Source organism: Paramormyrops kingsleyae, chromosome 5 (genome assembly GCF_048594095.1).
Source record: "Paramormyrops kingsleyae isolate MSU_618 chromosome 5, PKINGS_0.4, whole genome shotgun sequence".
In the NCBI taxonomy this organism is placed as follows: Eukaryota; Metazoa; Chordata; class Actinopteri; order Osteoglossiformes; family Mormyridae; genus Paramormyrops; species Paramormyrops kingsleyae.
In genome coordinates, this window is record NC_132801.1 from 21,737,673 (window position 1) to 21,881,851 (window position 144,179).

Consider the following 144,179-nt stretch of genomic DNA (forward strand, 5'->3'; position numbering starts at 1 on the left):
TTAAAGTGACCAATATTAAAGCTAAAAAGATGTGGAATTGGAACATATTGGAACTGCACAGGATACAAGACAGAGGTATAACCTGGAAGGGATGTCAGTTCATCTCAGGGCACACACACATACACACACACACACCTGGAAAAATATTAGGCAAAGGTAAAGATATTGGAAGTTAAAATAAAAACCATATCTGAAAGAGGACTAGAATTCAATAGTGGTCATTCAGCATCAGATCTAGACATGCCTGGTCCACAAAATGGCCATAAAATGTTTTTTTTTCCATTTGCTATGATTTATGACACAGTCAATGACTTCTCATTTTTCCCCCAGTGATAGAATGAAAACAGGTCAATAAATATTAGTCTCTGGGTCTCTTTCTTCCAGACTGTTTGTCTTCTATTAGATCATAAATATAAATTGGTTATTCTTCAATGTTTTGCCATTTTCATACCTCTTAACCACATAGTGAATTTATTCAAGATGATCCTTACATCAGTGACCCTGGCATATGAAGTTAACCTGTGTGTCTACTGTGATCACATTTTAAAACAAAATTTGGCAAAAAAGTGCTATTGTCTACTTCAGGCGTTTAGCTAGAAATTTTGGGTCCCCTGAGAAAATGTCACCTTGGACCCCTGGCTTAGTTTGGCACTTTCAGTCTGTAGAAACTTAGGTCCTATGTTTTTGGACTGTAGGAGAAAAGTGGAGTACCTAGAGGAAACATGCATAAATATGTCAGGAGGCTCAATCTGGGGGGCCATCGTGATTCACGTCACCTATTGCTTGTTTCCATCATTTTTTCTGGGTGATTTTTGTGCATCGACAGAAAGATCTGCAACAGGGAACAACTCTTGTGGCCCCATTGTACAGACCCCAGAGTTGTCTGGCCATGTGTTGTTTTTGCAGTCTTTTGTTTTTCTACCCAGCTGAAAGGGCAGTTGGGGTTTGCTGGTGTTGTTTTTCAGTGAAAAGAGGACAAGCTTGTTTGTCCTGTGCATCCCCCTCCCTGTGTGCTCCCAAGACAGGAATCAAAATTACATTTTGGTCTGTTGCAAAAAAGCCGGTGTCACATGGTACCATTTCCCAAGTTAGACAGCTTCTACACGCTATACATACTCTTTTGATTGGACTACAGTCGAAGATATATTCTTGCATGCTGCAGTATTTGGTGCCTCTACAGTCACTGTTAAGGATTTGTCATTCCGTTTGGGCATAGATGTCACGTACTGGAAAAGGTGTTTGGACTGATTCTGTTTCATTCACTTAATGGACTGACAATTTGAAGGTTTCCCAGAAGTAATAGATTGTCATTTTCCAGCTGACTGTATCATAATAGACATATACTGTAGCTCTGTTCCGTCAGTTTATACCTTGTTGAAACGACATGATGAAATGGGCCATTTAGGAGTTGATCGTACACTCGATCTTGTAAGATTCAGGTTCTACTGGCCTAGGATGGCAGCTGATGTTGAGCAGAAAATCAACACCTGTGGTTGTTGTTTCCATGGCAAAGCATTACTAGACAAGGCTGCTCCTTTGGTTAACATCCAAGCCACTAGACCTTATGATCTGGTTTGTATGGATTTCTTGACCCTGGAGCCCGATCATAGTAATACGAAGGATATCTTGGTTATAATTGATTTTTTCACTAAATATGTTGTGGCCATTCCTACACCTAATCAAAGGGCTAGAATGGTTAATCCATCCACCCATCCATCCATTCAAGCATCCATCAATCGGTCAGCTTATCCTAAGAAGCACAAAATAAGGGTAACCCTAAACAGCATGAAAGTGTATTCATTCTCATTTTTCTCCTATCCATCCATGATTGGATATTATAGTTTGGACAGTCTTAAGTTTGGACAGTCTTCAGGTTCCATAACATGGGCACAACTTCTTCAACTACAACACTGAACGTATAGCATTTAAATTAAAACACTAAAATGCTTTTTTTTGTTGTTGTTCAACCTTAATTGTGGGGACTTCAGCACCACAGACTGCTGCCACTAATCCCTTTAGCAGGAATGTGTGAAATCAGCCCCAGGTGGCAGACAATGGCCCACATAATTATGAATGTACTGCTGACCCAGCAGTGCCAGTAAGAATTTTTTCTTTTTCCTTCATCCGAATCCATCTCACAAAGTTTAACTCTTGCTATCCTTGGAGATCTTCTCAATCATACTAGATCCATCCAACTGCAGATGTGAATGATACAATTATAATTCAAGATTCTTTATTTGTCACATGCATAGTTATACAGGCACATGCAGTGAAATCCTAAGTCGCTCTGATCCGACTGTGCAACCATTTAATTAATTTAAAAAAGAGATAAGATATAGAAAAAAAATAGATTTTTTTAAATTTAAACTTTAAAGTATGATATTAAAACTAGTGGCAGCAGTGAGTACTATCTAGATGACTTACATGGTGGAATGTGGTAATAATGCTGAAAATCTTTGGTTGGACAACTCGCCTCTTCACCCAGAATATCATGTTTTTCTGCACTTAACCTCAGTTTATGTCTGGATTCAGATGCTCTCCAGTGTGTACATTTTTTATTTAGCTGGGACTGGAGAATTAATGAAACACAGTGGTCCACAGGCATGTCATACAGTATATTAAACATCGATGTGATAATTACCCAGTCTTGTGCTTTCTGTTAACTGATTCTATATCTGACAATGCTCACCGTCTTAGGAATACTATCTGGTCCCTGGCAGTAAAAGCTGATAATCCATGTAGCAGGTCTCTGTTCTGAGATGTACCCACATGTGTTTATTGTGAAGGTGTTGCTAAGCTGACTGGGATCTTCTTATTTTCTATGCTCCAAAGTGCGCCTGACATAATTCCTTCTGCTCCTCTCAGAAATTAAGCAGTGCCTGAGCCACAATGATGAAAAAGGAAAACCCACTGTGTGCTGCTCTTTAAAATTTGCCAGAGTATATACAGTAGGCTGGCACTGGTTCTGTTGCTTTTTGGGACTACATACAAATCGAGTTGAATCATCAAGGGAGGGTGCATAGCTGCACAGCTCCCACCAAAGGTTTATGACCCTCGAAGTGAGCTAGAGAGTAAACGGGAGACAAAAGACCTCTACAAATCGAATAATAACAGCAATGTCATACATGTAGCATTCATACAAACACTGCTAGTGTAAACACCAGTTTCCCCTGAGGATGTCGGTTTGACTATGAGCAATCACTGCCCAGAAAATCATATATATATATATTTTTAACAATCATATATCTGGAAGCTTTGCTATTGTCATCCCTCTGAGAGGTTCAAATCCCGGCCAGGTTCCTAACCTGATGCTCCCATTCATAATTCAGTCATGGCTCCATGTTTGTCATTGTTGGCCTGTTGGTTTCCAAGCAGTTCATACTGTCCTTATGCTTTTAGATCACTTCCACCATCTGCCCTGTATTAACATAGTCATAATAAAGCACGGCCTTCCAGAACTCAGGGAGCCATGGCAACCTATGCAATAATCACGCTATGCTAATAGCATGGTGCACAACACATAGTCAAAAAAGAATGCTTTGGGTTATAAAGCAATTGCACTGAAGCATCCACCCCTGTGTCAAGCACCTATTATGTGAAGACTGTTCTTGTTTAAAGAGAAAGGAGTCTACCTGTGAATGTCTACTAAGCAAGGACTTCGAGGATGCTTTTGCCCCAATAAGTGTTTCCTTGCTCTTTCATCTGGTTTCCACCTATCCCCCTTCTGTGGTCTCTTCTATCATTCCCTCTCCTGATCATTTCTGTTCACTTTTCAAGATTCAATTTGTTGCATGAACATATATTACAGATGATACACTGATAACAGTGTATCTCTGCTGTGAAATGGGAATCTGGTGCCGATGAATGTGCAAAAAGAGAGTGTAGATAAATGAAATAAGCTAAAAAAAATGTAAGGGGGCAGGACAAAAACAAAAGCTAAATAATAGATGAATAAAATAAAGCGTGCAAAATAGCATCATAGACAGTAGGTAGTGTACAAAGGTGAGGTTAATAAATAATTAACTACAATTGTAAAAAGTTATTGGGCGTGTCCAGGTTGAGAAGCCTGATGGGCTGAGGACAGACGCTCCTCTAGAGCCAGACCCGGAGACGTTTGCCTGACTTTAGTAGGATAAAAAGACAGTTGTTGGGAAGGGAGGGTCCTTGAAGGTAGCTTTAGCTGCAGTGACAGAGCTGACCTTGAGGAACGCTTGGCCAAGCACAACACTCTCTGCAGGGACATATGGTCACGTACTGTACAGAGCAGTTGCCATACCAGTATATAAAGTGACAGGATACTTTCTATAGCACCACTATCAAACGTTCGGAGGTTCACTAGGGAAACCTTCGCTCAGCTCCCTCAAATGCGACAGCCGCTGTCTGACCTTCGAGGCTTGGGCTTCAATGTGCTTGATGCAAACTAAGTCTCCACCACACACTGCTCTGCCCTAACTGCTGAATTGAACAAGTCATTATTAACCCAATCCCCATTAAAAAATAGCTTGAATAAATTAAATTGAAACTGAAATTAAATTAAACTGAAGAGATAACTCAAATACATACAATAACATTTAATAGCCCATACCTTGGGCAGTTACGCCGAATCCAAACAGTAGCTCTCTGGCTTATACGCTACCCCAATAATTTATTTCAATATAAAATGAGTCATTGCTGCAAATGGACAATATTAAAAATTTAAAGTAGCCTTCAAACTATGATAATTCACATTGCAACATATGAAATCCTTGTGATTCATGTTACAATTTTTATAAAACAAAAAAAATAAATCTATAACAAGTTCTATTTTGCCATTACCTACCAATAGAGTCTATCCTTATGGGAAAGCAGGCCCTGACTATTCAGGATTACAACACAAACCATATGTTTTAGTGCAATATATGCAGACAGTACGGTACCACCCCGTGCCTCTCAGTTCGTGGTGTGTTCTGCTTGTCATGATCTCGCGCTATGAGACATACGTGTAATAGTATTAGTATATACGTGTAATAATAATTAGTATTCCTAAGACGTGTATCTGTAACAAAACCTCCCAGGAAATCGAGGATCCAAATGCAGCGAAAACCTTCCTTATCCATAAATTGTTTTGTCGTTTTAGTTTTATTTGTCTACTTTATTCTATGTAAGCATCTTTGAGATCTTGTAAAAGTGCTCTATCAATAAAATGTATTATTATTATTATTATTATTATTATTAATAATAAAAACAAAGTACAGAGACACAAGGCAGAAGTTGTAGTCAGTAATAAAGGCAGGGGTCCGAAAGCCAGAAGGTCTGTCCTGGGCGTGCAGGGAGAGGCAGCCACACAGGCAGATATGAGAAGAGCAACACACCCTTGAAGTAGGAGAGGGATCGGAGCACTCATTCACAGGGCTGGGGAGCAGTAGAATCACATACACCAAACCCACACCAGAGAAACAGGCACTGAGGGAGAAGGAGGGATCAAGAATGCTCAGATAGCAGACATAAGTCAACAATTTCTCACAACGGCAGCACCAGATAAGTAAGCTTAGCAATTAAGCCGAAAGAACATCAGCAGTGAATGTTCAGGCGATGGAGAGCAGGCATGAGGGCATGACTGCGGTGTGGAGATGGAGTCCATTCTCACACCGTTGGTGAAATGAAATCAAAGAGGGGTAAAGTGGAGCCAAGAGGGAGTGAAAGAGGAAAAGAAAAGCTGAAAAATGCTCTTTTTGAGATCTTCCAATCAGAATGCTAGCAGTTGGTCATGTGACCGACTTGGCGCTTCAGAAAAATTCAACAATAACGACGGCCTGTCAGCAGCGATGGAGCAAAGACAAGAAGCATCTTTTTACACCATTAACCTGTCATGTGTAAAATAGGGATTTTGCCCCTCATTTCATGCTTAAAATGCCAATAGACATCCAAATTTTATGCGTTCAGGCTGTAATTTATACATCAATTTTTAACCCAGTGGAGTCGGTAATGCAGCATGCATAAAAAAACAGAAACCATTTAAACAATTTTTTTGTTCTAGAAACTTAACACTCACAGAAACTAAAGCATATATAATTTTAGGACTTTGTAAGGATAATAAAAAGTCTCCGAGTCAGGAAGCAGTGCTGATTGCCCAGCCATTTGCAAATAGTGCTATTCATATGATAACAGGACAATAATCCAGCAGTCATTACTGTGAAAACACCCAATTTGACTCCTATAAACAAGAACACGTCTGGATTGTGCTTACACCGACCACGGTGCTACAACCTCTTTTTTTTGTGATATGGGATGGCTGTCAATAAGGAATTATGATAAAAATACACCTCTTCTATTCATATTAGAGTAACTGTGAACTCAGATGAGCAGTAACTGTAAATTACAAAATTTCACTCATTCTCTAATTTTGATCACTACTGTGCCTCGTTAATTCACTTTTAATAAATTAATGGCAGCTCACTGATTGTTTTTTTTCTAAGTTGTTACATAACAGTCTAGGATTTTTGAATCTACGATGTTACGATAGTTAGCACTGTTCCCTCATGCCCCTGGGACCCGGGTTCGAGTCTCTGCCATGGCCCTGTGTGTGGAGTTTGTGTGTTCTCCCTGTGTTGTCATGGGGTTTCCTCTGGTTTTCCCCCCATAGTTGAAAAGTGTGTTGAGGTTAATTGTTGTTACCAAACTGTCTGTAACAATAAACTGTATTCATCCCATGGGCAAAATTCTTGTGCATACAGAAGCAAAGTACGTAATGGGCAGACAAAGAAACATATTATACACAAAATAACATTCTAAAAAATAATATTAAATAATTTCTTCCCTGCAGTGTCTTTAACTCACGTGGAATGCAGCTCCTAAACAGGACAAGTGTGAATACATCAGTAGCTTCTCAAACTGGGATTCTGTGTTTAGGATTCATGCCATATTAAAGCTGCAGCTAATGCTCAACTGAGAAATAATCCTTATTGCAGTGCAGTCCATGAGCAGTGCAGTCATCTCACCACTTCACTCATTCACTGTTATCAGCCATGTCATGTCATGATTGGTTTCTAGCTATCTTAGGGCTCTGGCCTCATGCATAGTACAGTATATTTGCTGCATGTAATCATTGTATAACAATGTTATACCTTCCCCCACTTAGATTATTCCAGTCAGCTGCCTCTGTATCTAGGTCATAACCCTATGTCTCACTGTATATGGGAGTTATTTATAAGTGTGCTATTTAACTACCCCTCCTCCCCACTTTTATGTCACCTACTTAAGGTCATGTGACCCGGAGATGATTGAGGACCGAAATATTCATGCATATTCTAGCGAAGAAATTATCCACATTTCAATTTAGGATAATGATCTGACGATCTGCATCAACTTGCCTCTCATTGTCCTCCTGCCAGCAATCAGATTACCTGTCATAATCAAGAGACTATCTGTATGATATGATTTGTGCAGTTATAGACCCTTCTTTCCAGGAATATTACCTATGTCATGCCTTACTTGCTTCTAAAAGAAAATATCCATTGTTTATTGAATCTTATTGATTGGAGTGTGAGTTCTGTGTTTATGAATAAAAGTATGACTAAAAATGAATGGAAAATAAAAGTAAATTAGATCCCTGTACTTGCAAGAATATCGATAAGCTTTGTCACACCTGTTTTTAATGTATTTTTAATACAAACTTATTTATTAACTACATGACATTTTTGGTAAAAACAAAATAAAAAAGATATACTGTAGTGCTCAACATGTGGTTAACCAAAGCAAAACCCTATTGTGTATTTTAACATGCACAATTTTAAATGTCATGTTTTTTTCAGAGACGTGGTAACCACAAGATTTTCCTTGGTCTTGTAATTCACCAACAGTCATCCTTGGGGATTTTTTTGCCTCTCTTACGATCCTCCTCACTGTATGTGGCGGCAAAGTGAACTTGGGTCCTCTTCCAGGCAGGTTTCTAACAGGTCCAGTTGATGTCCACTTTTTAATTATTGCCCTAACAGTAAAATGGGCATTTTAAGGCGAGTAGCTATTTTTTAATACCCATTCCCTGACTTATGAAGGTCAGCACACTTCTCCCTCATTTGATCTGTATGTTCTCTTATCTTTCCCATGTTGATGGATGACTAAGGGAATTTGGCCTCTGTGTCTCCTCATGTTTGTACCGCAGTTAATCAGGAAGTCATGGATTACAGCTTGAAGGTTCCTATTCATTCCAATCAACTCACAGATATAATTTACATAGGAAACATGCTTCAGTTACATTGTGTTCACTATAATTTTCAGGGGTGCCAATAATCATGGCACATGTGTTTTTGTTAAAAATAATTATTTCTTGATGAAGGATTTGTTTTTCTGCGAATAAATTAATTTCAATTAAACGTTGGATTTTTCTCATTTTTTCAGGGTGAGATGAGGCTGCTTCGCCAAAAGGTGGATTTTGTTCTAACCCGTTTTTTACTAATTTTTACAAGGGGTGCCAATAATTGTGGAGGGCACTGTACATTTTTTTTTAACACACTGGCTATCTCTCTAAGTGACAGCCATTCTTAAAATTTGTTACTGCTATTAATAATGTTAATAATGTTATTAATGTTATTAATATAATAGCAGCATTTTTTTTATTTACTGATTTCTGACACCAAACTGAATATGCTGTAAAAATAAGTATTGCTGGCTGTCAAGTCACAGTTTAGGAGATATGACAGAGAGGAAAATAAATGGCAAGGACAAAAACACGAAAGAGCTTTGTAATTGTGAAACACTTATAAAGATTCCCATGCATAATGGACACTTTAGTCCCACTGTTGGGGCTGCTAGTTCAAGCCAGCTGCTGTCAGCAGACCCAGCAGACGTGGCCAATACCAATCTGTGTCCACCTGTGACTCAAAGTGAACTTGCTGAACCTTCCATAATGGCGGAACAGAAAACGCCAAAAAAAAAAAAAAAAAACTGGCAAGCTCTTCTTCAGAAGAACCCCAAAACATTTGCACAAATGAGGATTCCTACAACTCAGATCCTGCATGTTGTGGGAAAATTCATGAAAATATGCTGAATTACTAGGTTAAAAATAGACCGGATCTGTGCAAGAATAAAAATGTTTCCACATCAGGGCATCATACAACGACCAGAAAAGACACTTCTCAAAAAGCCACATTAGGTGAAAAATGGGCAAAGGTGAGTATGTCCATAGAAACAGACTTTTATATCCTCCATCTTGCTCTTTGGGAGGAATTCAGGCAGTGAATCCTAATTTCCCAGCAGGGAAACATTTTGCTTAACTTGAGGGTTCTGACTGCCAAAGGAAATCCATGCTTTGCTTAAAAACAGACTAAGTTGTACAATGGAGCAAAAAGCAGTCTAACACAATGTGCTTTGAAGGTGATAATTTGCCCAGCAGAAAAACATCTAAAGGAAAATATTATGTTATTTTCTGGAGAGATTTATGCAGTCAAAATATGATTAAAAAAGTAGCATAGTGTTCGGAGTCATCAATTAAATGCACTTATATCTTAATATAAAAAAAACATATTAAAAGTGTTATTTAGAAAAAATATAGTAATAATTGTAGAATACAATATTTCTTACATTAAGGTCTAGCTCCCTATATGAAGGGAGAAATATAGTTTAGTTATAAGGGTGTGGATAATGTTATGTGATATTGAAAAGACAGCAGAAAGACAGCAAACTGATGCAGCACAAAGACAGGACAAAGACAGCAGAAAGACAGCAAACTGATGCAGCACAAAGACAGGACAAAGACAGCAGAAAGGTAGCAAACTGATGCAGCACAACTGATTGCTCTCTCTCTCTCTCTCTCTCTATTTATATATATATATATGTCACGATCAGCTCCGAACGATCCTCGTGTGTGCCACGCCCCCTTATTACCTCATGTCGACTCCTGATTGTTCCCACCTGTTTCTAGTTAATTCCAGTCTGTCCTGTGTACTTAATCCGCGTCCGAGTCCAGTCCCGTCAGATCTGTCATTGACGTTAGTAGTGTATTATTGTGTAGTTACCTGTCCGCCCTGAATAAACCCCTGTGCTAGCCGTCTGACTGGCTCCCCTCGCCTTTCCGCCCGTCCGCCGATCATGCTACGTAACAATATATATATCTTTAGATATATATATATAAAATCTTTCAAGTTCATTATCAAAATTAAGCATGTACTGTAATTGAAAGGACATTTGGATTGCTAAAAATGTATTTCAGGTGTTTAGATAAGTAACATTACAATATATGGGAGCTCAGAATGGGGACTAAATTATGCTTGTGTTCTTTTTGTTCGTCTTCTGACATCTTTATACGGCTTTCGGCACTGTGCGGATGATCTGGTGACACCAGTAAACGTGGACACATGCCTGCTACACCTCAAAAGGTTTAGGTGGAACAATGCTTCTGTAGATGATGTGCTTGCACCATATCTTCAGGTGAAAACCAATCTGATTTGCTGGGCAGTCACGCCATTGTAATAGCAATCTGCCATAGCTCAGGCACTGCTGCTGTTTAAAGGTGAAGTGACGGACCATTCTGATGGGCTTATTGCATGTTACGCCCAAAACACATCTCTGAATAATAAAGAGAGTTAGGTCAACCTTGTTGTGCCTTGCTCTGGCAGAAATCTGGTGTTTCTGCCGTCAAAATAGCAAACTGGATTTGAACACACCCATAAATGTCAGTCTCGCCTTGCACTTTACGTTAGATCGTCAAAATGGAGCCCAATAACTTTCGTAACACTTGCCCATTTTCTCCTGCTTCCAACACATCGGCTTTAAGAACTGACTGTTCACCTACCTAATATATAATGGCACCCTTGACAGGTGCCATGGTAACAAGATATTCAGTATTATTCACTTCACCTCTCAGTGGTTTTAATGTTATTGCTGATCAGTGTGTATGTTAATTTTCCCTTTGTTACCAGGATAAGTATAGCCTATTGATGCTGTGCTTCAATGTAGGTCCATAGATGATTCTTGTACGCTTTGGCTAAATGAAGAATAGACAAAAGCTTACTGGAGAATATGCTCTGATGACATATTCACCTACACTCTCCTCACGTAATCTTGTTTTCCTATAGTCCCCTGTCTTCCTGACCTGTCTACCCACCATAATGTTTGTGTATGTGATGTTTGTACAGTATATGTATGGTCAGGTTGATGGCCAGTTTTTTCGCTGGTACTTGTGACTAGTGATATGGTGTATTGCAACAGCAATAAAGGGTTTCATCAATCAATTTCAGAGCCCATCCATGCTTCACTGGGAGTATATGAGAGTTTCATACATAGTTTTTGCTTAGGCAATGTGGAATAAATAAAGTTATCATTGAGTATTCAATTTCATCGTTCGTTTACTTTTCAAGTTCAGTGATTTTTGGTAGACTAGTTTTGCAGTTAGCTTGCTAAGCTGTATGTATGTTCAAGCTGAGCCAGAGGCTTTAAAACACAGCATGGCAGACACTGCAGCTCATTCTGACTTCATTCTAAAGAAGGCCTTTGATGAAGGAGAGCAGAGTTTACATATAAGTAGCTGACCTACTCAAACTGTTCACAGTACGCCTCCCTAATTAAAGATCGCCTTCCGGCCCATTTCACAGTACTGATTCTTAATAGATTAAGGTGGGACAAAGGCACAGGGCAGCATTGTTAAACCAATGAAGACAAACAAACAAATGACACAAATCCATGGCATGTGTGTGGTTGTGAGCGGATCTCCAACCAGGACAACGAACAGAACTGCAAGGCACAGAAAACGTTAGACCAGGAAAAAAAACAGGCTAAAACAAATAGCTGTAGCACAAGAAAACAGCAGCATCTTGTTAGCATTGGTAAGAAAAAAATGGGTAAAAGAAACAATTAAACCAAATATCATATTATATTTATATATGATATAAAATGATGTATGAATTAAGGAGCAGATGGTCTAAATTAGCACCGGCGACTTTTCAATTTAAAGTGAAATTTTATTATAAAATAAAACGTTTTCGACTTTATGATAGTACTTCTGATTCCTTTAACCCTGAATTTCTTCACTGTCATCATAGCGCAAAAGGAATTTGAGTGTATCCAGGGTCAGCTTTAGGGCTTTATTGGTTCCCATTGAAGTGACCATGTAAATGTGTGGTGTTCATACAGTATGTTATTTTTGTGTGAAATCATGTCTGCTGCAGTGCATAAAAGCCTGTATATCTTCAGCAATATTGTAGGTAAAGCTCAAAATTCAAAATTTTGTTTTCCTTTGAAGCTCAAGTTATCATCTTCCTTTAGATGGTTGTTTAGAATAAGAGGATCTTTCTAAAATGACAAGGGACTTTGTCATTTCATTTTGCATTCTGAATTCGAAATTTGTGCAGTCTTTAATCTCTGAGATCTGTTCACTTGCGTATAATTTTCTAGATCTGCCTCTTCAGATCTTTCTTTTTCCTGTAGGCCTGTGCTCTGGCACCTGTTCATTCCCACTACAAGCACCAGGTGATGTGACAGTCATACAAAACTCCTGCAGTTTGACCTGCTTTTTCACAAATGCCCCATGGTTTCCCTGATTCTCCCTTCATCTCGCATGTGTATGACTGTTTTATGCATCTCAGAGTTTCCTTTTTCTTCCGCATAGCACTTCTCTTCCTTTTGATTTTTTTTCTCAAATCTTGGTATTGAAAAAGAGACAATATTGTAGTTAACAAAAACACAATATTTAATAAAACTTGAAATTGTCTTACCATGAATGATACAAACTGGAACTTAGCCATCCTGGCCGAATGACCTTGCCCACAAAACATAAAAATCGAGAGACTGTGCAAAGGCCTTAGATGGAACAGGAATCAAACCAAATGTGGGTGAAGATATGAGGCCACATTGCGTCCCAACAGGCCGCCGTGACACTTAAAGTAAAAAGTATTTTTTGATGAATAATTTAGTTAAGAAGAAGCAGAGCTGACCAAGTGCAATTACAAGAAGCAGTGCATAAAAAATCCAGTCATCCTTAATCTTTGCTCTTGTGGAACTTGTCAACAACTGCTTTCATTTAAGAAGAATAATTGTTAACGATATTTTTGAAAGACACATTTTCCAACTGAAACAATGTTTCATTGTATTCTTGAATGCTCATCTAGGCTGCCACATGGGCTAGAGCCACAGTTGCAGGAAATGTATGAAATAATCATCATAGAAGGCTATGAACAGAGAATCCACACTGTATTTTTTAGAATATTCAAATAATTAGTCCATGTAACATATGAGATTAAACTTAATTTACAGTGTTCATGTGAAGCCTGTATATATGCTATAATTTAGATATAATGTGTTTGGTATTGTACACCCCTAAAACATTAGAAATGGGTTGAAGATGTAAGTGCTTGATATTTTATAAAACACACACATACTTGTTTAATTTTTTCACTTAAATAAAAGCCCCACCCCCACCCCAAAGAAAAGGATAAATCTCTGCTCCAACTGTGCAACTCTCATTAATTTGAGTTCCACATGCAGCAGTTTTGCCACCACTAACTTCAATCTGTCCCTGAAGGGTCACCGGAGATTAGTGTCGCAAGCAAAGCCAGCAGTGATTTCTTCTAGAGCTGATTATTGAACATACAGTAGTGACTTTTTTTAAACAATAAAGCTCAACTGAAACATTCTCTGAATGAAAAACATGCTTAGCTCTGGGACGCATACTGCTGTGATATAGAATGCCTACACGGGTGGATTGGTCTCTGGTGTCTGGTCTCTGGATTATGCCTTTTATCTGTACTGCACGAAAGTAAGGTAAAGCTAAAGAGTTTGTAAGTGGCAGTTTTAAGCACACATGGGACGGAGTCACATTTACACAAATAAGTAAGTAAGACCTTACCACCAAGAATCAAGTCAGGTCTCAAGTCATGCGTCTTACAGTACAATTAAGCAATGAAAAAACATACCTCGACTTGCAGAAAAAGAGTGTTTGACAGAACTGTCTCTTAGCTGTAGAAGAATATTAAATCATAAGTATTCCTGACATCTGTACACTAAGTAAATCATGCATTTATAAACCCCACGCAACAGTTCTGTTACCATGAATAAGTTAAGCACCTGCAAGCATCATAATTACTGTAGAACACTTCATAGCCAGACAGAAATTGGATACATAATCATAATCATATGCTTAACATGATTTTATAAGACAAAATAAGTGTATGTCTTCCACAACGTTATTAATACATCAATGAACATTTATAGGAAAACTATACATGAACACATCAATAAAAGTCAGAAACATTAACTAAGTAACGGTCACATGGCTTTAAACCAGCACTGCAGAGTTTAGCCTTCTGACACTCACCCCAACCTCCTGTCAGAATGTTAGAAAATCTTTAGAAAATGCAGTGACATCCCTAATTCAATGTCAGCAGGGAACATTTAATGTTAAAGGAAACTGTTAATTTGTGCGTTCAATAAGTTATTACTAGTTTGTCTTTTTGGGTCTTGAATGAAAGTTGTGTGTCAGATATTTTTTTATCATGTTTTGCATACTGTTGTCCTTTTTTCCCTTTTTACTTCATCTGCATGAAAATTGGAGTAACCAAATTTTATAATTTTTGATATCAATGCTGCCATAATTACTTCATGCTAGCATGCTGAACTGCATTCACCAACAAATCACTCGTGTTGCCTGTCTTGTGCACACAGCACAGCATTTTTAATGTTCTGATTAGTGCAGTCAGAAACACAATTGTGGAAGCAGTGATGACAGGAGAAGAACCAAGGTGGAAACTAATATTGCAGGTGTCACGCCCACACGGGCGGAGCAGATCACCACATGACTGGCCGGCTACTTAACCGCACTCCACGTGGCAGGCGGTGCAAAGTATTGTTGCCGTTCTAGTAATGCGCCATACCAAGCAATCTCTCTGTGTCTTGTCTTCCCGGTTCGTCTTGCCTGCTGTGTCCTGCCTGATCGCCTGTCTGCCTTCCCTGCTCGTCTCACCGATCGTTCCTGCCTCGTCTCCCTGTCGGACTCATGTCTATACCCTGCCATCCTTCCCTGCATCATGCCTGCCTCGTCTCCCTGTCGGACTCAAGTCTATACCCTGCCATCCTTCCTTGCATCATGCCTGCCTCGTCTCCGTCGGGCTCATGTCTATACCCTGCCATCTTTCGCTGCATCATGCCTGCCTCATCTCCCTGTCGGACTCATGTCTATACCCTGCCATCCATCTCTGCCTTTCCCTGTTCCCACATCAGCTCTCCTCCTCCCTCCCCGGATCCTCGTCTCGTCCACCTGTGCCGGACTGATCATCACGGTTCCCGACTCTCGCCAGCCTCTCGACCACGATTCAGCATGTCCTCCTTGGTTTCTGTGATACCTGGTTGCAGAAATATAGGAATTTACCTCCACATTTCGGGGTCTGCGTCCTGACAGCAGGGATGGACCGTGCGACTTTACAAGTCATTTATAATAAGTCTAAGTCAAGTCTCAAGTCAACAATATCAAAGTCTACATCAAGTCAAGTCTTTTTCATTAACTGGAAAGCAAGTCAAAAAAACTGAGATTCGAGTTTGACTCAAGTCAAGTTACATAACTTGAGTCACCCACCTCTGGTTTCATGTAGACATCAGGTCAATAGTTCATTTGTAGTCATCAAACATCATACACACACACACACACACACACAGTCCATGTATTCATAACTTTATGGATACTCTCCCTTAACTTCTATGGACATAACCCTAATCTCACTTAAGACAACCATAGCTCCTACCCACCCCTAACCTTAACCATACAGGTAAGTAACCAAACAAAATGCAAGACTTTATGATTGCAGTCACAGACTTTTATAAAAGTGAGGTTACTCTTGTAGAGACCAAAAAAAAAATTCCCCACAAGGTAAAAAAGTCACAGATTTTTATCACATTGTGAGGAATCTGGTCCCCACAATGCTATAATTGCAAACACAAAATATCCTAAACAAAACTATTAATGATTTTTCTGCAAACCAGTGTGACAGCTGGTTTGGAAAATCAATTATATTAACACAACATTAAACAGAGCCCCAAGGTAACTACAGAATGAAATGTCTTGTTTATTTGAGTCACTGTTATGTGGTTTTTATATTGCTGCAGAATTTGCTGGCCAGATTCAGAATGAGGTCCATGTAAAATCCCCTTGGAAAGATCAGGCACTGTACAGAAATTCGGATTAAAGACTCAGGCTCAGGTTTGGTCAGGCTCATAAACTGAAAGAAACAACAGTAATATCTGCTAGGAAAAGATCCTGAGGTTTATAATGCTGCGTATAATATGGTACAGATGGTTCTGGTATATTGTTGGAGACTACAGAAACACTCACACAGAGACTCGGTGAACATAGCTGTGGCCCAAAATAATATGACAATGTCCTAAACCCTCTTCCAGTGTGACTTCATCATTGCAGATTCTTCCAGTGCAGAAACTTAGCGTTTCGGTTTTATTAGACATATCGCAGGGTTTCATAAAAAAAAAAAAAAAACACCAATCAGAGATTGCGATGCTTTTCGTATGCGTCTTCGCTTTTCGAATCCTTTCTTCATTTTGTGTTAGATGTATGTTTTAGTGGCGCTCCTGCACATGTGTATGCTCGATATTGTGTGTTATTGCCTCATACCACTATCAGGTAAAGACAGCTCCATTCCCATTACCCAGCACCGAGGCACATGTATTTATATGAGGCAGATTGCATTAACGATGTGTATTAATGCAATGAGAGTTGTCAGTTATGCACACATTAATTATAATTATACCACACTGCAGGAACTACTATAACCGGGATGTTCATATATATGCAAATACTCATGAAACACCCTTATCATAACTATAAAAAAAATGTGAGAACTCCACAATGACCTGCTATGCTGCATTCTAAATTTGTTTGTCTGCAAAAAAGGCAAACAAGATTATTTTGAAACATTATGTTGTCACGGTGGGCTCTGCCCCAACAACCTCCTTCCCCAAACAATGATCCAGAAATATAAGGGACTGAAATGAGAACTTAAACTAATTAGGAAATGCTTGAATTCCATGTCTAATCCCCTGTAATTTATTTTGGAAGAAGAAATGGCCGGGGGGTGTGGAGTGAGGCAGAAGAGCCGAATGTGTCCTCTGACATGTTCTGGACTCCAGCCTTGAGTCAGCAAAGTTAAGAGAGAACATGGACCCCAGGGACTTCTGCAGCTCACCGTTCCCAAGTTTGCCCTAAATGATTGACTAGGACACTCTTGGCTTGCATTCTGTATGCTTACATTTCATATTTGTGTTTTCATTGAATTGAGGTTGTTGTCGCAGATGCTGAAAACGGCTTTGTCTGCACAGCTGTACCTGCCTGGCTGTGTCCTCCTGCCTCTGCAGTCCAAGATATATGCCCAAAATCACAGAGATCCGTGCCCTGCTATGTCAGCAGATATATGCCCAAAATCACAGAGATCCGTGCCCTGCTATGTTAGCAGATATATGCCCAAAATGACAGAGATCCGTGCTCTGCTATGTTAGCAGATATATGCCCAAAATCACAGAGATCCGTGCTCTGCTATGTTAGCAGATATATGCCCAAAATCACAGAGATCCGTGCCCTGCTATGTCAGCAGATATATGCCCAAAATCACAGAGATCCGTGCCCTGCTATGTCAGCAGATATATGCCCAAAATCACAGAGATACAGTTTTATTACCAAGTGATTTTCTGATTTTACATTGATTTTCATTTAATGTATTTAAAATCAATGATGGTTCTAGCTTGTACAGTGCCCAGGGCAAACCCTCCCTTCAACCCTCCAAACAAAAATTGTGTGTACATCTTCCAGCCCCATAACCGGCAACAAAAAACAAAGCACCATTTGGCACTAACTGATTTTTATTAAGACATTTGCATATAGTCATACAAATAACTAATGATAACATTCAAAACTATATCCAACCATCCATCTTCTGTAACTGCTTATCCTATTTAGGGTCAGGGGGCCTGGAGCCTATCCCGGAGGCTATGGGAACAAGGCAGGGAACAACCCAAGATGGGGGGGGGTCAACCCATTGCAGGGCACACTCACATGCCAGTCACTCATGCATGCACACCTATGGGCAATTTGGAAACTCCAACATACCTCAGCACATTTTTGGAAACTGGAGTTCCTGGAGGCAATCCCACAACTATATGGGGAGAACATGCAAACTCTGAAGCTGTGGTAGATATGCAAACCCTGGTCCCAGAGGTGTGAGGCAACACTGCTAACCTCTGTGCCACCCTCCTCAAAACTAAAATATACAAAATAAGATTTATGAACATAAATGTATTATTATACTATTATCCTATTGGATTACTATCACCCAAGATACATTACTATCAACCAAGATTCATTACTATCAACCAAGATTCATTACTATCAACCAAGAGTCAAGACTAAACCAATTTACCCTGGTGGTGTGCTGATTAGCTTTATATTATTATTATTATTAACAATTTCACATAAACCAGAGAAAATATAACAATGTGTATGTGAAACTATATATTGACAGAATAACCAATGAATTGTGGCTTATTTGGTTGCATTTCTGAGTATGGGTCTAATAATTATCCAAATCCATGGTTCGGACCTCAGTTTTTAAGTCACAGTTCAGTTCATACCTGATTTTTTTTTCTTTTTTTCCTTTTTGGGGGGTGAAAAAGAAGAAAATGGAGAGGGGGATTTTCTGGGTTTTATTAATCACCAACAATTTGGAAAACTAAAAAGAAGGACACTAAAGAAGAACATGTTAGATTAACTTAAAGTCACATAAAACACTTGACAAATTCTGTATGTTTTGTCTACGACATAATAGCTGTCCTATACTCCAGTGATTAACCAAAGCCCATTTAAATGGGCTCATTGCTCATTTTATCGAAGGGGGGGAAGTTCCCACAAACCCGACGACCTACTGGGGAAATGCATGGTACACCGGATTGCCAGTCCAGCACTCTTTTCTTAGCACAAGAGTTTAAGAATGCTAAGGCTGATGCTTTCTATTGTCATTTTTGTAGTGTAGAGGAAAATCTGCAAAGGAAAGTGTGGCTGTCTTGAATACTGAAAACAGCATCATAAGAACGTAATCAAACATGAGTTCAGTATGTAACTAAGATTTAGTTTGTGGTTAATTAATACAAGTAATAGCATAATACTATATTATTTGTGCTCCCTCAAGCAAAATGTTACCCAATTAGGATTAATATAAATGATAATGTATCACAATAAATATCACAAAGGTTTTAATATATCATCACAGATTAAGGCGGATGGGTCAAGCCTGGCACTAAATTAAATGGTTACCAGAAGAACTTCCTAGGTTTCTTAGACTAGTACAGTGATACAAGTTCAGCAAAATGTATTTATGCTTTAAGACTCGTTTCCAGTTTGTTTAATAAATATAGCTTAAAAGTCATTTTGATGTGTGCCATCAAAAAGCACTGTTTAATTCTTCATCCATTTTATCTAATTTATATGATCCAATTGAACTCTTCTGTTGTTTGCAGACCTCTTTATTGTTTTAATTATTTTAAAAAGACATTACCCAAAGCATCCGGCAGACATTAAATGTGTTTTCTGCCAAGACTTTCATAATTACCAAATTCATCTACATTAATTCAATAAAATGTAATTAACAATGCGGTGCAAAGAGCCCCGGGGCCCCTTCAAAGGAGTGTACCACTTAAGATTATTTGCTGTGAAATCGCAACTTAGATTATTCACATTTGCCCACATGCTGGCTGCATGCAGATGAAACAACTGTGAACTATATTCTCTATTAAATCTGTTCCTGAACAGGTTTTGCAAGAAGGATTTCAATGCCTGCACCCAGGGCTAGTTTTGCGAAATGTGTAATGAACAGTTCCTCTTTATCCATCCATTCATCTTCCGTACCACTTTACCCAGAACAGGGTGGCAGTAAACTAATCCCAAGAAACCTATAGCACAAGGCAGGGGACACTCTGAATGGGACGTCAGTCCATCACAAAGAACACACCTAAATACATACACATACTATGGGCAATTTAGAGAACAACCCTAAGTGAGACCAGTTCACCTAACCATGTCTTTGGACAGAAGAAGGAAATTGGAGTACCTGAGGTAAGTTGCAGGCAATGCTGCAGCCTCCCAATTGTATTCTCCACCGTGTTCAATTGTTCTGGTTACATGGTAAGATGTGACACAATTGCTGCTGTAAACCATAATTAAAGACCGTTTTTCTGTACTTCAACAGCAAACAAGATTTTTAACATACTTTCTTTATTATTATTAGAATGCCTCTGCGTAAATGAACAGTATGTAAAGTCTGGAATTTTACAAGGAGCCATGAAGAGCAATATAAATACCCGGGTAGAATATAACAGACAGGTGGTGGGAAGAGAGACTGTCCATGGTCTGTTCTTGTCTTTCCATTTAATCTACAGAGGGCTTTATATTTCACTAAAGAGTTGTATGTGCTGTGGTTAATCTTCTCTCATGGAAGCTAAATGCCACCTGTCTTTGTCACGTCTGATGGTGAAGTACTCCGCAATCGTATTCCCCACTTAGTTTATGCAGTTAGTGTAACTCTGACTTTTTCCTTTCTCCCATAAATCCTTAATTTTCTAATCCTCTGAATTACAAGATCATACAGGGTACAACAATAAAAACTGGGCCCCACGGAGTGCTGTCACACTTGAAAGGATTTCTAAAATGGTCTGCTGTTTTAGATTTTGTCTCTCATGTGACATATATATTCATAAAGGTACAAAGGTAAATAATAACAAATGTATTTTATCACCAAGCAAGTGAAGCAAAATAATTCCTCTTCATTCGGGCTTGGCATTTACTAAATTCACATACTGGAGCTAGTGATAAACGTAAGCTTGTGCTCTGCTTCATGAACAATTTGCTGTATTATTGATGTTTTGAACCCACTAGATGGTGCTCTTGGGTTGCTTTGGGGCATGCTTTGAGCACTTTTATAAACAGAGAGCACCATCTAGTGGGTTCTGAGAGTACAGCAAATGGTTCATGAAGCTTCTTTAGGCCATCAACATCTACAGCTATGTTATGTGGTTCTGTTTGCTGTCCCAGTCATACAGTGAAACTCACCCATGGAGAACACTTGTTGATACCTTTTTATAAACCATGAGTGATAATCCATCCATCTTTCCATACAGCTTTTTGAGTCTGAAGCCTATCTTGGGAGACACAGGGAAGGGCAAGCCATGTCTGGTATACTGGTCCATTATAGGACACATCCTGTCCACTGTGGTGGCACCGGTGGCCAACCCGGATGGAACAGGTGGCCCACCGATTCAGTATTCAGAGTGCGTGATACAGTATGATGAAATGATTGTGTCCGACAGGTATGTGCATTCATGGTTAGATCAATTGGAGGGAATGTGCTATTGAGAGGCAAACAGATTTTTCTTTCTCTTTATTCTCTTGGTCTTAGTAAGCCATAGGTCATTTAAAAACTGATAAAAAAAAATATGTAGCTGAGTCTGTATTGTGATTTTGTCATCAAATTAACTGTTTTGTGATTGGCCCATCTGATTTTCTGTCGGCCTACCCACTGAAATTATTTCTGGCCCTGCTTTTGCATCTTGTTGACAACTTAGAAATACTAGTTTATCTAATCACACATAATTTGAACTGTGGAAAAAACCAAGATAGTCATTCAAACCCACAGAGAACATGCCATTTCCACAAAGCCAGATAATGGCAGGTTTTGAATCCTTAACCCCACAGTTGTGAGGCTATAGTGCTACCCACTGAGCCACCCTACCCAATAGCAATCAGTTTTGTTTAAATATGACTCTAATATACTTGGTTTAATATGTATTATATATTGTATCAGGCACAAAGTCAGAAGCACACAGGCAACAAGGTTGCATTACTGAGAATTCTGATGAGGCAAGGTTTATTGGTCTCACAAATCAAAACCACCAGTGAGGAGTAGGGGATGGGTTTCAGCTGTCTTAAACCAGTAATGGATTCTGTCGAAAAGGGGAGTGCATGGACATGGCTGAGGTTACACCTGTACTTGTTTGTGATTTTATGTGGGAGAGAGAGAGATAACAGGAATGCAGGATGTCTGCAGAAATCCTGATGTGAAATTTAAGATTTTTAAGACCTTTTTCATGCCATTTCAAGCCAAATATAACCTTGAACTGTAAGCAGAAATATGCTTTACCAGAATCAATACCGATATATTTACACTACGGCGACTACACTGTTCATTCAAGACATTTACAATGTGATGACCAAGGCATGGGTGTCTCAATTATCAGAAATCCTGCTACTAATAAATTTCACTCAAAACAGAGGAAGAACTGGCTTAGATTTTGACATGTAATGTCTCATTCTCCAACATTATGAGGAATTTAAAATGGCAGATTTAACAGATTCTTGAATATTTAAAATTACATTTTCCCATGGATTGCTGCTTCAAAGATAATGCCTTAGACAGGTTGCCTAGCTAATGTGTGGCCTGATAGCAGACAACTCATGCAACTTCAGCAGAAATTGATGAACTTCTGCGTTAACGGTATCAAAACAAAGGGGTAAACTACAAACTAAGTTTGACATACACCCTTCAAAATCCATCACTCACTCACACACACACACACACACACACACACACACACATACACAACACACACACACACACACACAGAACACCACAGGTTTGTAATTATATCTTTGTGGGGACTCTCCATTCATTTCTATGGGGAAAACCCCTACCCAGCCCTAACCTTAACCATAAGTAACCAATCAGAATAGGACTTTTGGCATTTTTCATTCACAGATATTTATAAAACTGAGGCTATCCAAATGGGTACCTGAAAAAATGTCCCCAAAAATGAAGAAGTTTCAGGTTTTACCATACTTTGGTAGTGTTGTAGTTCTCGAGACCGGTCTTGGTCTCGAGACCGGTCTCGAGACCAATTTTTTGTGGTCTCGGTCTTGTCTTGGTCTCAACTCTATTTGGTCTCGGTCTTGTCTTGGTCTCGACTCTATTTGGTCTCGGTCTTGTCTTGGTCTCGGACATAGCAGTCTCGATGGGATGGGGAAAAAAAGAGAAAACTGCACATCCTCACAGAACAGTATCATTATTTATTACGCGCCTCAATTCAAATGCAACCAGTCAGATGCATCCATTTCAAAAATGTTACATTTTATACATTTTCTTCACGGACACTGCCAGTGCTTCACAGTCCACACACATCATACACATCGTATCATACATCGGCAAAGAAATGTCCGAAAATGTCCGCGAAGTCTATAGCATAGTTATAATCCAAATAAATTAGGTATTTTACATTGATTACAAAGCACGGTCTTGGAGGTGCAAGTCAATCTGGAGGCTCATTCTCTCCATTCTCTTCAATTCAAAGCAAAGGATAATTACATAGCTGTATTCATAGCTTACCCGAGGCCTCTGTCCCTGGTATAAGAGACTTAATATGAACATCTTTCTGGTACATCCCATCTCTTTCCCTTGACGAGGTCTGATAAAATGGTTATAGGAGAGGATTGCTGAGAATATTATTTTCCATCAGGTCTCGTAACTATGACAAATCTGGGAGATTTTAAATGAGAGACATATGGACATATGGACAATATAATTGAAAAGATAACATGAATTTGATTTAACGAGTAATGACACTTTACAACAATACCTTTTTTCTCTTCAGTTGATCTGGGTAATGTGATGTCGATTCTAGCCCTAGTCTGTTTTCGGTCTTGGTCTTGGTCTCGACCAGTCTTGGTCTTGGTCTCGCCTTAGTGTGTCTTGGTCTTGGTCTTGGACTTGGTCTTGGTCTTGGTACCCTCAAGTCTCGGCAGTGTCTTGGTCTTGATACCCTCCGGTCTCGGCAATGTCTTGGTCTCGGTTTAGGCGGTCTTGACTACAACACTATACTTTGGCATCCCCAAATGTGATATATGCAAACCCACAAACGGGTGTATACACACACACACACAGAGGAAGATAACAAAAGTATTGACATTCATGCTTTTTTTTATTACACAATTAAAAGTGCAAAGTGTAGAATAAATGAAATAACCATAAAACTAAATGAGACAGACATGTCAAGCAAAGGGTGGTTTAAGCCATGGATGATGGGGGATGATGCACACCACTTGATTTTTTAATTATGTATTTCTATACATCTTTCTTAATAATTGTTCTGTGTCCATTCACCAATAGTGCCTTTAAGCAAGCGACAGCTACTGAATCTGAAATGCACATGCTAACATTCTAACATTAATTAAAATATGCCCATAAAGTAATCACACAATATGAAACTTGTGAATTATTCCTGGAATTTTCTATTTAATATTTTCAGACCATGGGTAACTAAAGCTGCAGAACGTGAAACCACAGATAAGGAGGGACCACTGTGAATGATTGTGACCTAGTGAACTTAAATTTAAGACTTCATAAGGCTTTTCCAGGCCTTAATTGGTTTAACTGCAGACACTCTGGGAAGGCCTGTGAGGAGAGAGTGAGGAGCTGGTTAATTTAGGACCACTAACTGCCAGGTGACCCACAATACAGTCGGGTTTGTCATATGTCTTTGTGCTCATTGAGTATTGGTTTTGATAAATTAATTTTGTGAAATTTATCTTAATTCCACATTGGTAATAAAATAAAAACCTCACTTTAACACAAATACCAAAAGAATCAATCATGTTAGGATGAGCAAGCAGGAAGTGGGGAATTAGGAATCGAGCCGACTGAGATCCAGAATACGGGGTTTTTAATAGGGAAAGTAGGAAATACACAGACCACACGGTACAAACGTCAATGACAGACCTGGCAAAACAGACTTGAACGCGGACTAAATACAGGACGTGACCTCAGAATAAACGCAAGACAGCTGATACAATGGGAATTGACACGGGGTTAACGAGGAGGGCGTGGCACACACGAGGACTGGACGCGCAGGTCATGACAAATCACTTTAATCACTATTACAGTTGGGTATGGGCAGTCGTATTGTTTCCAAAAGATATAAAAAGTGATATAGGTAAAGTTTTCTCATTAATTTTATGTCTGTTCAAGCAACAATGCAAACGGAATGAGAAGCCGCTTCAGCTGAAAATTGGGCATTATATAGTTAATTTCAAATTAAATTTCTAATCTTTTTAATTCTTTCACCTTGGTTGATTTGTATAAGATATAAAATTACTTTATAAAGTTGTTAAAAAGTGGAAATTAAAGCACCAATAAACTACATCTATTTATCCAACATTTTATAAAATACCGGCTACATTTGAAAACTTTCCAGCTTTGTCATTTCTCAACAGAGCAGCCACTCTTAGGAACATTATAGCTTTTTTGGTTGAGGGTGTTGGATTTGCTGCTGATGTTAACACTAATAGCACATTAACGCAAAGAAAAGGTTTGCATATGCCAAAGTATGTCTTGCTTGGTGGTTAAGGGAGTTGGCCGTGGGAAACGGCAGTTCAAGTGTTTAGAAGGGAGAAACTAGGGAGAACAAGGAGATAAAACTTTGATAGTACCCCAACTTGACTATGGTCTGACAAAGTTGATCCGGTCCCCACAGGTCTTCCAAAGCCTTCCAGAATCTTCTGCTTTGCTCTGGATAACTTTCTAAATGAATAAGCACATCATCTACTGCAGAGGCTGCATCATAAGCTCCATGAGGTCTCAGAGTCTCAGCCGTAAGAGGCCCCATGCACCCAAAGGGGAAGATCGCTTATTGTCAGTGTGATTAGCGGTATGAAATGGAGTCTCCTCCTGGCCACAGGGAACAGTGGAACCTGCCAGTAGCCCTTAGTGAGATTGTTCAATGCTTCCTAGGTAGCTGGTAGACGAGAGAGAAAGGGAGAGACAAAGGACCCAGCAAGCACAGAAAAGCATAAAAACACTAACCTGAACCTGACCTGATTCCGAAACTGAACATAAAAAACTGACCCATACTCAGTCAAACACCCAGTCGGGCTCAGGTCTGGTTGCAGACCTCTAGTTGTTTTAAGTTGACTGACCTCAAAAACCAGTAAAAATCATTATAGACCCATTGCCACAGGTGTATAAAATCAAGCACCTAGTCATGCATTTAGGTTTATAGACATTTGTAAAAGATTGGGTCATTCTGAAGAGCTCAGTGAATTCAAGCGTGATGCCTCTTTTGCAGTAAATCACTTTGTGAAATTTATTCCCTGCTAGATATTCTACGGTTAAATGTAAGTGGTATTATTGCGAAGTGGAATCATTTAAGAGCAACAGAAATGCAGCCATGAAGTGTCAGACCACGTAAAGTAACAGAGTGCGGTCACTTAGTGCTGAGGCATATAGTGTGTAAAAGTCTTCAGCGCTTTCTTTACTCAATAACTGCAGAATTCCAAACTTCCTCTTGCATTAACTCCAGCACAAAATCTGTGCACCAGGAGCTTCATGGAATGAGCTTCCATGGCTGAGGAGCTGCATGCAAGCCTCACTCACATCACCCAACACAATGCCAAGTGTCGGATGGAGTGGTGTAAAGCACACCGCCACTGGACACTGCAGCAGTGGAAATGTGTTCTGTAGAGTGACAAATCATGCTTCTCTGTCTGACAATCTGATGGTCGAGTCTGGGTTTGGCAGATGCCAGGAGAATGTTACCTGCCTGACTGCATTGTGCCAACTGTAGAGTTTGGTGGAGGAGGGATAATGGTGTGGGGTTGTTTTTCAGGGGTTGGGTTCGGCCCCTTCTTTCCTGTGAAGGGAACTCTTAATGCTTCAGCATACCAAGACATTTTAGACAATTCTATGTTTCCAACATTGTGGGAACAGTTTGGGGAAGGCCCTTTTCTGTTCCAGCATGACTGTGCCCCAGTGCACAAAGCAAGGACCAGAAAAACATGAATTGGATGAATTTAGTTTGGAAGAACTTGACTGACCCGTACAAAGAGCCCTGAATTCAACCCCATCAAACACCGTTGGGATAAATTAGAATGGAGATTGCGAGCCAGGTCTTCTCGTCCAACATCAGTGCCTGAACTCACAAAGGCACTTTTGGACGAATGGGAGAAAAAGTCCCACAGACACACTCCAAAATCTTGTGGAAAGCCTTCTCAGAAGAGTGGCAGCTGTTATAGCTGCAAAGGGGGGACCAACTCCATATTGATGCCTATGGATTTAGAATAGAATGCCATAAAAGTTCCTGTAGGTGTAATGGCCAGAGGTCCCAATCCTTTTGTCCATATAGTGTATATACATCATATGATGTTGAGCAAGATTATAGATGAATATGAATTTTACCCAGTTTTTCACAGTTAAGCAAATGGGCAATACTTTCTTACATATGTATGGCCCAAAGATAATTTGGCATGTTTAGCAGTCACACACACATGTATTTGTTACCTATAGATTGCTTTGCTTAAAAGGAAAAATAAATACTGCTTTTAAGCATTTTCTGAAGAAAAATGTGTTACCGAAAGAGATGGCTGGCATTTGCTGCCACAGTGGAAGATTTTGCTTGTTATAAATGTGCTCTTTATGTAGTTGGGTGTTTCAATATTGTCTCCTCAAAGCTGAAAGTGTTAGAGCTAGCATCTTAATGAGATACGTTTTGTGAAATATCATTTGTAAATACTTGTTTTATAATTTTTATTTTACTGTGATTGAATATCCTGAAGACTGCTAAAAAGCTTTCTAAACCAGAAAAGTCATATTAACAGTGGATGGCAGAAAAATAGTTTAATAGAGCAGCCTTAACACAGCAAAATGCATTGAATTTCACAAAAAATAATAGAATAGAATAGAATAGAATAAGCTTTATTGCCAGGTATGTTGACACATACGAGGAATTTGTTGTAGTGACAGAACTCTACAGTGCAACAGAAAGACAGTGACAAGACAAGACACAGGTAATAAAAAGAGTTATATACAGATATACAAAGATATACAAAGAATAACAGAGCAGTTGTATAAAAGGTAAGTGTGACTAAGAAGGCAGCACAGTCATTTTCAACAGAACATTAAAACGATGGTGCTGTATTCATGTCACTGTTTTGTTTCATCTGGAAATGACAGGGTGGTTCTTACAGTCTTAATTTAAACCAGAAATTCCAGGCTCGATATAGATGGAACAGTGCGCATTGCTCAAGGCTCTGTCTTGTCACTTGTCTTGTCGTTTTTCCTGTCAGCCAAAATCCCATCCCCGTATCCATGTTTAATCTATACTGACGTCTTGTCTTTGGTTTTGTTGTTGTTGTGATTCTGTACTGTAGTTGATCTCCCTTTCATTCTAGTTTCTTTGCCCTGGTTCCATCATTCTACTCCAATGGAGTCCTCCTCCATGAGCACCAGTCAGCTTGGGTCTCTTCAGTTGCTTTTTGCCCCGTACTGTTTTCCCCAAAGGACTCAGGGACTTGGAATGGAAACCTGGCAATGTACCACAAAATATCTTCCTGTGCTTAAACGTTCATACCTTGTGGCTATGAGGAGCTTCTCAAGTGTGGGCTAATGTGCTGAAGGACAAAATAATCATGGAGATCCTCTTCTGTTCTAAAAATGTGACTGATTGAGACACAATTAGACCTTTTCCATTCATTGTTTTCTGTCTACTCAGTCCAAATGAAGAAACTATTCATCATTAAATGAGATGTCCCACACATGCATGTAGCTAACAGAGGGAAGGATGTTTCTCTTTTTAGCCGACACACAAAAGACCATGATCAGCAGACACAGTAAATAATGACCTTTACAGCCCAGTGAACATGAGGTTTACAACATTCAGCTGTCATTCCAAAAAGGAGGATCTGAAGGAGAATGTCATATATCAGAGGTGCGAACAGACAGCCACCATAAAACAAAACAACTACTGCAGAAAAGTAGTTCCTTCCATACACTGAAGTTTATCAGTGTTTTTATGGTGGTAGAAGTTGGCCACATTGCACACTTATCTTTATGCCAAAATAGCTCCTTTAGTATTGTACTATGTCAGTCCTTTTCAAACACTGAATTCTGATACATCGACTTATAGTATTATACAGATTGTCTCTCTGATTTTAATCAATATCCTGACAAATTTAGATTACCTGGCTGCCACAGAAATGATAATCCTTATTCCAGTATATTTCCCAGTTTTGACTTTACAAAGCTGTTCAAAGGTGTTTTGTTTTTTATTATTTAAAGAGGGAAAGAAATATAAGAGGTTGGTCATAAATCAGCAGCATACTACCTGCTCTTCAGACTAGAAAATCCATCTGAAACTAGGCAGGTTTGAGCCTGGCCAGTACTTTAATGGGAGACCAATTAGGAAAGTTGGATTGCTGATGGAAGAGATGTTGGTGTAGCCAGCAGGTTAGCCCATCATGTGGCCTGTGTGGATCCCAATGTCCCAGTGCAATGATAGGGACCCTATGCTGTAACAATGGTGCCGTCTTTCAGATAAGATGTAAAACCGAGGTCCTGACTCTCTGAGGTCATAAACGTTCATCTTTCAAAAGAGTATCTGGCCTCCTAATCATCCCCTATATTTAACTGGTGAATTCTCTCCTGCCCCTTCATCGCCTTAGCTATTGTGTGGTGAGTGTACTGGCACAGAATGGCTGGTGTTGCACCATCCCGGTGGGTGCCACAAAGTGGCTGAGTTAGGTGCTGCTCTGGTTTTTCATTTTGTTTCACAAGTACAGTCATATTAATAAATCCAGAAATTTGTATATAAATTAATGCAGTATCACATCACAACTTTGAGTGTATAGTTATTCAATTAAAGGGGGGGGGCCCTCCATTTGTACTGGATTCCTTTGTTGGTTTTGCTGTCATTAAATGCTTTTATAATTTATTCAATAACCATATTATTGCATTTAACCCATCCATCATTCCATCTTCTGTACCCACTTGTCCTATTCAGGGTTGCGGGAGGCCAAACCATCATAGATGCAATTAAGTATTTGCATTATATAGTGAAAAGAAATCAATTGTATTACAGTTATTTAGTTAATTTTCAACACAGAGAGTGACTGAGAAAAATAATTTAAACCCTTACTTGTAAGGTCATTTTTGAAGGAAAAAAAAGACTAAGGAAAATATACCATGTCCCCTCTAACAAAAACCTCCCCCATTGTCACAGCTTCTCCATTCATTCTCTTTTGTGGAAAAAATGTCATTAAATGTAAAGAACTATACAGCAACAAGTGTGCCTGGGCGGAGGTGGAATAATGACACAGGAAATAAGCTCTTTTGTTGTCATGGCAACTGATCACTGGTTCTATGCTTACAGAAGCCTTTGGTAATGAAACCCATCTGACTTTAATAAGAATGGTCACTTTTTAAAAATGATCTATATTGGACCAGCTGGGTGGTTTTCCGAGAGAGAGGGGGGATGTTGCATGTTTCTTAGGAAGTTGGTGTTGTTGTCACATGCTTTAGTTTTCAAATCATCTGATATAACCTCATTTTCCTGGATTGTTTTTTTTATATGTGAATCATTGTAATTCATCAAATGGTTTGCCAATACTAGTATCACTCCTGAGAATATGCCAGAGTGATTAATGGAGGCTTTCATAGAATGTGAAAAAGGAAAAGTATGCACAGATGTAACAGAAGGAGCAATAAGCTCTTAGGGCTTCAGTGTTTTATCTAGCAAAATCTTCTCTAAACAATTAAAATGTTTACACACCTGTCCCTTCCTATGAACACATTGCATTCATAAAAGATGACTGGACTTTATTTTTTTTAATACATGACCATTATTGGTTCTCTCTCTCTAATGGGATTTTCCAAAGTTGGAATCTGTTTAATGAAACACTTCTACTTCTTATGTGGGTGTTTGTGTGTGTTCACCAGAAGCTCAGCTCTATTGTGCATCTCTAAGTCTGTCCTTGGACCTTTCTGTTGGGCCCAGCAGTGGCATCATGTTCAAGGAGACGATATTAAAATCATCCTCCCCTCAGAAAAATAGGCAGCAGAAAGTAAATATTACATTTAGTGGCCTCTTTACTGCACACACCTGCTTGCGTAAGTACAGCCTGCTCCTACAATCAAAGAATCATGTGGCAGTGATTCAGTATATAAAACACACAAGACAGGGTCAAGAGGTTCAGCTTCTGTTTGAGGAACCTTTAGAATGGGCAATAAACAAGGGTCTAAGAGATTTTGAATGTTTATGATTAATGGTGCCAAACATGTTACTTTCGGCATCTCAGCAACAGCTACCATTGTGTCTGAACTTTACAGAGTATGGTGCATCAAAGATCGAGTGGCAGTTCTGAGGGAGAAAACACCTTTAATGAGCAGTTAGAAGGTAATGGCCAGATTCGTTAAAGACAACAGGAAGGCTGCAAGTGCAAAAATGCCATGGACCAATAAGGAAAGTTTCCAACACCTTGTTGAATCCATGCCTCAAAGAATTCTGGCTGTTCTGCAGGCATTTGGCATCCTATCCAGTGATAACAGGTGTACCTAATATAGTGGCCACTCAGTGTACCTATTTTTGACAAATCCTGTTTTTTGTCCTTAATTCAATATGCTTCAGAAGGCGATATGATAAACATGATAAATTTGGTACAAATATGTATAATATACATGCAAACCAGCTGACAGGAATAGTAGGGGTTTCAGATTAAGTCAATAAAATTAAAAAACGTATTTTTCAAACGAATTGTTTTTGTCAGCTACAGGTTGAGGTTATGGTTTTCTGCTCAAGTAGCAAGGATGTCATTTAAATTACAGATTAAACTTAAATATGAAATATTTTTTCTGTAATCGCCACATTGCAGTTCATTTGTCGGAAATTCTAGGTGGTGAGAGAAACTTTATGAGAGACAGCCATTAGATAAGTCTGCTGTCAAATACGACGTACACCCAGTTATAAATATAATTGGCTAATAAGTTAAATACGTTGTTATTCACTATTAAATATTTATTCTGTTAACTAATTTGTACATGTACTACCAGCCATCAAGTGAAAAGTGGTGCACCATTTGAAAACTTCTGCAGCTAGCATTTTTTTCATCAATGCATTAGGAGCCACTACATCCATGTTTGCAAAATAAAGTCATAAAATGATGTACAAGATATGGAAAAATCCAATGTGATTGTTGATCCCCTTCATGACATACAGTATGGCCCACATTATACATACAGTATAGCCCACATTATACATACAGTATAGCCCACATTATACATACAGTATGGCCCACATTATACATACAGTATAGCCCACATTATACTGTACATACAGTATAGCCCACATTATACATATAGTATGGCCCACATTATACATACTGTATGGCCCACATTATAATAGTTTAACTCGGCTCATGTATGTCTTGACTCATAGGTCATCCAAATAGGCCAATATTGTTTAAATCACTTCGACAATAAAAAGAAAAAGCCTTATTTCACTGAGGTGAAGAACATGGTGTTTTCATGCTGACTGGGAGATAAGTTGCAAAATATACCCTTCAAGATGACACAGAACGTTAAAATCAACCATATTTTAATTTATTATATTCATAGAAACAAAGCACATAATTTATCTATTGACTTTACATGACATTATAAATTGATTTTGAGAGTTGCCTTCTAAGCAACAGGAACATTTTTCTGCTATTATGGAAGCAACAACAACATTTTTAGGGAGATATTTAAATTTTCTTTACTTTGTAATATCTTTGTTACTTTATTGGAAGGCCCGCAACAAACTCAAAATGCATCCCCTGGCAATATATCAATCCAAAGATGACCAATTTTTGGGAGAGGCACGTTTTGAGGAAAAGAACTGAGAAGTAGCTTCTTTTAGATAACCCTTTTCTATATGGTTATGCAGTGCAAATAAGTAAATCTGCTTCTACTGTCATGAGAACTGTCATTGTATACTCCCTAATGCCTGTGTTATAGTCAGCGGTGGCAGTCTAATTTTTGTAGGTCAGGGGCAGCTGTTTAACAAACGTCCTTTCTGCTGGACTAACGGCAACTGTCTTTGATCTCATAAGTGTGTTTAAAATCTCAGTATTCAGCACTAAGCAGTAATACATCACTTGTGTCAAGGCTAAATGATGGTGGATTTTTCTGAAAAATGTTTTTCAGGTGTATGATTATGCCATCTGTTGTGCTTAGACACAGGTCTGATCCATTTATTGACAATCCACAAAGATATTATAAATTAACACCCCCAAAAGGCATGTAAAGTCAGAGTAGTTTGTTCTGCAACCTTGGTTTTAAAGTGAACATGACATAGTTGTAATGCCAGTTTATATTGTGCAACCAAAGCACTGGAAACGTTACAAAAATGCAGAAAATAAACCACCAGAATTTCTTTATATGTTACCAGAATTTATCACAGAGAGGTACCTCATGTACTGTATGTGACAGAGAAAAACATGGCCAGTTAAGGTGGCCTTACTGGTACATGAAACCACAAGCTCTGCATCAGATTCCATCACTCAAATAATGAAATGAATGAACTGTCCCTGAGATGGAAGTGAAAGAGGGAAACACATAGCTGCCAGAATAATGTACTGCACTGACGGCGCACCATGGACTCAATAGCATGCTATTGATTGAAAATCAGAATAAAATTTAGAATAGCTAGAGTGGTAACATCTTTTTGGCACAGTTATAATCCATGTTTATGATATTGTTATATACAGTATATTAAGCAGGCAAATGCAGGTATGTTATTTTGATAGTTATACATGCATTGTTACTGTTACGCCTCACGGCGCACGGAGCATTGACAGATGCTCAGGAAACCAGAAGTCGGGGCGAACTCGAGGTTTTAATAGGAACAACAACGAGAGGGACAGGCACAACACTGGGTAACATTACAATGACCGGACTGGGGAAACAAACTGAAACGCGGACTAAATACATTGCACTAATGACAGTAACCAGAAACAGCTGATAAACACGGGGAATCCACATGAGGTTAACGAGGGGGCGTGGCACATGAGAGGAGCGGACGATCGGGGCATGACAGTTACTGAGAATATATTCTTTAAATCCAAACTGCTCCTGGCATTAAAAATTAAGCAAAGTGAAAAATTATGTGTTTCTCTGGTGAATATGTATATGCAAATGAAAACATTTTTATTTTTGCTAAGTAGCATGTGATGTACCACTTCAGGGTCAGCGTAGGTGGAATGCTATCCTTTAACTGACATTGTGTAATTTCGTAACCCATGATGTGACAGAAAATCAGTACATTTTCTGCTTTTCACAGCCTATTAGTTTGGGGAGACATATGGAAACACAATCAAACTAACTACCATGTCCCTTTAAATGAGGTTCAAAGAGTAAGTGGCTGAACTTTGCATCAACCCTTCATATTATCCCACAAGTAATGGGGGATTTCACAAGAACATGACTAATGTAAGGTGGTTGCGAAGGCTGAGCGCATACAGAAAAAAACATGAAATGCCTCCCATGACTGTCATTACATATGTGAAAGAGCAGGCCTGGGCTCCTGGGGTTGAACAGTAGCGCCACCTGGAATGTCACCAATTCAGCCATCTGTTTTGTGCATGCATAATGGACTGGGGCCAGCTGTTCCGTGCCAAGAAAAGAAGAATACAGGTTAATATATATCCTGACACCTGTTCACTCTGAAGTATATGCAGAAACGATATAGTAACATTGTATTAATGTGTTAATGTGTTCCCACAGGAAATTGAGCACAAGCACAAGGGATTCATGATGCTGTAGCTTTACAGACAGTTAATTTCTACCAAACATCGTGCTCAGATACATCATGATGGAACTGATGTGATGTGTCATAAAATATACAAAATGTAAGGGTGAAAAAAGTGAACTATTGAGTTAGTAACAAATATAAATAACTGTAGGTATCATTATGTAACATAGTTTTTAATGCTCACTTTACAAACATCAAAGTGGACGGCATACACAAATACACTTGAGATGTGATTTCGAAGGGAGTCATTTTTAATGAAATATGATGATTTTATTATGAAGATTAAGTGCGTAGGAGGACAGCTGTAAGCGTGAACAGTGAGGTGAAGTGTTTATGTACTGTACCTGGCAGTATATCAGACGCTGGCACATGACCTCTAACCCAATTTGCTTAGTGACAACTGAATGTGATTCTTATAATAATTATATAATAATTGGCATTAATTTCTGTTATGATTGTGCTGCTAATATGGTAGTGATTATTTTAATACTGGAGGCTGATGAAAGTTACAAAACTGACATCAATTAACTGCATCACATGAACTTATAACAAAATCCTTTCATCGAAGTCCAACAGGATCCATTAATCCAAACGTTTAAAACGTTTTAAATGGTAAAGCCATCAAGGACTGTGACATTGAATTATACTATATTCAAATAAGTTAAGGTCATGAAAAAGAATATTTACTAGTAATTTCCTGCCTTCCATTAATAATAAAAAAGGCAGTGTGTGATTCTGTGGGATAGGATTGGTAGGTCGCTGCTTTAACCCCAATTGCTGCAGGGACTGGCTGACCACTTGTACGTCGCATTGAAAGATTCTGCTAAATAAATGTAAAAAATAATAAAAAAAAATAAATAAAATACCCATCAACTGCTAAAAGCATAGAAATAACAAGGTGAGACCCAAGACTGTGCTACAAAGGCCAACATGCCACCATAGACATATGGGCAGATGTGGGACAGCTGGGAGGTTGGGGGCAGTGCTGGATTTTTTGCAGTGCACAGCTACCAATACAAATTTACATGATTACTATGGCTTGTCAGGATTGGTCCCTGTCTTATGTCTGTTCCCTGCTTGGCCAGCAGGTGTCGCTGGCCATGCCGTGTCCTTAGCTCCTAATGTGTTCTTCTGTTCCCAGGGCTGCCGCATAGCTTAATGGGCTGACCGGGTGACTATATCATCCAGACATCCCTTTTGTTATGGGTTATTTTCTGGCCAGAGGTACAGTATGTTTATTTATGGTACAGTTCCTTGTTTTTGCTTCCTGTTATTCCCTGTTTGTAGTATTCTTTAGTTACCCCTGTCATCTAGTCTCCCCTGGTGCTCGATCCTTTATCTGTCGATTGGTCTCACCTGTGTCTCCGTGATCCCAATGCTTGTTACTGCCCACATACTGTATGTCTGTTGTTGATCCTCATCATGTATGTATTCAAATGCCTGCCCATTCTCTGGTCTTCAGTCATGGTGCGTGTCAGCACTGTTTGCTCTAAGTGCTGTGTGGTTGTACCCATGTTGCTCCCTGCTTGGTTCCTGTTTGTCTTTCTTGACTGTTTTTCCAAAATTTATTTAGTGTTAGTTTCTCCTTGTTCCAGTTAGAGTCTCGTTAGTTCTTGTTTCCTGCCTTGATATACCCCTCGCGGTCTCTTTTATTTACTTTTAAGTTCTGCTTAAAATAAAGTTTGTTGCGTTTCGTGAGCTGCGCTGTGTACGATCCCTTCCGCCATACCCCACCATAGCACTGACTGGTATCGAGCACTGCACGTTTAATTATTTTAACTTATTTATTATTTAATGCAGTAAACTTATTGTTGCTTGAGAGATGTTAAATGTCTCACTATTGACTTATCTATACTACGTAGTTTGCTATATGTCAGAACAATCACTATGCCATGACAAATTCCTTATCAATGTGAACTTTTGTGGCCAGTAAAACCCATTCATTCATTCATTCTTTCATGATTATTCGGCATGATTTAGCCCTGTTACTAATTTGGCTAAGACAGATCTCTTATACAATCCATATTTAAATATTTTTTCTTTCTCATTAAACTAGATTAATATCTCTGCAGCTTAAGAGGCCGTGAGTCAGAAGTGATTTTTAAAGACAATAAAGGAGAAAACACAACCCACAAGCAATCTGGAATTACTGTTAATAATATTTTTTCTGCCGTATAAAATATAGCTATGAGTATGACAGCATTACATCTTTGTGTTTGTTGAATATCAAGCTGTGGGAGGAAGGATAGACATTTCTGCAGCAGCTGCCAAATGATCTGGTAATGGAGAAATTTCATTGGATGGAGAACCTAAGAAATCTGGGGTAGTAGGGGATATCTCTGAGGCTACAAACCAAGGTAAACACCTGTATAGGGGACCATCACAAAGAAAGAAGACCCTTTCTCCACAACCATAGAGACACACAGTCAGGCTCCTACATCCAGGTGACAGAATCTGTATGAGTACTAGTTCAGCACATAAGTTTTATAGTAATCTAAGAAACCAAAGTGGCACGTTCGAATTTGAGAAGACAAGTCACTTTGTCATTATGTGACATCTCAGTCTTTAGATAATGATGATACAAATGTCAAACAGCCACTGTACCAGTAAGTTTCCCATGTAGCCAATTCCTCAAGCAAGAAATTTGAAGGCCTTTAGGGAATGACAATTCTCCATTTTATGTGGTATGTTAATTCAAGATATTTTTCATAACTGTAAAAAAATATATCATTTTAAACAATGAATGTCACAATTTAAATTTAACTAAACATAAAGGCTTTTTGGAATCTTGTAACACTGGGAAGCTTAGAGCTGTGCATTTTACTAAATAAGACTATTCAACTATACACAACATATTCTGCATATCAACATTATTGAAGAACCCAAAGTGTCATATTATCACCAGAACCAGCTACCAGATACACTGTAGTGGATGCCTTGTCTGTCGATAGGTGTTGATAAACTATCTGGGTATCTGGGATCATTCTCTACCCAGCTGGGAGTCGTCTCTGGATCGGTCCACTGTGGAAAGTGTTTTGGTCAGGTCTCGGGTGGATCCAGCCATAGGCAAGACAAGCAGCTGCTTAAGGCATAATCGGCACAAGGGTTTTGTGCATTCTGTTTGTATTTTGCCGTTTCAGGTTTTGGGTCCTGAACAACTTCAGAACTGAGCTGCCTAATAAGTTGTGCCAGATGCAGTTTTAGTCACACGGACCAAAGTCTTATGCAATACAGCAGAAAAAAGCAATCCAGAAAAAAGATCTATCACAGTGTTCTTTAAAAATAGCAGCAATGTAAGTAGACTTAAGATCTATACAATCTATACCAAGCCTTTGCTGAATGCTATTGTCAACATAATTTTGCCCATATCTCTGGCTAATTTATGTTACTACAAAAAACGATTTCATCTAAGTTTGGCCTAACACGAATTCTGTTGTTTAGGCTATTGTCTAATAGGCTGTTTGTGGGTGATTAGTAATTGTCTAATAGGCTGTTTGTGGGTGATTGGTAATTCCATCCCAGAAAACAAAGTGACAGTGTACGGCTTTGGAAAAAAATTAAGAGACTGCTCCATATTTTTTAAGAACTTGCATTGTTAAATCCTGGTTTAATCCTACTGTTGGCAGAAGGCTACACTGAGCAGTAGTTTGCATCCAGGTTCAAAAAGACCACAGTACACAAGAACAATGTGAAACAGAAGACGCTGGGAACAACAAAAACCAGCCAGGTAGAGAGTAAAAGCAACTTTCTAATGCCGGAGATGACCTCCGTAAGCTGGAGATTTAATTAATTGGTGTGAAGTACCCTGCTAAGACAATTTGTAACAGGCTTCAAGAAGCAGGACTGAAGACCCATAAAGCAAGGAAGCAAGGAAGGAAGAAGAGCCAGGTTGCAGTTCACAAAAAATGTATATGTTACACATGCCATAAATTGAGAAATGAGTGAAACTAAAAATTTACTGTGGACTCTTTTTCCAGAGCTGTATGTATGTCAGCTAGTGTCAATCAAAAAGTTTAGCATATTAGACCATTAGCCCAAATCACTCCAGCTTCCTAATGAAGCTTCAGTCATTTTGCTCACTGCCCCCCCACCTTCCCTAAAATAATCTCTCTTACGCTTCTGTATTGAGATTTAAACACACACATTACCTAACTCCCAACCCTGGTGGTGTAAAGAAACATAGCTGCCTGCTAACACCTGGATAGTCACTACAGGATCAGAGCTTTTAATAATGTCATAAACATTCAGGCCTGATTTGGATCAGGCACCATAGGAAAGCAAAATTAAATTAGTTCACTGATTCTAGATCATGCCAGCCCTATATAAGCTCTGGGTCTGTAGGAATCCACAGTTAGAGCCATAATTCCAAAATGAAAATGTTTGAAAAAGCAGCAAGCCTTTCCAGGAGTGGTCACTCTGGCAGGATATCTCCAAGAGCAAAGCATAAATCATTCTATAAGAAATACTCTAGAACAACATACTGTATAGACATCTGCAAGGTTCTCGTGTATTGGTCCATGACCCAATTACCAAAGATGATAGATGATACCAAGCATATATGATAGATCAGCAAGGTGGAATAACAGCTAATGGAAAAGAAGTTGAATGCTTGTCTATTTCAACAAAATCTGATTTTTTTTTACCTACATGGGCCACATTATGCTTGGTGGAAACAAGGCATTCAGTAGAAGGAGCCTCATTACAAGTCATGGCAGTAGTTATGGTTTAGAGATGTTTACTGCATCAGGAATTGGTTTTGCTTTGCACAAGACAATTATGCAGGAGAATGTTAGGCCATCCACCAATAGCTGGAGATAAAGATTACCTTTCTGACATAAAAAAGAGTCTATAATAGAACAATTAAACATGTTTTTGGAATGGTGTATTCACAGTTCAGCCTGAACTCCATCATAACATTGTAATAACACATTAAAACAAGCTTCACTGCATTGAACCAAGTTCTGCATGGAAGGGGAAGTCAAAATTCCTTTTTCCTTGTGTGAGTGATCAGCAACTATAGCATTTATGTAGTTGCAGTCGTGGCTGGTGGTCTGAAAGAATGTAACACATTCTTTTGGTTGGATGTCAAACAGAATCACATGACGTGGGAATGAAGTAATAGGAGCTTTTTTCTGGACACTTGTCTAGAGCGATTTAATAAAAACAAGAAAGGAATAAAAACAAAGACTATAAAGGGGGAGAAGCACACAAAAATTATTTTTTGAGGTGTTGAGTCATGGAAAGGGGTATGACTCGGTTACACATCTGTTCAGTCTTGTATAAGGATTGGAATAAGGCTCAGGTGACTGTAATGAACATATGTTTGTTATAGGAATTCACCTTACTCTCAGATTATTTCTTCACATGGGGACATAGAGTGTGCCATGACTTTCATTACTAAACAAATCTCTCAAATATCAAAATTATGCTTGTTTCCTATGGTTATCATCTAATCCGTGTCAGGGGGACACTTTGAGCTAGGACAGGATTTGTGATCTACCATTTCATATAAAAGGACCTGGATTTCACTTAAGCACTGAGTTCTTGCTGTGTGCTGATTGGTTGGTCTCCTATAACCATGCATATGTCACTAAGGTTAATGTGAAACAGCTGGATGAGTCTTTCATTCAAGGAATCAAACCAGTCAAAGCACAATTCAGATTCAGATTCAGATTCCGATTACTTTATTTATCCTCAAGGGGAAATTTTTGTGTTGCAGTAGCCATTTACATAAATGAGAGGAACACACAGACACGAAATAGATATTAGCATGGAGATAACACCAAATTACAAAATGCAAAAATATATACATACAAATATGCAAAATAAATATAAATATGCATTATGTATTGCCTCAGAGGAAGAGACTCGTCCTACATGGAGAGGAGTCGTTATAGATGCTTATTGCCATGAGCACGATTTACTTCCTTTTAAGATCTTTATTGCAGTGGAACTGAAGGAGTCACTGACTGAAAACACTCTGTTGTCTGGCCAGTAGGTTATGTAGGGGATGTGTAGTATTGTCCATAATATTGAGCAGCTTGTGCAACATCCATCTCTCTACAACCAACTCTAGGGGCTCCAGAGCGGTCCCCAGCACAGAGCCGGCCTTCTTAGACAGTCTCCCAGACCGGTCCCCAGCACAGAGCCGGCCTTCTTAGTCAGTCTCCCAGACCGGTCCCCAGGACAGAGCCGGCCTTCTTAGTCAGTCTCCCAGAGCGGTCCCCAGCACAGAGCCGGCCTTCTTAGTCAGTCTCCCAGACCGGTCCCCAGCACAGAGCCGGCCTTCTTAGTCAGTCTCCCAGACCGGTCCCCAGCACAGAGCCGGCCTTCTTAGTATGTCTCCCAGACCGGTCCCCAGCACAGAGCCGGCCTTCTTTGTCAGTCTCCCAGAGCGGTCCCCAGCACAGAGCCGGCCTTCTTAGTCAGTCTCCCAGACCGGTCCCCAGGACAGAGCCGGCCTTCTTAGTCAGTCTCCCAGAGCGGTCCCCAGCACAGAGCCGGCCTTCTTAGTCAGTCTCCCAGAGCGGTCCCCAGCACAGAGCCGGCCTTCTTAGTATGTCTCCCAGACCGGTCCCCAGCACAGAGCCGGCCTTCTTAGTATGTCTCCCAGACCGGTCCCCAGCACAGAGCCGGTCTTCTTTGTCAGTCTCCCAGAGCGGTCCCCAGCACAGAGCCGGCCTTCTTTGTCAGTCTCCCAGACCGGTCCCCAGCACAGAGCCAGCCTTCTTAGTCAGTCTCCCAGAGCGGTCCCCAGCACTGAGCCGGCCTTCTTTGTCAGTCTCCCAGAGCGGTCCCCAGCACAGAGCCGGCCTTCTTAGTCAGTCTCCCAGAGCGGTCCCCAGCACAGAGCCGGCCTTCTTAGTCAGTCTCCCAGAGCGGTCCCCAGCACAGAGCCGGCCTTCATTGTCAGTCTCCCAGAGCGGTCCCCAGCACAGAGCCGGCCTTCTTAGTCAGTCTCCCAGAGCGGTCCCCAGCACAGAGCCGGCCTTCTTAGTCAGTCTCCCAGAGCGGTCCCCAGCACAGAGCCGACCTTCTTTGTCAGTCTCCCAGAGCGGTCCCCAGCACAGAGCCGGCCTTCTTTGTCAGTCTCCCAGAGCGGTCCCCAGCACAGAGCCGGCCTTCTTAGTCAGTCTCCCAGAGCGGTCCCCAGCACAGAGCCGGCCTTCTTAGTCAGTCTCCCAGAGCGGTCCCCAGCACAGAGCCGGCCTTCTTTGTCAGTCTCCCAGAGCGGTCCCCAGCACAGAGCCGGCCTTCTTAATCAGTTTGTTTAGCTTCTTAGAGTCACCGGCTGCATAGGAAATAACACTTGCCATGATAGACTGGTAGAAGATATGCAACATCTTGCTGCACACATTGAAGGACTTAAGCTTCCTCAAGAAGCAGAGTCTACTCTAACACTTAGCCAAGCACAGGAACCTTTCAGATTTAAACTAGTTCATAAAACCTGAAGTAGCTCAAAGTGTCTTCCCTGACATGAATTAGGTGATAACCCTATTGTTCCCTTTTATATTATACTGAATTTTGGCTGAACAGTCAATAGCAAAAAAACAAGCATAAAAGCTTGGGGGGATGTTGTGTATCGTACTGTAAAGTGATATTAATAATTTTTTCACAATCATCAGCTTGTATTAAGGAATGCTGCTCGGAAGCCTATATGCAAAGCCGCCTAAGGATATTGGGGTCAATAGCCCTGTTGGTCTGATTTTCTGCTACTTTTTGAAGATCAAATATATTCCTCCTCCTGCTGTCTTGTAGACAGTGTTTTGGAAAATCTTCTTTGATTCAACGCTTCTGATGCTGAGTGACTGACAGTTCCACTTGCCACTCCTGCTGGTCCTATAATGAATACACACGTTCTAGTTTTTATAAGCCTTTGAAGTGTGACTGAATTTGTATCATGTGGAGTTTTTAGACACTGTCCTTTTAGATGACAAACAAAAAATGCTTGTAGAAAGCAGCCCAGCTGGTCCTCATGTAGGCAGCGATATCCCTGACATGTTTTATTTTTTTTTGTATAGTTAGGGTCCTAAATCAAAGGAGGTCCTGTTCGGCTTCAGCAGCAGTATTAATGGACGCCTCCTAATTTGCTCCCTCTTGTGCAGATAAGGGAGAAAATAGAGACTTCCAGCAAAGGTTAAGCATTTACTGCATATATCCATCCATCTTAGATAACCACTGAAATGTATCCTAGGAAGGCAGGATGGGAACTTCCAAACCTGGAGGTGTCAGAATGCTAACCACAGAGCCACTCTGCAGCCCACATTCTTATGTATTATATTTCAGACGCTTTTTATTACTTTTTATGTCAAAACGTGTATTTCTTTTGAGAGTGTTCTGTTTTAGCATTAGGATTCTTAATAAATGCTATATATTAGTTTGGTGTCAGGCTTACCTATTGTGTTACCCTAGTGTGTCTCTTAATTACTAGTTATCCTATCCTGATTGCCCTCATGATCTCCACCCACGTTTTACCCTGTTTAAGTGAAGGTGTAGGTTGTGTGTGCTAACGGTCAGTGTTGCTGTTGCTAGTGTAGGTGATATGATGTCAGTGATCATGTCCTATGTGTTCCCTCAATTGTAATAAGCTACCTTGTATGTGTCACTCAGTAAACCCCATGGGCTTGCCTTTGCATTTGGTGGGGGGGGGGGGTGTTCCACGGAGCAGGATTTCTTAGTGAGCTGGGTTAACTTAAGCTAGAAGTCATGATTGTCCAATAAGACTTTAAGTAAGGTGCATTCCTATTGGACAATTATGAATTCTAGCTTATGCTAACCCAACTAACTGAAAAATCCTGCTTCATGGAACACCCCCCCCCACCCTTCCCCGGGCTCTTTCAACCTGTGCCTGACCGCGATGTGACATTTGGCAACAAAGTGTTTACAAAACAGGACATCATACTTACAGTATTCAGTGGTAGATACAATGATATAGACAGTGTTTAATTTTGTGCTAATCCCTGAAGTTTTTTATTTAGTTGGCTCATAATTGACATTTATTAATTCAAATTTTAGGTAACCAAAAATATCATTCGAATTTTGAGCTTCAGTTAAGAGCAATGTTTTCATATGGAGAATTGCTTCCATATAAACAGTAAGGTAATAAAGAGACAGTAAACAAGAAAATCTTTCTTAGTTCACGTATTCTGTTTCACCAGGTTGAACAAAGTAGATGTAAGCAGAAGTTGTAATGAAATGTAAATCCCCCAATAGATGACAGTGAAATGACTGAATACACACATACATAAAAAGGTTGCACACTACCCACTAAGGATCTCAGGCAGGGTTTCCCAGTTCTGGTCCTGGAGGATCAGAATCCAACACAGTTTGCAGATTTCTGTGCTCAAAACACACCTTAGTCAGCTAATCACCAGGTTTAGTAGGTGTGTCTGAGTAACTGCAAGCTGTGCTGCAAACTAGCCCCCCAGGATCGGAGTTGGGGAATCCTGATCTAAGGTGAGTTGCAGCTTTGTTTTGATACAGATAACCATTAGCACCAAACTCTGGATATTAATAAGTACTGGAAAAGTGGGCAAAATAAAATACAAATTTTCCAACAAAAAAAAAACATGCAAGAACAAATGGATGAACTAAACAATGAATACATCTATATACTTTTGACAAGAGCACATATCAATTAATTGTGCATTTACTTGGAATGTGTCATTGCTACGATCATTGTAATGATCAGACGACATGGAGGCTTTATTTCTAGAATCACAAAAGTCATTGTCAAATAACAGCCTTAATTACTAGTCATCCTATCCTGATTGCCCTCATGATCTCCACCCACGTTTTACCCTGTTTAAGTGAAGGTGTAGGTTGATCATTAGTTGTGTGTGCTAATGGTTGTAGGGCAGGTGTACGTAAACAAAGAAAACCAAATACATTTCTGCATCCAAACCTGTAGTGCAAATACAGGCAAAAGATCGAGTTAATGAGAGCTATATGGGAAACAAACAAAAATAATACTCCAATCCAGAGGAGTTGGAGCAGGAACTGAGTGGCTGTGGCTGAATGTGTGCTCTGGTTGATGCAGGTACCATGTTCTAGACTTATAGAGTGAATGCATGTAGTTATCTAGCCTGCTGCTCAGCCAAATGTTCTGTTTGCAGTATTTTTGAATCCACTATCTCTTCTCCAGGCTTTAGAGACAGTCTGTTAATTCCATTACTACTCAGTGCTTTATTACTGAACCCTTTAAATCCATGATTTAATTGAGATTTGAGCTGCCCTAAATACTGTTCATCACTTAGTGTATGAGTTTCACAATACCACTACCCATTTCTAAAAAGAGATGGAATATATTGCAGATACTTTAGTATGTTCAGAGAATTTATATAGGTACATATTGTATGGAGTGCCACAGGATGCCTGATTTCTGCCCCCTGGTGTATCTGTGGATTTTGTATATTTTCCTCCTGCTCATGTGGTTTTCCTCTTGAGACTCTACTCACTTCCCACAGTACAAAATTATATAGTTAGAGGAATTAGTGCCTCGAAGTTTTCCTTAGTGTATAAATAAATATGTGTCCATTGATGGACTGGCATGGTGGTCAAGGGAGTCTTTTTCCTTGTGCCGTGTGCTTACTGGGATAGACTCCAGGGTCACTGCGACCCTGCACTGGATAAGCAGCTATGGAGAATGGATGGATGCAGTGTTTGCCTTTATATTGAAGGATTAAGATTGTGTTCTCCTTGTAAACAAACAGAGTTCATTTGCAGATCATTCTACAATGTCCTGAGCCATACTTTTTAGAGAACCAACAGATGAAGTGTCCCACACGTCTTGTGTGATGATTTTTGTGTGTATATAGCCTCATTCTGACTGCTACAATGGGCTTTCCTATTCTTGAAAGCATTTTAACTCTCTGAAAGAAAACAGAAACTGCCGGCACTTTGGAACAATTTCTGGTCGGCAGTATAAAGCTGAACATCAAAGTCAGAGCAGGAGTTCCATTGTTTAAGCAATTCATTCTGCGCAAAGCAAAGGGGGATCGATGAAGTGAAGCAGCGAGCCAAACACACATCAAATGCCCTGCAGAGTGAGCCTTGGGGCGAAAGCAATGTATTTTTGGAGGGGAGGAGGTGCTGAAGCTGTAGTGCAGTTGGGCACTGTGCACCAAGGAAGGGGGGAACCTTTTTGGCATTGTGTCATGTGGTGACTAATAGTGTCAAAGCAGAGCAGTGCTGTTTATAGCTACATACAATAAAAAAACACAGATTTATACCTTCTAGTTAATGCCTAACTGAAAGACAGATTCATGTTGAAACAACCAAATTCCTCACATTTAAAACTACTGCTGCACAGTTATTACTTCTTTATTTATATGTTTATGTTTTTATTTTTTCTTTATTATTAGCAGTTCACATTTAACTAACAACACACCTTCCCAAAAATTAATTTTCAATTAGTTTGATAATATTGTTAAAATGTCTTAAGTTAATAATTGCTCCCTTACGGCATGCCTGCACCCAGCGGTAATACATTAGACCACTTCTGTATCATCATTTCATTTCTGCTTGCCGGGACCTTGCTGACCGCGTCCTCTACTTGCCCCTAAACAAAACATGCGCTCTCTCCTCGGTGTGTGAGCACTAATCAGCCTGTTTGACTTTTTTTTTTTAACCACAAGTCACCAAGCAACAGGGTAAAGGAGGTGGCCTTTATGTTCATCACGTGACAAGATGGGGCTGCTTTCTTTGTGGTGAGTCCCGTGTCCGAGCTTGTGGTAACAAAATCCCTTCCCTACTGGGATTACCCGGTTGAAAAGCTCTTGTCCCTGTTTTCAGTCCTGATTTTTGTGCAGCTCCTGGGCGGCACCACTGCCCATTAGATATGCTTGTAGGGGAGGACAGACGGAAAAGAGCAGCAATCAAAAGCTGGGGTAACTGAGTCCATCATCAACTGGACCCAGATTTTTGGCCTCCAGCAGCATCTGGAGAAGGGATCCACATTTAGGCATTATCCAGGGTACTGACATTAGCCATCTCTTGGACCCCTGCTTGCAACATCTGGAGCACTCAATGCCTTTCACAAGGCATTTTATGTACAATTTCATTTCTTATTTTATACTGTCTGTCCCTGCGTGCAGTGTGTGATTGTATCTGTGAGAATGCACACTGTGATGAACTGGAATCCCACCAAGAATGTGCCCTGCTTTCTGTACAACAATCTCACCATGATGCTACACTGGATAATCAGTTGTGGAAGACAGATTTCTGTTATTTTCCTGAAATACTACTCATTTCTGTTCCTTGTAAAGTTCGGGAAGTTATGTTAACTTTTCCTAGTACATCTGTCTTTGCTTTGTTTCTATCCTGTATTTGTACACATCGATTGATTGGTTGATAAGATAGCAATTAAACGCTCTGCTCAGCTCCTTCATAATGGATCTTAACATCCTTGTTCGTTACATACGTATTATTATTTTCACCTTTTTCGGCTGCACTTGTTCCCATCTACTGGACTAAGGGTATTCTCACCAGGTTAATTATGAAATCTTTTCTCTTTTTCTATGTGATGTGCTATTGCTTTTGGTTTTGCTTATATTGTAGTTTAATGAGACACTCAAGTGTCATCAGTGGTGTCTGTCCTGTTCAGTCCCTGCATTAGTGTCAGTCATCTGGGAAGGATTATTAAAATCATCCTTTAATTTGGTAGGACATTTTACTGGAAATCTAATCTTCTGAGATCTTCTGCTGGAGTAGTTACAGTAGTTCTATTCTAAGCCAGGAAACATGAAAGTAATCTCTGAAGTTCACCTTGAGACTTGTCAGGGCTGTTGCAGAAGAGTTGCCCTGTGGGTGCAAGAGAAGGTGAGTCCGGGGATTTTTAAAGTGGTTATTATTTCTGTTAGTTTGTCAATAATTCCAATGCGCAACTGACTGATCTTTTCTCAAAATAACTGACATGAAACAGTACATTAAGCTAAATGTTTTTTGACCTTGGGCGGCACAGTGGCTTGGTGAGTGACGCAGCAGCCATACATCTCCCCTGGATCTGTGGACGTGGAGTGAAATGAACAGACCGCCTGCAGCATATGGCCACCAGCATCGCGGCCGACCCCTGCCATCCCTCCCAAGGACTCTTCACCCCCCTTTAATCTGCAAGAAGATTCTGCAACATCAGGAGCAGGTCTGCTAGACTGTGCAATAGCTTCTTGCCCCAAGCAGTCCAGCTCCTAAACGCCATGCTGCCCTCTTCCACACTGGACTGTCTCCTTAACATCCTGCTCTGCCCTACTTAACCTCCTTCTACTGAACAATGTTTTATTCTCATTGCATACTTGCACAACTGCTCATATTTGCACAATGTAATAGTACAAGGAAATTGCACAGCAGTACACGTCTGCACTAACTATACTACACTGCCAGCATATTTGCACTGTTTCTCATAGTCCATAGTCTTTTGTTGTATGATGTATATTGTATTGTCACAGCCTCCCTGATGTACCCCCCCTCCTAAAAGTCTTTTTAGATAGTTCTATTTTTAGGTATATGTATATTTAGAGGTATCATTTATTCCCACCCCCAAATTATCCTCACTGTCAATGTGTGCTGTTGTCCTGTTGTGTTGTACTTTTCACCTTTGGTCCTGGAGGACGTTATTTCATCTCACTGTGCGCTTTAATGTATATGGTTGAGATTACAATAAAGCTCTACTACTACTAACACCTGTTATGTGACACTTAATATGCAAAATAGCAGCTAAAAAAAATCACAAAATATTATAGTATTTTTATTTCAATCATCTTCAATCTCCCATGAATTTGTCAGCAAAAGCAGCTCAAAGAAATGCCTATATCTTTTATTCAAGACATCTGTACATGCACTGAGGTGGTTCGATCATCTGTCTAGGATGTCTCCTGGACGATTCCCAGGGAAGATGCTTTGGGAATGTCCAACCAGGAGGAGACCCTGGGACAGACCCAGCACATACTGGTGAGATGATATCTCTCGGCTGGAGGAACCGGAGGAGGTGGAAGGAGAGAGGGAGGCTTGGGCATCCCTGCTCAGGCTGCTGCCCCCATGACCTCGATCCGGATGAGCAGCAGAAACTGGATGGACGGACGGACATTTGTTAAGAATCAGATAAGATGCAAATGAGCTGATTTGAGGGTGTACAACGTCTTTACAATGTTCATTTATTATAGGGAAAAAAGGGCTCAAATTAAGCCAACTAATATTTAAAAGAATTGAAGAGTATGTGTGTGACATAATAGGGATTATGGTCAATATGATTTGCAATGGATGCCTATGCAAAGATAACTTCAAGGAGAAGCCTAAGACGTATCATCAAACACACTGATATTCTAAATTTGTTCTTGTTGCTTAATTACAATATAATTGTAGCATAGTCTACAACAGTGTTTCCTTAGCAACAGTCTTGGAAATCACTGCAGTAAGATGTCCTGTTATAATTGAAGTTGCATATGCAGAAGAAGGCAGTCATTCCATTGGAAACTGCTTTATTTTATCAGGAACTTCGATCAAGCCATGATTTTTTCCCTGGCTTCAGACCACGTCTTTCTCGTGATGATAGTATGTTGAATCTCAAATTGTTCTTTGAGTTCTGGCTGCCATCACAGCTCTGCTTCGGTCATTTTTTGTCAATCGTAGGCTTATAGCACACTTAAAAAAACAAGTCAAATTTGCACACCTGACACGTCTCAGTTCAGGTGCAGAGCTTAATTTACCATTGAATTGTAGAATGTTGTTTTATTGCATGTCTGTTAATGTAAATATACACAACATATCTTGACGGTTTTTTAAATTATCCATCTGTCTTCCATAACTGCCAACCCAGTAGTGTGATGATTGTTTTAATTCATAATAATTTATCTTTATTATATGCAATATAATATGCACATACGGCTTGGTTCATTTAAAAAGAAAGTTGAGTAATAATTTTATAGGTTATAAATTAAGTTTCTGTCATCAGCTATCCTGAGAATTATAGCCATCCCACTAATGCCCTTATTGGTTAAGTCCTGCTCCAAAATGTGATGTAATGACCTCATACTGCACTCACGGTCATGTGACTGTTCTGCTTCAAACTTTTCATCTCAGCTGTATTAACCAGGCATTCTGATCTTATAAGGGCCTCATTCAGCATGCTATCAGTATGTAAATTTCACTTCTTAGTTTTTTTCTCTTCCTCTGATGTATCTTTAGTGAGGTACTGATGAGTGTCTGCTGAAGCAACAATCCCGAATTTTTTCTTCAGACCAGAAAACATGGTTTGCTGGAGACAACATTTCATACTGATCTTACAGCAATTACCAGTTAAGAAAAGAACAGTGCTCACAACCTTACTTGAGAATCAACAGTGGAGACCTCGTCAATCATCCATTACTCAGCACTGCCAACCAATATGTCTGATGCTTTGAAGAACATTCTTGAATTAGCCCTTAAATCATGGACATTACTGATAATAAATGGTATAAGGAATTACAGTATAGTTATTATTTCAGCTTCCAACAGAAGCACAGGACACTCTTAAGAAAATGTAAAAACCAGTGAGAATTCAATACAAACGGGAAAGATACAAACGTCACACACAAAATGCCAGGGAAAGATTTAAACCCACAACCCTGAAGGTGCAAGGTAACAGTACTACCTACTGCGCCTCATTATTATTATTATTATTATTATTATTATTATTATTATTATTATTAATGTTATTGTTGTTGTTGTTCTTGTAGCTAACAGTATGGTCAGGTAAAAACTACATAGACCGCGGATGTTTTCCATAGAAGGGACAAAAAAAATATTGTAAATTCCTTCTTTTGCATTTCACCCAATTTGTTCAAGGCAGAGAGCAGCGATAAATAGTACTCTTCGGAAATAAAAGCCGTCCGATAGTCGGGAGAATTCTAACAGAAGTAGCGTTGGGTTCGGAAAAAAAACGACAGTAAACGTAGACTGACGAACCGTAGCTAGATCCTGCGCATTTCTGAGAATTGTACTGAACAGGGCAATATCAATATCTACCCTAAAACTGACCAGCAATCTCAAAAGGAGTACTAAAATAAAGTATAAAACAAATAGGTAAAATGTTAGTTATCAAAACAGTTACAAATGACCTGCTTACAACACAGAAACAATTCTGTTAGCACAGTTTCTTTCCTCGCATATTGGTGGTTGATGTGCACGATCCGGTTAACAGCCGCAAGCGCCGGTGACACCAAGCGAGGCCACCGCACATAACCAGCAAATAACTGGGAGAGCGGTGCGGTTGTGCACCTAACCGGAAAGCTGGCGTGTCGTGGGCAAGTCCCGTATGGAGGATACTATCTCCGGACTGGCGATCTCCTGACAATAGGAGCTGTCGCTACTGATGTACTGCGAGACAACTTACGGAGTTCGAGAGTAGAAGTGTTTTCGCAGATAAATAAAGGCACCCGCGCAGTCATTTCTGCGGCACTGCAGGACAGGCCGGTCCAAGTTTTCAGTAAGATCGCGGAGTTGAAAGGCACACCTCGCAACTTTAAATTCCCGTATTCGCTCTGTATTTGTGAATACTGGTCGTGCCGCTGAAATTCGGCATTTGAGCATTTGACGCCAAAGAAAAACGAAGTAGCGTTAATTCGACAGACACTACACAGCGTTTATAAAATATAGTGTAAACAAACATTTAGTTTCTATGTGGACATAAGCTGAATGCTTGCGGTGTTAGGCGGTACGTTGAAAGAAGCCGGGAGCTCATTGCTGACTGCACAGTTTCTTAAAGGGGGATAACTGGGAAAGAGGACCAAACAGTGGGCATGGTTTTTTCGTCTTCTTTAGTGGTCCATCTCAACTGTTTTTCTTTATAAAACGGCACTGTGAAGGTCTAAGGAGTGAAAGACCTGCGCCGGAATTTTTATCTCTTGGAAAACAATAACAACGTAATAGCTAGCCTAATAATAATAATCTCTGCAAAAAATAAATAAAACTATAAATGACAACAGCGCAGGGATCACCAGCTCGAAAACAATGGAACCGGCCGGAATATAAATCAATCAACCTGGACTACCGTTTCTGATTCCACATCTTTTGATATATACAAGCATAGAATAAAATAAAACATAATTTGTAAATGTTCTAACGCCTGAAGGGATAAAAAGGCAGCATAACTAATATATTTGTACTTCATGTGCTCAAATGAGAGCTCCGTATTTGTTTTATACAGAATTTTTGAAGTTGTTTTTTTTAATTCATACATGCCTTTGTGAAGTAAACACCAAGAAAGTTTCCGACTTAAGGAAGAGAAAAGGGGAAGCGCCACAAAAATGTACTTCATCAGTCTACTACAGGTAAGGAAAAGGAAACGCTAATTTAGAACTTTGTGTCATAGTTTAGTTGCTGCTTTTGTGCTGATTCGTCCATGACTTTGCTATGCTTTATAATTGTATAGTAATATACATAGCCTACAATTAATTAATTGTCCTGACGGACTACCATAGGTGGAAGTGCCATACTCTTTATATAGCCTATATTTACTATTTATTTTCCAGCGTTCAAGAGAAAACGAAATGGAAACTTTAATACGTTTTCATTGAAACGTGGTAGAATTTCGGTGCAATGGTATATAAAACATATTAGCAAAGCGTTTTAAAGTTGGTATTGCGCCATCTAATATTAGGCTACCGTCTAGGTACACGTCATGTAGGCTATTCCGCCTATTCATAATCTCCGGTTGAAGCCGGTATGTACAGTAACACGGTATGTAGCGAATTTTTATTATCCTTCGGGTGTCCATAAATAGGTAGGCTAATAGTAGTAGTATATCACACTACTGAGTTGGCAGTAGTATAGTATTATTATTGTTAATAATAATAACAACTATAATAATTATAATTATTATAATTGTTATTATTATTATTATAATAATATATCTACAACTAATTCTATGTGCAGGTATTATTTATACCAGACTGCCTAATTGAATTACTAACAGTACTGAACGACTGCAAATAGACGCTTAATGATGCGTTACTGTGACGCCAGTGCGACATCACGCACGCACCATCCCCGTGCCCCAAATATTGCGGGGAGAAAATTGTGATCGCTGATCGTGACGTGTTTCTCGTGTGCAGCCGAGCATCTTGCAAGTGCGTGTTACTTCTCAGTTCTTCTTTTGACTTTTAATTTAAACAAGTTAGTGCGTATACAATGACACAATAATAAAAGGACATAGCCTAACTCCAGTTATACTGAGGATTGCACGAAGCCAAATAGGCCGGGATCCTGCTAAGTTTTTTAAACAGCAACCTCTCCCTATGCGCAACTGACGGGCATGAAAATAACATTCTAATAGAACCATTGTTTTATTTTTGGCACGTGCATATTTAAGCACTCATATGCCCTACCAAGGGAATTGATTTATAAGGACCCACGAGATGATTGCAGGCCTAATTAATGCTTGAATTTGAGAAGCAGGCTACATATGTACGTTTTCTTCGCTGGATTCTCTCAAGAGTCTCTGGGGAGATCGCGGCGAGAGAAATAATTAGATTAATATTGAATTAAAGGTGGAAACTGAACCATGCTTTTGCATGAAATTTAAGGTTTATTTAAAACCTTTTGTCTTCACAAGTGTCACTGCTCAAGGCTAAATGTTCATTGACCGACATTCATTATTTCTGGAGTGTAATCATACAGTACGAGGAAATTGTAATATTACCACTAACAGTGTGGATTAATTACCCTTTGCTAAGCAATTATAAACACCAAATATCATTTAAATAGACTTTCTATTCACTCTCAGAAGCACATTATTTTCGATGGTAGCAAATGGGTACTCCTGTGCCTTTTACAGTAACCATTAAATGTTTTAATATATTGGCAAAATGCTAAATTCCTACATTTAAAAGTATTAAATGAGTCTGCAAAATCATCCATAAATCATATTCCTCTGAGTGGTATTGTCAATTTTATAATTTACCCTGGTTCAAAGTACTTTCACAATACAAAACTGGCAATTACTTATAGCATTTTCTGATCTTCATTTTTTATATTACGTAATTAAAATATTTCCAGTAAAATATTTTTCTTAAGACTGATGCTTTAGAAGGTAAAGGTTTTAGCGGATTGTCTACATCCGGTTAGTCTCAGCGTTGCCAACCTTGGTCAGCTGGCTGGCATGAGTATGTACACGCATTTACTTGCATGTAACTGTTTTATTGCCCTGTAAATAGTCTGTAGTATCACGCCCTGCTTCCTCCCGTTGCTGTAACTGCTGTAATGTTACTTTAAAAGCAATATCATCCACAATCCTGTAGGAAGTGACAATGCTTATGGTGAGAAAACAAAGGCATAACCCCAATCTCCTGATTTTTGTGATGTTTCATTGTTTTAATTGCCAGTATATCACTCTCCTCCCTGTTTCCACCCTTGTTGCCGGTTCGAATCCCACCCTCGGCAGAATAGTAACACGTCTGTTGGACCATTGAGCGAATGCTCCTGGGGCACTGGAGGATTAGCTGGCCTGGCACTTGGACCCCGAGCTTCACTCTAAACTATATACATGTGTGCATTTCGGAGGAGATCAAGATGGGTTATGTGAAAAGAAGCATTCCGATGAAAACCATCATTTACATTAGCTCAATCTTGAATCATCATGAAGAATGGTTATCTTAAGCTTTCAGTTACAATCCTGTAATATGTCTAATAGGATGGATTGTTTTCTTTAAACAACAATAAAAAACCAGACAACTCGAAATTGACCTGGAGGTTAATTCATTTCTGAATCATTCTTAAAGAATTTAAACCTTTTTACCAATATGTTGACATATTTGATATGAACAGGAAAAGGCACTTCGTAGTAGGAATGGCCCTAATTATTCTTGGTAAAACTTACAGCTTTCATCAGAGAAATATTGTATTTCTGAATGTGTATATCAAAGATACCCTAAAACATGCAATACAGTGACATTTACTACTGCATTAGTTCAGTATACTGAACAGAAAAATAAAACATTCAATATAAAGTTCAAGCAATTTTACGAAATGTGCAATATTGCATTACGTAATTCTGCAATATTTTTCTTTGTTTCACCTACATTATCTATATTGTTTCATCATATAATTAATAATCCATGTGGCCATGACCAGGAGACATGCACACATATTTGATAGATGGATGGATAAAATAACTTTAGATATTAAAAAGTAAAGGGTTTATTAGAAAATCCCACTAAACAAAGAGCACGCAATTGTGCAAGAAAACTTTGCGCTCTCTATCCAGCTTGTGATGCACGAGAGGCTGCTGTCGCAACGAAGTGTAAGTAACCCTGTTGCCAGTCGGAGAAAAATTGAGGGCCATTTTAAGTATTCGGCAGTTATGTATCCTGGCTTGGAAAATATTCAAATTAAACTGTAAAATGCCTCAAAAACAATTAAAACAAGACGTTCAAACGAGGTGGAGCAATACGTTATGTATGTTTCTTGTAGTCAAAGTAAAGATTTTTTTGCTTACATTTTTTCTTCTGTATTTACTAGTTTACAAATTTTAATAACATATACAATATTTATTATATATTTATTATATTAAATATTAAAGTAAAAGAGCTCTTGTATCCGAATCTGTATCAGCATTCGTAGTTCGGAATCGGATCGGAACTGAAAAAATGTGGATCAGCTCATACCAAGTAAAAAGCTACAATATGCAAAACAGGTTTATGGTAAATATTTCTGCAGATGGATAATTTCATTTGTACCTTTAATTAATATGAATCTAAATAAATAAAATATGTTTTGCTTTGTTATATGCATTTATTGATATAGTGTAAGTCATACTAATGTGACCAAACAGTTAAAGAATTGCCCAACATCCACAAATCGTCCATCTGTTTCCAGCAGAACCCCTCCTCAGCTACTCTTCATCAGTAACACTACTACTGTGCTAGATTTGGCGAAACTCATAAAACTGGTGTTTTTCCTTGCAGTCATCACTTTGCTGTCATCTAGATGACTTCCTTTACTAGCTTCTCATTAACAGTTGTGTACAGACCAGTAATACGATCATCCTCGTTCTTTGTACATTATTGTGATGTATACACAGGCTCATATTAGAGAACTGGGTGATGAATATTATGTGCATTTTCAGCCACTTCAATCATCCATCCATCCATTATCATAACCGCTTAGTCCCCACTGGGGTTGCGGGGGGCCCAGAGCCTATCCCGGGAACAACGGGCGCAGGTGGGAACCAACCCTGGGTGGGCACCAACACACCACAGGGCGCACACACTCACACAACTACAGGGCCAATTTAGACACTCGTCAGCCTACCCTGCACGCTTTTGGACTGTGGGAGGAAACCGGAGCCCCCTTCAATTATTTAACACAAAAAACCTAAAAAATGAAATTTTGTTGACTGCTGTTATGTGGCCTGGAATGGGTAAACAGCTATTATACATCCGTGAAATGGCAAAGACAGAGTGGCACTATGTTCCAGCAGAATTAGGTCAGGCCCTTGTTGATTCTGTCTTGGCTGCTCACAGTACCACAACAGTCGATTGAGAGGGACTTTCCAGTTTGTCAATCACCTGTAACCATCTGTAGCTGCCTGAGTAAGGCTATAAAAGATGAAAGTGACAGCCCTGTATTCTCTCAATTGCATAATTGTGATTGAATAGTACAACCACCAACCAAATAATTACACGGACAATAATTTTTGGCTCAACCACGCTTATTAGCACAATTGACTTGAGGTGATCAAAGAAGTGTGAAAAACAGGTGTATTCAGAGGTTGTAAATAGAATATTTTATGAGTATAATTGTAATCCAGCCATCTTGGACATTGTGAAATGTTTATAGAGACTGTCTTACTTCCAGATAAAAGAAAAAAAAGACATTTCTCATTCCTGATTAAAAACAGCCCACTCAGATCATTCCACATCGAAATCAGAGATGTTTGGCATCTTTAATGGTTGTTTGTAGTACACATATATAAGACAATTAAAACCCGATGTTGAAATTATTATCACTGTAACTAATAAAATTCATTATAACTAATTTATGGAAGATTCAGTGGGTAGTACTGTTGCTTCATATCTATATAGGTTTCCTCCCGCAGCCTGAAGACACGCATTTATGGGAGCTGCCGAGTGAGTGTGCATGTGTGCCTTGGGACGGACTGGCATCATGTTCCAGGTTCCCTCTTCCTTGTGCCCCATATTCTTGCTTGTATCTCTTGCATTGTTATTACTCATGTTGGCAGCTTTAACTTGTTTCCTGTGTGTAGGGGTGTAGCTAGAAATTCTGTGCCCCCTGAAAAGTCGCCCGAGGCCTCCATTACATTTCATAATTTTATAATTTGATTTATTCAAGGGCCCCTCTAAATTTCTGGGCACCCAGAACCTGCCAGGGTATCCAAGCCCCTACTGCACCTATGTGACTGTGCTGTCCAAACATCCATCCATCCATTTTCTGTAACTGCTTGTCGTATTCAGGGTTGCAGGGAATTCGGAGCCAAACCTGGAGGCTGTGGGCACAAGGCAGGGATGGGGCACCAACCCAACACAGAGCACACTCACACACCATTCACACACTCACACACCATTCACACACTCACACACCATTCACTCACTCACACACCATTCACACACTCACACACCATTCACACACCATTCACACACTCACACACCATTCACACACTCACACACCATTCACACACTCACACACTCACACACCATTCACACACTCACACACCATTCACACACTCACACACCATTCACACACTCACACACACTCACACACCATTCACACACTCACACACCATTCACACACTCACACACCATTCACACACTCACACACCATTCACACACTCACACACCATTCACTCACTCACACACATGCACACACGCATAAACTTTTCCATTTTGAAGAATTACTGATGCTTTCAGGAATTGGTTAACTTATTTTCGTCATACTGTTCTGTGAGGGTTAATTTTCCTGTGTTACTTTAACAAACAGTATTAAAAAGAAAACAGCCAATAGTAGGTCTCAAATCATAAAGTTTAATATAATCTGTTAGAGGCCCACTCTTATCTATTTGTCTTTTTTACATGACTTAGTAAATAAACTCAGCAGCCTTTGGTTTTATTAACTGTACTCTATTTTTACTTTATGGCTTCAGTAAAAAATCTCCCAACAGAAATGGTCTTATTCTTACTACCTTTTTAAATGATTTCTGTGAAATAAAACTCCAAGGTTGTCATAATTGCCTTAAACCTATAGTTTATTATTATTTTTAATACTACCCAGGAAGACTTAATCCACTATTTCCGCATTCATTACTGGAATCCAGCCATTTAAAATATTTTTCCTAGTCTCTGATAATAAAGAAGCTGTTTACCAGCATCCAGCCTTAAGAGTCTAGTCTTGCTGATGCTCTTAAGATGTATGTGCGATGATGTGGTAAAGCCTCATTTTCATGCCACAGCTGATAATTGCTATTTATTAGCTGGTAGGTGTATTCTTTCAAGATCATTGAATAATAAGACCTTCAGTCTTTCAAGAATAATAATACATTAAATTTAAATATGAATATAACCCAAAGACGCTGTAGTCAGGGGCGCTGTAAAGGGGGGGTAAACGATGACAATTCTCGGGGCCCATGACTGAGAGGGGGCCCAGAGAAGCCCCCAATAAAATTGTGGTGCTGATAGTAAAAATTAGTTGGGGGCCCTGTCAAGATTCTTTTCATGGGGCCCAAAATCCTTAGCAGCGCCCCTGGCTGTAGTCTGCCAGTTCTTATTATGTAATAGTGATGGGTGCAGATCCTGGGAACATGCTGATCACTAGGATTATGGTGCACATTCCCAACAACTGCTTCCATGCAGCCGACTCCATGCTGCTTCGGCTAAACTGGAGGACAATCAGACAGCAAAGCATCCAGGAGACATAAAGGGAGGATTTGTGTGGCATGTAACTTTGCACAGATGTCTAGCCTATTTGCTAATTCTCAAGCCTCGTCTGGTTGTATTCTTACAGTCTTGCAAGTCTGTAGTCCTTTGCTTTGACTGTCACCTTTAAAAGCATTTGAAAGCACAGCACACAAATGGTACAAGTGTGTCCTTTATACTGAGCAATATATGTAGCATGCAAGTGGTATCAATTGGTTTGACCTGAGATGCTGAACTGGATGTAGTACAAAAGCTTAGCATGTATCATTGATGGCATGTGTAAATGGCTTCTTTTGTTCTCCATAAAGAAATTATAGGCTTACCAAAATATATACAGTAGTAATGTTTCCAGATCAAAAATTTGTGTTGAGTTTACAATGGGTTGTGTAACAAAACTACCTTTCAAATGATACATTAATAGAATCCTTAGGGATATAAGATATCATGAATAGTCAGTGCCAAAAAATGAACAAAAGTGAAAAGAAAAAGAAAGAGAAAGGAAAAAAAAACAGGAAAGTGTCAACAAAGCAACTTAATAAACATGTTGCTAAAACAGTCCAACGGAATGTTGTATTAATCCTGACCTGAAATGAGCTTCAGATTCTTTTAAATAACTTCAGATGGCCGACTTTTTCTAATTTGTAGAATTTCTGGAGGCAATATGATGCTGCTGTTATTAATCCAATAGTTCTATCAAGTTCTACTGCGGGAGTAAATGGCTCAGATGTGGACTCCAGTTCTCAAGTGTGTGCATAAACGGGGAGCAGTTTCTGCTGCCTAGAAGCAAAATCGGAATCTGTTACTGATAATGTTTAAATTTATATTCAGTGAAAGTAATGTTGGAACGTGTTTCAGTGTGATTTCCTGCAAAGCAAGTTCTATTCTGTGAAACATTTTTTGTTCATTTTCTTATTATGATGAAATGTCAAACTCAAAACAAATGTTTTTAAAAAAGATTTGGGCAGATCAAACAGAAATATTTAACATCAGCTGAACTGAATTCTTACTGCATCTTTTATGTAAATTAAAAACATAAACCAGCTTTTTTTTGTAATTTAATGAAATATTGCCATGCAAAAAAAAATAAAAAATTGAAAACAAGGGTTCCATCCCGGGGATGATGCAGTGGCACAGTGGTTAGTGGTTGCATCACATTTCTGGGACCAGAGTATGAATCTCTGTGTGGAGCTTGCATGTTCTCCCCATGTGATTGTGCAGTTCTCTATGAGTACTCCAATTAGAACCCACAGTCCAAAAACAAAATGAGGTGAACTGAAATTACTAAATTATCCATGGGTGTGTGCGCCTGTCCTACAATGGGTTCAATCAATCAGTCAATATTTATATATCACTGTATTAACCACAGGACTATAAAGTGCTTGACTAACATTTTAAAAGAAGAAAAAGACAATATAAGACTAAGAAAGACAATACAAGAAAAATACAAGCCTCTAGCCCCATCCTGGATTATTCCCAGTAGGCTGGGCTTTGGACCTCCATGGCTCTGAATAGGACAAGCAGGTACATGAAATGGATGGGTGGATGGATGGATTCCATCGCTTAACAGGTATCACGTGGTATGCTATGTCATACGCAATGTTGAAGCTTGGAACTGGACTTCTAGATCTTATCCTGTAAGAACGAATTATACCACTGCATTTTGTGATAACTCAATAAAACATGACAAATATTCATCACATAATGTGGTGTTATTACATAATGCATTGTCACACACTATGTCACATAACATGTGACAATGCATTATGCAGTAACACTGCATTATGTATTAACACGACAAAAAGACGTAACATATTTTCATTCAATAAATTTGGATACATTTTTAGGGGTGTGTTTCCTGAAAGCTTTGTGACGCCAAGTGGTTTCTTATCTCGCACTTAAGATCATTTGTTTATTAATGAGTGTTTCTTAAACCCTTTGTAACTATTGTTCGTTCGTTCGTTCGTTGGCGTCCTCAGTCTCGGAAGACTATGGAATTCTGCGTCCGGATAGGTTACTCCATGGCTTGATTGCAGCGTCTTTGGTGACTGTAGAGCCCAATTCTGGATGTACAGCTCCTGGTGCAGTTTTGGCAGATGAAGACGGTGTCTGGTTTCACTGAGGATTTCTCCACATTTTTTCTGCGTTCTCTCCTCTCTGCCCACTGTAGGTGTCGCTTTTGTTCGTAGCTGTTTACACCCGCCTTGACGGTTCGCCTCCACCCACTGCGATCTGCTGCTGCAGGTTCCCATGTTGTGGGGCTGATGTCGCAGGCTTCCATGTCACGCTTGCAGACGTCTTTATAGCGCAGTGCTGGCCTCCCCACTGGTCTGACGCCAGAGTCCAGTTCTCCGTAGAGGATGTCTTTGGGGAGCCGTCCATCGTCCATGCGATGAACATGGCCGAGCCAGCGAAGGCGGCGCTGAGTGAGCAGAGCATACATGCTGAGGATGCCAGACTTTTCCAGGACAACCGTGTTGGAAATGTGGTCCTGCCATGTGATCCCCAGTATCCTTCGCAGGCAGCGGAGATGGAACGTATTGAACCTGTGTTCATGGCGGGCGTACGGGGTCCATGTCTCGCTGGCGTACAAGAGGATGCTGAGGACACAAGCCTGGTAAATACGGATTTTGGTGTTGATGGTCAGCATGGTGTTCTCCCACACCCGTTTGGTGAGGCGTGCCATTGTTCCAGCGGCCTTGCCGATCCGCTTGTCGATTTCAGTATCAAGTGATAGGTTGCTGCAAATGGTGGAACCCAGATAGATGAACTCCTCCACTACCTCCAGAGTGTGGTCACCAATGCAGATGCTGGGGGTGCTGCTGACATCCTGACTCATAATGTTGGTCTTCTTGAGGCTGATGGTAAGGCCGAAAGCACTGCTAGCATGAGCGAAGCGGTTAATGAGTCGCTGGAGGGCTTCCTCAGTGTGGGTTGCTAGCGCGGCGTCATCGGCGAACAGCAATTCCCGCAGGAGTATGTGACGCACCTTGGTCTTGGCACGCAGACGGGCTAGATTGAAAAGCTTCCCGTCTGTTCTTGTGTGGAGGTAGACGCCGTCATCGCAGGAGTCGAAAGCGTAAGAGAATAGTAAAGAGAAGAAAATGCCGAAGAGTGTGGGAGCAAGGACGCAGCCCTGTTTTACCCCGTTGTTAATTGGGAAGGGGTCTGATGAAGAGCCGTCGTACTGTATTGTGCTCTGCATGCCCTCGTGAAAAGATGTGATCATCTTGAGTAGCTTCGGGGGGCATCCAATCTTGGAGAGCAGTACGAAGAGCCCCTTTCTGCTGACAAGGTCAAAGGCTTTGGTCAGGTCGATAAATGCGACGTAAAGCGGCTGATGCTGCTCTCGGCACTTCTCCTGCAGTTGTCGCATTGTGAAAATTATGTCCGCTGTCGATCTCCCAGCTCTAAAGCCACATTGTGACTCTGGGTAAACTCGCGCGGCGAGCATTTGAAGCCTGTTGAGAACCACTCTGGCGAAAGCCTTTCCAGCGATGCTCAGGAGAGAAATGCCCCTGTAGTTGTTACAGTCGCTGCGGTCGCCTTTGTTTTTATAAATGGTGACGATGTTGGCGTCGCGCATGTCCTGAGGGATGGTGCCCTCGTTCCAGCATTGACAGAGCAGTTCATGCAGACGGGTGAGCAAAGTGGTAGACTTTCCGGCCTTGTACACCTCGGAGGGTATGCCGTCTTTGCCTGGAGCTTTTCCGGAGGCCAGGAAGTCTATGGCTTTGCTGAGCTCCTCTGGGGTAGGTAAGGCATCAAGCTCCGTTAAGACTGGCAGGGCCTGGATGTGCTGCAGAGCATCTTCGGTGACGACAGTTTCCTGGGAGTAGAGTTCCTGGTAATGCTCGGCCCATCGTTCCATCTGTTTGGATCTGTCCGTGATAATGTCGCCGGTTGATGACTTCAGTGGCGCGACCTTGGTGGCAGACGGGCCGACAGCCTTCTTCATGCCTTCGAACATGCCACGGGCGTTGCCGCTGTCAGCAGCTTGCTGGATACTCAGGCAGAGGTTCAGCCAATACTCGTTGAGCTTCGCGTTGAGCTTCGCACCTAGCCTTCCTTAGTGCAGCTAGAGTGCCCTCTGAGGGGTTGTTCTTGTGCTTGATGAGCGCTGCTCGCTTGGCTTCTATTGCAGGCTCAATCTCTGTGAATTTTGCCTCGAACCAGTCGGGGTTTCTTCTCTCCTTCTCGCCAAATGTGGCCATGGCTTGATGGTATATAGTATCCCGAATGAAACTCCACTTTTCCTCTATGCTGCCTGTTGGGGGTTCCAGAAGGGCTTGCGTGATGGATTCTGCAAACTTGGTGCATAGATCGGGAACAAAGGTTCTAGTTACGTTGATTTGTGGCCGCCCTTTCTGCCTTGTGCGATAAACACGCTTGGGCTGAAGTCGCAGTTTGCTGCCGACCAAGGAGTGGTCTGTATCGCAGTCAGCACTATGATAGCTGCGGGTGACGAGGATACTGCGCAGCATAGTCCTGCGTGTGATGGCCAGGTCTAGCTGGTGCCAGTGGTGGGATCTGGGGTGCCGCCATGAAACTCGGTGATGAGGCTTGGTGGAGAAGAACGTGTTTGTAATGCAGAGGTCATGGTAGGAGCAAAGCTCAAGAAGCCTCTGACCGTTCTCATTCATTTTGCCAACACCGAAGTGGCCTAGACACATGGGCCAGGAGTCGAGGTCACTGCCCACCCTTGCATTAAAATCACCGAGTAGGACTAAGGCTTCTGAGGAAGGCACTCTTCTAATGGCAGCATGGAGTTCCTCGTAGAACTGATCCTTGATCTCTGCAGGAGAGCAGAGTGTTGGAGCATAAATGCTCAGGATGTTCAGAGGGCCAGTGTAACAGTAGAGTCGGAGGGACAGAATCCTTTCAGTGCCGCCATCCGGAGGTGCCACTGAGGTTAGAAGGGCGTTGCTCACAGCAAAGCCAACGGCATGCTGTCGTGGTTCCTCAGGTCTCTTCCCCTGCCAGAAGAAGGTGTAGTCCTTCTCTCTGAGGCTGCCGTCTGCAGGGAGTCTAGTTTCCTGAAGGGCAGCGATGTCAATGTTGAGCTTCTTCAACTCACGGTTGATGACGGCGGTCTTTCTGCAGTCATCAATGCCAGAAAGGTTCTCAGTAAGGCCAGGACACATAGTCCTGACATTCCAACTTCCCAGCCGTAGAACTGTTTTTTTCTTCTGTTTGCCTGGTGCAGTATTTGCGGTCTGCTTGTCGAGTTTATCTCTAAGCTCCAAGCACCCAAAGAAGCAGGCAGACCGTGGCGGGTCAACACCCTATTAGCCGGGGGCTGCCCAGCTTAAGGTGGGCAGTAGTTGACCAGTGGAACGCGATGGATCCTCCCACCGTCGAAGACAGCCCGTAGCGCCCTATCCTACGCCAATCGGATATGGGCTTATAACTCGTAACTGCTGTCTTCCGTGTTGTATGATGCTGTAAGACAGCACTGGAGTGACCTCTCCAGGACGCAAGCCTGGGCGCGGGTATGGAGACACTAGGCTGCCCAGACACTAGTATCCCCCTCTCGGCCTTGCTGGTGAATTCCAAAGGAAAGCAAAGCAATACGTTTGGCACCAGCTTGGCTGCAGGAGTTGCCGGCTGGGGCGCAGAGCACTGGCCAGCCGCCTTAGGGGCTCCACTCCGGATTTTCTGTCTGGGTTTACTCCCATAGCCTTTTCTCCTCCCGGAAGATACCCACAAGGCAGCGGGGATGGTAACCATGGCAGGGACATGGTTGCTGAATGCCTGAGTCACGTCCGTGGAACCCATGTCCGTGAAACCCAGGGTCGTCGCGCATCGAGACTGTCCAGCACACCTGGCGCTGTGGTTTGAAATCAGAGTTTTCCTTCTCCTAGACGAACTGCCTACCAAGGCTAACGAGCTCCGTCTATTGTAACTATTGTAACCTCATTCATAAATTACCAAGTGATTTGACCCACTTGTTATTTTCTGTGTTGTTCTTTATTTGAACTGTTGCCTGCTATTGTGTCACAGAGACACAGAAGTCAGCCGAAATGGATCACAAAAGTATATTGATGCTTTTTTTGGACAATGTCATAAGAATTATGATAATGGTTAATAATAATAATAATAATAATAATAATAAAGTAAATGCTGCAGTATAATAAAGTTAATGCTGCAGTATACAATTATAATGTAGCCTTTAAATTTATTATATTTAGTTGAGTTTTAGTTTAGTTATGAGATAGTCGTAAAATGTACTGCAACTTAGTTAACTCGCCTGTAAGATTGAAATATGTATGAAATGGTTAAAACAGTTTGGTTGCCAATTTTGTAGACCAAAACCCGTCTATAAAAAGAATATATCTTTGAGTAATTTCACATTTGACGTACAATTTGAATTCTGTATTACTATTCAGCTGCTGTTCAACGTGACACAAGCTTGTTGAGTATTACATGCTACTTTTGGGGGAAACTGGCAAATTGAAGACGTAGATTTTTACATTACCACTATACTAATTATGCTTTTTTATACTTACATCATAGTTACGTAATAAAATATGAAGTAAAGCACAGACTTCAATAACAGCACTACACACACCTCTGACTCTAGTGCTTAAGAACAGGGCACTTTGTTTTCTCACCTGAAAAGCAGTAAACTCAGACCCAGAAGATTTTATTGCACAAGTTTTGAATAAGCTGTAGACAGCTGCGAGCGTCTGTGTTTAAGGCCCTTCAGCTGGGCTGTGCCGAGTCTTTTTGTTGGGCAGGTGCTCACAGGTTAAAAAGGGGCACTCTGTATATTTAAAGCTATGAAATTGATTAATTGACACACTACAACAACAATATATATTCTCTGAATTTAACCCGTATTTGACATATCAGTGGGCCCCGGGGGCAGTACAGTATTTTGCTCAAGTTACTTTGCTGGTTGGGGGCAGTTAGGGATTCAAACCAGCAACATTCCAATCACAGGGACACTTCACTAACTTCAAACTAATGCTTAAGCTTCCCGCCTCCCCAGCCCCTTCTTCCGCACATACCCACCCTTTAGTGCTGAATGTTTAAGTTGAATAAGTTGCTTATATATTGGATGCCAGAAAGACAGGTCCATGTCCTATTTTAGCCTAAAAGACACTTGAAAAGTTTAATACGTATGCAATGACTCATATTTTTTTAAATATTTCTTAGCGATATCACTTCCATGTGAATCTCATTGTGGCGTTGGAATGACATTCATCTGAGCAGAAAGGTCAGAGAACGAGAAGATTATTTCTAACAGTGGACCTGGTGCCTCAATGCAGAAATCAATGATCAAATTGCATGCATGTTGAAATTTGTTTTAAATGAATCACCTCCAGTGAAGCTAACTGGTGTGTCTAAATTGCCCATTTAGAGATACTCTTTTACCCTAAATTGCACATTTACATATTCAATGATTATGTGGGTGTTAGTATGTATGCTTTAGTACCCTGTTATAGGCTGGTGTCCTGTCCAAGGTGTTCCCCTACCTTGTGCCCTATACGGCCTGGCATAGGTGGACTTAGCAACTTAGTCTAGGATAAGCATTTGGATGATGGATGGATGGATGGATGGACCTTGTATTATTAGCACTTTATTAGCACCAGTCATATAAAAACCCTCTACTTCACATTAAAATTCATGCACTGTATGTATGTGCCGAGAAATATTTAACTCCATGCCAATGGAAAATGGCTAAATTCCGAGGCCAGAGTGTGCATAATCTCCTCAAATAAGAATCTAGATCCAAATCTCAGATAAGCTCACGTTAGAAGAGTTTATCTGAGATTATCAATTTTCATATCAGAGTTTATTTGAAACCCAACTATACCCAACTATAAATAAGCATTGTCTGATTTTGAGAGGGTAAAGAAATGAATGCAGTTCTGCCTCATTACAAATGTGTGTTCTGGGTTATAAGTACATGAAAACAGATTTTAAAAATAATGTACTTAGAATATACACACACACACATATATATATATATGTGTGTGTGTATATATACAGTATATATATATATACAGTGGTACCTCAGTTCTCCGACTCATTAGAACTTGAATTTCTTAAAAGTCGAACCAAGCAGTTCGGAAAAAAAATGACCTAGAACTCGATCTGAGTCTCAGAAGCCAAACCGTGAACGCCGACCTAAGATAACTTGTACGCACAGGGAAATGAGTCATGCTGCACGTCTCTCAGTGGAAACAGTGGGTAACGCTTCAGTCTCAGCCTTGCATTCACTGTGATAGCATAGTGCAGGTTTACACTAGCTGAATACATATATTTAGATAGTAAAAATACATTTAGACAATGATAGACAGTAACAGTAATTATTATTATACAATAAAATACCTTTAAAAATAAAGATTTCTTATTAATTATTTTAATATTAATAATAAACCATTAATACATTTAATTATAATAATACTGTCGTGCTGAACAGAGACGGAACGGAGACAATACGGAGGCGCAGACGTCAGGGTATCGGGGAATACGGGGTTTAATTACAGGTAGCGCAGGCAAAACGCAGACGGATAATACAATGACTGGACTGGGGAAACAAACTGAAACGCGGACTAAATACAGAGGACTAATGACAACAACCAGAAACAGCTGATGACACGTGGATTCCACACGGGGTTAACGAGAGGGCGTGGCACACGGACAATCGTTGCAGGACACATTGTTTTTTTTTTAACTTTACAAATTACTGTTTTGATAAATGTGCTTAGATGTGTTTAGTACAGTATATGCTCTTCTTGTTTTATCTGGTTCATTTTGTGTTTAAATGCTAAAAAAACATATTTAGGTGTAATTTTTGGGGCCGGGAACCAATTAATTGGTTTTCCATTATTTCTTATGGAGAAAATTCAATCAGAACTCGAACTTTTTAGGATTCTATCCGGAGTTCTGAACGGCTTAAGTTCGAGTTCTGAGGTACCACTGTGTGTGTGTGTGTGTGTGTGTGTGTGTGTATATGTATGTATGTATATATATATACAGTGTGTGTATATATATATACAGTGTAAACCTACATAAACAAATGTAGGTTTATTGACTTCTAAAGATTTTTATTACTGTGTTCTCTCTGAAGGGTTTTAAAAACAAATTGAAAAGGCATGAAATAGGAATGAACAGTGTCATCTGCAGATGTCTGGTAAGTACTTTAATGAATCAAAGTTAGCTTGACAGGGTGCCCAGTGCTGCCCAGATATATGGCTGAGGAACTTGCACTCTGTAACAAACCAGTGGTAAATGTGTAATTAAAAGTACGTTTGTTTTCCCTCAGAAATGCAGAGTAATTTATGTAGCACATAATTCATGTATGTCCGCTGTGGTCTCGTAAGTAGAATTTGCAACTTCACACTTCACAGCTAATGGAAAGCTTCCTGGGGTACAGCGAGGAATTAAGTTGTCATTCTTTGTGCCGGCAATTTCTCAAGCATTTTAGTCATCTGTGATGTTATCCAGTGAGGCTTTCAGACATATGCATGCTCAGCGTGGTCTTCCTCCTTCAGCTACAGCAAAATAATCTTCAGGCTTGGTTGCTTCCAAGGAGATCAACTGAGGATTTTTCCCAGATGTTTTCAAAAAAGTGATCAGGTCAAATGGAACTTGGATTATCAGCCATGGGGTCTGGTTTAAAAATACCAATTTTTTCATTATACTGTATTATACAATTATAAATAATGGGGTCAGTATAAGAAGTAGAAAAACAGGATTAGTGCTTAGAATGCTGGCATGTTTACTCTAAGAAAGGCAAATATTTACACAAAAAAATCATATATCTAGTACTGTAGCCTTGTATTTTGAGGAGTCTGAGTTTGAATTTCTGTGATGTCCCTGTGCTTGTACTGAGCATTTGGTTCCCCTTTTCAGCCCAGAAGGATGTGGTTATACTCAAAAGTGCCCTTATTGTATTAGTGTGTGCTTTGTGATAGGCTGGTATCCCATTGAGAATGTCCATCACCTTATGGCCTTTGCTTCCTGGGATAAACCCACCTACACTGGATAACTGTTTGGAAGATGAATGGATGTTTTCATGTTTCAAGTTTTCAATTTTTCTTGTTTAACACCATTTGAGTAAATGGCTCTGTAATGGAATGAGGCTTTCTGGGACAATGCTTTGTTTTCATCTTGAGGATCCCATGAATTGAGGTACTTGGGTCTTTCTTTAAGGGCCACAACAGTCAGATACAGAGGGGCCCATTCAAGATTTACCATGTCAGATGTGCTGTTTGTAGCACTCTGTGCTTGAGTAAAAAATCCTTCCAAACAAGTAAGAGGCTGTTTATGTATGAATCAGGATTAAGGTAAATGTCAGAAAATACCTCATCATAGCTTGATTTCTTAGTTACATAAAAAAATATGAAGTAAAGCACAGACTTCAAGAAATCAATTATTCTTTTTTAAAACAATCACATTTAACATTACAGAATTTCTATCTGAGATTCTACAGAATATGTGTATAGAGTTTTCTAACTAAGGATTGTATCTGTGTTTCAGTAGAATACTTTGAATTCATCTTTACTTTGAGACTTTGTCTGGAGACTTTGTCTGAACAGAAACATTTTGAAAGAAAAAACTCTCTAAATGAAGTCGTTTGACAGCACTAATTCATGGTACCCCACTTTTTTGTAACAAAAATAAAAACCTCCCACAACAACTAACTTGTTATATAAATATTATATTGATAACAGTTCAGAGTTGCAGAAAGTATCTGTTACTTTTAGTTGAGGAACATACAGATAAGATGGTTTCAGATGATCAGCACCTTCAGATTTTGACGCAGTAGGCTTTCTGTTTTGATTTGATTTGATGTAACAAATCATGTTGAGAACCAAAAATTCCTGAGGTGCAATCAAACCCAAATTTGAAATTAATTGCCTTTGGAATTTATTTTTCTAATTTTGCTTTTAACCGACCTTCCAGTGTTTTTAAAATGATAGCATGTGAGCATGTGATGTTCTGATGCCAAAAGGAATCGTGAAAAAACAACAAATTAGCTGTGAAACAGAAGCTCATTTGGGGATAAGATAAATAACATTTACTGTTTGGTCGGGAAAATATGAATCACAACTGAGATTAGGATAGGTTTTTATTACTGCAATAATAATAATAATGATAATGAATATTAGTTAAGTTCTCCCCAAACGAGCTTGATGGGCCGAATGGCCCCCTCTCGTTTGTAAATTTCTTATGTTCTTATATGTTCTTATAGTAGTAGTTTTGAACAGCAATTAGCATGGGGTACAGACTGTGAGAGTGTCTTTGAATGACTGCCAAGCAGAACTATGTGACATGGGAAATGGGGACCAAGAGAGGACCGGATGAAGAGTAAACACTTAAAATGAATGAGCAGCTTTTGAGAGAGTCCAGTACAAATACAAAGAACCCAGAACAGGTGCTTTGCTGATACCAGTTGTGGGACTGGGTGATGGGGAGCTGAACAAAACAGTTCTCCAAGTTATTCTTACGCAGGGAATATGGACTGGTGAGCAGGAGAACCTCCCATCTGAACTCTCAATCACAGCATGGACCATAACCTCCTCCACCTCCCACATAGTCTGTTTTGTAGCCTAGCTACTTCATACTAATGACACTTGATCATCAGCCCTGCATTGTCAAATGGAGGAAAACAACCTCTCCATCCTTCGAGGGGTCTCTCTCTTTTCATTAAACCTTGTTTTCCACAGGCCGAATGCCAGCTATTTACACTGTAGACATTTACAGTGTAGGGCTGCCTCATCCACTCTTTCCATTCTGTTTCCCAAAGGGTAATTTCTTGAAAACTGAAATGTACACGTTTTTAGTTTTTGTAACTCACTATTTTACTTTTCTGCTGTGTTTCCAGATTTTTACCCTCTGGATGACCTTCATCTCCAGAGTGGCAGCAGACATTGCCTGCGATGCCCTGCTCCTGCTGTCAGGAAATATTTCGGGTGAGTCGGACATGGCACTCTACTGGAGACTTTTTTGTGACAATGCTGAATAGCTGCAAGGGCTATCAACTTTTATTACACAACACTAAGCACATGTGTTACATTAGCTACCCCATTGTTATTGCATTTTGGCAATTTGTCTGACAGAGGGCTCAGTTGTATTATAAACCTTTTCACTGAGGATGGAATGAGGTATTAACTTATTATTATCTTTTACATTTTTATAATCCTGTTTTGACATTTGAATGACTACTGCGTTTGTGCCCACGGGACTTATCCATCTCCTTTTCTGTCATTTTCTAATCAGTCATGTAATTTGACACACACAAGTAATTTTAGGGACCTTTCATTAGTATGCCACAGTACTGCTGCTGATTTTCCTTGTTGGGGAAATCAATTGCTCAGATTGTGCAGAGAATTGGCAGGATTTATCCTGATCCTTCCTGGAGGAATTCAGCCCAAGGAAACTATGACCTTCGACCATAAATGTACTGGAGAAAAAGAAATGCTGAATATTGATAGCAGGTAATGAAGAGCAGCAGGGGTGGTAAATATCGGCCTTCTTAATTCCTAACTGTCAGCATTAGGTGCGGGACATATTACAAGCTAATTGTTCCTGACATAACAGGGTTCAGGGGTCAGTGGCCACCACAGCTATGCCTGCTATCAGCTTGTTGATTAATCCATCTCCATCAGTCAAGCTGCAGTGCTGACTATGCACCTTTGCTGTCAACTTTGGCGTTACTTTAAAATGATTAATTTCCATCTCCCTCCTGCAGCGCTCCACTCATGACATAATGATAAACACTATATACACTGAACAAAAACATAAACGCAACACTCTTGTTTTTTCTCCCATTTTTCATGAGCTGAACTCTAACATCGGAAAAATTTTCTACATACACAAAAGACCCATTTCTCTCAAATATTGTTCACAAATCTGTCTAAATCTGTGTTAGTGAGCACTTCTCCTTTGCCAAGACAATCCATCCCACCTCACAGGTGTGGCATGTCAAGGTGCTGATTAGACAGCATCAATATTGCGCACAATAAAAGGCCACCCTGAAATGGGTGCCACCCAACCGCCGAGCCAAAGCAAGGGGAACCAACGGTGAGCCAGGGGGCAGGGCAGATGGGACCCAGCGCAGGTGTCCTCTCCCTTTGCGGGACACTAAGAGACAGGGACCTGGCCGGGATCTGCCATGCTGAGGTGGTGGTTGGGGTGACCCACTAGAGGAGTTCATTGGTGCAGTCATCAGGGATATCCCCAAGGGGTCCCACTTAAGTTCCTACTCCATCTCCAAGGGGGGAGGAGTGGTGGTCCGATGGTCCGGGACCTCCTCAGGGACAGGGACTGGGGCCATAGGAACTGGGGCAGGAGCAGGGTCCAGGGGATCAGGAACCTCCTCAGGGACAGGAGCCGGAGGCATGGGGCAGGAACTGCCAGGACAGGAACCACGGGGGCTGGAGCAGGAACTGCCAGGACAGGAACCACGGGGGCTGGAGCAGGAACCGGCGGGACAGGAACCACAGGAGCAGGAGTCACGAAATCGGGTGAACAAGGGGTTTAATTGAAGAACACACACTGGAACACATCACATCGTCAATGACCGGACTCAAACGCGGACTTAAATACACAGGACTAAAAACAACGAGAAACACCTGGTAACATGGGGATTCCACACGAGATAGCGAGGGGGCATGGCACATGGGAAGATCGGACGAATAGGGCATGACAGTTCCCTCATTTTAGTTAAATCTTGGGCATGCTTTACTAATTCTTTCCCTTGTTGTAGCAAAATCATGGTCACGTGTTATTAATTCGTTCCCACAATATATTAAAATGTGGGCACCTTTTACTAGAAAACCTAATACACCACTTTCATTTAGGCCACTAGACATCTGCATCTGCTGGTATGGACAGACTTTAATTAATCAACAGAATATCAAAATACATGTGCAATCAACCATTCAATGCCTTCAAGTTTGTGTATCTGCACTTACGTGAAACAATGGACATATGGATCAGGCCTATTACTGTACCTCCAGTGCCTCACAGCTTTTCAGCTTGTTTAGTAAATACTCTGTCCTCTTTCCCAGCAGACTGTGGCAAGCTTGTATGAACAATTGCTTTATGAATTTGTCTGACTGGTTTACACTCTTCATGAATAGATTGAATGGCCATCTCATTTGGGGCTCATTGCCTCTCTGTGCTGCCTAGGATAGGCTCAAGGCTACCTGTAACCCTATACTGAATAAGTAGCTGTGAGATGGATGGAAAAATTATTGGTTGATTTAATCAGTCAGTCAGTTTATTGATTGATTGGTTGTTTGGTTGGTTGGTTGGTTGGTTGATATAATTACTGTGATACTAGCAAGAAGATTTTGCAACTCAGCAAACCAAGACATTTTTTTTGCCATGAATTTGACTCCTACTGTTATTGGTGTTCTAATGAGGAACTTTCCTGTTTCTTAATGTACATTAACATTAATGGAGAACAAATATCCTTCTCCCCTCTCCTCCAGTCATTGTACTAGCAGCCACCGGTTCTAGTATCCTTATAATGTGTTGTTTTTATGCTCTGTTGTGTCATTTTAAAACGTAAACTGGAGCAACATTGTGTTCCTTTTAGAATGGAATGTATTTCACAGATTAATAAGAGCAATGGGGTTTGTTATACATGGAGAAGCTGACAGGCTGTAATATTTGTCTTTACTTTGTCCATTCTCCAGTTTTACATGCTGTGCACATAAACTCAGCCCTATGATTACATTTTTTTCATAATCTCTATTCAGTTGGAGTGGCAAGGTTGGGGTTTGGATTCCAAAACCACCTGCTGGCTTATTCGCTGTCAGTTTCAGTTTAATTTGATATGTTAAACCCATTTTCCTTCACATTCTCAGATAAAATCCTGGCTGCTTCACTCTTCCCCTGGAGAAAATCATACAAAAAGCCTTTTCTATAACAAGTTTCTCTCCCTACAAAGACTGACACACCCTATCCAGCACCTTCCAACTGCAAACTTTGTTTAGTTGCAGTAGCTTCTTTCTTAAGAAAAAAATTATCAATCCCAACTCAGTTACAGAACATAACGTCACCTGATGAGGGATGTTCCGCTAAATCCAGATCACCCATGGATTTCTATATCTACTTCTTTGCTGTGGCTTCTTATGTTCGTGGTTTAAAAAAAGACAAAATAGCAGCTCATTTTATTGTCAGACTGTTTCAGAAATGCATGACCCAGGTGCCACACACTAACCGAAAGGTTCCAGGCAGCCTGCTAAACTAAAAATTTCAATTTATCTGTCAAGGACTGCCTTTTTAAATTTAGTTTTGTCAGCCTCCGCTAAGTTTGTGCACCCGTTGCCTATACTGTATTTATATGCATTTTATTTTTGCCATCATATCGACTATCTGTCCGTCCATCCATCCATCCATCCATCTAACCATTTTCCATAACTGCTTTTTCTCATATGCCTGGAACATGTGAAGGCAGGTAACAACCTTGATGGGATGCCAGTCTAACACAGTCATACCTAGTGCTATTACTGAATTGCACACAGATTTCCTTAATGCACTGAAATTATTTTTACGGTGCATTACTCTCTTCTGAAGCAACGGGATAAGGGAAATTAAAGCTCTAGGATAATACATTTACATTTACATTTACGTGTTGGTTTAAGATAATTTGTAGCATTTGGTCCATGAAGCACATGCATTAACCATTCGATAAGTGCTGAACTGAATACCTGCCATCAGCTTCGCAGCATGCAATAGGCAAATCTGCACTTTTCCTTAGCACAAATGGTAAGCAGGAAACACAATGAGAATAACCACAGTCCATGCAAGCACATTTACTTGCTTTATAAGAAAAAATACTCTCCCTGATTTGAAGTCAATTAATTGTGACTAATGCTTAGCCTCTGATCAAAATATTTCCCGGTATTAAGCCAGAAATGGCACAGTGTCTCAGAGAAATGTGGGTTGTTTATGTGCTTACTGTTTCGGGGTCTCAGAGGACAATGCATAACGTATTCACTGTTGATCACTGCATGAAGACATGTGAGTCAGGAAGAAGACTGACAAGGGCATTACCTTCATTGAGCTGCTCCCAATCTACCATGCACCCAATCTACTGTACCATGCACCCCTGCCAGAGTTTTCTTCCTGTTATTTGGTAACTGTGGCCATCTGTAGATGTACTATACACTTAACACATCAGCACATGGGTTTAGGAGGGTAGAGTCTAAGTTACAATTACATGTAACACCTTGTTTCATGCAGCTCAATGTTATCAAGTGGAACTGCAGACCAGACATAATTTGTTTGGTATCCTTATGGTGACAAACGCCGTTTTCCTGCAAGTTTGTTTATTGATCCCTGTTGTAACAATAGGCTTATACATGTACATACATTACTAGAAACTGAATAAACACACACAACATTAAAAACACCAACGTTTTTATACTAAATATGTATTTTGAATTTCGCTGGATGCGACAAGACATTTGTTTAGTACACCGTTGTATTTTCAAAATCAGTCAAGACTTGCTGGAGAACTGCAAAATTCACAGTAAGCATTTGAAATTTTAAAAACCTTTTAAAAATTAATAATTTAAAATAATGATGAGATGCAAATCAGCCACATGCGTTTTGAACACGCAGCGAAAAGTGAATGTGCCTGTTTTCATGTCTTTCTGTTATAGGATTGTAGGACGCCATCTTAGACTGGGGGAGAGTGGGTCTCTATGTATGTAGGTCAGGAGGCGGGGGCACCAGTACAGTTCATTGCCCTGGTGGGGCGATCTCTGTACACCCTGTGACAGTTTAGCTTGTTTGCATTTTTCTGCTCCTAAATAACAGCTCATTATTGTTTGTTCCGGGATCTGCTATTGTTGCAGATGTAGCAGGTCAGCTAAATGCTGGAAGAGCACAACTGATTAGAAACGGCCATAGATGCTGGAGAATTAATGGAATGCCATTGGGGTATCTTGCCCTCTCCTTCCCTCCTGTTTTTGTGACCTGTAGTCTCAAACGGCCCTACTGTCAAAAGTACTTTATGTTACTGATGTCCTTTGTACAAAGGGGAACAAACTCAGAATGTACAGCCTGCAGTAACCCAACAGCCAGGGTACAGCATAGTGTAACAGGGGAATGGGATGTGAACGCCACCCTTCTTAGGGTCCTGGAACAAAGCAAGTATTTGTGCTCCTGCTGGTCAGTTTTTCAGATGTTAACTGTTAAATAAGTTGTCACTGTACTCCAAGTCAGAATACTAAACTAGCCTATATTATCTAATGTTTATTTTGTGCATGTACATCCATCCTACTCTCTCTGCATCACTTCAGCCTGGTGAAGGTCATGGTTACTTAATGTGCTTGATGGTCCGCTGATGAATTTCAGCAACAGAACCAAGATGAATGGCGGCATATTTAAAATATTTTGAGCAGAGGTTTTAAAATATGTAGGTATATTCAGATAGCATACTTTTTGAATGCTTTCTGAATACATCAGAATTATATGTACTACATTTGACTTAAGTATAATGATACTGGACTATATAAACAAATAGGTATCACATTTGTGGTTTAAAATATACATTTTGCAAAATAAATGACATCAGCCATTATGTTATTGGGTGGTCGTTTTCAGTTTAAATTGTTATGTTGTGTCTGCCTCATATTTTATTGTCTGGTTTTATTTTATTGATCTATTATGGATCTTGATTGCTTTTCCTTTTTTCTTTTAGTGCATTCTTTGGCTTCATGGAATCAAACAACAAGCAATATAACAGGTGAGTGTTTTAAAATAGGGCTGAAAATTTAATCAGCATTCTGTATCTGTACTGATTATATACAGAAAATTGTGTTTAGCAGGGACATATTATGATCAGAAACATGTCTTCAGTGTCATTTCAAAAATAGCTTATTGATTGAAAGCCTTGTCAGCCACCAAAATTCAATTCAATTCAATTCAATTCAATTTGTATAGTGCGTTTTCACATTACATTTTCTCAAAGGGCTTTACAGCACCCAAAGCTCCCAGTGAGCAAGCCAGAGGCAACAGTGGCAAGGAAAAGCTCCCTAGAAGGAAGAAACCTTAGGAGGAATCAGACTCAGAAGGGGAGCCCATCTTCCTGGGGCTGGCAGGGAAAGTCAATTGATCAAGATGGCAAAATCCCAATTCATATCGTCCCAATCTTAACATTTGATTCACAAAGCAGGGGACAGGGAGGTGATGACAGGCAAGTGCTTCACGTGGCAGGGCGAAGAGTAGTACAGTAGTAGAACAGTAGTATGGCAGCAGGACATACAGGGAAGGTGTCTCGGGCAGAAGGGCGAGCAGGCCGGAAGGATGTCCCCGGTAGTGGAGACGTCGCAGGCAGAAGGGCAGGCAGAAGGGCAGGCAGGGTCTCCAGACAGCACACTCCAGGAGGAGTAGGGGAAATAAAATGTGCAATAGCCAAGGTGGAGGAGACTAGAGGCAGTGTCTACCACAGAGTGATAGTAAATAACAAAACACATTAAAACATGAACCTATAGCTGGCTGAGACTCTCCATTGTCTCCCTCACACAATCATTAGCACCTCACCATCTGGCATCAAAATGGCCTAATCACCTGACTGTTTATCACACCTGGCTGCCTCTCCACGTCGATGTCGTTGTTTCTACAACAGCGCCTTCAGTGAGCACTCTATGGAGCTTTGAGACAATTGTTGTTACAGTACATATGCTAATCAAATAAGGGAATTTGAATTAGACAAATTGCAAATGGGTTTGTCACTACAGAAAACAGTTTAAGGGATTCCGATTTCACCTTTGCAATTTGCGTGTACCATCGGTGCCTTTAAATCTTTTGAAAGGTGTCTGTTTTCGGAACGGTAATGCAGTCTGCCGGTCAATCAACAGAGAGGATTAACACTAACCCACAAACTTATGTCCAAATGGAGAAGTAGGAGAAAATGTGTGAAGACCATTCATACCTGCTGGGAAAAAGAATATAATTTACTCTTGGAAATCCAAATGCATCCCAATTAAAAAAAAAAGATTTTACTTAATGTGGGGCTATATCAAATTATATGTAATGAATAATAATTCACATTAATATGGTCTTTAAATAATGTTAAAGCATTCTGCTTAATATCTCTTCAATAAGATAACTTGTCAGGCTTGTAATCTTCCATTATTTAGACTATATGACTCACCTTCTAAATGTGTACTATTAGAGCTTTTTCCATATGTTTGATTATTCCTGAAGACGAGCCAATAATTAAAATTATTCAAGAATACTAGATTACTATGAAAAACTAATTTTGGCTGGATACTTGGTTACTGCGCCTCTGAACAAACTGAGTACATTAGTACAAATGAGTTCAATAGCTAGTAGTAAAAAAATCACATTGCAGATGTATATCCATATGTATTTATTACTGTTATTATTATTATTATTATTAAATAGTAGTTATTAGATTGTTATGTAATGTTGTTCTTCATATTCTTCTTCTCTTGTTTTACCAGTATGCTGTGAATTTCGAACACCTGTCAATATAGGAGCAAAAATATAAAAGTGAAATATCCATACAACACAAAATGTTGATTGTGACTGTAGCTTTGCTGATGCGGGTATATATGAATAACACCATCATTTTGTTTTGTGAAAAATGTTTATCATCCTGAGACCCAAGGAAAAAAAGTGTCCTTCAATTGTAGGTTGTTTGTCTTTGGAGGAAATAAGACATCTTACAATTTAGATTTTTTTTCAGATTTATTTTTATTTTTAATTTCACAGCATGTCCTCTTTAGTGTACAACAGGAATAAATATGTTACAGTACCTTACATCAGTGAAAAGATAGATGCAAAAACAAAATGTCCACTACAATGGACATAAATGAATGGGTGGGGTCTCAGGAGGTTATAAATGGAATTAAGCATCACTTACGTACAGTGGTACCTCAGTTCTCGAACTCATTAGAACTCGAATTTCTTAAAAGTCGAACCAACTGGTTTGAAAAAAAATTACCTAGAACTCGATCCGAATCTCAGTGAAACCATGAACGCCGACCTAAGATAACTTGTAAGTGCTGGGAAATCACGTGAGTCACGCGGCACGTCTCTCAGCGGAAACAAAGTGTAAAGCTTCAGTCTCAGCCTTACATTAGCTGTGATAGCATCGTTCATGTTTACACTAGCTGAATACATATTCAGACAATTATTTAGACAGTAAAAATACATTTAGACAATTAATGATAGACAGTAACAGTAATTGTTATATAATGAAATACATTTAAAAATAAAGATTTCTTATTCTTTATTTTAATATTAATAATAAACCATTAATACGTTTAATTATAATAATATGGTCGTGCCCAGCGGGGACGGACCGGAGACAAAGGCGCAGACGTCAGAGTATCGGGGAATATGGGGTTTAATTACAGGTAAGGCAGGCAAAACGCAGACGGACAATACAATGACCGGACTGTGGAAACAAACAAACGCGGACTAAATACTGTACTTCTATTATTGAGTATGGGGAGTGGTCTTCAGCAGTGGAAGATGATGTAAAATGGGTACACGAACACAAGTCCGGTCAATTACACATAGTGAGAAACTCCCTTTGTGTTTCCTTTCCAGATGTCCATAGAAATTTTATGTCGTGCCAGCCACCTCAGTTATCGATGCTTTGCGATATTTGGTATATTTATGGTTTATGTACGCAAATCAAGTAATTGCTGACTTGGCAGGACATAAGTTAACTGCATAGGCGGGTGCCCAGTGTAGAAAAGCATTGAAGCTAATACTTACTGAAGGACAACAACTCTAATTCCCATGTTTTACACAAATGGACTATGTTTTAGGCAACAGCACCTCATTCAAATATTACCATGGTATGATTCCAATTTATTGTCCCCAAACTGTGCACAGGATTGTTCTGCAACACATCAATAGATGGAATAGGCACCTGCTGGCCCAAGAGCAGCGCTGGAGAGATGGTGTCACGGCCCTGTCCAGAGTTCTTCTATGGCGTCAGATACAACACCACTAGTAAGTAACCAAGCCTGCCTGTAGGCCATTGAACTTAAAGTGTTCACAAACGTCCCTGAACCACATAGCTATAGAAAGAATACAATAAAAACATTGAAATATGAGAGAAACAACTCCAAATTAGTGGTTTAACTGTATCCATCTCATTCCGGTCACCAGTTACTTGCAGCTGAAGCAACTGTTTGGCACTATATCGTCCCTGAAGCTGACGTTGCATTTTTATCAGAATAATCTCTGTCAACTCACCCAGATCATTGGATTAAAGAATAGTTCTGTACAGTCCAGTGTGGTAGTTTTTCTACCATAAATAAACACTCACAGGACCACACTATAGAGACATGGACATCGCTAACATGACAGTTCCATTATGCACCTCAGATGACAACAGCAGGGCATGTTGGTCTTGCTAAAGGAATAAGTTGTGATCTGAGTCGCTGGGGAGAATCCTCCATTCTGACTCAATGAACAAATGAGCAATCCAGGCAGCCTCTGTAGGGAAAACTGATCTGGGAGGCTATTTGAAGGGAACAAGCCGGGGTCACTGGAATTTAGAGAGCTGCGCATCTTTCTCCCTTATTGAATCTAAAATAGCTATTCTGCTGAATTAGCTGCTGTTAGCATCTGTGTGCATGTGTGTTTATTTCTCAGAGAGCTAATAGCATGAATACTCGTGCTACAAGAGGCTTTTAAAGCCCTCCAACCAGAAAGGACAATGTGCAAATGTATTTTTCAGTGCTTATATTTTGCATGACAACAACAGCACAAAATTACAAGAGTCATTCATTTAAAACAAACACAAAAAATCAAGTAAACTGACATTCTAAGTGATAATGCAACAGTAAGTGACTCAAACTATATACTGTATATATAATGGTTCTCACTTTGACCCTCACTAGTAGATGCGGCAGTAGATAATGGTTTAATGTACTTCTCAAAAGAATTAAGAATTGCAAACGGTCAGAGCAAGCATACACACATTTCAGTTGTACTTAACATAGCACATGAATGGACAGTCCCCACAAAGATATACAAATATATATACATGAATATATAGATGACGTCTGTGTATGTGTGTGTGTGAGAGAGAGAGTGTGTGTGTGTGTGTGTGTGCTTTCCATAATTCTGGATAGCTAGTGCAATTTTGGTATACAGTATCAAATTCTTAAAAAATGTTACAAAAACCTACTGTTAACAGACACTTAACAGATTACACTACCATACACCTTTTTACTCAAGGTTTATTGCAAATGCAAAACATGACCTACAGTTGTGAAACATACAGCTGTATTTTGTTTGGATGCAAAGGTAATAAAGGTTCTTTGTACTGGTGCAGCATTAAATAAGACATGTACAATCTCATGTCTGTCCTCCTGCCACTTAAGGAGATCTTTCCAAGTCTACTGACATTAGTACCTAACGTTTTAAAAGAAGGATTAGCAACTCACTGTAAGGCTCAATGGTAAAAATGCCCGTGTGTAATGCCACTGGTTGGCAAAAGCATGTCCAAGTTTAATTTTACCAACGAGGCCACATTCAGTACATTGCTCTCATAGCATTGTATGCAAGCAAGGGATTTTAAAATATCCTTCACACCTTTATTTAGTTGGGTCAATACTGTCAGGATTTTCACATAGTTCCCAGAAATCATAAATATATTTTAAATTTAAGAATAGATTTTAAATAGATACATAATTGATGGAAAAGCAAAGCTACTTCATTTAGAAAGCACAATGTCCAATTGTACCTGCTTAATCAGTTATAGTTAGACATGATTTTACAGAGAGGACAGAATGGAATCAGAATAAGTTAGGCTGCTTCCTCTACTGGACACCAGTAGAGGCAGATGGCAAACAGAGCATCAGCAGTTCATAAAAACTGCAAGTCTGTGGACTATGGCAGGAGACACCACGGATTCTGGAGACAGCCCACACACGAAACACCCACAGCCACAGAACTGGGGCTGGATTCGAACCCATAGCCCCAGGACCGGGGGCGTAGTAGCTCACTAAATTACACATGACATGATCTATAACTGCAGGATGCAGCAATTAGTGCCAGAGGTGCAATTTTATTTATTTCTTTTTGTGGGTTGTGTACTGGTGCAGTTTTATGATTCATTTTAATTTAATCTGTGAGATAATTTGACAAATGTCACATGGACAGCACTATGTCATATTAACTATTTTCTACAGCTAGTTGGTATCTTCTTCTTAATTTATGACAAGCCTTGAATTGGGAGATATGATTCAAAGCCTTGAAACCAATTGCTCAGGTCACCAAACAGTACAGGTGAATACCTAAGATCTACACATAAATATAGAAGCTGCTAAGTCAATAGTAAATATTTTAATATTCATTGATATGTGTGATGGGCTGCCCCCCCCCCCCAATCCAGGGTTGTTTCCTGCCTCGTGCCCATTGCTTCCGGGATAGGCTCCGGACCCCCCGCGACCCAGTAGGATAAGCGAGTTGGACAATGGATGGATGGATGGATGATATGTGTGACATACATAACAAATGGCATTGGGTTTTGTATTACCTTGAAAAGTTTTTAAGTGCTCCTTGCAACACGGACACCAAATGACATCCTTGACCCGTATGTGTGATGCACTTCTGCTCAACGGTCTCCTTTTTTAAATAGTGTGGGTTATAAGAAATCCAGGCCCTCATCTCTTCTCAACAGAGGAGTGCCACGCCTGATTTGTGTTTGTCTCTCCTCTCATTACTGCCCCCTTATTAACTCACTCCAGCTGCCTCTTGTTTATTTCCTCGTTAACCCAGAATATAAGCGCTCTCCAGGGTCGTCTTCCCCAGTTCAGTCATTCATGTTGCTCCCTGCTGTTCCTTTGCCACAAACCTTTTCCCTGTCTTCGTTTTGATCCCCTGTGACTCTTTGCTTTCATGCCCTGGTTTCATTTGTTTAATAAAAACCCCTTTGTTTGTGCCTCGTCCTGCTCCATGCTACACGTGACGTTTCTTAAGGTACTGACAATAAACACAGGATAAGTATGAAGTGAACTCAACGTTTATATAGCTTGGTCTTATTCCAAATGCCAAAAAACTTCATATATGATAGAAGTAAATTGCATCAGAAGAGATTGATTGAAATCCTAATTTTAAATATTTAAAAATATTATTTTTCTGTATTTTATGTAAACAATATAAGTGTATAATTCTTTCTGTTAGATATTAGCTCTATTCCAGAATAACCTAATTTCTCTGAACCGTGACCTCAGTGCTTTGAACGGTCCAGCACATCTGAAAAACATTATCTTGATGGTCATTCAGGTTGTGGAATGTTTGGAAGTTTGCTTTACTATGATGTGACCCAATCGCTGCAAGACCTTTGTGAGTCCAGCCCCTCCCTCAGGGGGCCAGTTACACTGGGCAGAGGATGAATCAGTCACTCAGATATTATTAATTGCATACCAAGTTCATCCATGGGGTTTCATGTATGTCATTCATATTCTTATAAATCAATTTAAAAAAAAAGCAAGAGACAGGGGTTGGAAAGGGACACGGATGGGAAGAGAGGATGAAATATCTTGTAATCTTGCCAGTGTTCCAAGTCATAAATGGTTGGATATGCCAGAAATAGCCGTGCAAAATTCCATGTTCATGCAAGTTCGATTTAGCAAGAGTTACAATGGTATTCCAGTCTTTGCGCTCATTCAAAAACCATGTGGATGATGTGAATTCCTGCATGTCTTATATTAGAAGCCTGGATATTATGAGCTCTGAACTTCAAATACAATTTAAAGTAAGTGAAACTGTCATACAAATCCAAAGGATTACAGTTGATGGAAGACTGATCTGGAATGAAAGTACATTGCAAAATATTTTTTATGTAATCTGAGCTAATGATTTTTTATTGTTTTTATTCTCTGTCTCACCTTGCTCTGTTTCCCGCTGCTCTCATTGTTATCATAGGAAAATAGATTCATAGTGGCGTCATTTTGGCATTAGCCACCTGCCTAACTGGCATCCTTGGCCTAAGACCTCAAAATCAGCTGCCTGTTGTCATGTCCTGGTTAGGAGCACAGTGACCGATATTCTCCAGGGGGGCATGTGACCAGTTGCTAAGTCACTAAGAGGGACTCTTGGAATAAACCACGCACGTCTCACGTCGGGGGTTTTACAACCTCAAAAGCTGTGGCCTGACCTGGGAAAACCACACGCCGGGTTTTCACGTTAATATCACACCATTAACGTTCCTCTTTTCCCTAATGGAAACCTGTGTGTCAGAACGCCCCCACCCCCCACCCCTGCCACGTACACACAGGCAGCATGGCTTCAGAGGGTGTGCTAGGTCTCCTTCCCCTCTGAATATTTGGAGCATCCCCCAACCCGGCGTTTAGCTGACCCCAAATGCCACAGCTGTGTGTAACACTTCAGTTGCTGACAGTCGAGTGTGCAGAATTGGCCTGCATGTGCTTTCTGAGGAACTCACAGTAATCCAGCCAGACTGGAAGCTCAGCAGACATGACCATCTGAATTAACAATGCCTTTTAAAATTATAGCAGTATTTAGAAAACCGGAAAGGATAAAGGAGTCCCGGAAACATCTGAGATCAGGAAAGAGAAACATCACAAAACGCTTGGTTCTGTAACGGTTAAGGACCTGTACCCAATTTGTTGCCCATTCAAATCCTCATTTGCGATCGCCTGTTGTACAATTTATTGGGTAATTCAACCACATTACTCCAGTTACTGTCCAGCTGTATAAATATATAAAATTTTAAGTGGAGTACCTTGGGCAGGTGTTGCCAACAAAATAATATCAAAATCCTTTAAGTTAATCAAGCACATTTTGATTAACACTACATAACAGTACACTTCTCACTTACTGTATAACAAAATATTTAACATATAAACTTTTAATGTCCTGTCAGCACACTGCAAGACATAGGGTAATAAATCATCCTAGTGGAGTTGAAAGCACCTCAACTATCTTTTTAAACGCCCCAAAATTCCACAGATTTGTCTATAAACGTGATTGCTTGGAATCTGCAGTGATTTATGGGAATAGAATTATACCTTGATATCCGGCTGCTTTTTCTGGCCCCTGCACTAGCAGGCTGGATGTTTCTGCTCACAACGCTCTGGGAGATTAGCCGCGCTGCTTTGCCATCAGCACCGGCAGGCTTTCCCCGTCTTCTTTTTCCGGACTTGTTTATTGTAGTAATGGGTATGAAATCAATATGGGCCAGGGAGAGAGGGTGACATTCATGGGACAGAGAGTCTTGTTCAAGGTCGGGGGGAGCCGCGATCCACTCGCCTCACATGCCTGGAATGGGGCACCTCTGCCCCCCTCTGCCTGGTGGGCACCCCAGTACCATGCCATGATTCTGAGGTGTTCTTTGTTTTATAAGTAATACTACAGCGTGGCAGTGCCTACATAATGACCACCTGCGTAGAACGATGGCAGGACAATCCAGATATGTGAGTGACTCCGGGTCAGCACACGTCTGCCTTACTTCAGCGGTGAGGCATCCGGATGGGCTGAGCAGCAGGTCTTTACTGCTCTGGTGTCTGACTGACAGTTGTCCTATGAACACATGTGTGTGAGGGAAACCCCCCCCCCCCCCTCCCCCATTGGTCAAGACCCTGCACCTCGGAAAGTCTCACTTTGCACCCCCTAGGAGAGAAGCCTCCTGGAGCACTAGAGTGTGAATTGGATCCTGTATGTCGTGAGGAAATGGAAGCAGTCATGCTCGGTGATGCAAGAAGGGGGATGTACCTGAAACCCAAGGGATTGTACCTATTGATTCCATGTATTATCACTGGATTTGGTACCCAAGTGGCTGCATGGACATATATCAATGAACTGACTTGCCTCAGGAATATGTGTGTAGACATGGGTAAATTCAGTGGTCCTCATCTAGAATATTATAGAGCACATATTTACATTGAATGCTGCTAATAGAGAAGAGAGGTTTCAGGCTTTTCATCGTAGGATTGTAGGATTCGCTGCTGTAGCCACTATATACTAAAATATTCACAAGAGTAGAAAATATGCATGTTTCTTCTACCATAGCCTGTGCCTCACCTCATCCATGGTGTGCAGGATAGGCTCCAGACTCCCTGAAAACCTGTACAGAGGCCACAAAATGGTCATTCTAATAAAAAAGTTTTATTAGCAAATTAGGCTGAATGTGTTTTATATAGATTCTAGGTGATTATTAGGACTTTGCTAACCTACTGAATGAGTACTTTGTTGGAAAAATGTGTTTTTGTTTGCTTTTCATGCGTGTTGGCTCAGTTCGGACCATAGCACCCCGCTCCTGTTTTGAATAAAAAACCCATACATATGCTCCTGGGGTGTTTTGGTAACAAAGACCTTTTCAACACTTATTTCTTTACAATTGTATTTTACATTGCACTGTTTCTCTGCCCTTATATACATGTAAGCATGTAGTTGTTGTAAATTAGAAGTTGTGAGGACAAAAAAATGGTCCCCACAAGGCGAAAATAACAGGTTTTTAATGACATTGTGGGGACAATTGGTCCCCACAATGTAATATATACATGACCCACACACACACACACTCACAGGGAGCAGAGGTGGGATTGAAACCCTCAAAACTTAAGCATCCAAAACTGTATTTGATGCAGTGAAACAATTTTTCTCATACACTAACTTATCGACAATAGATTTAGGGATGAGTTCTTGTGCTATATTTTCTTTCCAGGGATGTCCTCGCTCACATAATCTATCATTCCAGGTGGTAGTCCGTGACCTGTCTATACTTGCAAATGATTGGACAGCATTATGTCAATACTGGACAACATTATGTCAATATCTTCATTTCCTGTGTTAGTTTGTGACATGCATTTACCATCCATACAGCCTGATTCTTAATCTGCAATTCAAATTTCTGCTACACCCTCATCCATTCTCTCACAAACGATTAAACAAAATTGCACAAAGAAAGTGTGAAAATGTCTTATTTCAACAGGAAATGTATTTTGTCTTCTTATTTGTATTTTGTCTTAGTTATTCTGTTAGGGTGTAATGCATTTTTGCGAGGCTCTTTGGAATAAGGCAATATAAGGTTATACTGGAATAAGGTTATACTGCTCCATTAATATAGTCCAGAGCCTATCCCTTGACAGCATAGTGCATAAGGCTGAGATACCACTCCATTGTAGTCAGGGCTGTAGCCAGCATCTTTAAAGTACCAAGGTTAAAAGTGTTAACCCATCCTAGGTGATCCCTGTAATGGATCATGGTTATTGGCTTTGCAGAAAAAAATTGTGTGGACTTGACCTAAGTGTCCTCAATGAAAGATACGGGCATGCTTGTCGTGAACATATGCAAACACACTATGGGCAATTTAAGAACAGCAATTAGCCTACCCGTGTTTCTTGGGATTGTAGGCAGAAGCCATGTGAAACAAGCAAAACATGCAGGTTGCACATGCACATCATGCCACTCGGTCTAAAGCGCTTCCTTAAACACAGCATGTATTTATCCACTATTTAAGTGTCTAAATGATGAAATAACCAGTGACAGGATGGATTCTGCAGCAGACACCTTGGTTTTGGCTGATAGATCAGGACGTTGCAGTCAAAGCTGGGATGTCATGGCACTTGCAGGTGGCTCCATCTGGGCAAGTAGTAAGTTATAAACCCGCGTCTTTTGTCCATGCAGATAACGTGTACAGAGAATGCCTCTCGAATGGGACCTGGGCGATGAAGGGAAACTACTCTCAGTGCCAGGCTATTCTTAATGAAGAGGTAAGGCAAATGGGGAACTACAGCCACCCTGTGGGGGAGGGGTTATCTCACTATGCTCTTCACATCCTCTTCCACACTTTAAGTGGGTTGATCTCCACCTTGCTGCGTAGTACCCGATAGCCACCTGACACTTGGAAGGATTAGCCCACAGAAGGCGGTTAATGTATAATCTTTTCACTTCTGGAAGTTTACTTTGCTGTTCAGTCATTAGGAAATGCAAAATACCTCAACAAAGTATCTCCATCCAAGGCAGTGTTCTCAACATCTATCTAGTATAAAATGCTGAGTGCAACAATTGAACTGTAACCAGATCTATCCTGCAAAGCCAAGGCAGTATTAAGCCTCAGTATTAACCCTTTGAACTCTATCCTTTTCTGAGTATTTCTCTTTCCCTAGGCTTATTACATTGTATGAGTTAGCCACATATGTCGTATGGGTTTGTGTTCAGGACATTCTGGGCTACTCCGATATCTCATAATTTAATGTTTAAGTGCTGACACAGTCTTGGTATCATAGTTTTTATGAGGGAAAAACTACTTGTGCCTGTTGAAATTTCTCAATTTTTAGTCTCATCTAATATTAAAATTTGCAGGCACTACAAATATAATCTTATAAATGTTGAGGTTAGAGTCTCTGTGATGTGGGAGTGCAGAGGCTTCTTGTTGGGACGTTTCTGTGGCTTAACAGTGTGACAGAATACATGGTTAGTGCCAGGGGGAAGTGAGTGTTGATTTTGCATCCATTTGGTAAGTTGTTGAAGTTATTTGATAGACAGCAACACACACACACACATATATATACACACACACACATAGAAAAGCATTGTTAACAGCCATAACAGACATTTTTAGAGTCTAATGCTGAATGTTTATCGCTATCATTTTTCTGCCTTTGTACACTATGACTGATTAAAGTGAAATTTGAGAATGAAATTTTAAGTCAGCGTTTTAGCCTCAAACAACAAACAAATGTTATAGCTTGTCATTGTGTTTACTGTACATGTGAGAGGTGTTCCAATTACACCATGGGCACCTTCTCTTTCAACTGTTTTCACGGAGCTTGACCTCAAACATACATATACTTTTGTGAATAAATATTGTGAAAATATCGAGTAATTGTCTTCCTAATAAATAGCATGCTGTGTTTTGTTTTTGTTTCTAGGAGAACTCCAACCAATTTTTGAGTGTTTTTCTCAAAAATTTATAGGCTTATAGGAAATAAATTATAAAATAACGATTTTTTTCCCCCAGGTGGGTAGTACGTCGATCATTGCAGAAATTAATATGCGCTTAGTTTTCCATCTAATGTGAATGATATCAATGTTTTATGATTTATATGATTATTATGATTATTAGGGGTACCTTTTGGTTGAAAATATCTAAAATACATGCCTCATTGTGTACAGGATTATTTTAGTGCATGACATTTCAACTTAGACATCCGGATTGAGTAAGTTCTCTCGATTCCAAGGATATGTGACTGTGACATTGTACCTTATCCAAAGTTATTGCTAACATTATTGACCGTGAGCACATGCCATGAGGTTTGATGATGAAAGTCAAAGTCTGCTAAATCTGGAGAATGTGAACAAGGTCATAAATGCTCAGTCAAACAGTCAGAATCCACAGCCTTGGACTCACTGTTCACTGCAGCTGAGGTGTTTGAAGGGTGGGTCAATGTCAAAGAGCCTCAGGTTTGCCCAAATTGACACCAGTTTCTCCACCTGCACATTTGTGAGACTGTTGTGGACTTTTGTGTGGATATTGTCAACGACAGACCAGGATCGCATAGAGGCAGCTGAATTTGGGAGATTATTATTGTAAGATTATTGCTGCAATCGGTAACAGAACCTTTAGCTCAGGCCCTTGCAGTCACAGAATAAAGTAAAAGATGAGTTACATCAATTTGCTAGCAAGACTAATTAGCTAAATTATTTTAGGTCATCCATTATCCTGTTGAATGGATTATTTGAGGGATAGCTGACAATGGACATATGCAAGTTTTTACATGCTTGACTTACCCATACAAAATGTAAAGTATCTGTATTGTTGTTTGACATCAGTTGTTACCCACGTGGAGCCATTTAGTTGCTTCTTGGAAAAGGCAAGATGAGCAGTTGTCCAGCACAGCATCTTCACGGTTCACTAATGCTTTCGCCATCCCCTATACAGCCTGGAGAAGTATGGAATTTTTATATGTAAAGTGTTTAAGATTCCTAGTACTGAAAATGTTCCAGCCATTTGCAACCCTATACATACCACAGTGTGTTAGACAAAAAGGAGCTACAGTATAAGGTTGAAGACATCAGAGTCTGTGTATTTTTGTAGGGCAGAGACATTCTCAGGATCTCAGGTCTGAATGAGGATGAATTCACTCCTCTCAGCTGCTATGATCAGTTCTCTCATGCTGCATAAAATATATCTTGGGCAGCGTCCAAAGCTGGTGAAAATCCAACTCTAGCATATGTGAAGCATGGCCGGTCTTTCAGTTCTAACTTTACGACTGAATCAGCTTTTCCAGAAGAAAAAAAAAAACAGATCTCTGTTGTGTCAGCTATGTTCTGCCCACACAGAGCCGAGGTCTAGGCAGCAGGTGTGACAGATCTACACATTTTTTCCTGTTATCTTGCTTCCTCATGGCTGCAAGATGATGCCCGTTTTGATGTACTACAGTATTGTTAAGGAATTCTGAGGAAAACCCCAGCAATCATACAAAGCATGATTGACATGTGATATGTCAGAAATTTATTCAGAGACTGGGGACCAGGGCGTGAGCATCTAGGGTGGACCAAAGTCATGTGACAAGTCATTCCATAAAGTCACCCGATTCTTGTTCCCAATACTTATAAAAGACTATATTTTCTCTTCTGTTATCCTTGAGCAAATGGAGCCAGACCCAGACACATAACCCAGTCTTTGGTTGTAGTCTGTCCAAGACCCGTTGCCCATTTCAGCTTTTGTGTATCTCCCTGTGCTTGTATACACTTAAATAAAATCGTTCTTACGTTGAAGGAAACCAGCTAAAATAATCAGGTTTTTTTTTGCCTGAAAGGCATTCATCTTATTTTTTTTACTTTTTAGTAGAATATGCAAGAATCAATAAACCAGTTACATCACTGTCCAGCTTTGTGAGTAAAGTAAAAATTGCATTTATTCTCCCAACAAATTTGTTGTTATGCTAAGTTGCAACATGATACAACAGAAACAGTAAACCATTAGCCCTTATAAGCATTTACCATATACAAAGTGTTTCTCTTCCTCCAACATTCAGTCTCGAGCTGACTGGGTTTAAATTGACTTTTTTTCACGTTTACTTTTTCCGTACCTGATTAAACAAGCTCTGTCAAGATCAATCAGCGTTGCTGCTTGCGGAAGCAAACAGGAATAGGCGGAACTAATGCAATAAGATAATGATTCATTACAGAGCTCTGAGTGCCTGAAAGAGCAAGCCGCTCAAAATGGGCTGGGAGAATCAGCCGTGGTGGCCGGTGAGGTTTCGCCGGCGGCTTCCCAGCTCGTGGGACCTTAAGCTGTGCCAACGGACACTGTCTGTTTCGTTTTGCTGGTGAAGACAGCTTTGTGGCTCTTATCCAAGCTGAAGGAGATGCAGCACAGTTGGTGACAGCCCTGCAAGTGCACAGCAGCACCTAGACTATATATAATCCTAGGTACTGGGCACGACAAGGTCAGGGTGTACTAATTCTAATTAGTCAAAGTTTTCAACAATGCATCCAAAATGTTAAAGATTATTTCCTTAGAAGGAAACAGTTTAATACCAGATGAGGAGTAAGCAATACTGAAGCATGCTGGACTAAGGGTGATGTAAGAGTGATGCTGACTTGCACGAATCACAGCAAAGAGCTCAGGCACGAATCACCCATAAAAAGGCTCCACGGTTCTCTGCAGCCCCTGGCGACTGATGATGCAAGGCTCACAACAGCTTTTACTGTCTTCTGCTGTTCACAACACTTTAAGTGCAAAATAAAACTGCAGTGCCACTGGACCACGTGACAGTAAATGTCTAGCTCACATGGGGATGCGAATAATATGCATTCATGCATTTTCATGCCGAATCGCATGGAGGTCGGACAGTTTTTTTTAAAGAAACCTTCCGACACACAAGAATACTATAAAAGTATTAAAAAAGCTATAAAAGTAATGTTTAATTTTCAGCTATTTTCCATGACCACAGCTGGCTGTGAGCCTGGAAGCCGTCCCAGGATACACAAAGCAAAAGGCAGTGCAGACCCTGGATGGGAGGCTGGTCCACTGAAAGGAACACTTTAAATTTGTATTGTTTTTATTGTTAGATTTTATAGTTTATCAATCATTTCCTTGTATATATTGCACAGAATTTAATATGTCTGGGCCATGCTTGGGGATTTGATTTAACCACCATTTCTGTGATTGTGGAATCTGCATGTTCTCTGCAAGATTTTCCTCCAGGTTCTCCAGTTTCCTCCTGCAGTCCAAAGACATTAGACTAATAGTGCAGTGCTTCCCATCCCAGTCTTCAGGGACAGCCAGACAGTCAATGTTTTTGCTCCCTCCCAGCTCCCTGCCAGAGAATCCACATTTTTGCTCCCTCCCAGCTCCCTGCCAGAGAATCCACATTTTTGCTTCCTCCCAGCTCCCAAGCTGTGCTGTGTGCTTCCTGGCATAGGCTCCATGCTCACCTTGACCCTGCATGAAATAATTATTATTGGATAAATGCATTTGTTGACTTGTACAATTGACAGTATATAATGAACTATGAGTGCATATCAGTCCAGTTGTTTGCTTTTAGAAGCCAGACATAAATCCATGCAGATGTATCGAAAGATTGACATTTAGCCAGACCCCAAAGGGTGGTGTTCGCCTAGCGAGTACACAGAATATAGCTTTACTGGGGAGATGGAGATGCATAGGGGAGGCTTCCTGTCTGCCTCATGCCTTTCAGCTGGTAGGCTTCCATACTGCTTCATGCACCGACGCCACCCCTATTCCCTCATTCCTGTTAAACTGGCATGATGCTCTAATTTGATTTTGAAAGGGTGACATGATGTTCTTAATATAATTGGATAATTTTCCAAAAGGTCTTTAATAACCAACATAATTTGACACCAGTCTATAAATATCCTTCATAATATAAACTGCTGACAGACAAATGTTGACCAACTCTGCCAAGCCAAGATGATGTACTCAGGCATTCAGTCTGGTTTCATTGTTACACACTTTTGTTTCCTGAAAATGTAGCAATGTCTTGCTGTAGTCCTCACGATGTAGCACATTTACTGCTAATATCTTGTGCATTTGCAACAGATTCCTAAAAGCTAAATTAGATTACTTAACTTCAACTTGTATGTCAATTTTATTCTCAATTCTCATTTTTAATCATGTTGTATAATTGTAAAACCTAAATTCGACCCCAGAACTGACTGTATTTCATTATTTCCGTTTATTTGTTTTCATTTCTTTGCAGTTGCATTCTGGCCCTCGTTAGGCTGTGACTCTGCTCAATCCTTACAGAACAGCTACTGCTGGCTAACATGTCTTCCACAGACCCACAGACCTGCTGCATAACGGCACATATAATCAATAGAACATAAAGTGTATTTGTTACGGTGCTTATAATCGTAATATGAATTAAGGCATTCCCTGCTAAGTTTGTCTTCAAGAAGACATACGTCTTTATACCACAATCAGCAAACAGAGCAGCTGTATTGTGATAATGCTGTTTATTAAATTGCACGATTTTCCTTTAAGAACAGCGCAGTCAGTTTTTCCGTGATGTTTGAGGACAGGCTTAGGATGCCGGTCGTGCTCGATTCCCAAGGGGCGCCAGTGTGCTGGGAGTCCCTTCAAGATCACAGCTTCATGTTGTCCATTTTAATAGCCACATAATTCATGGGAATTGTGCCAAGCACATTACAGGAGGGCTGCAAAGCTGAAAATACCCCCATTGGGATAAAATTACTCTGCTGCTAATAAGTATCTCAACGTCTCCTCCTGATCAAAGTCGAACTTCTCAGGCTACAGAGCAGCCGCCAAGCGACATTTGACACATACTGTATTTGCCCTCAAAGACGTGGAAAAGCACTTCACAAATGAGAGATGTCAGGAAGTGAGGCAACATTTGCCATTGGATTACCCTTCACTCTTGCAGTATGTAACTGCAGTTGTTAAGCAGTTTGTTACATTAGGTTTCTTTTACACACCTTTTACATGTAAATAGTCATATTAAAAACCAATTCCGATGTGATCACCTGAAAATCAGCACAGGCCTTTTGTAGCCTGGGGACTACTGCTGTAGTAACACTTTTACTTTAGTGAAATATCCCATCTGCATTCATTTCTAACAAATGATTACCCTCCAGAGCCAGGAATAATAGCATGGGTGGGACGGCATACAATCAGGTGGGCCAGTCCCAAAACAATTCACATTGCAGACTCAGTCTGTTTTTAAATGATCCGTGGCATTACTAAGACCAAGTGAATACAGAGAAAGAAAAATATGTTTCTGTCCCTCCAATTGATCTAACGACGCACAAACATACAGGTCACACGATTGTTATGTTATACTGTATCGCTTGCCTTGAACGCTGAAGGGGTGGGCCTTAGTTACATCTGCATGGGCACAGGTAGGCCTGAGATTTTTAAGGACTGGTTTTGGGAAATGTTAAAAAACATGTTAAATCTGTAGATGATTTTAAATTTACCCTTACAAACACTTCAGACCTGCTTATTGCAATGGCTAAAAAAATTGTTGATGCAAGTATTTTTAAATACTTCATGTTTGAAATCTTCTAAACCAAAATTTTGTGAGAATCACCCTATTAATCTCTGGAAACATTTTTGAAATTGCATCAAGTTTGAGAGTTTTTGAAGAAACCCCATCACAGAAAATATAGTGCTGCTATATTTTTAATAATACAGATGTCTTAAAACACCAAGTAAGGATTATGTCATTCAGTTAATCATTGTAAATTCATAATGGAAAGAAAAAAATGTGCTATTTAAACATCAGAGAGACAGACCAGTTGTCACGATCGACACGGAAACGGAGCCAGGAGGTAGGGTAAAACGGGGATTTATTACGGGAAACAGGACCGGGGAAGCACGACAGCAAACATCAATGACAAATCTAGGGAGACTGACTCAGACTAGGACTAGATACACAAGACTAGGCAAACGTAACAGGCAACAGGTGAGAACAATCAGGGATGAACACGAGGTAACGAGGTGGGCGTGGCACACATTAGGATCGGACGGAGCCGGGCGTGACACCTGTGAAATGGTCGGTCCCAACAGATTACACTACCTTTGTCCCATTTAGCAGTGTACCTGTTCAGTAGACTACATTTTCAGTGAAATTTCTTGTCATGAATGGGATGAGATATTAATGTGTATTTTTTGTAGTTTTTCTAATTACAAAGGTCTATTTCTTTGTAAGATCTTTTTTTGCAAAGTTGGCAAGATACTTATTGGAAATTCAGGGTCCAGAAAACAACTGATTTTCTGTTTAATACTATATATTCTGAATTTAAATCAAGATAAGTCACGTCCCATAGGATGCTGCATCAGCAAACCGAACCATGAAGCTGAATGAAGAAAAGCCCTTTATGAAGCTTCATATTACAGGAGATAGTTTGTGGGAATGGAGAACAAACAGAAGTGATAGTCAATGCAGATTTCAGTGAATTTAATGCCCCAGGCAGTTTGTAAGAAACCAATAAAATATCTCCCAGTCAGGATTAAAAATTAACAGCTAGGGGAAGAGTGGTTGATCTTGCCACAGTCCTGTATACTGTTAGGATGTCAGAGAGCCGAGGAGCTAAAAAGGAGGCAATGAATTAAAGTTCTTTTAAATTCCTCTGCACCTATGGAAGATTATTCCCAAGCTGTCATCTCTGGATATTTATCTTCGAGCTCCACTGTGGGTGAACAAGGGGTATGTACCTGGCAGGTAACTGGACTGGACATGGTTGTCAAAGGCCATCTCTGTCTGCTCCCTGTCGCCACTGCTGTGATAGCCCTCACCAGTGCAATGATAGCCCCTGCCAGTGCTGACAGTTGGAGGACAGCAGTCTCTTGCTGTCAGTTGCACTGGGGCCTTCTGCTGCTATCGGGGAGGGTGGCGGGTACTGTCACATCTCCACCACCTTTTTCTTAGACAATGCCTTAAAGCTCTGGTTTCTATTTTGATCCCTTTGCACAGAGTATATACATTTTTAATGGTTCAAAGATAAATTTTACCAGGATGCCACAGTGAATATCTCAACTCTGATTGCCTCTGATATGTTTGATATTTTCCAGGTCTGCTTTGTCTGTACATGTGAAAAGTCACTTAAAACACTTAATTTAGATTTTGCTAATTTGTTCCAAAAGTGAACTGATTTTTGTAGCTAACTACAGATATATTAAAAATTGTCATTGACACTGTCGGTGTGTCTCATATGACAGCCTTACTTCACAGATTACTGATTATGATTATGATAACACATTAGACAGGTATTTGCTTAAAGTAATCCATTCAAATCCACTCAGAATTGGTGTGATGCATTGATTTTTAGGATATTAAGCCCCTGCTTGCAATATTCAGGTGTCTAAGAGAAAGTTATAGAGATAGAGATACCTGTAACACAACTGCAAATGTGGACTGGTTCACTTTTACACCCCTCCCCCAACACACACACACACACACACACATACCTCCAGTCACATAAATCAGGTCTAAGCAATCTTGAAGGAATAGAAAGCTGTGGGTGTATCCTTTGAGATCAGGAAAGTTTAGCGTCTCTGTAACTTTCTTCTAGGCAACAAATGACCTCCATTTAAGAAAGTGCAGGTGGACTCAGACACATGGCCACCATGCTTTTGGTTGATACTGGAGTCATGTTTCTCATCAGACCTGATTCCCACAGCAAGGAAATATACAAAACAGAACCTGTTTTTTCTCCTTAAAAATAAGTTTGAGCAGCATATGCCAGTCAAATTGCTGTCTTTCTTCAGCTCTTCTGGATCATCTTGCCATGTGAACACAGTCATTTTACAAGACAGTTATTTCAGGGTGAAAATACATCACTTTGTTTCAAAATTCCTGCACAGTGTGTACATAGTAACAAATAGCAAGTCTTATTTTTCTCTTTTTTATCAGAAAAAGAGCAAGTTGCATTACCACATTGCTGTGATCATCAATTACTTGGGTCACTGCATCTCCTTGGCGGCTCTCCTTGTGGCTTTCATCCTCTTCATGCGCCTGAGGTAAGAGTATCTAACTGTTTGCCATGAGAACAGGCTCTCTGTCTCCATCCATAAATGGGCCAGGGCCACCAGAAACCCAAGCTGAGTCATGTGTCCAGAGATCAGTATCTTCACATAAACATTGTCGCCATCATTCTTGTTCATGTTCTGATCACATGGTACTAAGTCCATACAATTGGTGTGATGTGTGTTAATATTAGCATTGTTGAAAAGTCTCCCACATTCAACTGTCCTGTCAAAAATGCTTATCCTTTGGATGTAGCAACACTGTTGATGTACTTTTTTGCCTCATGATGGGCAAAACACCAATTTACACTGCAAAGGATATTTAGTGATGGGATACTTCATCAAAATTTTCAGTCCTTGGTTCGCTGTGCTGGACTTTGTTCAGACCTAATGTCTTTATATGCAAATCAACCTTCATTTATTTTTCCTTCTGTGTCTTTGCAATGTTGCAGAAATACTCTTTCTTTTTCTTCATAAAAAAGAAGACTATACAACACACGTGTAGTTGCCTTCAGGTAAAAAGACTATAAATTCCCTTGGAGCAGGTGTCTGATGTCACTGTCATGAACTTTACACAGCTGAGCTTTAGTTTGTCCTTCAGCATGAAAAGCCACAGAAATGCATCAAATTTTGCACGAATTTACACACATGCAACAAAACACTGTTGTTGTCCATTCTCTTAAGTTGTTGAAGAAAAATAAAAACAAGTAAGTTGCAAGTGGTGTCAAATTGAAATGTAACTAAATAAATATATCTTTCATGGTACTGTAATATTTACTAGGTAGATTTATACCACAATACTCTAAATGTGAATGGGAAAGCATGGTTATAAATAAGTAATTAAGGTCAGACTTGAGTGTGACATGATATAGAAGAGTGGGTGAGGTAATGCAGACAACATGAACACAGCTCCATTTATAGCAGGAACAGGAACTATTAAGTTCCCACTGGATGCTCAGAAATGTGGTATGTCTGGGATTTAATGGCTGATGACTTTCAAAAGGTACAGTGTATTGTGATCTTGAAAGATTAGTTACTTGTTACACCATTTTCCAAACTGAGCTGAAATCTGTGCAGCAATTATAATGTTGTAAATCTTCTCACAAATATATTTAAATTATAAACATGGTCAAGCAATTACCCAAACCTGAATCTGGAACTGAATAGAGGGCACCTGGGTGAACTTGTAAGGAATAATGTATAGCCTGAATGCTGTGAGGTGGGAAATGACAAACTTGCTTGAAGAAACATTGAAAAAAGAAGGTAAAGCAGTATGTCTGTTTTAACTTTATACTTCACACTCCAGGAAATAATAATGTTGAAGTTAAAAGGCTCACTTGGCTGAATAACATCCATAATCAAACAAAGATTTAAGGTAACTTTTATGTCGGCAATGGCAACAAAGTAAACTATACCAATAGTTAATCTCTGTGAAAACATTTACTTACTGTAATAGCTATTAAATCCATGTTTTGAATGGATTTGTCCTGTTGTCATTTTGCTTTGTTTGCTGCTGATCATGGTCATAAAACATCTGCCAAAGGTGAATTTCATTATTTTACCAAAAACGTTTATTCGTTAGTTTTTCTTCTCAACATATATCCAGTTTATAATAGTACAAGAACAAGACATTAAATGCCATGTACTGTGCAGCTTACATCATATGCATATTCAAATATTCCTTGTTGCATAGTATAAACAAATAAAACTGTGCCAGTAGAATTCCTTGTTTAGGAAATTGTAAACATTTCTCTGAAGCCTTCACACTATAACAATAATTCTACCAAAAACAAATGTAAATTGCACTTAATAACAAATCATCAATAAACCAAAAGTAAAAAATAATTGAAGAAGACTAGCTCTCCTTTAGAGAACAGTAAATATTTCAAAAGCCGTTGAGAGATTTCAAAGGCAGAAAAACAGCGGCTTATTCTTTCAGTGGACACAAGAGAGAGTTGCTGGTACGTACAGCATCAAATCTCTATCCAAGATCTTATTTTGGAGTCCATCTTCCACAGTGAACATTGTTTATCACAGCAGATGCAGCTTTTTATGAGTGGTAGTACGGTTGAGTAGCAAAGAGGTCTGCAGAGTTTTGGGTTTAATTCCTGCCCCAGAGCTTTGAGTGTTTACATGCTCTCTCCCCTGAAGTGGATAAGTGGTGTGATGCTCAGCGGAGTAGCCACATCTCCGCTGCGCCTTAATCCCCCCAAAAAGGCTCCAGGGGTTCTGTATAGATGGTTGAGCCTGTACTCAAACCCAAGTTTCATTCTCACCTCTCACCTCTACATGTGCGTGTGTGTATCTCAAAGGAAAGCAATACGGGATATGAAAAAGCCATCATACTCCAATGTTCATGACCATAAAACAATAATTTTAAGCTATTATTCACGAGTCCCAAATCTTGAGTCTGAGTTGAGTCTTTTGAGGACTCAAGTGAAATCTAAAGTCACTGTGTGTGTGACTGCGAAGTGTGGCTCGAGTCCTCATCTGATGGTGCCATGACATTATGTAGTGTAATACTGTATCCGCAAAGGTGTAAAACCTTCATTTGCTACTCCAGCTGAGTCAAGCCTGTATGCATTTAATATGTTTTCACTAGTCCTGCATGCAGCTTCCCAGTGGTATACTTACTAGTATCAAAGGATGATCCTCCACTCTTAGTAGATTATGAATACTATCTTCTCCATGCCTGCCTCCCATCTCCTTCTCTAATCTGTTTAGTCTTTCTCCATCTTGACAACTCTGAAGAATTAGTTAACGATTTTCCAGTGACTTTAAACACAAACAGCCAAGGATGACAGATAATTAGTACAACCTTGCTCACCATAATTGCTTTACAAGTTGGACTTACGCCATGACATTTCCAACTGCAGAGCTGGATTTTTTGCTTCTGTTTTGAGTGATGAAACGAGCTGGATTATGCTGCAGCAGCTTCCATCAAAACATTACAATTGTCCAATTGTTGGTTATATTTAGAAACACTTGGAGATTTGAAACTGATTCACTGTGGCTAATCACATAACTTTTATCTGACCACAGTGACTTGGTAACCCAAAAGCAACATGCATATTTGCGGCTTTGCAAAAATGCACGGCCTCAAAAACATTTCATATGTATGTGTGTTAAGCTGGATTCAATAGAACAAGAGCACAGCAGGGACTGGAATGTGGCTTAAAACAAATAAAAAAAAATGAATGAATGCCTCCAGTTATGTATGCAGCCAGCATCAGATGCCCACAGAGAGAATTTAACCATGAGAGTATATATTTTGCAAGTAAATTAGGCTGTTTTACCAAGAATTAATATCAGGGGGTAGGTCCCAAAGGATTTCTAAAAAAAAAAAACCCAGCCTTGTTTCTTATTTAATTAATTGCCTTAAATCAGCATGAGAACAGTGGTTCTTGTGGCAAGTTCATAAAATTGTTCAAGCTGAGCCTGGCAGTTTAAGAGATTCCCTTCTGCCCAGCAAAACCTGCAGCTCTTCCACTTTTGGAAAACAGTAACGGGCACTGAGGGCTGCATTTACAACCTACTTCAGTGTTTTGTTGTAATACAGAAGATGATTATATTGGCTGGGAAGATATAGGATGCCACCTTTCAGACAACGAATATTATGTATCAGATGCGAAATAAGATACAACTCTTAGGTTTGATTAAAAAAAATGCCACTTGAATTTATTTTAATTTAGTCTGGAAAAGAGGGATTTACAGTAGAACCTTGGAACTCGAATGCCTCATAACTCAACCAACTCAGACATCGAACGGGTCTGTTGAATTTTTTTGACTAGTACCTCAACCAAAATCTTGTATGGGTTGAGACAACGTTCAACTGTAACAATTTAGACCTCAAACGGTTCAATGGAGAAAAATCTAGCTGCAACTCGACTGAAAACTTGGAACACAACAAAAGAAAACAGACCTGCTAAACAGATCGGATCAGATCGATAAATCACTCTCAGTCTCACGGTACCTCTCAAATGAGTTTGACGTGTTCCTGCTTTTGTTAGTTGTTTGTTTTTTTCATGCTATATCTATAATACATTTAGTGATACGATAATCATGGCCCCTGACAAAGTGAGCAGTGATAGCAGCAACCCAAAGACTAAAAGTGAGAGTAACTGTAGAACTTAAAAAGGAAATTATAGTGAGACTTGAAGGTGGTGCATGTGTGTCTCCTCTCGCTTCGGAGTATGGGATTGCCATTTATTTCCTGTTTAATACTTTTGTATGTGTGCTTTTTCATGTATTAGTTTTATATTGATTTTCAATGCTTTTTATCATTAGTCAGGTAGGCAGTTAAGTTTAACTAGGCCATCATTTGGGGGTTTTGCATGGATTAAATTCATTTACATTATTTTTTATGGGGAAATTTGACTTGGACCTCAACCAAATCGTAACTCAACCAGCCTTCTGGAACAAATGAAGTTCATGTTCCAAGGTACCACTGTACTTTGTTACTGGAATTGTAGCTGGTAAAAGTTGTCTCAAGAAGGCTGCCTGGCGAAATATGCCTTCCTGTTTTTTTATGTATAGGAAAGCACCTACCTCTCAAAATATGCTGATGTCAGTGTTTGTACCTCTGCAAGGGTCCAGTGATCAGAAATTTGTGAAATGTGAATGAGTGCAACAGAATGAGTGGTGGTTTGCTGGGTGACACAGGAAGCAAAGGCAGAATTCAATAACCAAAGAGCTTCAATGGGAAGGTAATACGATGCCACCTTGAGGCAGCTGTCATTGCAGCATCCCTGCGGAAGGATTGCCTGGGAAAATATGCGGACGGCCATCCATAACCACACAGCTGGATGCTGAGGTGGCTGGAAATTAAAGGTTGGGTGTAGACATCACAGACGAATTTATGAACAACTCATTTACTTGTATCTTTGTGCATTGCATTCCGATCTGTTTTACAGAAGCATAAGGAATATTTGATCCTCTTAAGTAGTAACATACAATACCCTTGCCTAATTGTTTATAGTATCAGACATGGAATGCCCGTGATTATGTAATACAGTGACTATGTTACAGAATAGATGCTACTGTGAAATTTGCAGTGTTATACATTGTTCACAGTTCGCCTCAGTTCTTTGTTCAATCCATAACTTGAGCTCTTTAGTTAAACATTTATCTTCAGTGCTTAGAGTCTTGGGGTTACTGCTACGGAATTCTAGAAGTATATGAAGCCTTTTGTGGTTAAAACATGGTGTAATGTGGAAACAGAAGCCTAGTGACTATTCAGTCACATACAATTAAGTGCTCAATGCAGGCACAGGAGCCTTGTCACCCTGCAGTCACACATGACCTTAAATGTCATGAATGGATGTTTGGGTAGATGGATACTAACATGGTATTTTTAACTGGGGAGTTTGCAGCCATATCTGTATCTAGTTGGACTAATTAGTCTGTATAGCGGTAAGGCTAATTTCCCAGCTAACCCTAGGAAAGCAGCTGTAATGGGGAGGGGGGTGGAAACTGAAAACCGCTGACTCTTTCAGGAAAAAAATGTATTGCATGTTGTCAGGAATTCACCATTTTCGCCAGTTCAGAGTTTCAAAACAGAGGTCAGCAGCATACCACCTTTGGTTTAGTCTAGGTAATCCATCTGAAGCTATGCAGGTTTGGGCCTGCCCAGTACTTGATTGGGAGATCAACTAGGAAAGCCGGATTGCTACTGGAAAAGGTGTTGGTGTAGCCAGCAGGTTAGCCCATCCTGTGGCCTGTGTGGATCCCAATGTCCCAGTGCAGTGATGGGGACCCTATGCTGCAAAAATGGTGCCATTTTGGATGAGATGTAAAACCGAGGTCCTGACTCTCAGGTCATAAACGATCCCCAGGCATCTTTCAAAAGAGTATCTGGCCTCCTAATCATCCCCTTTATCTAACTGGAGAATTCTCTCCTGCCCCTTGACCACCTTAGCTACTGTGTGGTGAGTGTTCTGGTGCAGAATGGCTGCTGCTGTTGGGGGCTACACAGTGGCAGTGGCTCCCCATTGGTTCTGTAAAATGCTTTGGATGTCTTTAAGAGCGCTATGTAACATTCATTCATTCAGATCACCTCCTTAGACCTTACGAAACAGATCTGTTTCCTTTTTAACCAAAATGGACTTTGGACTGGAAATGCAATTTTGGAATGCAAAGACACCATTTTATTCACATGCCATGAGTCAGCTCAGATTCTGATTTTATTTAATGGTTCTCTGTCACATAATTCTTGTCCTGATTCGAGCTAGTCAATAGCTGTATGTATTATCTGCTTTCGCTCATCTGAGTCGACATAATCATGGTCAAAATCCATCATTTTGATGGCTGCAGAATGAAAAACATGGACAGTAATTTCCTTCTGAGTAACTATTGATTGTTTCTCAGAAACAGCATGCCTTCCATCCTTCCATCCATCCATCCATCCCTCCATCCCCCCACCTTCTAGCGGTTTGTTCTGCTCGTGGTTGCAGAGTGACCTGGAGCCCATTCCAGGAAGGCTGGGGTTCATCCTATGCCAGTCCATCCCAAAACAGACACACAAGCATGCAGTAACACCTCATGGAGGATCCAAGAGCAAAGCCAAAGAAGCTAAACTGATATTGTAGTTGGGAGCCAGAAATAAAGTCAGGGAACCAAAAGATCTACCCAGGGGTATGATATTGCAGGGCAGAGCAAACGCGTGCAGACACTGGGGAAGCTAGACACTGACTCACACCAGGAAATGGCTCGGGACTCAGACTCACAGAATTGGTGAATGGGGAGAGCAGACTCACAAAAACACAGGAGAGGAGACGCAGACAGTCCAGTGAAAACAGGTCACGTAAGGGCTGGGAGCGTGAACTGAATCATCAAAACCTGGCGAAGAGATAATTCCTAGGCCGGCTAAGTAATTCTGGTAATTAGACTAAATGATCTTCCGACAGTTTTCAGGAGGAACCCTGAGCAGCCATACAGGATTAGAGAGTGACCTCACACATGCTTACGTCAGCGGTAAACAAGTGCAAATACAGTCAACCCTCAGTATCCATGGATGCCCAAGTACCTTATATGAAATGGCGTAGTATTTGCATGTAACCCACGCGCATCCTTCCATATACTTTAAATCATCTCTAGATTAAATGTAAGACTTAATACAGTGTAAATCCTATGTAAATAGTTGTTATGCTGTATTGTTTTGGGAAAAAAGTCTGTACAGGTTGAAGACAGAGGCAACCATTCTAGTATATACAGAAGATAAAAATAGCGAAAATATCATTCATTCTCCCTCTCTATCTGCACATTATTTAATTCGTTTGGATTTAGTGTAGTGTTCAGTGTGAGGCAAAATGAAGTTTTGCTTTTTGGAACATTTTAGAGTTTTTCTTTTCTATTTTTGATCTGTGGTTGATTGAATCTGCTGGTGTGGAACCCAGGGTTACAGAGAGGCGACTGTGCAAGCATTATAATATCTGGTGTGTATTAGTCAAGAAGAAGTGAAAACAACGCTGTACAACAATGTCAAACGATGGACTTGTCAGTGTACTTGTCAGCTTCCTCCTTGGAGACAGACGGACGCTGACTGGTCATGTTTAAAGTATTGGGCCTCTCTTTGCCTTGTGGAATTAATTTTGTGTGGTTTTCTAGTTACCCTTATTTTGACTGTCCTCTGAATAAAAGTTGACAAGTGTGGCATTTTAGCAGTGACATGAGGTTGCTCATTAGATGACCGTAATTGCCAATCACGTAACTTATTCTGACATTTCTAGTAATAACGTATATTGAAAAGTTTTCAGTAAAATATATCCTACCACCCAAACTAGGTAAACTGTTCTGAATCCAAATTCCAGACCAGAGGTGTGTTTGAGGAACACTTGTAGTATCTAATACCACTACTTTTTTCTCCGTCAGACTTATGATAGTGTTTTTGATACTCATGAAAAATGCTTTGTATTGTTTCTGAGAATCTGAAGATTTCTTTCTACATTCTAAATGTATTTTTTGTGGTTATACTGTATTTGGGGGTTAGCCCAGTCTCATGTTGTGGCAATGATCAAGTGGAGGACATGAGTGAGCTGTTTAAATCCATGGGGTGGCCATATTTATGAGTACCACTGCAAGAGACTCCAGCTAAAAAATATAAAACAAAATTTAAATAATTTTTGCCAGTTCTGCCTCACTGCCTCCCAGGCATGAGGAAAACAATGAAGGCAAAATAGGAAACAGACCTGTGGGGCTAAGTGACTTTTTCTGAGATTCCTGTCAACACTCCTCTTTTCTGCCTTGTTTTGTTGTCTATTTGCTCATACTGGGAAATGAAATGGGTTGAAAAACACCTCTTCTGGGAGAAGGAGCTTGCAGCGTCCTCATTAATAATAATTAGAGTGTGGAAGTGTTTACCTCAGGATGGCCTTATTGACTTTATTGGTTGCTGTCGGAGCACTTCTTAAGGACCTGACAATCCAGTTTTACCCTTTCTGTGGGTATCACACAAAACCCAGTCTATAGGTAGATTACTATGCGGTAAAAAAAAAGAACGAAAACAGTAATACCACCACAAACCTTTGTGTTTGCAGGTGCTGGAAGAGGATTTATGGTTGGAAAATAGAAGTTTGCTTAGTAATGCTTTCACAGTTACAGAAAGAACATGATAGAGTCTGATATGTATTTTTAATTAGCAGAGCAAAGAGATCTGGTATGTATTCTTCACTCATGTAGAGGAAGTGATTTCCATCGAGACAAAGGACAAGACTCCTTTCAAGAGGGCAAGATGGTAGGAGAGGTGGGACATGCTGGACTGGGGAGAGCCAATGTCAGCCTTGCATGCTTTGCTCAGGATGCTGTAGCATTTTTTTTCCTCTCTAATAAGCGGCTTGTTTGAAAGCACCAGTCAGCCATTGTGATACAACAGCAGGCAGTTTTCCAATTCACTGCAGTTCTGGTTAATGGAACTGACATCCTATTAATGGCATACAAAGGAAGTAGACCAGAAGACAGAAGTCCAGTGAACAATAACAGCCCTGCAAACCCAGAAAAAGGACTTTAGAAAACAGAATCAAGCACCAAGTCCAGAAGATAGATCAGGCTTTTGTCATCCTGAACCAGAAAATGGGGCTTTTGCTGTGGCAAACTTGTACCTAAACAGCTACTTCAGAGTGGAAGAGTTGTGCGACAGTCCTGCTCTGTTAGTTGCATGTAATAAATGTTGTCTTGGTTAGTGCCATTTTGCTGGCACTTGAGGGATGTCGTCACGCTACAAGAAACTGATCAGCAGGAGGCCATGAGGAAGGCGGGAGCAGATTACCCGCCGATGCATTAGTTGGTAGTGGAATTTTGGTCACATTCAGTTACATGATTTAGGGATTCTGTTGTATCTTTTTTTTCATCAGTTTCCTGTATCTTGGTTTCCTGTTTCTTTTTGCATGAACAGTTTTGATTTTTTCTGTCTGTTTTGGTTTTGACTAGTAGACTAATTTCTGGTTAAGGTTACAGTCTTAGATCCTGTTTAGAGTATATTCCTGTTTCAACCCAGCACTTAAACCCCATCCAGCCAAGACCAAAGACCAAAAGTCTAGGAACCATGTTTGTACGCAGTTCAGGGCCCGTGTCTGTGCTCCTGATTTTGAGTTGAATGGGGTTATTTTCTTTTTTCTTTATTGTGTCTTTCAGGCATGATAGCAAGTACATGTATATTTTAAGATACCAATCACAATTAGTTAAAGCTATACCTGCAACGGTTGGCACAAATCATTAGGGACGTAAGATCTTTCTTTGAAAGATACTGAGAAGAATCCAGGTAAAACTATGTTCTCTAATGTTCTCTATTTTATATGTTAAATTCACTTCAGTGAATACACATTAAGGAGCAGAGCAGGACTAAGGAAGGATTTCACAGCTTGATGTGCACTGTGCATGCTGGGTAGAATGGGCAAGAAAAAAAGAGTATGAAAGTATTTGTCTGTTGTGCTGCCTTGGTCTCCACAACTGCAGCACTGCTTTTTAAGCTCAGCGTTATCTCTTGTGTATGTGCTGTGCACCACCCAAAAGACATGCAGCAAATGGTAAACCCTGGTCAGAACTGGCACATTGATTTGATTGTGAAGATTAACAGATGGTCTGCATTTAGTCAACTGACAGCTTGGAATAACACTGATGCCGTAAGACTCGTAAAGGAATGCACAGATTGATATTTCTTGACATAAATTGGGTATGGCAGCTTGCAACCTTACAGAGGTCAACCTCTGTAAGAGTCAAAAATTATGGTTCACTAAAGAAATGAAAACATTGGGCAATGGAAGACTGGAAAAATATTACCCCCTCACATGTGTCCCAGTTCCTGCTATCGCACATCCATCATGTGGTGATCAACACTGCAGGCTGGTGGTGGTGGCATGATGGTAAGGGGAATGTTTTTATGGTACACACTGCATCCCTTGATGAATGCGGAGGAGTTTTTGAGTGCTGCAGGATATCCGAATATCAATTCCAGGTGCCCCTTTTCATTAGCAGTAGTGCATCTGTGAATGGATTTTTTTGGCCTCCTCGCTTTTGTAAATTTTGTATGTTCTTCTGTCGAATGTTTCCATGAAAAAGACAATGAGGTTAGCCTAATGCAGTAAACTACCCAGGCGTCTAACTGAATATCCATGGGATGGTGAGTTGTTCTACCAGCAATTTCAAAATAACCTTTTGGATGCATTGGAGTCAGCATGAGCCAGTAGCTCAGTGAAGCACTTTGAACACCTTGTCAAGTTCATACCACGACAAACTGATGCCAAAATCAGGACAAAGTGGAGCCTAACTCAGTATTAGGAAAGAATCCTAATACTGAGTTTTGACCACATAATGCAACGTATAGTACCAGTTGTAGTCATTCTTTTTCAGAACTGCTGTAATAGCAGTTTATACTGTTTTGTACTCATACTTTGCTGCATAATTATGCAATTCACTTTAGAAAAAAAGAAGACACAAATGCAGATGTTCCTCAAACACGATCTTTGGCTTATTTGAAAACATTATCTTTCTGGCAGCTGGAAGTTTTTCGCTAGTAATCACTGAAAATTAAGTTTGAATCTGACTGTGCCATTTCTCGTTGGAATATTTGCCACTAGCTATGAACGTGTTGCCAGACAGAAAGACTCAGGAGATGGCCTGTACACACTGCTTCTGCTCCCTTAGTGGGGCACTGTTATACTCTCCTCAAGCTTTGGATGAAATGCCAAGTGTTCCGTTTCTCAGAAATAAGAGGACAGGACAAGCATTTCCTCGAATCAGGGGAAAAAAAACTCATCCTCCGTTCCTTAGAGAGCTGGAATAGACTCTTTTATGCCAAAGTGAACTTTAATTAATAGAAAATGTCACTGAGTTTTAAAATTAATTGAAGTCAATTCATAAGGGAAATGTCTGAACTGCGAATGATAATGCCTGATGGAGAATTAGCAGAGGCGGTGCTAGACTGGGCATCCTTTGAAGCTAGAAACAACAAAGACTGAAGGGCATTTATTAATACTATAGAGGTTTAATATTCTAGTTGAGCCAAACACAGTAAATGTTTTATTGAGTCATAACCCAAGCATGGTTAAAAGTAATTATGAATTCCAGAACCTCTGAAATGTACATTATACATGTAACTTCTGCCAGCCACAAGTACTCCCTATGGATTAATTAAACAATGACAATTATGCCATTGTAGTAGAGGACAGCCCAAACTGCCACTGTGTTAAATCTACAAAAAAATGACATATTTTAAAATGATTACTAATTGCGGATTTATTAGTTGAAACAACATTTATATTTGAAAACAAATCAAAATTAAGATAAGGCATGCATCATCCCAGGTTTTGAATTATTACCTCCAAAAGGTACATCTGAACGCAGATAACAAAAATAATATCTGGCTGGCAGCAATGTAATGCAGAATAACTGGATTTTACTGTACAAATTTTATATTATTCATTTTGATAAATGTATATATGCCATTGTGAAACATAATCATCATTACGAGGTAGGTGCCACGGTGGTGCAGTAGATACCACTGTTGCCTCAGTCTCTGCCATGGCTCCACCCAAATTGCCCGTAGGTGTGCATGTGAGAGTGACTAGTGTGTGTTTGATGGGTTGGTGCCCCATCCTGGGTTGTTCCTTATCCTGTGCTCATTTGCTCTGGACCTCTTGTGACCCTAAATAGGACAAGTGGTTTCAGAAAATGGATGGATATCGTTTTTATTTATTTTTATTTTTTTTTTAAGTGCTTGTAGTTTGCATGTTCTCCCCGTGTCATGGTGGGGTTTCCTCTGGGTACTCCAGTTTCCCCCCGCAGTCCAAACACATGCTGAGGTTGATTGCAGTTACCAAATTGCCCATAGGTGTGCGTGTGTGAGTGAATGGTGTGTGAGTGTGTGCTCTGTGATGGGTTGGCACTCCATCCTGGGTTGTTCCCTGCCTTGTGCCCATAGCCTCCGGGATAGGCTCCAGACCCCCCGCAACGCTAAATAGGATATGTGGTTACAGAAACTGAATGGATGGGTTCTGAAATCAAATAAACGACATCTGGGCTAAATATACAGGTATCGCCATTTTGAAGTATTGCCAACACTTGGTTTTATTTACTAAGGAGTTGTTCTCAGGCCAAATGAAATTCCAGGAACCCTGAATACAAAAACAAAAAGAAAATAATTCAGGTGTATTTCCTTCCCCTCTTATCAATCCATCTCTTAGGACAATGTTTCCCGGCCCAGTACATTGGGACCCCAGAGCGGTCCACATTTTTGCTTCCTCCCAGTTCCTTGCCAGACAGTTCAAATTTTTCCTCTCCCCCAGCACCCAGTAGGAGCAAAAATATAGGATGTCTAGACGTCCCCCAAGGAACAGATTGGGAAGCATTGCCTTGGAGGATTTGCACACTTTTGCCATGTGTTAGAAACAACTCTAATCACTGCCACTATCCTCACGTCACAATTTTAAAAGGGTATCTTACAGTTTTTGCTACCTTTCCCGGCATCAGCCCGATACTGTCTGGTATGTCTTTAAATTGTGCAAAAAATATGCTAATGTGCAACAGCTGTGTCTTGTTAGGGTACCTCCTGTTTCTGACCATTCTGTGAAGAGGCAAACTGAAGGAATGCTTGACAAGGATCATCCCATATACACTACCGTGCAAAAGTTAGGGGTCACTTAGGAATTCCTTTGCTTTTGAAAAACAGTAAGTCTTTTGTCCATTAAAATAACATCAGATTGATCAGAAATGCTGCGTAGACATTCTTAATGTTGTAAATGACTATCATAGCTGGAAAAGGCTGTTTTTTTAATGGAATATCTACAGGTGTACAGAGGCCCATTATCAGCAGCAATTAGTCCTGTGTTCCAGTGGAATGTTGTGTTTGCTAAAAGTTTATCATTTTAAAAGGTTAATTGATGAATTATGTTAGCACAGATGAAAATGTTGTGCTGATTAAAGAAGCAATGAAACTGGCTTTCTTTGGACTACTTGAGTATCTGGAGCATAAGCAATTGTGAGTTCAATTACAAGCTCAAAATGGTCAGAAACAAAGAACTTTCTTCTGAAGCCCATCAGTCTGTTCTTGTTCTGAGACATGAAGGCTATTCCATGAGAGCAATTGCCAGGAAACTGAAGATCTCGTACAATGCTGTGTACTACTCCCTTAACAGAGCAGCGCAAACTGGCTCTAACCACAACAGAAAGAGGAGAGGGAGGCTCCGGTACACAAGTGAGGGAGAGGATAAATATATTAGAGTGTGTAGTTTGAGAAACAGATGCCTCATAGGTCTTCAACTGCCAGCTTAATTAAGTAGTACCCACAAAAGACTCGTCTCAATGTCAACAGTGAAGAGGCAACTCTGGGATGCTGGCCTTCTAGGCAGAATTGCAGAGAAAAAGCTGTATCTCAGAATGGCCAATAAAAAGAAAAGACTGAGATGGGCTAATGAACAGAGACACTGGACAGAGGAAGATTGGAAAAAAGTGCTTATGGATAGATGAGTCTAAGTTTGACGTGTACAGAAGAATATTTATGAGACGCAGATCAAATGAAAAGATGCTAGAGGTGAAGACAATGAGATGGTCTGGGGCTGCTTTGGTGATGATAAAGTGGGAGATTTGTACAGGTAAAACTGATCTCGAAGAAGGAAGTTCATCACATTTTGCAACGCCATGCCATACCCTGTGGACGGCGCTTAATTGGAGCCAATTTCATCCTACAACAGGACAATGACACAAACACAGCTCCAAACTATGCAAGAAATAATTAGGGAAGGAGCAGTCAGCTGGTATTCTGTGTACAATGGAGTGACCAGCACAGTCACTGGATCTCAACTCTATTGAACTGGGAGCGGTTTGACCGAATGGTACGTAAAAAGTAAAAGTTTGAAGAACACCATTATTATTTTAATTTAAAAATTATTATTTCTAACTTTGTCAATGGCTATTTCCTATTTATTTAGCTATATTTCCTATTCAAACTCATTTCATGTATGCTTTCATGGAAAACAAGGAAATTTCTAAGTGACTCCAAACTTTTGAACGGTAGTGTATGTTATTTGGAATCTTCTCTTAATCATTGCTTTGCATCACTATGCAATAAATTACAATATATTAAGCTTTTTTAAAAATATGTGTGTCAGCTCTAGGGACACCCAGGTCTCTTCAGTCACACAAAATAAAATTTTAAAAACTCATAAAACTCAGAGATCTCCATCATTGTGTAGGGAAAACTGGCTCTTTCACCATTTCTTTTTGTTTGTGCTCCAGCAACCAGGAACATCTTTAGATATGACATTGCTCATTACAGGCAACTCTTGACAGACACAGTCCCACAAGCCCTTGCTACCAAGGAAGATCTAGTCTAAATCATATTAATCACTGAATCAATTATGTGTCCTCAAAGATAACCCGCAATCCATGATAAAAATAGGTATTTATTGCTGATCATTGTGTGTTCAAAAACCTAGAAACACATAAGCAAATTAGCATCATCAACCTCTTGAGGACATTGTGATAAAATGATCATATGCAAGGAGTGTAGGTGTTATTACCAAGAACTATGTAATATTTTCTTATTCGTGTTGACTAAAATGTAAAGGATATTGTCTGTGTTGACTTCATTTAGGTTGATTACCCACACTGTTCTTACCAACCTATGTGCACTAAACCATTACCATTTATTCACAGAACTGTGAATCCTGCTAATATATCAGCACAGAACTATCATTTTCAAACAATAGTTTTCTTTTCGGAAAACAACTGTGGGTTGTGTAATGCTTTAATTAAAACTAAGACACAAATGATGGATGGATGGAATATATATATATACATATATACATACATAAAAATTAAACTTTGCCCTCTGTTGGACCAGTATCCCAGGGTGGACACAGTAAAATCAAATCAATGGAGTATAATTTCCATCAGAAAAATGGAAATGCAGCAAATTGGTTTCTATGCTTCAAAATATTGCAGTGACCTATTCCCATTCTGGGTCAAGCTCCAAACACAAATATTGTCATTTGTTGTCAGCATCCAATGAATCTCCCTCCTGGATCAATACCCACCTTGCTCGTTCTCTGTCCCATGACAGGAGCATCCGATGCCTAAGGAACATTATTCACTGGAACCTGATTACCGCCTTCATCCTGCGAAACGCCACCTGGTTTGTGGTGCAGCTGACCATGAACCCAGAAGTGCACCAGAGCAATGTGGTGAGTTTGCTCATGACTCGCCTCCCAGTGTCTTTCAGATGTTCTTACAAACACAGGATAATGACTTTCTTCTTTAACAGTGAGATGTACCATCCATCCATGAAAACGGGAAAGCTTAGTCTCTACATATAGGGAAGGTAGTGATTGAAGTTACCCAAGGTTTTTAATATGAAAAGGATGAGGTGATCAAAAGGCATTGTTTTTTGAGTGTGAAATAATAATAATAATGATGATAATAATAATATTTATAATAATAATAATAAATTACCACCCAGAGTCAAACCACTTATCTTGATCATCTTGTGATGAGCTGGGAGCCTGTCTCAGAAAGTACAAGACACTTGTCACTTCAATTTAGGCAATAAACCTTTGCAGGGAGCAGTTGGCAGGGATCAGCTCAGCTACCCACATGTTTCTGGACTGTGGGAGGAAGCCCACATGCAAACATGATCTCTAACCCCAGAGGTGTGAAGGCAACCCACTGAGCCACATCACCATCTCATTACATGAGATGAAAATCAAGAAAGTAAAAGAATGAAGGATCAGTTATATAAACAGTACAAAGAAACATCTGTGAAGAGGCAAATATGTCAAACAAACATCTGTTGGATAGATTATTTTGTTCAAGTTTAAAACAACAGCTTAAAGTTAATTAAAGTACACATTTTAATTGTATTTCAGCCACTGTCAAATTGAAATAGAGGAACTAGATCCTCTTCTGATTGCTTTTTCACACCATCAGTAGGAGCCAGTCTCTGTGACACCCTGCAGAGATGTGCATCCCAAACACATCATTAAAGGGTAGTATAGCCCCTCAAACATCTCCTGCCTGCTGATTGATAAATAGCTTCCTCGCAAGAAGAACACGCCGTCCTCTTTTGGGCTGCTGCCATGTGAAATACTGCATGACAGGAAGCAGATGTTCTTCAGAAATAAAAGCTGGATAAATGAATGCTCTTGTTTCTGACATTCTATGAATGTACAGTCCGCCTGGTAAGAGGTGTGCCATTCCAGCCCCTAACCTACGAACCCAAAAATAGCACGATGTTTTGTAAAGCAGGAGAAAAAACAGAAAATATACTGGCAATAGGTTTGAGATGCCACAAACCTGGAAGCATTTCATGGTAAGTGCTGCTGTGGGATCTAGTATGGCATTTATTGCCTCCTTAGTTCCCCATAACTCAATATCGAGGTAGTTAGCTACAGTTCTAAGCCATTAGATAGACTTCAGCATAGTCCTTAAAGTGATAAAGAGCTGGAAGCAGAGGCTTCAGCATAGCTGAACTCTATGGTACAGACTATGAGTACAAACTGCAATGAAACATGGTGAAAGCAGTCTATTTCTACACATTTTTGTTCCACAAGGCAGATGTGCTATAACCGATTAAAGCATTTAGTAGACCTGCAACTCACATTCATTTTTGTCGTGGTCTTCTACAGAAAGTAGCACTAATCCTTCTAATTATGGTAATCCCCTTAATTATCTCATTTTGATATCCAGGTGATTTATTATTATTACTGCTTAGATTTTTATGCATTTGTGGTTTTTGATATTTGCTGAGGCTATGCAGATACCTTAGCAACAAATCAGCAGGGACCATCCTGGGAGAAGAAGCAACCATTTCTACATTCTAGAGCTCCATCCTGTCTGCTGCCAGTTTAGGGTTAGGCTTAGGGTTAGGCTTAGGGTTATCCGTGTGTGCTCCCTGTTCATTATAAATTTCTGTATGTTCTTCCCTCTCGCCCCTAAGATTTGGTGTCGCCTGGTCACAGCTGCATATAATTATTTCCATGTCACGAACTTCTTCTGGATGTTTGGCGAGGGCTGCTACTTGCACACAGCCATTGTCCTGACATACTCCACAGACAAGCTAAGGAAGTGGATGTTCATCTGCATCGGCTGGTGTGAGTGGGGGGTATCGCAGGCATCCTGAACATATTAAAAAGAGCATGGACTTGCAAGTCAGACTTCTCTGTAGTCAAACTGCAGTCTCTCAATTCTGTTGTTGTGATAACTGCAGGAGAAATACATGTTAATTATGTATTTTGGCCATTTATTGACCCAAAGAAGAGTTGTAGGCCCTCTGTGGAATGAATATTAATCAGTTCATTTACTTGAGCATTAGAATGCCTTTGGATCAGGAGAATTATTTTTATCCATATCTGCAAGACACAAAAACTCAGATTTGCTTGGTGCCATTTATAAATAATACATAAGGCAGATTCATTGGCGAATTTTGACAGCTTGACAGAGCGATAATGTTCCTTTGAATAAAAGGGTGAGGGAAACACTATAGGTGGTGACACTGAGCATTATAATAAATATTTTTTTCTGATATTTAGCGGCAAAAATATGAATTTATGGCTTTTCTTTCTTTTCCTTTTTTAAAGGCATTCCATTCCCGATCATTGTTGCATGGGCAATTGGTAAGCTGTACTACGACAATGAAAAGTGAGTTTGAATTTACAATTGTCTGTTATGAGTGCATAAAATAAAGTTGTTTTTTTTTATTTTCATTTTCATTTTGCATTCCATTTGGGTTACAAGCATCAAGTTGGAAAGATGCTTTTCATTAGTTATTAGAGTGAATTAGCCCAGAGTCTAAGCTTTTATGATAAGTTTGAGAATTAAAAAAATAGCCTACTAAATGATTATAATTGACTGCTGTTGTTTACAATCGTAGATGCTGGTTTGGGAAGCGGGCAGGTGTATACACAGACTACATCTACCAGGGCCCAATGATTCTAGTTCTGCTGGTAAGTGCACATGTTTGTTTAATGTGTTTTTCCACCTTAGAGACTTTATTACTGCATATATTTTACTAATACCAGAGTGAGTTTGTTTGCTTTTTTCATTTGGTGTTTTCACTGCAACCATGTGCAAAGAAAGTACAACCTTTGTTCAGATGAAATGCACAGGAATGCCAAAGATCAACCTGGATATTTAAATCTAAGTTGCATAATGACATCATTAGTGATTTTATTATGTGCATTTTATATTGCATAAAATGTAGAATTTACCAAGATGTTGTTTTATGATAAGCTCTGAAGCATAGACTGAGTGACTGAGAGTTTTTATAACATTATTGCCATAATGCTTATATATGGTTCATTTTTTGTTTCATTTCAGATCAATTTCATTTTTCTGTTTAACATTGTTCGGATTCTCATGACAAAGCTCAGAGCTTCCACCACGTCAGAAACCATACAGTACAGGTAAATTGGTTCCCCCTATTTTATGGCAGCATGTAGGTGCCTTCTTTGCATAAAAAGGTAATTCCTAAAAAATTGTTTTGGATTAGCATCTTCATCAGTTTAGTTTGCTGAGGACCCTAGGAAAGACCAAGCCTTGTGTGCCCAGTGTTCACAGAAACTATGTTTTTATTATTAATCAAGGTTAATTTATCACATTACTTTCTTGTGTTGAATTTGTCGATTAGTCAACTTTAATGAATGCAACATTTTCCGTACATTATAGCTCATAAACTAACCACTAATGGATGTAAGCTGAGTTTTCCAACTCTGACTTTCTTCAGAAAAGCTGTGAAAGCTACTCTGGTTCTCCTTCCTCTGCTTGGAATCACATACATGTTGTTCTTCGTCAACCCTGGAGAAGATGAAATATCACAGATTGTATTTATATATTTCAACTCATTTTTGGAGTCATTTCAAGTAGGTTACTTTTTCTGAACTTATGAACTTAATTATGAAATTAATTAGAGTTACAAAAACATAGCTTCTTCTTAAAATCAAATTCTTAGTCCAGCCCCCTTGGTAATGAAATATAATAAATATGAATGTGGTGCTGGTTATGTAAAAAAAATAAAACTATGAAAAATTAGCAATCTAAAGCAACCGAAATAAATCAGACAAAACCAAAGTCATTTGTTGAATTTTTGGATCTTAAGACATATTCTTGAGTTTGGATGTAAAGTGGACATACAGGTATACTAAAATTCAAAATTTAAACCAAAATTCTCTATCAGCCAGGTTCATTGGTATGGGAATTATCTTGAAATTGCTCTTGATTGCTGGCATTTTCAGTGATTTTGTTGGAAACAAAATGCATAACATCATGGCGATTAAGGACATGGGTTTATAAGCTAGAGTTGGGGGCCTCTAGTCATGGGAGGCACTTGTACCTTCAGTAAGGTACTTTACGTAAGAAAGTATAATAATGCAATTAACAGGTAGAGTCAGTAAGCCTGTGCATGTGTGAATAACAATCTTTGGAGTATATTAATGAAATGAACATGTAATGAAATGAATACGTAATACCCAACATGTCTTTGGTGTTTATAATACAAATCTCCATCCACATTTTAGCATGTTAATGTAAATCCATGCCTACGGATTTGTTAAGCTTAATTTTCTTTTTTCTTTTCTCCTGCTGTTAAGGGCTTCTTTGTGTCAGTGTTTTATTGCTTCTTGAATAGCGAGGTAAGCAGGTCCAAGTCCTCTCGGCTAGATCCCGTCCCATGCAATCTTGTTAATCCTACAGTGAAGATGCTTCACATCCATTCCACACCAATCCATTTTCACAGATATATAGGATACACAAAGTAACAGGCAGGACTACTAATTAACAGAGGTTTATTGGAACCAGGGATCTCATTTATCAACTTTGTGTACAAACAATTTTGAGCATGAACCATGCGTACGCACATTTTTACTCGTAGAATAGTTTTTAACGATTTCTTTCCCTATATATATAAATGTGTGTATATTTATGAACACTCCCAACTATACCTATGCCCAAACCCCTAGCTACAGACCAATCGGTATCTAGGATACGGACAGACTCCCTCTTAATTAATTATCAACCTAGATAGATTGACAAATAGAATGATCTGTTTATCTTCACACAAAGTATGCACAGACAGGTCATGCTCATGACAAGACCTTATTTCAAAGTCATATGAGGTCCATGGCCAAAGAAATAATATATCATTGTCACTAAATACAATCTTATGTGGAGATAGACATAGACACACAAGGTCCATAGTAAATAATACGCACTGATTGAGAAAAGCCCGAAAGCAGATGTAGTAGGATGTTAGTGGGTGTATCACTTAGTGTAACTGATGCTTTGTAATTCAAATGTTTGTTAAGGTCAGTTTTTATTTTGCCAGATCTAATATTTGGTTAAAATGCAAGCCCATACCTAGCACCCTTAGATGTAGGGAGCGGAGTCTTAGCTTGTGAACTTTGTCAGTAAACCTCATTACACCACATAAAGAGTTTTATTTTATGGTGTTTGCATCATGAGGAGCAATGCTTTTTAAAACTGGCATTTGCTTTTCCCCTTTAAATAAGTAAACATCCATTAAGCATCTCAAAGCAAGCCCTGTGACCTACCCTGTTCAACTTTTTGCATATGCTGGCATCTGTGAGAGTGATGATCTGGATAATGCAGTTAGGAAGCCCCTAAGCTGCATAATGCTGACTCAGACAGCTGACTTATTAGCAATTCAGGTGCAAATGGGTGCAGCCTCCTTAAATCATCTCAGCTTCCACATTCTTTGTGATGTTCTAAGCCCTACAGTTCCTCATTTGGAAATAAGGGGATGTTGCATTTATATTTAATGCTAACTGATATTATAAGTTATTGCATTATTTATTTGGTCAGCAGTAACTTTTACCAAGATAGAAGTATAGAACTTGCAGAAAACTGAGTCATGTTATAGTTTCAATAATGGAGATATTAATATTTTATATAGATTTTTAGTAGTCTCCTATTTTCCAGATGAAAGACACTTACTTGAAAGAATTAAGAAAATCTTTCATTTGAAAACCTGAGTGGCTTTCATAGCTGAGCCATTGTGTTGCCATATTGCTCTTTCTGGCTTTGAAACTTGCTTTTAAACGCAAGCCTGTTGTTTAAAGTGTGCAACTTAAATGTGCTGCTTTGATGATATTAAAGTCACATTGTTTATTCCAAGTAGGCATCTTTTAACTAGAATTCCAGTTAACTTATAGTGCTATGGTTTTAAATGCCTAGTAGGTCTGTAGCTGGTTGGTACAACAGCATGCAAGACCTCTCCTCTTAGCAGCATTAATTAGTACCCAACATTCCCTAGTTTAATGAAAAATGTGACTTTGACATCTCATATTGAGAAACTGGAGGGCTCTCCACTGTCACTTCCTATAATGCAGAGGTTTGTTTTTAATGAGCCGATTAGGTGGATTTTCTAGAAACTGACTTAATCCTTTATTGATAGATGTTTATAGATGTTTCATCCACATTTCTTCAGCGTTGTCGTGCCATTGAGATTTGCCTGATTCTGGGTGACAGGGGCCCTAAAATATCTGGAATATAATTGGATTGGTCTGGGTTGGGAGCCCAGTATTATATGCATTTATGGGACCCTTAATCGCTAGTGGCATCCCTGCCCATGCATTTCTCATGACAATGAAACCTAGCAGATACTGCACACCATGATTGGTTTAACATGTAGTTCAGTTATCAGGATTATGTCTTATCACCCAGATGGCTTCCAAGGTTTTAGAAGATGCTTATTAGCAGAGTTTATAATATGCCGTACCATGTTTTTTTTCCACTTCAGATCAGTCACTTGTTAATTTTCCATGTCATACTTTGAAGCGGCAAGTTAAGCAAGTAACTAAAGTAGTAATGACATTATGTTCAATTTCCAGCCACAGTAAAAATTTAATTAAGCTTTGTGTGCTCAGGTTTGAAAAAAAAAAACAAAAAAAACCTGCAGTCATTGTGACACATTAATTCACCAGGTATGTGAGGAAATGTTGAGAACCCTAAACCAATTATTATTATTGCTGTTGTTGTTGTTACTGGAAGCATATGTCTCAAATGGGCATGGAAACAATGTGAGTCACAGGGCCAAATCTCTGTATGTTACACAGGTACGTTCCGCGGTCCGGAAACGGTGGCACCGGTGGCAGGACAAGCACTCCATCCGTGCCAGAGTGGCAAGAGCCATGTCCATCCCCACCTCCCCCACCCGGGTCAGCTTCCACAGCATCAAGCAGTCAACAGGGGTCTGATGACGGAGTGTCCCAGTCCCTCCGGCCCACTCACCAGGGAACACGCATGCTGGGAACAGGGTACAGGCAGAACTCAAGTGCAGAGACGCAAACGCCAGTGCAGGAAACCCTGCTGCACCGATCTGTAGAAAAAGTATCAAGAAATAAAGCTAAGATCAAGAAAAAAAAATAAACCCCAAATACAACTGTTCACATAATGTCCTTAGAAATGACCTCCTAGCTTTTACAATTCCCTGATGGTGAATATACAAGTCATTACCAAACATAACATAAGAAAAGAAATAAGGTTACTAAGAATGAAAAGGGTTCTGTAGTAAACAGAAAACAGATGAGCCCAATGTATGCCAACATTTCCTAATAGGCAGCCTAATTGAGGCCTAAACTGGAAACGTGTTTTATTCGTGAAAATATTACCCCTGTATTTTACTCATAATGGAGATTATGTTTATGTTTATCTTCAAAGCCACACTGAATCTATACATGCAATTTATTGTCAGAAGGACAACTCAGCTGTCAATTGTGGCTGGTCACAAGAGTCTTGCTCAGGTTTTTCTCCACAATTCATCGGTCAGCCGCACAGAAAACAGTCACCTTGCTGCTGTCCTGGTGGGGAAGCCGATGGACCGCGGCTCCGTTTCTATGTGCTGCATCACTCGTTGTCATGCATTCCACCACCATGATACTCCATGGCGCCTTTGCTATATAGGTAACATCCAGTGGGACACATGAAATCTGGAGATATTTGCACCATATAAGTACATATAAGCCACCAAGGCTTTTTTCAGCGTGGTATTATGGCTTTCTAGATAACTTTCAGATCAAACATTATAAATGATATTTTACCTTGCACACCATGTAGGCAGAACATATACACAATTCTTAGAAACCTGATGCATTTCTTACCAAGAAATAACTGAAGAAAAACTATTTGGTTTAATTACCCATAAATACACATTCTTTTTATTATTAAACAAAATGTTCCCAGTGGCTTAATAAATGCATATTTTGGAAGGTTACATATGATCGTCAAAATATGCTCCAAGTCACAGGCAGTGTTTGAATAGTAAATCACACATTTTGATGTGCATACAGGTATATATTCCCAGGCAAATACCATTACAGATGAAGAAAATCAGATGGATCACTGTCCAGACAAATGGGATATACAATACACAACGTGTAGATGCAATTGTTTTACTGTTGTGATGCAACTCTTTCTAAAATGGCTAAGAACTAAGCACATAAGTTCTTTCTCATCTGCTGTGCCATTGATCTAATTGGACTGAAAACTGGAATACATGCATACATTGGTGATCTTACTGTGGAGAAATGATGAAAAATCAATATTGGTGTCATGAGCTTTCCCGTTTGGGTGGATCTGGATATTATCTAACCAAAATGTGACTTATTTGTTAATGTGATGTCCAAAGATAACATAGTGTCAGTTCCAGTTTTTGGATTTGTAGTGTAGTGGCACAAAAAAAAGTATACAATACACATTGTAAACACTTTATTTTCCATTTTTCTATTGTTCAGGTGAGATGAATAGTTGTAAAATTACTGTTCGGTTTGCATATATATATATATATATATATATATATATATATATATATATATATATATATATACAGAAGTGAGCACCGATTCTCACTGAACACAGGAAAATAGGAAGGAAATCTTCATATCCAGCTAACACAACTCATATAGACGTTTAATTCACACATCATGGAGTTCACCAAGTATTCCTAATTGCACATTAAAAATTGTTAGTTTTTGTGTAATCTTCTGCATCATTGTTGATGAAGCTGATCAGTGACACCTATGTTCAGTGGTCAGGTGTTTGCTTTTGTATTATCAGCAAATTTCAGCATTAGTCTCCAAAATGTCCTGACATCCATTAATTTCTCTTGCCTTTCCAGAATGCCCACAGCCTTATTACATTGCCACAACATGACACATGCCTGAATTGGTTTTTTACCCTGGAAAATTATGCCTGTAAATGTGAAGCATTGAGATAAAGGGGAAGGGTATTAAAACTTCATATTTAATGGCCCTTGTGTCCTTGGAATAAGATCACCAGTTTTGTGAGAAAATTCCATCAAGTTGTTGATTGACTGTTATTGGCTGATGATGATGAGTCATTTCTTATATTCTTTGCCTCTAAGTCCTGGTACTTGGTACTTTTGCATGACCTTCAAGATTTTAATTAAGAGATATGTTTCCTTTTTCCTATATACATGAGGCAGCTGCCAGAAAATAAGCTGGACCAGTTATTTACTGGATTGATTCAGGTGCACATTTCACACTCATATCATGGAAGATTGTCAATTGAGTTGATTCCTCCAGTGCTATAATGAGCCTTTCGATTACCTGGGGAGTATATGAAGAACAAAATACACAGCTACAGTAAGAACCTTCTACAATGATTCCATTTAAGCAAACCCACGTGTTGCATATGTGCATCAGTATTGTTATGTAGTAATAATAGTAACATTTTATTGATTTTCATGGGGAAATAACCTTTTCACCTACCACATCTTGCTCTCCATGACACATATGTAGGCTGAGCAGCCACCTGTAGCAGCACCCATGACGCTGGGCTTTAAGAGCCTCGCTCAAGGGCCCATAGATGTGGCTATCCTGCCAAAGCCGGGCTCAAACCCGCAACCTGCAAGTCATAGGCACAGACGCTTAACCCACTGAGCCATATGTGACATATCATCGGAACAACTGTGAATCCATAGGAAATTCTCTTCTTGAGTTATAAAATTACATTTTCCAAAGAACTATTTAAAAAAAAAAAACATAATTAAACAATCTTGTTTGCAGCAGCATCTAATATGTAAAGTTGTAAATGTGCAATTTGTACATTTTAAATTCACAACGCATAACTTGCCCATTGTTTAGTGGTGTTTGTCAGTTTTTTAAAAATATGTTGTGATGGTTGTCATAAGAACACACTTCTGAAGGGATTGCTTTGTGCCTGTTAGTTTCACTGTTGGGCATCACCTTTGTATCATGTTTTCTTCAGAAACATTATCATCATTCAGTTTTAAAAACGGCATATCCATCATCACCTGATGTAGTGATTTCAGCATAGGTCTATTCTTTTTCTATAGTATGTGTCCTTTGTGAATATGTAATATAAAAAATGTTTGTATTTAAATGGTTGGCACACATAGTAATTTTATATTTATCATGTATTTAAAAGTAAAATTTTACTGAGAAAACACAGGGTCGGTTTTTATTACAGAAATACAAAGAGGAAAATATATTTAATTAAGAAATTTCAGAATGTGTCCTTATAAAGGATATTTTATAGTGATTAAGAATCAAAAAAGATTATACTCACTCCTGTTGTAGTCTTTATGTGTAAACCTAGGTTTGTGTGTTAGTGTGTAATCTTTAATTTCTCTTAATCATTACAAACTATTCTATATTCCACTTGCAATGGATAATCATTAATCTTTTATGTTAATATATGTATTTATTAAAATTCCACAATTTGTTTTTGTACTATTAATGTAACATATTGGGAAAAGTGAGATGTACAGTGTGTATCTTGTGTAAAAAAAATAAACAAAAAATAAAAGTTTGAAAACAAAAAGTGGAAATATCTGGTTGTATTTAATCGGCACAATGTTGGTTTGCTCTACACTTAGCCTAAACGACGAAGGCTCATGGGCCGGCTCGCCCAGCCAGCTGCATTGTTCATTCATCTCTTACCTGACGTAGTGTCTTTAGGGATGCACAGTAGGTGGCAATGAGCAGCAGGGTCACACAATTTGGCTTCTCTGGGACAGTTTTATGGCTGCTTGCTTTACAGATACAATCAGGTTGGTCTGTCTCAGTACCAGAACTATCCTACAGGCTTCAATGCCAAGGCTTGCATGATAACTATCTATAATGTGGATGTGCATCGACTTAAGAACTAAAAGTAGCCATCATGGCAGCATGATGATTCAGATCATCACACCCCTTCGTAAGTGACGTCCCGTTTGTAAAAAAGTACTACTACTTTTTTGTAAAAAAAGTACTTCCTACTTTTTTGAAAAAAGTAGGAAGTGATCCTCTGGAGGAAGTAAAACTGAGCCGAGCTAAGGTGCAAAAAAAACTTTATCACTGAATCACTGACAATGACATATAAAGGTCACAATGTTTACAAAGCATAAAAGTAAAACTACGGGACAAGGGTGAAATTAATGAGACCACATGGGGGTGGTAGACTGAACTTAAGCAGGGGCTGTTCCAATGGAACCTTAAAGCTAGTGGATCACCTGAAGAAATCAAGGAGTTCCATGTGTCACCTTCCAGATCTGGGTCTTTCACCCCTGACCTGGGTTTTCAAGAGTATTAATGTGCACCCTATATCAAAAGCACTATAAGTGTCTATTTCTGCAATTAGTAGATATAAATACTGTTTAAAACCTTTTCTTCTACTGCAGTAAACAAAATCAATCTGTATTACTCTCAGCTTATCAAAACATTCCACAGTGTGTGTAAATTGTTCTCTAGTCCACCTATTAATGCTTCATTTTACTTGAACTGGGGACAGGGTGAGAGTATGAAACAACATAAAACAGCATTTCACTTACTTCTACATTATTTCTTTGTGAAGAGAAGCACTGGAGCTGTAAATTATTTGGGGAGAGACCAGTGCATGAATCAGATGCTGAACTGGTGAGATCAGGTATTTAAAGACAAAGCAGAATTGCGTTACTGACAAGCAAAGTAATGAACACCTGACTATGATAAATTCATCCAGTTATAGTAACGGACATGTGTGACATATTCTCTGCAGTCAGCACTTCCAGCTCTCTCGGACACACCTCATTCATCTTGTTCAGTATCTGACTGATTCCCTGCTTAACACATTCAAGCTTTGCCTTTCACTGCATCCCAAAAAGCGGCCTGTCCTAATGATTTTTACTCTGAATAATTTAAGTATCAGGGCAAGTTCAAAATATGAAGATATCAGAGAATCTAATTATTTGCTGCATAATCACATTTATTAACCAAAATTTCAAACCCTAGTCCCTCCCATGGTCACCTGTTTGTTTGTTTTTTTACAAATATGCAATATAATCTCAGTTTTAACTTTGTTGTAAGAACAAAGGCAATGTTTCCTTTTTGCTGAAGTGGACATACTTATCATGTGACACCTGCTAGCATTTAGTTCCAGTTTCACTTGGCCTCGTAGCCTTTTGTGAGTTTGTTTTGATGTTACCTTCAGCAAATTGCTATGAGTTTTGCTTTTGCCTAATCAAAGAGAAGCTCAGCTGAATTTCTGACCCTGGTTGCCCTTAGTTTATAACCATGCATGTTTGATACATATCACACAAAAAATGATATTTTAAAAATATTTTATTCTGTCGAGGGGTTTTTACTTGATCCAATTTGTTAAAATTAACTCTCAGTAGATGTAATCTGTAGTGTAAATATTTGTAATCTTTTACCAGAAATTTATAAAGTGACATTAGGAAAAAAAAAATATATTGTATTACTTTAAAATTTTTAATAGAATCTTAAATTAGTCCTGGCATTGCTATTTATAGGGTCAAAGGAACTTATTTTAGGCACGCTTTGATTAAACCCTGAAGGGTGAAATCATAAGGAGTGCTAGTGAAAGTGAAGATGCTTCAATCATATTACGTTAAAATTAATAAATAAAATGAAGCATATCTTATTACATATTTTACTTGCTTTTATTCAAATAATAAAATCCACCGACAATAAGAATTTATGGTTCACTGAATAATAATGGAAGAAAATCTCATGAAGTAATTTTCTCATATGGATCAGTTATTTTTGTTTGTTTGTTTGTTATTTTGTTTTTATTTTGTTAAGTTGTGCTTAGTTGTGGAACTACACCCTAAACACCCCACCCCCTTCCGGTGCAAGTTCGGTCCCCTCCAACATCAAACTCCTTCCAACACCACGGTTCCAATGCAAGAGTTGCTCTAGAACATTCTGTTGAGGGACTTGGATTTCCACACCAAAGCCATCAGAGAGTTATGTCTTGTTTCATACACCCCCTGTTGTTAGTTTGTCTCTGCCACTCCCCATTAGATTGCTGGTAGGTTAAATGTTATTCCCTTTGTGTGAAGTGTGCCATCTAGCTGAATTATCATGTGCATTTTCTTTTTATTTCACTCATAGCACAGGAACCTAGATCCCCTTGTTGTTCCAGGGAGAACTTACTTGAAGTCTAGATTGGAAATTGTTAATGGTAAAAAAGTCAACGTCTGGCATTTGAGCAATAAATTATGTAAACTCTTTTCAATGTGGCTTATATATTACACCAGATGAAAAAGTAATAAAAACTGCATTATATCAGGGGTATCAGAGCTATCGAACTACCATTTTATCTAATTGAACAATGACACATACATATGATACCTGTTAGGACATACCAAGATATCTCTGTTAACTAATTTTATATTTCATATACGCCGCCTTGTTTTGTGTTGTTCCTTTTATAACAAAATAATTCAATAAAGAAACATGTGAAAAAAAATCATGTTTTATGCTATTGGTTTTTAGAGTACATCCTCAATGCTTATCCTGACCATTATAATGCATTATAAAGGTATCTATAGTGCATTATAGATGAGAGCTTCATAAAGCATTCATAATGCATAGTACACATGGTGTTATGCTTTTTGGTAAATGTTAATAGCCATGTTTATAATGAATGCATTATTATTTGTTATGAATGTGTTTATAAATTAAATTATTTTACATAAGTCCACAATTGTCTTTCCAGCTGAGGATAAGGACTTGGGTAACAAACACAAAGATCAGTATGAAATACAATTGATAAATCAGGTATCAGTGAAATCTCAAGATGGAGGTCCTCTCTTCCACCTTAAGATGGCCAAATGAGGAGCTGCTGAACAGTAGTGGGTGGTAGGTGTGTCAAAGCCGTAGGTACAGTATTAGATTTTTAGGTCAGCTATCATCATAATAGCAACAGCGCTACAGCTCAAGACAAACACTCGCAGGGGAGCCTGAAACTTTTTAGATCTTGATGAATGTATTACAATCTGTAATCTTGTGTGGAGAGGAACTATTTTGGACCCAGTCCTCAGTATAGGGTGTTGTAGAGTAAGACAGATCTGTGCGATAAAACTGGGTTCTGCTGAAATGTATAGCACACAAGGCAATACCCACACACTCCAAGTTACACCACAGAGGAGCTAGCAGGGCTCCAGGAGAGAGACCTAACTTCCAAAAAGTTTAGGAGATCTCCTGGGAGAAGTAGGAGGCCCAACCATGCTGAGAGCAGCTCTTCCTTGTCAAATAAGATATCTGCTAAAACACTGGAACCCTCCACACCCACCACTGCTAGCTGCTATCGCTTAGGTGACCATGTGTACAGGTTTACATAAAAAAATAAATGGGTCATCAGAGTATTATTATAAGCCTGCTGAAAGGGAGGTATTTTTGGGTAGGGATGTATGAGGATGTAGAGAACTGGGTTAAAATTCTGTCAGCAATTAATACTTACAAAAATCATCTCAGCATAAGATTCATGCTTTAGTTTTAGCCTTCCTCACCTCCCAGCCCAGTGGGATTTTACATTTTACAGTGCTACAGCCAGGGGCGAATTAACGCACAGGCTAGATATGGCTTAAGCCTAGGGCCCCCACGTGTGCCAGCCTGCAAGGGGGCCCCCATTGGCGCGGAGGGGGGTGGGGTTGGGGGGCCCACAGACTACTGTAGCCTAGGGGCCTCTGTACACCTTAATCCGCCCCTGGCTACAGCCAACCACAAATGGCAGTGAAAACGTTCATGCAACAAAGTTTATACAGGCCTATACAACCAAACACCAGAAAGGAGACACAACAGCAAAAGTCTTGCTTAGAGAGTGACATATAAAGCTTTGGTACCAGAATGAATACACTCAGACCAAGGCAGAAATTTTGAATGTAAAACCATAGCTGACTTCTGCAAGCCGTATGGAGTTAAAAGACTAAGAGATCTCCTTATGAGCCACAGGGGAAATACTCAGTGTGAGAACCATAATAGAACATGATGATTTACTGAGGACACTCCCACCTTAGAAAAGGAAGCGTTGGCGTGGACTGAGTTAGGTTGTGCATATTGTCTGCTTTCGGAACCCAGCCACGGCTTCTGCTGTATGCATTACGCAGGCGTGAGCAAGTTTCAGATAGGAAAGAGGACTGGTTGTCTGTTCTCCAGGAGACACTCAGATAAGCAAGAGGAGACAAAAGTCAGGGAGTATTCAGAATGGAAGAATAGCTCTACAGGATGGGAAAGTATCTTGTCCCCCTGTAGGTGTTACCAGACTTGTCTACCTGTATCATCAACCACTCAGACGTGGGAACATTTGGGGTTGATGTTAAGGGCAGTGGTCACCCTGCAGAGCCATTGGAGGGAGGTCCTTCTAAGTGGGTCCATAGTTACATCTTTCAGCCACCCCTGTCCCCAGATCCAGAACAAGGACAAAAGTACTAGATGGGCACTCATTGTGAATGAAGATAGGAATAACTACTCTGAACCAGATTTAGTGGCGGTTGAAGAACACTTGATATGCCCATTGTGGACAAAACACATGCCAGCTTACAATGACATTAGTGACGTTTATGGATCAGGGTCAGGTAGTGCGTCAGTGGGTAGTTGTGGTAGGAAACCAGAGTCCCTAAATTATAAATCACACCTACCGTTGAGGCCAACATACCAAGTGCAGGTATTGGTGCTCAGCAGTGCTAGTGAATGCTAGTGAATGCTAATTAATGCTAGTGAATCAGCTATAGTAGCTTGTAGATCAATGCCTGTTCCAAAGAGAATCAAAAGAGATACTGTAGGAACTTCTTTTTCTCTAAAGGGGATCATCTGTTGAATTATCATGCCTTATGATTTGGGACACATTTCGTGGAATAAAAAGGTAAATATTATAAATATACATATAAATATTCCATTAAGGGTTGCTGTATAGGTTACCATGTTTAATGGTCTGAATTAAACTTGATGTTGAGATGAAAATAGCAAGGTAGTGTTGTGGTAAATTTCCAGTGTTGTGTGGTACATGAATTGAGCAGAAAGCTTCTGACTCTACCCCAAAATCATTCAAATAAACCAATTTATGATCTAACAAAAGTAATGATAATCATAGTCATTTTGTTTCTTGTAAACACTGACATACATGCAGTGCCTAAATACTACCCAGGAAGCTCCACATGTAGTCTCTGAGAACCTAAATAATTTCAGATTAAGTGTAAATGTAATGCTGGTGTATGGTGTGATATGTGTGCATGTTTGTGTTTTTCCGTTTTGATATAGCCAAAATATCACTGCAGTTATGCGGCTTTTTATTTTTATTTTTTATCACCTGTTGTGTAGTCTGTCTGAATGAACTACTAAGTAAAGCTGTTGGGACACAGAACATTAGCATCATTTATTAACAAGCTTATTTTTTCATAGTATATTTTTAACTCGTGTGTCAAGTTTATCTCAAAGCCTGAATCATGCTTTTGATTTCTTTCAATTATATATTTACATGACAAATTAATTAACAACAAGGAGGTGATACATAAATTAAAGAAAGGGAATGAAGGCTCATTTCACTATGTATTAAACATTAACTAATTAGAGATATGCTTTAGCTATTAAAACAATGAGCTCCGTTATAATGATGTCAACCACTATCAACGATGGAGCTCATCTTGTTACTTAATTTCTTCTATGCTGGCTTTTAAAGAAATGGACATTTGTTCTTATCCTTTTGCACTGGAGGTCTGGGATGTGAGTGATTACTCAAAATGCAGACGCCTAAAATACCGAAATCGGGGTCACGCCAAGGCACGTGGCTCAGCAGGGAGTGCCTTTTTATGTACTTGTGCTCTCAATCCCACTTCCCGACACAGACCAATCCCCGGCAAGCCCAGTACTAATCTCTGTTTGTACCACTGGGAAAGATAAAAACTGCAGAGAAACAAATCCATAGAAAAGTGCCCATTACAAACCTGCAGAGTCACCCAGTTCACACCCAAGTTTACCTTTGTGACGACACAAAACACTACAAACAGTGCTGCTTCACTTCCCCCCCAAATAAACAGCTTTCTTGTAAGCTCTATTTGTTATTTTTCTGTACAGATCTATGCAAAAATACACCAAAATGGTAAAGTTATGAGCTTTGAATCTGACCAGATTTTTTTACCTTTTTTGGCCTTGGTGTCAATGTTACAGAGACATAATAAATCTTTTACTGGTCTATAAAATAATAATACTAGCTATATTTGCTTATCTTTTTGTCATTTATTCTCCTCCACAGCATCATAGACGGTGCTTTGCTGAAGAATTGCTTCAAAGAAAATGTTTGTATTCCACTCTCCAGTATAGCGGAGACATTTTGGGCCTTTTTGTTGCACTTTACCTTCTGTGGAAAATGGATTTATAGTGTTGGTTTCTGCCAAGAACATAATGCATCTTCTTTGAAAGAAAGTGACAATGGTTCCAGAAAACCACAGTCCAAAGTCAATTTTTGAAAATAAGACAGGGCATGGGAAAATCACGTCTCTTTACTTCCGTTCTGCAGCTCTGTGATGTTCAACCAGCTGCATTAAGAACACTGCACCAGACAAAAACATTTTCTCTGTAACTGACTTGCCAGGTACATAAGTAATTTGCTTGCAGCCTCTGGCTATATTATCCAGCTTTTTTTCTTTTAATTCTACCTATAAATAATTATTTGATTATCAACCAGTTTTTACTTACTATTAAGAGTTTTACAATTATTTTCTCACAGGACCCTCTGGAATGACCCAATGAAATGTAACTGAAATTCCTGTACAAATGTTGAAGCAGCAGAACTCTAAAGACAACAAACTTTAACTAGTTGGGACTGGCCTCTGGCCAGCCTCAAACCCACAACCATGAAAGGGGAGCTGGGAATAGTGGCCAACCACTCAGCCAGTTAAACCACACAAAGGCCCAGGGAGGAGGCAGACACACTAGGGACAAAGGGGCTACAACACACAGAGGAGGGAACAGGACGGACAAACGTGATGGGGACTGGACATGGAAACTGAGGGACAGGACCAGGGACATGAGGCGGGGACCAGGACAGAGTAGGGGAACTGGAAGGGAAGGGAATAAAGGGAGCACGTCGGGGAAACTGCAGGACAGGTGCTGGAAGCTGACGAGAGGACTGCAGGATGGGTGCTGTAGGGCGACGAGAGAACTGCAGGATGGGTGTGGAGGGCGATGAGAGGACTGCAGGATGGGTGCTGGAGGGCGATAAGAGGACTGCAGGATGGGTGCTGGAGGGCGATGAGAGGACTGCAGGACGGGTGTGGAGGGCAACAAGGGACTTGGGTCTGGGCGGCTGGTATGATGTGTGTCCCCGTCTCCCACTTCAGGAGACTGAGAACCAGCCTGGCCCTCTACTGGACGTCCACCTGCACTGCAGACGGCACAGGTGCTTGGGGCCTAATCAGCCCAAACCTTGGGTGGAGGCAGGAACCCGAAACATGGTACTCAGGGTCAAGTCCAGAGGGCTCTACTCCAAGTCCTCTGGAGGGGTATCCTCCAGGTCCATCTCCACTAGGCTTGGGGCGACCTTGGGTTGATTCGATTTTCAAAATCAAAACAAAATTCAACAGTGACTCAACCTTAATCCATGATGTTGATTCACCCATGAATAAATGTTGAATATAATTTTTATTATATTCATTGTCATCTATTATAATTTTATTATGTAATGTTGAATATATATATATACAGACAAACGAACGAAGAGGACTGTAAGTCTAAATTGTTTTCATTGGGCTCCCGTTTCCTGACTGCAGTCAAATTTTTTTTTCTGCGCGCCAATTCCACCTAAAACAACTACTGGCCGCTACTCCTGCTGTGCAGCATAGCGTGCGTACTCCCAGCATCCTAGTTCTTAGTACTTGCGTATACCCTTAAAATGATGTTGAATAATGACTTACGACCATTTCAAGTTACAAAACGCCGTTCGGAAAGTATCTCATTCGTAAGTAGAGGAGCGTCTATGTATATACTGTGTATATATATACAGTCATGTGAAAAAATTAGGACACCCCATTAAATGTTTAGTTCTTTATTAAGAAATATCAACATATTACTATTAAATCTTCTTTCAAATAATATGTGTAGATAAAGGTGATTTAATTGCATGACCGATGAAAAAACAAGAAACAAATTTACTTATTTAACAGAAATTAACTATGATGCCAATTTCCACTTAGGAAAAAGTTAGGATACCCTCACATCCATTATTATTTAAAATGCCTAGAGTTAGATTCAGGTGGCACCACATCAGGTGAAAATGATTAGAACATTATTACAGAGCTTTTTGGTGGAGTCTGTCTGATTTATACCATAGACATTTAGTTTGGTTTGCTCTTGATTGTTGAAATGAGTGGGATCACCATGGTGAGACCCAAAGAGCTCAGAAAGAAGCATGTAGCATTTGAGTCTGGGAAGGATATAAAAAGATCTCAAGACAGTTTGGAATCATCTATGAAGGCATTATGAAGGTGCAGTTAATATAAAGGGTTACCTTTTAAGATATTGAAATTATTCTCTTTTTTGGACCCATTATCTCTGGGTAGCAAACGACTGAAGTCAGCATGACTGGTTCAGCATCTACACAGAATCCTCTGCAGAATGCAGTAAGTCACATCAGAACTGTTGTTTTCTTTTTTCCCCACCTCTGCATGTGCCAAAACACGTGATCAATTTATAAAAAAAAAAAAAAGTAAAATCTTTTACATGGACCAACACTGAAACAAGAATAAAGTTCACCAAGTTAGTTCCTGCAGAAAAAATAATTATTATAATAATTAGGCTCCCTTGTTGATGAAGATGCCTTTCATTCCTTTCTTATTTAAATCAGGAGCTCAGGTGAATTATACAGTGGATGTCTGGAGGGAAGCAAATTTAAAAATATCTCTGTAATAATCTCTAACTCCGGTCAGGTCAGGTTGGGGAGGATGCACTGGATGCACTGGATGCACTGGCCCAGCGTCCACTGCACGACAAAACACCTCAAGATCCCAGGTGGAAACCCTGCAGGCTGTCATGAAGGTCGATCCCACCCTCCGGAAGGGGCCATCTATCTGCCACAGCTAGGTGTTTTGTGGTGGCCCATTGGCATGGTACAGGCAGTCAAGTCCCCAACAATGATCAATTGATAGGCGAGCAAGTGATCACGGATCCTGCTGTGGATGACCCTACCAAGGACTGTACGCGGTACTGAGAGTAGTGTTATCCCCCTGTAGTTGCCGCAGTCCAAGCGATCACCCTTCCCTTTCCAGAGAGGGACAAGTCTCGTTTTCCAGTCAGTTGGATGACACCTGTCTCCCAAATGGAAGCAAATATTGCTTGTACCGCCAGGGGGGCAGCCTCACTACCACCTGGAGAAGTTTACCCAGGATAGCACAGATCCCTGCGGTCTTCCCTACCCCCAGGTGCTTCACCACCCATGCAATATCAGTGAGATTGGGTGGTTCAGAGCTAATTTGAGGATCAGTCTCAAGAACTGTGGACCCAAAGATGTCCAACATCCTACACAGTGGGTCAGCTTTAAACAGCTGCTGAAAGTAACCAGCCCAGCAGGTCACAACTGCAATGTCATTCATAAGGATATTGTATTTCTATAGTGTGTTTTCACAGCATTACAATGTATCAAAGTGCTTTACAGCATCCCCGCCCAAAGTCCCCAGTGAGCAAGTCAGAGGTGACAGTGGCAAGGAAAAGCTCCCAAGAAGGAAGAAACCTTACAAGGAACCGGACTCCAGGGGGCAGCAGAGGAAACCCAAACCCTAACCAGACTCAGAGGGGGAACCCGTCCTCCTGGGGGCTGGCAGGGAAAGTCAGTTGATCAAGATGGCAAAGTCCCAATTCACATTGTCCCAGTTATAACATTTGAGTCACAAAGTGGGGGGCAGGGAGGTGATGACAGGCAAGTGCTGGAGCTGCTTCAGTCCTCCTATCCCAGTGCTTGGCTGCGTCCCTGCCACAGTGTACTGGAATGCCACTACGTGTTTCACAATGGGTTGATACATCAATGGCCACTACTATCCATCTAGCTGCCACAGTGACCCCTGCATCAGTGATGTCCAGTGATCCACTGGTTCAAACTGGCCTGGGCTGTACAAAAGGGTTTGTGTATAAAGTTAAAATCTCGGAGACTGTTCTGTCAATCCATCAGAAATGACACCACTTACCTCTGTCTGTTCAAGGTGCTGTTAGTGCAGAGACTCAGTGTCTTCTTATAACAGGTGTGACTGAAAGTAACGATGCCTCCCTGTGGGTCTCCCCAATTGTAGTTTTGCAGAAACAGTCAGATGCCATCCGTATGTGTGTGGACCTTTGTGGGCCCAATAAGGCTGTATTTACAGACAAATATCCGCTCCTTCACATTGACAAGAAGCTCTCTCTGCTGCATGGAGCGACAGTGTTCTCCACCATTGATCTGGAAAGAGTTTGCTTCCAGTTACCACTTCATGAGGACAGTCGTGATTTGACGGCTTTCATCACTCAGATGGACTGCTCAGATTTTGTCGTGGCCCATATGGGGTGCCTCTGTTCCATCCGCCTTCCAGAAGATGTTGTCCACAATTCTGAAGGGTCTGACAAATGTTGCCAACTATTCGGATGATGTCGTCATCTGGGGATGCACACGATCTGAACATGATGAGGCACTGGAACCTGTTCTACAGCACTTACAAGAGGCAGGGCTACTGGTGAATACACCTAAATGCCACTTTAACAGGTCTAGCTTGACATACAGTAACAGCTAAGGGAATCCCCCACATTGCTGCTTTCCTACATGCCCCAGGTCCAGCTGATGCAGCCAAGTTAAAATAATTCTTAGGACTTTTATCATAGTACAACAAGATCATTCCTAATTTTGCTGCGGTTGTGGAGCCACTGCGGGCTTGCATTCGCCATGACACTGAGTCAGAGGCAGTGCAGCACAGCTTCCATAAGGTGAAAAACGTATTATTAAACAGTCCAGCTCTGGCATTGTTCGACCAGGATCTTCCTACTGTGGTCTCAACCGACATTGATTATGGTCTAGCTGGTGTCCTTACTCAGATTCAGGAGATTCACGCAAATACTCAACAGTGGAGAAAGAGGCACTTGGGTGTGTGTGGGCAGTTGAATAGTGGAGGACTTACCTGTGGGGACGGAGATTTACACTTCATACAGATCACCAAGCCTTACTCACCCACCTGTCGGCTAAGGGAGCTGATTGCACTGGCATGCGTATTGCATGCTGGGCCGTGCAACTGCTCTGCTTTCAGTATGACATTGCCCACTTACCTGGGTCAGAAAATAAGACTGCGGACTGTCTTTCCCACCTGCCTTTGCCTGCTGCTGCCAATGAGAAGGCGGGAGCTTAACCAGAGTTTGTCGCTGTGTTGTCACCCGCTTTGACTGCTCTCTCTCCAGATGAGTTCGCTTCTGCATCTGCTTCCTGCACTCAACTGCAGGTGTTGCATACACAAATCTCAAGGGGTTGGCCCCCTTCCTCTGCAGCTGTCAGTGTTGTCAGACTTTCACCGTTTTAATTATTACACGGCAGGAAAATGGGCACTCTTCTTAACGTCCTCTCTCTGCCATTGTCCAGTAAAAACTCTGGTGCACTTTGTTGCAGAGTGTCTTCTCACCAGAACAAAATGAAAGCGTACGCTGACTCCCAGCATGAAGCTTGCGTACCTGCTTTTAAAGAGGGGGACAGGGTGTGCATTCAGAAGCCTACCCAGGTTCTCATGGTGCATCCACAATATTCAGAGACGCTGGATATCGAAATGAAAGTTGGTCCTGTGCACTCGCACAGTCCCGATCATGGAAATAACCTATATAAACAGGTCTTGGGTCTGCAAATGCTTAATGCAAAATTAGTGAATACTCAACCAATTGAAGAAGTAAAACGGGAGATGCTTAATTTAAAAATTCACTGGCACATCCAATCAGATTTGTGCGGTAGGCATTCATTGGCATAAATTGCAGAGTGCACTGCGCGCTTGATCATTGTGTAAATTTAAACCTATACTTCATATAGGGTTGGGACTGAGCTGGCATGGTAAAAATTGGGTTGTGGTGGAAAAAATTTTGAGAACCACTGCTCTACACCTCAGCAACAGGCAATATAAAACTTGCCTCAATCAGTTCAGTGGCCGATGATTCTTGAAAATAACCAAATAAAAGTATAATTAAGTGCCTTATCAGTGTTTAATAGTAGTTTTTCTCTGCTTAATTCCATTCCTGGCTTTCTATCCTAAGTTTTAAAACTCATTCCAATTCAAATTAAAGGCCACTAATTGAGTAATTAAGACTGATATTTGCCCGATTTCAGCTGCCAATTAATCTGAGCATCGCTACAAAACACACTATATACATCCAAGAGCAACACCAACGTGTCCAACATTGAATTCTGCAACCATCCATTTTACATAATGGCTTGGTCCTATTCAGAGTCACAAGGGGTCCAGAGTTCATCCCGGAACCTACAGGTGCAAGGCAGGGAACAGCCCAGGACAAGGCGCCAACCCATTACACAGCACATCCACACACCGTATCCCAGCTTGGTAAAGCCAACTCACCTTAGCATATTTTCAGGCTGTGGGGGGAAACTGGAATACCAGGCAGAAAACCCACAGGCAGAACATGCAAACTCCACACCCATGCAGTCACGATGGACACTCTGGTCCCACAGGTATGAGGCAACAGTGCGAAACACTGTGTCATTGTACCACCCTCTGCATTTCAAACCAAGGGCATTAATTTGAAGTTGATTCACCCATTCTTGCTATAATAGCCACTTGCCTTCTGGAATGGCTTTCCATTAGGTGATAGAGCATTGGTCATGGGACTTCCTGCCATTCAGAAGCAGGGTAGAAATTTTGCAGATGGACTAATTGGAAAGATGGCATCTTTTGAAAAAAGCAACTAACCTCCAGTTCTGCTGTCCCCTATTAAGTCATAAACTTAATATGGCTGTCCACAAATTTTTTACCATGTAGTGTAGCAGTAATTTGAGCTGAGTAATGAAAAATTATTTTTGCTAAAAATTATTGATATACTTAAAATAAATTATACCAGATTCTTGAATCTGACTTGTCAGAAAGGTATCGATTAATTTTCTACAGCCACACATATAGTGTCAGCCAGGTAAATCACTGCAGTAAATCAGTGTGCTATTATAATCTTCAAATGTAACTGATGTTACTTAGCGGAAAGTATAAAAACAAAGCAATGGCTACAAATCAAGATGACAGCAACAGTCCCTAGGATGAGGACCAGGAACCTTTGGTCAGTGATTTAATGCCAAAATGATTTATGTATCCTGCCGAAATGTGATGGTATGTAAGTCTGGTACTACAGTAATTTATGGTGAACAGTAAATAACTCGTTTTTTACTCGTAATATAGCTGAATATCAAGCTGTACATAAATCTGAATTTATAAAAAAAATAGCTGGATGTATATATTTACATTTCTTTGCCTGTGCAGCTATAGATTTAAAAACCTGCTTATGCCATATTATGTCCACAAACCTGTCATACACACTTATGTATGAGTGTGTATAAAGACATAATTTTCATGCCGAAAACACATTTATTAGTATATCTTCCACCAACAATAAAACAATTTTGCTGAGATACAATGTACTCCACTGCTGTTATTCTAAGAGAGTAGTGGCGCACCGATGTTGCTAGAAATTATTTAAAACATATAATACACAGCTTATTATGCATTAACCCTTACTTATACAATTATAACATAGAAAAGTAAATCATAGAGATTCCAGATATCAACAATATTGTTACATTTCTGTAAAGGTGAATTAAAAAGGAATTCCGATGAATAAAGATTCATTCCATCAATGCATCCATTTTCCTTATCTGCTTATTCTGTACAGGTTTGAGGTTTAGCCTGGTGCTTATAAGCGTAGAGCAGAACCCTGGATGGGTTCCAGTCTATTGCAGGTATCCGAGGCTATTGTTAAAGAACTAAATTGTGAAATTGCACTCTATGTGTGCGTGTGTGCTTGTGTGTGTGTCCCAGGTATATCTTATATCCTCCTGAGACCCAAGGAAAAAAGTGTCCTTCGATTGTAGGTTATTTGTCTTTGGAGGAAATAAAACATCTTACAATTTAGATTTTTTCAAATTTATTCTTATTTTAATTTCACAGCATGTCCTCTTTAGTGCAAAACAAGAATAAATACGTTTCCCAACATCAGTGAAAAAATAAATGCAAAAATACAATGTCCACTACAATGGACATAAATGAATACTGTAGGTCGGGTCTCAGGAGGATATTGTGGGGACCAAATGTGATAAAAACCTGTTATTCTGATATTCTAGGCACCACCTTTTCATTCACCTACATGGTGAAACCTAAAAAAAAATCTGCGAATTCAATCAAAAATGTGTGTGCGTGCGTGCGTGTGTGCGTGTGTGCGTGCGTGTGTGCGTGCACATGTGACCTGTGATGAACCATCATCTGGTTCAGGGTGTACCCCTGCTTTGTGCCCTGTGCCTCCCCCAAGACGCTGAGCAGGATAAGTGGCTGGAAGATGGATAGAATAAGTTTAATCTTGTGTTCATTAAATAATAGTGGAGAGGCTTAGAGTTTATTTTGCACCACAAGTCTGACAGTTAACAACATTCTCACTGGATTTTCAGTTTATCCATTCTTTTCTTTTGCTTTGCAGCTTAAGTTTCCTTCATTGAAGTTTGGCTTGTATGCTTCCATCTTTTATTGCTCTTCTAAAACCAAACATTACCTTATATGCAGTCAAGTGTGATTTTGTAGCAGCTTTTTCATCAACTAATTAACTTGTGGGCGTGAAATTTGCTGCACTAGTGAACTAGTAAGGCTTAAAATGCTCACTAGTAGCACTAGTGTAGGCAAAAATGTCCACTAGTGACACTAGTAAGGGCCAAAATGTCCACTAGTTGGACAAAATTCTAATCAGGAGGTGGGAAAGGGGCAAACATTGAAGCTTCCTATTGGTTCTCCAGCAAAAGCTCCACCCAGCTAAAATGTAACCCTATAAAGCCTGATGGGCTTTTACTGTCATTAGCTGCTTGTCCTTAGCTTACAATCCGTGCAGAATAAAGCATGCAAATCAATCTAAAAGGTATGAAATCATTTTAATCTTTGTGCAAATTCACTTCTTGCTCTATTTTTTCTTTTTAACGGTGAAACACAAAGATGTGTAATCAGTTTCTACTGAGTGTGTAAGCTAAAACTAAACTGCTTCTTTGCAAATATGAGACACCAAACTGGACAAAAACAGAGCACTTGATATATGAATCCCTTGGTCTTTTTTTTTAATGAATTGACTCATGAGACAGGACAAGTTGGATGAAACACAGTTTCACTTAAAAAAATATATCATGCTTAAGCCTCTGAGCCATTGGCTGGGCCAGTGCCTTGTGTACCATACAGATGCTAAGTTCAGTCAAACTCAATTTATTTCAGCTTTATTTGGGGAAAGATAAATGATTTAGAAGATCACAGTTTATAAAACCTGGATAAGACAAATAAATTACCCTTGACCTAAAACGTCATAGTGCTTTCCAAGCTAGCATATTTGTTTACCGAATATTTTTTTCAGTAATACTCTAATCCACCTACATAAAACCTTCATAAGGTTTGCTATAGAGTAAGAATAGAACTGAACAGGACTTCAGACAAACTGATTTACTGATCTCTTCCAGATTGGAACCAGGTTGAAAAGGAGGCAGCACAGTATAAAAACAGGGCTTGTGGACTGGGTGTGTGGTACTTTCATTTATTTCATTTTACACCCAAAATCCAAATAGGAATGGATAAAGTAGTCAACGTAGCTAATACAGGTGAATAATTACAATCCTGATTAACTTTTTGGCAGGAGCCAAGAAAATCTCTATGATGAAAATATCACTTGATTTGATGGCATGTGATTGACTCTACCCTTCCTTAAATGGCCACCACCAAACATGCAATGCATATCAAGATATAGAAACCATGTAAGGGACTTACCATCTGTATTATTCTCACCCAAGGTTTCTGGAAGGGGAACGAGACATGATAACTTATGTGTAGTGTCAACGTTTACCATCAGCTTCTACTATCTCTGCTGCATCTGTGTGGCAGATTATACAACCCTTGGTAAGAAACTATCATGCCAACCCAAAAGCAGGACATTTAGTGTGACAGGATCAATCCCCACCACACTGAGAGATGCACAGTCTAGAGGTTTAATATTCAGAATCCCTTCTACCTCAATGTCCCCAAACCATCTATACAAGTACCACTGAAAGCAGGAGCTGGCAGACCCTTGACCCCCAGCCCTCAGGGGTCTGCACACTGGCTGACCCTGGACTGTGACCCCCAGGCTTGCTCTCACCTGTATATGTGTCTGTGTCTCATGGAGAGCAAGTTGGGGTAGAATAGTTTCTCCATGGGGATCAATAAAATATCACTATTCTGTTCTGTTGTGGAGACTCAGGTGGGCAGGTCTGCCATTTTGGAATGACTGACTAAGCCCATTCAAAGCACTAGAGGAGCGGATGTCGTTCTTTTGCAGATGGCTTTATGACCTCTTAATAATCAGATATTTCTCCTCATTTTGGCAAACACTCCTTCAGGACCAGAGTAGAATAATGTACAATCATTGTCTCATTGGGTTTGTGTGGCGATGGCACACTCTGTAAAATCACATCATTATTTAGCAGACGTTTTGTCAAAAATGACATATAAGTGAGGATCAGAGAGCAGAGTTAGTCAGCAACCCAGGAGTGGTTGGGAATAAGAGCCTTGCCACCCATGGGATTTGTACCATCACCAATATGATTACAGGCAGAGTACTGACCCAGTGACTCACATCAGCTTAACTATATAGTCCGCCAGTTTTTATTTAATCTCTGCAGTATAGGTTGTCTCTCATTGTTGTTCAGGTCAGGATGCAGGACAGCCTCTTTAGAAGCATGTATATGAGGCGTGTTTCCTTGCATAGCAGGGGGATTGCATCCCAATTAGCCCCATCTACCATTACCAGTGGTCTCCATGGCCAACTGGTCTTGCTCGGGGTGAGTAATTTATTTCTTAGTCTTGTAAGGAATAGTATCTGCTTGCCAGACCTTCTCCACATTCCAGAAAGGCTCAGCCATGAGCAGAGACTGGGAAACATGCAGAGGTGGAAAGTTCAAGTCCAAAAAGTACAAATCCAGATCAATGTTAATCTGAGTTAAGGAGTCACAATCATAGAGTACTCAATTGGATGGTTGAACCAAAGTCTTAGTCTGGATTGTACTTTCTGGATCTGAACTTTCCACCTCTGTAAACATGCAGGCACTGCTAAGGCGGCAGTTTCTCCTTCAGTATCCCTGTAGGCAATCTGGTCTCTGTACTCTTAGTTTGGCTCTGACCCACATAATTTTGGCAACATGACTTTAACCTAAGCCACCTGTCCAGGTCGAGGAAGGCGTAAACAGAGGACCATATTCCATCTGTCTTCTGAAAGATGACCTAACCTCAGGAAGTGCTGTGGTGAGGAATCAGGCTCCATCTGTGACAGAAGATTGCAATCATAATCAGGTGTGAGCTGAGTAAAGGTGGACATTGTTAGATGTTAGTCATATATGGTATGGGGGTATGGCTTCTTGGGTACAGTTCAACTGCAGGTACAGGCGTCAGAATCTGTGGATTCTTCTTGTTGAAGTGCTGGCTTTGGGATGGCCCTGTATGTCACAATATATAGTCCTAGCACAGTATATAGTAATAGCACAGGAGGAATTGTCCTACTCTGGGATTGCTTGGAAACTGTAGATGATGTTTGCTGTGATACCATTAGTGTTCTGAAGTCTGAGGCTATCTCCTTCATCATTATTTTTTGGGTCTGATGGTATTCTTTCTCAAGGTCAAGGGCAGCATGTCTGAGTTCCAGGGATATGGGGTTGTCCTACTTAGAGTGAGGGAAATCTGTATATATACCTGATTCTGTCCATTAGTCTTGAACTTTTTGGACTGTGCACGTCTCTGTGCCTGTCCCAGCCTCGTGAATGCTACTGGCTTGTTGAGTTAGGAAGACCTTTGTTTTTTTGTGATGGCTGTTGTTGAAGCATGAAATGTAATGTAATCAATAATGTATTGTGATTTTTAATTCTTCCTGTGGGTTAGGTACTGGATTTTTCAGGATAGTAGTGCATGCTATACACAGAAAATACGCAGATGAACCAAAAATGTTTGTTTCTGCCCCAATTAGCAAGCAGGTCCACTCAATTCTGTTTTAAATAATATTAGTATGCCCAGGGGGGTTGGGCAGCCAGTTGACCTTGGGCCCCCAGAGGTTTTTTGTTTCTCTCTTCCATTGTCATCTGGAATTCTTTATTTAATTTCATTCCTTGCTTTTCCCCATTTTGTATTACTCTCTCTAATGATGTTGTGACGAATCACAACAGATCCATGTAACGCACCTTGGGATAACTCTGTCGTTGTATGAAAGAAGGACAGAAGCAGTTGTAGTTTAAGCAACTATTTTAAAGGCACTGCATCACCATGCCATGGGCAAATTCACAATGTCACTTTAAAAAATTGGATGCACCTAAAATCATCCGTGGATTTTTAATATTATGAAAAAGCTTAGTGTACGAACCCGGTTTTTATAAAATTTGTTATTTTAAAATGTGAGGAATAACACTGGAAAACAAAGATTTTGCTACCATAGTAAAAAGAGCTGTTTTATACTAAATTCAGTGTGCTGATTCCAAATCTGAGAGTTAGCCTATGAATTTACAAAAATTCATGCATAATAACTTATATGCATAAAGATCATAGGAATCTATTGTTTGACTGCTGACAACAATAGGTCTGCTAGCCATTGAATGAAGACTTCCCTGAAACTATTTCACAGACAAGTTTGGGCAGGTCAGCATGCTGACATAAGCACTGCTGAGTCTGCAATGACTATACTATTCAACACACAACTGGAACATTTGTGGTGACCTGAAAGTAATATCGCTTCTCCTTGGTTTACAATTGGGTTACACAAAACATTTGTGCTTCTTGTGCGTGTGGAATAGTTGTGATGAGAAAAATCATTACCAACAGATATACTGGCCTCCTAGAACTGAACACACAGTTGGCCGGTACAATGTACAGCATAAGTCATTGGTCAATCCACAGAAAGTTTACCTTCCTCCACTCCATATAAAAATGGGCCTTATGAAAAAAATTTTTGTATCAATGGATCATGAAGGAAATGCTTTTCAGTACCTACGAGAGAAATTTGGATCAAGAAAAACTGATGTCAAATTGAAAGCAGGAATTTTTGTCTGAACCGAAATTCACAGTCATTTGTCATACCACTTTCAGAACATTACTCAACCCACTTCAACTTGCTGCTTGGGATGCATTTGTGCTAGTAGTGCAAAACTTTCTGGGAAACGAACGAGCTGAAAACTATGTTGAACTCGTTAACAACATTCTGACAGCATATCAGAAACTAAGTAGCCGGATGTCTCTAAAAATGTTGATGTAAGCGATCAACATGGAGAGAGATTCCATCAAGATATTTCACTCATGGAAACAAGATATCAAGGCCACTTTAATCCCAACATGATGGGCAACTACTGTTGGTTTCTACAACGGGATACTACTACCATCCACAAACACAAAAGCAAATGCTTTAAGCACTTTTGAACACTAGGTCTATTCAATAAGCCCAAGTTGAATCTTTAGCAGTTTTGTTACTCTGAATGCATCAAAGGGATGATGATGATGATGTACCAAGTTTTACTTTTGCGTAATGTACAGATTAATTTTTAAACGAGTTCACTTAACTTTAAATCCTGACGTGCTACAATAAATCTGACTTCAGATTTGAAATCAGCGCACTCGATTTAGTGTAAGACACAAATTTTGCAGAGTAAATTTTGCCTGAGGAATTTTTTTTTATTTTGTTGTCCTGTGTAATAACAGAGACAGAAAAGAGGCAGTATGGTTGCTTTCGAAAGCTGGAATAAATTTTATTTAATGAAAACTAATGAAAATTTGCAGAAGTGCTTCTATATTTTTCAGACACTGCATTCCTTCTGATCAGAGTTAAACTTGGCTTAACAGGCGTGCCAGAAAAATGACTTTAATCACACGCCACGTATCCCACCCCCCTATCCCCCCAAAATATGCATGGAAGGGACACACATTCTAATGCCACCCATTCATCATTCATGACTGAAATAAAGACAAGATTAGCTGGAATTTAATTTAGCACAGAAGTGCTGATTAAATCTGAAATGCTAACCAAAATGTGAGGTCCTAAAATGGAAGCCAATGTCATTGTTTCAATCCACTTCTGCAGGATAAGGTGTAATAAAAAAGAAAAAGAATTGCATCAGTTCATGAGAAAAGGTAAGTATGATGTTTCAGGGTCTGTACCATCTGACCCTGCCTTTCATCTCCCCGTTTGGCCAGCAGCTGTTGCTGGCCATCCTGTCCTCCTCCATGTCACTTACCCCTTAAGTCCCTAGTATGTTTGTCCTTGGCCCCTGGAGAGTCACATACTGTAGTTCAGTGGGCTGAATGTGTGATTCAGAAACTATGTACCCGCAGGTCATGGGTTTGAGGCTAGCCTCATCTGTATATTAGTATTTGTTTGGGTTTCCATTTCCCCCTGTTTATGTTCTGTTTTGGTTTCCTTGGTCTTAGGTTTTCCCTGTGTATATTTTTGTTCCAAGTTAAGATTCTTAGTGTATGTTTAGTTTTCCTAGTTTCAGTGTTTTGCATGTCTCTGATGCCTTGTCCACACGTATATTTTAAAACGTACCTTTTTCTATATGTCTTGGGTTTTTGTCCACACATAAACGGCGTCTCAGGTCACTGAAAACGAAGCTTTTGCAAAACTCCATCCAGGGTGAAGATTTTAAGAAACTCCGTTTTCAGCGTCGACATGTAGACAGGGAAAACAGAGTTTTTGGCTCGAAACGTCAGATTGTGTGCCGTTGTCCACTTTGTTTAACGT

The 144,179-nt window shown here is 39.9% G+C and overlaps 1 protein-coding gene across 5 annotated transcripts; it reads left to right on the top strand.

The window, feature by feature from the left end:
• The first annotated feature begins 50,852 nt into the window (after nucleotides 1–50,852).
• On the top strand, nucleotides 50,853–120,749 carry LOC111856802 (corticotropin-releasing factor receptor 1). Of its 5 annotated transcripts, XM_023837049.2 has the most exons (16): nucleotides 50,853–51,073; nucleotides 51,839–51,917; nucleotides 67,594–67,656; nucleotides 70,354–70,441; nucleotides 76,192–76,236; nucleotides 79,365–79,484; nucleotides 87,138–87,223; nucleotides 96,359–96,465; nucleotides 112,022–112,142; nucleotides 113,894–114,047; nucleotides 114,534–114,594; nucleotides 114,827–114,899; nucleotides 115,273–115,358; nucleotides 115,679–115,814; nucleotides 116,541–116,582; nucleotides 119,025–120,749. In XM_023837049.2, the coding sequence occupies exons 2-16, from the start codon at nucleotides 51,894–51,896 to the stop codon at nucleotides 119,163–119,165; spliced, it is 1,347 nt and encodes a 448-aa protein (XP_023692817.1). In that variant the 5' UTR covers nucleotides 50,853–51,073; nucleotides 51,839–51,893; the 3' UTR covers nucleotides 119,166–120,749. The 5 variants fall into 5 exon arrangements, with proteins under 5 accessions (XP_023692817.1, XP_023692816.1, XP_023692819.1 ...); XM_023837048.2 differs by having other exon boundaries at nucleotides 50,853–51,917; XM_023837051.2 differs by lacking the exon at nucleotides 67,594–67,656 and having other exon boundaries at nucleotides 119,025–120,748.
• Nucleotides 120,750–144,179: the final 23,430 nt, after the last annotated feature.

Coding starts and splice junctions, on each gene's coding strand:
- LOC111856802 (XM_023837048.2), top strand. CDS start 51,894: ATGTACTTCATCAGTCTACTACAG. Junction 87,224..96,358: donor AGGCTATTCTTAATGAAGAG/GTAAGGCAAATG, acceptor CTTTTTTATCAG/AAAAAGAGCAAGTTGCATTA. Junction 114,595..114,826: donor CTGTACTACGACAATGAAAA/GTGAGTTTGAAT, acceptor TTACAATCGTAG/ATGCTGGTTTGGGAAGCGGG.